Source organism: Chamaea fasciata, unplaced genomic scaffold (genome assembly GCF_029207755.1).
Source record: "Chamaea fasciata isolate MVZ Bird 193981 ecotype frontalis unplaced genomic scaffold, bChaFas1.0.hap1 SCAF_15, whole genome shotgun sequence".
In the NCBI taxonomy this organism is placed as follows: Eukaryota; Metazoa; Chordata; class Aves; order Passeriformes; family Sylviidae; genus Chamaea; species Chamaea fasciata.
In genome coordinates this window covers 7,652,145-7,773,392 of record NW_027094100.1, presented here as the reverse complement: position 1 = coordinate 7,773,392, position 121,248 = coordinate 7,652,145, and the positions used below count along the sequence as shown (strand labels likewise).

The window sequence follows — 121,248 nt, the reverse complement described above, 5'->3', positions numbered from 1 at the left end:
CAACTTATTTTGCAGAGGGGCCAAGTCCTTCTGAACATAATAGCAATAATGCTGATCTTTAACTTATTCTAACACCTCAAAATATTTGTCTCAGTGATCTTTGTTTTCTCTTCCTGCCAGAGTCCCAGCAGTGACAGCGGCAGCCCACGGCAGCTCTTGTCTTTCATCCCTCTCCCAGGGTTTTGATCCCACCTTGGCTCTTCCAGACAACTGTTCCTTCTGTGCCCTTTGCAGGACATTCCACTGAGCCAAATATCAAGGTCAGATACTTGGAACAGAATCTTCTGGATCACTGTGGTCTGGAGTTCCAGATTCCAAATCATTCCTGCCACCTGCTCCTTCAACTCTCATGTAGTGATGGACCTTGAAGTGGAATCCAAAGCAAAACCTGACTTTATTGAGTCAAGAGAGATCTGTTGCTGGCTTGATTAGAGCTTGAACTTCATCTTTTCTTAAGGAGACAATGAATATCTGACTGGGCCACACATGTTAATATGTTGAAGCCTTTTTCTCTTTGAAAAAAAAAGGCGCAGGAATGCATAGCTTCCAGTTTGAGAACATTTGGTTGCAAAGTCAAGCAACAATTTTAGTAAATACCATAAGACAAAGCCACATTCTGTGCAAGCCTAGGGGTATTTGAGGGATGCCACTATCTCCTTTCATGTGCAGGGTGAATAGTAATGAAGGCAGAAATTTTTAGAAAGGGAAACCAAAGCCTTCTGTCAGGACTCAGTCACTGGGAGCAGAGTGACTGAGTCACCCCAAAGGGGGTTCCTGTGCTGGCTGTGTCAGTGCCGCACTGGGGTGCTGCCAGGAGTGCAGGAGTGTCTGAGCCTGGGGAAGCTGAAGTGAGATTGCAGGAACAGCTTCTTGCAACTCGTTTGTGTGTCTCTCTTTAAATAAAGTGTTTCTGTATGCAATTCCTATATTGGTGTATAAGGAACTGTTTTCATGTCTGCTGCACTATAAACTCTTCCATCCCTCCATGACTCATCTGCACAAAGGAGCAGCTCAGATTAAAAATTCTTTCATACATGGAGCTGATGGAGATTTGTCAATGTCTGAAACTTTCCCTTCGCAAGAGATTTTTTTTTCTATTTTCTTTGGCTGCCACTGGCTGACATTATCATTCCTAATCTTTTAAGACTCAGAAAAAAAAAACCCTAAAGATAATTAAAGAGTTTTTAGTGTAAAAGGAATGACAGAAAGTTACCATTACAGTCTGTCCTTACACGGCTGCTTGATTTTCCTGCTCTCTTTAAACAATATGAATTGAACTCAGAGGTTGATTCCTTTCCATAGACTAATTTGTGGCTGTTATTATCTCTGTCACAAGGAAAAGCCATCAATTCTGGTATAATTTAATTTTATTTTATTGGAATACAATAGTAGAAACAGATGCTTATGTACGGATTTGATTATACAGAAAATAAATCTTTTAATGCTTTCAATAAATATGAATGGTTGCCCAATACTTCTCATTTTATTGCTACATTTTTCAAACTCCCTTTGAAATTACTTGAGTTTTGGTATTTATCTCAAGGTGACAAGTAAGTCTGAAAATCCTCTGAGATTTTTTTGTTCTTTTTCTTAAGGATGGCTACATGAGTCTTAGGGATGTAGCTAACACAGAAACTCCAATCTTACAGATAATTTCTTAAAGAAGTACAATTCTATTGTGTACATTCAATTACCATGGAAATCAAACCCCTGCTGTTAGAACCTTTCACAGTTCATTTTTCAACTTAATACACTATGAATTCTTGTTCTTCAAGTGCTATTAAATTGTCTCTTAAAAACTTCTTTCCAGTGGTCACACACAAACACAGAATGACAGAATATCCTGAGCTAGAAGGGATCCTCAAGGATCACTGAAACCCAACTCCTGGACAGGAGCCTGCACAGGACCACCCCAAGAATCACACCATGTGCCTCAGAGCCCAAAAAATGATCAATAATATTACTAAATCAGAAAGTAACTGGTCACTCTGCAAACCTTCTAAAGTCACTTTCAACTAAGGGGCAGTAATTATAGCTCATTTCTTGCAGATTCTCATTCACTATGTACGGGGTATTAAAACTGCCCAGTTGTGGACATCAGGTGTGGACATTTCTGTCTGCCAGGGGACAGCTGCCACTCACCTCTATTCTAATCCAAGCATGACCAGAAAACCTAAAGTGCAAAGTGGTTAATGCATTTTAAAAGTAGAAATACTATGCTTAGAGGCCATAGAAATTTGTTCTTTTTGTCCTGTATTCCCTCTGCAAAGGGTAGTCGCTGACTTTAGAAACTTTTGCTTTAGCACAGGAAGCACCAGTGGGTTTTACAACGCAGCCTCTTTCAGTTATTATGACAGGGTGAGGATCCTGGAGTTCCACTGCGTGGGAGCTCACCTCTGTCAAGCACCAAATGTCACCATCACAGACTCTAAACCCACAGCCTGCTGTTCTGGGTGTATTTACCACCCTGACTAGACTGACACACTGCACACAGTGTGGCTGGGGCATTCTGCTGCCACTGAGCAGCAAAATGAACATTGCTCATGATTTGCAGAAATCGTGTGGGAGGCAAGAGCAGCATAAATGACACATCAAGTCTATTAAAGCAGTGCCAAGCTGTGGTTAAATCCTGACAGGAGGAAGCTCTGTAAATTTCAATGCCAGGTGTTGGTCTCTTTTACCATCCTAAAAAGTCTTATGGCTCATGAATTTTGGGCTAGGATTCAGCAGACATCAGGCTGTTTGTCCTTTTACATCCTCAGAGAGCCCCCCAACAATCAGAAAACCATTGTGATGGTCACACAGCCTTGTGACAGGACGGTGTCATCTTCTGTCTGTTATCAGCCACAACCTGCAGGACCTCAGCTCACAGAGGAGGGATCAGCTGGGAGGAAACCTCCCACAAAATCCCAAATTTCTTACAAAGATGCATCAATTTTGGCAGGAATTCCCTTGAAAATTTTCTCAAAAGAAGGAGATGTGGCTAACAGTTGCCTACAATAGACATGCGAGAGATTCAAACTCTTGGGCTTGGATTTACGACCTGATGAGCTGCTGACCCTCAGCTCTTTCCTCAGCAGCCCACCCAAATCCCAACACAGCCTGGCATGGGTCTAACAGGAGGCTCATCTCCCCTTTCTTGCCCCTCAGAAGCTCAGCAGGGCAGCTGTACCCATGCAGCAAAGAGCTGGGGAGAATAGGAAATCATCCCTAGTGTTTTGGGAAAAGCCAAGGAGATTACTGGTCTCCTTTCTATTGTGTTATTCACCAGAAACTTCCCTTCTGCAAGAAGAGTCTTAATTAGGTGAGTTTTTAAGTCCATGAGAGAAATTAAATAAGACTAGAAAATATAAAGAGTTCAAAGCTTCCTAAAGCTTTAGATGTGGTACCTGGTATTAATTCTGAATTAATTACTGCACACGAAAACTCCACAATAACAATAACAACAAGAAAAAGACCATAAAATACCCTTTAGTTCAGAAATTGCTTAGGTTTTTCTCTTTCTCGGTTGGGGTTTTTTTAATAGCAAAAATCTGCAATGAAGCATTCTTTTGAATATTCCCATTGCTCTGGTGGTGCTCAACATGATGGGGAAATTGTTTGATAGGAAATGAAATGCTAATTATACCTAAAAAAGGCAGCAGCTCTTCCATCTGCATAACCTGACTCGTATGGCTGTCAATAACACATCAAACCTCTAAACAGACAAGCCTAGTGTTTATGAAAACAATCTTGCCTTGAAACTGTGAATAGAGCAGAGCTTTTTGGTTCTGAATAGAATTTTTGCCTTGGAGCAGGTGATCCGTTTGCTGGGAACCAGGACAGAAGTGAAGCTGGCATTGTTTAAATGACACTAGGAAAGGAAAAAAAATTCATTAGTCACCAAGGAGTGTGTATTGCACTGGAAACTGTGCAAACTTCATCTTACATCAAGGGTATTGTCAATTACAGATAATCCTTGGTAATTAAGTATTGATCTCATTTGCTTTTAAAGTATGGCAGAAGGAACAAAGCCTGTCCCCATGCAGCTGCTCCAGCTTCATTTGGCACTTTAAAAGGCACAGTCCATTTGAGCAGCACTCCCTCTGTGTTGGTAGGTTTGCTGTAACTCCCTGTGGGTCAGCTCTACCTCTCCAGCTGTGAATGTAGGTCAGCTGCCTGCCGAGAGTCTGCTCCTTATCTGTAACAGCACAACTCCTCACACGCAACTTCTCAGAGAGCTGCATTTGCCTGTCCTGTGAGAAAGCTCATTTTCCTGGAGCAAAGAGCTGATTTTGTGCCATTAGCAGTGCTACCAGGCTCCTCAGATCTGTCCTGGCTCACCTCTGTCACCAGCCCCCTGTGACACAGCCACTGCCAACATCCTGCCTGCTGTGGCACAGCCAGGATGTCCTCAAGGCCAGTGCCCAACATTTGTGCTGCATCACCGTGATGTGGATGTTTTCTTCCACCTTTCAAAAGAGAACAATTTAGTTACAATAAACCTCCAAACAATAAGTCCTAAAAAACACCCTCAAAAAAATCCCCAAACATGCAAGCAAAATAAAATACCACCAATCTGTAATGCTGGAGAGGCAAATTAAGTGACCATGGCACCAGTTTAAAGGAAGCAGCTCAGCAAAGGTTAAAAGAGAATTAAAAGCAATAGGCCCTACCCACTACCCAATTTTAAAGCTCTTTGTAGGACTTGCTGTTGAGATTTACAGGCGTGAAAGCTCAGTTCTGGAAGGAGAATGCATGGAGAGTTGATTGAAGGTAATATTTCACACCACTGGAATTAAAGACATGTCCAGTGCCAAACCATCTAGAAGGGCTGTTAATGCACAAGGAAATGAATTTTTGCTGTGAAGGTGACTGAGCACTGGCACAGGTTTCACAGAGGATCTGGGGGCTCTGCACCCTTAGAGATCCTGGGAAGCTGCCTGGACGCAGTCCTGGGCACAGCTGGCTCTGGGTGGCCCTGTTCGAGTAGGGGCTTGGACCATATGAGCTCCAGATGTCCCTTCTAACCTCAGCCAGCGCTTTATTCTGTGAACTCAAAATGTGTGACCTCAAATGAGCACAGCAGTCCTTGTTAAAATTTCTTTCACTAATCGCATAGCTGTTGTGACTAGACTCTCCTGGGTTCGTGCCTTGCCTCATTTTTTGTTCAGCCAAGATATTCCTTTACTTTCCATCCAGCCTGGTGCTGAACCGTTTCTGTGAGTTTTCTGCCCTGAGCTACCTCGAGGTTTTTAAACCTGAAGCCAACTTGGTTTTGTCCTCAGCATGACTCTGCCTGACTCGTGCACTTGTGACCGCCTCCAGAGCGTGTCCTAGAAAAAACCCTCTTGTCGCTGTAATCACCGCTTAAAACCAATCTGATTTTCATATTCTTTCCAATCTCTGCATGTTTTCAAATGGATTTTTTTCTTTTTTATTTTCACTGGTTTTTTTTCCCCTTAGTTTCAAGCACCATTAAGGAGCCCCCTGCAGTTTTGCCTCCTCTCTCTGTGTCTGCTGCAGTTGGTTTATAGGAACAACAGGGGCCTTCTATGATCCGTGTATTTATCTACTGAAGCATGATTAGGAAACTATTTTTTCTCTTAAAACACTTAAGTTTTTCCCCTTAGGAAATCCATGGACTCTCCTGTATCACTCTAAATCCCTCTTTAATAGGTATACTGCTTTCTCTTTCATTAAATAACTACATCACCGTCTCCAAAATACCTGTTTTAACACAAAAAGCGCCAGATTTACTGCCCATACCAGGGGGCTTGAAACTAGGTGATCTATAAGGTCCCTTATAACCCCAAATATTTTATGATTCTATGAAATTAATTTGGCATTTTCTTGCTCCTGTATACAAAGCCCTGTGTAGCTTCTCCTGCCCAGTTTCCTCTGTTCCCACCATTTGGCCTCAATAGAAATCCACCAGCAGTACTTAAGTTCAAAACAAAATAAACTCTAGGAGGGAACAGTTTTCTTTTTCTTAGGCAACACATAATTATCCTCTCTTCAGTTCATATGGAACTCGTTTTCCCATTAGGCTTACAAGGGGCTGCAGCTGTATCTTTTCCTTCAATCTCACAAAAAAAAAAGAAAAAAACCCCACCCTCCTGTTGCATTTGCTTTCTGGTCATTTTAGAAAATCAGTCCAAAGTAAAATATCACCAAGTTACCATATCTGGGATCTGCATTCTGACTAAAACAATCTTATCATCTCTGCATTTTTATATAATTATACTTCTGTTCTTTATTCCTGCAGTCCAAACAGTAATACTTGAGACTTATTGTGAATAAAGCAGGGAGATTTTCCTTGTTTAATTCAGTATTCAAAGTGAGTAGAGACAAAAGATTCTCACCTTTCTCATAGCTAAAGCAGCAGACTGGAGAAGCAGGTGATGTGCACAGTTTCTCAAAACTGAAATAAATCTGAAAGCATAAAGCGTCCACAGTGACCTCTGTCTGTACAAATTACTCAGGTTGGTTTAACTAAAAACACTCCCATTTCCTGAAAGAAAACCTTTAGAAAAGGGTTTTGAAAAGGCATTTCCTCGATGTGAGCCTGAGCAGGATCTTCAGTCCTTCTACCTTCTAAATCTTTCCATGGAAACCTCTTAGCAGAGGAAGCATTAAGTTCTGACCACGGTTAGCCTTTTATAAAATAAGAATTAAAAAATATTTAAAAATATTAAAAAAAAGAAATCGTGCTTGTCGTAAATGTGAACCAAAATACATCAATCTGTCTCCAGTTGTCAACTCATCCTCTTCATTTATGAGAAAAAGATGGACAGGAAAGCTTCAGGAGGAGCATCATTCACAATATCTGGATGTGCTGTGGGTAATCAGCCCCAAGGGAAGCCCAGCAACCTATGTGCTCTTTGTGCTTACTGGGTTTAGTTTTACTTTAGACCTTTGGCCATTTACTGGTGCCACTGAGCCAGAGATTCTGTAAATCGCCCCCCAGGTTCCTATTTACTGTGTGCACTGCACAGATGGATAAACCCACCAGTCATCCCTTGAGAATTCTCTCAAAATTCTGAACTGGTGGAGGAAATGATGCTGGATTTCCATTAGAACTTTGGAGAAGAAAGATTTCTCTCTTCTCCCATTATCACCCTGATAAATCTCTGTAAGATGCACTTTCTCACCTTTCCAAGTTTCTCTGAAGAACGGCATAAGGCAAATGGCTTTCATGAATCACCTCTTATTGACAAGCCTGTCTAGCTGTGTTTCGGGGAGATAAGGGCTTTTTATCTGGCTATCAAAGCTGGTTGTGGACAGAATGCATATGGCAAAGGTTTACAGAATATTCTTTTTCCACTACTTTAAGCTGCACAGATGCTAACAAATAAAACTGATCATAGAAAGATGGTTTATTAAATAATATATTTTATGAGTCTTGACCACAAACTTTGTCTTAGTAGAATGAAGCACCTCCTAAAGATTGAGATGAGTTGAAAATTACACCGCTGATGAAATCAACATTTTGTGGTGGCGTTGTTGACATGGTTGACGGTGTTTTCCAGTGATGGCTCAGTCCAGATCTTTGAAGATGACTCCAAGAGGGGCACAGACTCACTTTGTTTCCTCCAGGAAGCACTGGCTCTTGTCTGTGCAGTGGCACATTAACTTGTGGCAGGCTGCAGGCTGTGTTACACCATCAGATTATGGGCGCCACCCCAATAATGCTCAGTTAGTGTGTGATTATCAGGAGATAAAAAAATCTTAATTTGGCTTCATTTGAAACTTTACTGAATATCAGGGATTTTGTCACAAACCTCCTGCTGATTCCAGACAAAACACAGATCAAGAAGATCTGACCTGCGTGTTTGTTTAAATGATCATTATAAAAAGGATTTTCATTTAATAATCTTTATTCCAATCACCACTGTGAAATCATGATAATAGATAAAGCATCAGCCGCCATGTGTTATTCATTAAGCTGTGCAAGCTCAACTGCAAGTGCAAAATTCACAGTAATTACATTTGGGTAATTTTTTCAGGAAATATTTTTGCACAGCACACATCTATGCAGAAAATATATTTGCAAAATATTGACTTGTTGCTGGTTGGCATAAAAGGAGAGTTAGAACAATCAAGTTTTATGCTCAAGCAGTTTGGTCTCACTTTTCTAGAGCTGAGACTGCAATTTTTTTGGCTGATCTTGAAAGAAGAATTTAAAAGTGATGGGTCATTGACTGCTGGCTCCAACAAGAAGGACTGAAATCAGTCTGAGGTTTTAAATGCAGTATCAGGACAGAGAAAGAATTAGGGTGATAATATTTCGGGGAAAGGCTTCTAAACAAATCTGAGGGTTTGGAACAAAAGTCAAGGCAAAAAGGAGCTGTCAGGCTTGATTTGGGTCAAGAAGACAATAGGCTAGGCAGACAGTAAATTATCTAGCCCTTTTTTTGAAAGATATTTAGAAATTGTGCAAAACCCCTAAAAACTGTGTTCTGAAGTTAAGGAAGATGAAAGACATCCCCAACTGATGAATAAGTTTATTTCTAAAGTTAGTCAGTTGTTAACTTTCCAAATTCAGGATTACTCTGCTGGATGGATGCACGCAGGATAACCGTCTTGTGGCAAGTGTTCAGTCTGAGCCTCACCTACTATAGGTCAGGTGTTTTATAAATAGCAACTTGATTCTTTAAAAGTGGGATTTGTCCTTTTTGACACAGATGTCTGCAACTATACCTTAAATCATTGCCTACATTAATGTCTTGTCAGGGGGAGAAGAGGTGTGCTGGGAATAGATTTAAGGCATCTAAACAAAGCCCATCTCATCCTGGGAGTGATTAATTCTTTCCTTAATACCAAAGAGAGGATGCATATCCAGTTCAGACTGCCATTACATCCTCTCTCTGAAAACCTCTAACATCAGGTAAGATGAATCCCACCCCCAGGCAGGTACAGAAAGGAGGCAGAGACTTGCTGCAGCCCCAAGCTCCTCATGTAGAAGGAAACCTGTGGAAAGGCGAGTTTCAGGCTGAGTTGTGGGGGATCAGTGGAAGCTCCCTTCACTGGGTGGAAATGACAGAAGGAAGGATGACCTGCCGCAGGTGAATAATTGCTGGGTAAATCCTGGGGGATCTCAGTTAATGGAGCTGCAGCTTAATTAAACCTCATCATTCATAGCTTCCCTTGATTGCTTCTCTTGAACAGTAAATAGAGGAAGGAGGCAAATAGTATAAACTCTGCCATGTAAGTGGGCTGTTCACATTAATGATGGGAATTGTGCAGGAACCGTAGTCAGCTGGGGAGGAAAGGGGATTCTTAACATGACTGTTCTCCCCAGCAATTAGGAAAGGCCTGTTCGGGAGAGCTCTTGTTTTTAAACACAAAGTGAAGACAAAAATTATGCCTAAAATGTGATCTGAAGTGTTTTGAAAATAATACACAGCATAAGAATGTTCCCAGGCTGGCATATTGAGGTTTGGGAAGAGCACCATGCATATGAATTGTGTGTGATGCTGTTTATTCCACTCTTTGAGCTTTGTTTTAATTTGGGGAGAAATTAAATACTTTAATATAATCAAAACAAAGTAGGGTAGAGGAATATAAGCCAAACTGGCTAAATGCAATGACTGGCATTACAAAAAAAAGCATCATTTCAAAAGTTTTCCCTGAAAAACTGGTGCACACTTTGCCAGACTGTCGTCTGTCCAACCTGGGTTGCAGTAAAAGGAATCTTCTTTCACTTTTTCCTGTTCTTACCACATATGGATCCATCCTATAACCTACTTGGATTGTTGTGGCACTGTTTGAAGAATAAATAGTTATCCGATCCCTGAGTCCAAGCTGAACAGCATGAGAAAGGAGAAAAGCATGAACCTTCTTTCCACCATGATTTCAATGATCACATTTTTTCCTCCCAAGTAAATTTCTAACCAACAAAAAAGGGAATGTTCTGCTACCAATGTCCCTTAGCTGGTACCACCCCTTTTTGAAGGGCAGGGAAGGTTATGTGGAGCAGAGATATTAAATAACTACAGATGTGTTCCAGAAAGAAACCGACTCTGAAGTTCAGTGTGTACTATTTTATGCTGCCTTATATGCAGAATGCAATATGCTTTAGCAATGATGTTTGAAAAATTTTTAGTCATAGCTGATTCTCTGTTGCTCAAATATTTGCATATTTTTTATCTATCAACAATGGAGAGCAAATTACTCAAAACTCAGTCACCCCATGCAAAACTATTAAATTTCACCATTTATTATTACATAGATTAAAATCAGATTATTACCACGAGGTACTTATCATACCAGTTAGATTCACAAAATTTGACATAAAATTGAGAATGTAAAAGGCAGGAGAGATTTCCAAGCCTTTCAGCATTGTTTGAAAGGTATGTTAAGTTTTTACTGCTTTCTTGTGATAATGTATCATGTATCTATTGTTCATAAATCCTGTTTTCTTGCAACCTTCCTTGCCAAATAGGAGCATGTCAAGTGTAACTTTAAATGACTTACAGATGTACTCAACAAGGTGGAACGAAAGATCTATTTCCCTGCCTTTCAAAGATGACACTATTGACATTTTGTTTTCATCATGGAACAAGTATGTGGTTTCAAGAATGCTCAAATGCTGTTGCCTTTAAAATGAAGTGCATATCAAATGCTCTGAGGGAGTAATCCAAAAAAACTCATTTTCCAACATAGTAAAGAGCAAGAAATACATGTTCTAGGCACATGAAGAAAACAAAGTAGATCAGGGGTCATTAAATGCAATGGAATAGAAATGTATTTGAAGACAATTGGCACACACTAATTACTGCAATAGCACTTGGGTTACACCTGTCCCCTTTTGAGCTGATGTTGAAGGAATTTGCAGCATTGAACCTCTCAGTTACAAAGTTGCTAAATAGATGCTGAGAGGCTGTTTTGTCTTTGATTTGCTTGGGTGCCAAGCAACAATCCCAGTGAAATACCAGTGTGTAGCTGATTCTGACTCCTTAGAATTGTAAAATGCCACATCTAATATTCCTGACTGGAGAAGTCCCACGCAGTGTCTGAACTGTTGTGTTATGGTCGAGTCAAATAACTCCCCGTGCTGGGTCTGACACTTCCCAACTCCTGAGCCGTGCTGGGATTTGTGCTCTGAGTTCATCCTGCATGTTGCCTGTGCTGAATCCACCAGTGATGAGAGATGGAGATGGTAATATCAACACTGCAGGGCATGGCATTGCTGGGTGCAGGCCTGGCTTGCAAAGGCTGGAGAAATGGTGTTCTGATTAAGGCAGCAACTTCTTAATCCAAATATCAACACTCACTGTCAGCTTAAAACTCCTATCTCTGAGCTCACTTCATATGTCAGGGACTGCACTGAGAGCGATAAGAGAAACCTCAAATAATTGAAGTATTGGTGTACATTATGAAAGATGAGGCAAAGGAATAAAAGCTCTAGTTTTTTCTTGAGTTTTTCTTATCCAAGAGGAAGCAAAGGCAGTGGCCAAACTGGTAATAGGCATTTAAGGCAAGTAATTGACTGCTAGCCTTCAAAAAGGATCTGATGTAGGTTTATAATCTGTGGTATTCTACTTACAGCATATGATAGAATTTAATGTTGGAAGCCAGGTATCATGTATCAAATACTGATAACTATTTCAATTAGTCTCCAGATGAATGTTGCTATAATACCTTCATTCTGTGGGTATTTTTTTTTTAACAGATATGAGGTTATCTTACTGAACAAATAAACTTGTCCTTGGAAGAAAACCAGACTTTACTGAATTAGAGAATATGCCCAGAAAGATGCCTATCTCTGTAATGTGTTGCTCGTGATTTTTTTATCACTGAAAGTAAGAACTTTGTTAGGCACATCTGAAACTCACAGTCTGGCTGGCGTGACATGGATATTCTTTATTAAAGTATTTCTGAAGGCTTAGAAATTTTCTATTTTCTATTTTCTGCAAACAATTTCTGACCAGTGGTTACATGGAAGACACTCAAAAGACTTTGCTGAGATTCATCCACAGGCAGGTTCCACTTTGGTATCTGCTTTCTACCGTTAAGTTCATTTTAAGCAAGTATCAAACTGGGACACTCTTTGAAATGCTGTTGAGATCAAGTTTTAATTTCTTGGGTTTGTTGGATTTTTTGGGTTTTTTTAAATTCTACTGTGCCAATCACATTTCATAGCACAAGAAAGATGACATTAACACAGATTTTGCTAAAAGGCACTAAATCACACACACACAAAAAGCTACTTGGTTGTTTCAGGGATTTTTTTTCTTCGTCTTTTCTTCTAAGCTGAAAATGCACAGAAGAATATGAGCTACCCACAAATCTAAGCTTCAAGATGAACACAGTCCAACGTTATACAGAATAGCCTTTCTCTTGTGGATTTTATGTAAGGAAAGAAAACTGTTAGGGATTAAAGTATTTGGGATGGAAGATCAAAGAAGGAACAAATTAAATAAATACGGAGTCTGGGGTCTGTTGATTTCATTCAATATCCTGTGAACAAGGAATTTTCTAGTGGTTTTGGGAACTGAGCTGTTATGTCTGCTAATTTTCCCTTTTGTTCAATCAATGCGTGGACATATTATATCAAACAAATGCATAGGATTCCTCCAGGCTTAATTTGGTGCAGTTAATAAACCTTTCACTCATCAACTTCCAGTGGTTAATCTGGATTGTATTACCCCCTCCTGTTGACTCTAGAGGCTTCTGAGAGGGACTTTATTCTCCTGTATGAAACTGTAAGTTATTTCAAGATTTCTTTCCTTCAGATAGAGAAACTGATCTGTGCTTGACCAACCCTTCACCCCTGTCACTGTCTCAAAGCCAGAAAAAAGGTAATTGTGTGGCCTTACTCTCAAATACCGCTGGTCACACTATGCTATTTCCAAGAGCAACTGCTTGTGAATAATTTAAAAAAACTTGTTTTTGAAATATCTTTAATGGCTAGTTCTGATTTTTTTTTTGTTTTATTTTGAGATTTAAAATTTTTTAAGTACTGCTGGAAAGTTCACCTTCAGCCAGTTTGTTTTAGCTGATAACTCCAAGAGCACTGGCATCGCATCAGCATCCATAAGAGATGGGCTTTAGACAGACTTGGTCTGGTGATAACACTGTTTACAATAAAGCTTCAGAGAGGAAGGAAGGCCAAAACCAAACCAGACTCAGAACAAGGTTTTGAGGTGCTGACTTTCAGGACCAGGGCACATAGCAGGATGCTTTAGGACAAATAGGCTGCTAAATACAAAAATTCACAGCATTGGTGCTGCCACCCGCACAGTCTGAGCTCTCTGTGTTTGCAAGGACTCAAGTGCAAATTTAATGGAAACTCTGATTTTGAAGGACAAGATTTTCATTCTGTAGCTCATACTTCATGGTCTTCTCAACTGGAGTAAAATTGAATGAAGCAGATCATCATCTGTCCCATGTTTTGTATGGTTTCCTGTGCACAAACATTTAGGTAGAAAACCTTCTTTTATACACACACAGTTGACCTGTGTTCTGTTTCTTGGCTTCTTCAAATGTTTGAAGAAATGGAAAAGTTATCCTAAAGTGTTATCTAATTTCTGCTGTGAAACAGGAATTTTCTGCTGGGAAGGGGAGGATTTGGGAAGTGTAGCTGGGCTCTGGAGACATTGTTGATGCACAAGAGGCTCACAGGACCACACCAGCCAGAAGGCCTTCGTGAGGGTCCCATGGGGGTTCAGAGCAAATCTTGGGTGTCATACAGCACTAAACTGCTCAAATTATCCCTGAGGAAAAGTGGGTGAGAGATAACCAGCTCTGATATTAAGTCTGATAATATTATTAATCTGATTGTTTTGGAAACCTGCAGCACAAGCATGGCACAACGGGGGGTTTGGGCTGCCATTGATAGAGTTTGTGTTCATTCCTTAAGAGGTGTCAAAAATAGAATTTTGAAAGGGCCAGGAACAGTGCCTATTTCTGGGGATTAATTAGTGAGAATGGTTTTTGTGCTTAGAATTTGTACTAGAACTAAGAACTTAGTGTTAACATTTTCCATGAAGTGGCCATTTCTATAATATGTAATTAAACACTTGCTTTAAAAACACATTAAAACATCAATATTTTGTATTTTTTGAATTTAAAATGATGCCATGTTTACAGTTATACTCTAGAATCAGATAGTGAAAATAGGCAAAAAATATCTTACATTGAGAAAGCAAAAATGTCTCTTTGACTTATAATTAACGTAATGTAAAAATCATTTGTGATTTTGTAATTTTCCAGGGGTTTTTTTGCACCCCTCAAAAACAAAATATATGAAAAGAGGATTTCCCATTGTGTTCTGATCCTTAAATGGAATATTTTGGTTTATTTTATGTCATTCCCACATTCTCAAGTATTTATTGCATAGAGGTGGGTTTTTTTATTGCAAACAACAAAAAACATATTCATCTTTTTTTGGGGCTCTTGATTCAAGTGTTTGTGTGCATTGATTTCAATGCTAATGAATTAGCAATAAACCTTATGTTGTTTTTTTTCTGTGTGTACAATGTTTTAGTGAAGAGTTTTATCAATAATTTTGGCCTGGGAATACTTTTAAAGCAATGAAAATATTGAACAATCACAATTTTGTGAATTCTCTCTAGTAATCACACAATGGTATGTAATTTTGTGCCTTGTGGGTTTCTTTTCCCTTAAGTAGTTATTTCATTTCAGCATAGAGGAAGATTTGGCATTAACAGATGTAAATGTTCTGTACTATGCAATTAGAATAAAATTCTTTTTCTTTGAAATTCTGCCAATTTACAATATTGTGAACAGAGGAACAAAAAAAATGAGCTGAACATTATGAAAAATCCTGACAAGGTCTGAGAGGAAAAAGAAATGAAATGCATAATAAGCTCTACCTGTACACAGAAGATTTTTTTTTAAACTGGTGAGAGATATCATATTGCTCCTCAGTTTCTGTATCTTCCTTCTTCCAGAAAAACTTCACTTCACTAAATCCTTTCAGATCTGTTCTGTTCTATGATACTTCTGGAGGGAGTGATATTTAATTCAAATATAAGTAATTCAGAACACATCAGTAGAAATGTTGAGAGTGGATGGACAACACCATGAGAGCAATACATATGCCCTGACATCTAAATGCAATTAATTAGAGTGGCATTCAGAAAGTGAAAGTATCACAGGGGGAAATGGCCATGAGGTCTGTACCAAATGTGTTTGGGAAGCCTGCAGGAAGTGTTGCATAAAATCTGATTACAAAAGACAGCAGAGGGAAAGGATTCAGAAGGGAAATGGGAAGAGTTTAGGGCTAATTAATATATGCTCAAGTGCAAGAGTGGCCATCTGGCAACTCATCCCTAACCTGTACCCTGAGGAGAAAGGAAACGATGATGAGTAGAAAAGATGAGCAAAAATAATTTAACACTTTAAAGGGAGAATTGGGATAAATAAAATTATAAAAGCTCTAGAAAGCTTTGGCAAGGGTTGTGAAGAGGCAGTAAAACTTGAGGAGAGCAGAAAGGCTACCTAAAGCATTTTTTAAAAATAAATATCTGGGATTGGCAATGGTTCATCATCCCACTGTTTAGTGGGAAAGAGCAGCAAAACCTCAAACACCTGCTCAGGCACTTCTATAAACAGCAAAGAATACACAGCCAGTAAGATCTCACATAGAAAATAAAAAAACTGTCACTGCTGTTAAAATTGTGCATCAAAAAATACATTTACAATGGCCTCTGCAGCAGAGATATGTACAGAGGACATGATTAGAAACTTTGCTGTCTTTGGCCCTGACAAAATCTACCTATAACTTTTAGAAGGAAAGCGGTCTTTAATATAAGGAAGGAAATGGTTATGTTTATTAAAAGAAAAGAGCAAAATTTCTCTTTCCAGTTTGAACTTCTCCAGATTTTTAGCTTGTAAATATTTTTTTTTCTGTATTTGTAACTTTATAATGGCGATGAGGTTCCATAGGAAATTAAATGTTTATTTGTATTCCAGAGTTTCTTCTAGTTCAAGTGTTAACTGTCCAGTTTATTAACAGAAGAATTTTTATATATGTAAGGATCATGCCCTTATAATGACAAAAAAAATGCACCAGGTCTGATTACCATATAAATTGTTCTTGAAATAAAATGGGTTAAAAGAAATAAGTTCTTGTCAGACCAATCAAATAGCTGTTAGTATCTTAAATGAACCCATCACATTTGTTCTCCTGCTGCTTCTTTTATCTGAGGGTTATCTTATTTTTATGATCAATTGTTTTGTTTTTGGGGGTAGACTGCTGCCAGTCTTAGTAAAGTTATCCTGAGGCAGTTAGGTCAGTAAAAGAAGTTTCAAGAGAAAAAAAGCCACTAAAGTGAATAAAACTGTCTTCAGGATGAAGGTTCACAGCTAGACAGAGAGTGAGTAATAAAAATGCATTCTGCTTATTATGTTTTCTAATGTGAGGAGACTTTGGCAATTATTTCAGTTTTTTATGTGGAGGGTTATTAGATGAGATTATACATCCAACGGGGTTACTATTCATAGATACCCTTGTAAGCTGCCAGTCATCACAGCCAATAGCTCTGGAGAATGGAAAATTCATGAGATGGTGGAAGTAATATAAAAACGGAAAGAAGTATTTTGGCTTTCAGCCCTGGGTCAAAGCTGGTTTAGGTGGGTACCATTTCAGAAATAATTAGGAGAACACATTATTTAGGTTGGAATTATCTTCTTGAATTTTAAAAAATTATGCAATATAGGCCTATGTACTAATATCTAGAGTAGTATTAGTAGTAGGATGCTGGTACAGCTGGTTCTGTGTGGGCTTGGAAGGAAATTCAATGTGGTTTGGGTTGCCCATGTCTTTAATGAGTTAAAAGTACTGATGAGCTTGAGCCCTTCCTCCTCCCCCTCCTTTCTTCATTGGCTTCTCCAGAAGCTCAGCAGAAGTCTGCTGCTTCTCTCCTGGTCCTTTGGTGGTTTTTTTCAGGTCTGGGGAACAGGAGCAGAGTGCAGTGCAAAAAAAGGGGTGGGGGGGGGGGGGGGAAAGAGATGGAATCCTACCAACCTTGTTCATACTCTTGATGTTTTTTTTTTCTTTACTGTTTATATTTTAGCTGAAGTGGTTTGAAATGTTGGTGCTTAATACCTGCATGTGTTTGTGGGAAGGACCAAACCAAGTTTGTCAGTGACTAAACAATGCAGCAGTGACTGGACATAATAGTTTATCAATGGTAATGACAAAATGTTTATCAACAGAAGCAAAAGTTCGTCCAACAAATCACTGAACTTCCATTTGTCTTCTTGTTTTGCTAGTCGTGACAGCAATTAAGGGGTGGAAATTATTGAGAGACAGGAGAAATTGCTCTGATGAGTAACTGGGCAATTAACTACTTGTAAACCAATAAAAAGTTTAATATAACAATTTCTAAATGGCTTTTTTTCTATTTAATTTAAGCTTTCTCCCCAAAAATCTTTCTTCATTCTTTGCAGTGGTGCACATATAACTGCTTGAAACAGCAGACATAAGCAAACAAAAGTAGACTTTTGTTTAACATGGATATGTTAAGAAGTTGCAGTCCTCTTCCTTCAATATGTCTGGGAATACAATAATATTTAAGGGTAAAGAATACTTAACACAGTAAAAACTGAAAAAATTTCAAAACTACACACTTTGAGAGAAAATTTGAAGTCTCAATATTTGTTCAATGCCGTGACATAACTCTACAATTCCATGACTTCTAAAATTGTTTCATTGTTTCCATGTTTTTGTTTCTGCAGAGAAATGTGCACTTGCTTGGTTTTTGTAGGATGCAAAAATTACCATGGGTTTTCTTTAGCTAAAGGCACAGGTGAGATGAAAAAAGTAACAACCTGATTCTTTCATAAAAGATTTGTTCTCACCCCCAGTGAGGCAAGAACAACTCTACAAGAGTGCAAATATTTGATGAACTGCAGGAAAAAACCCTCATGTTCTCTATGATTCTTCAGTCAATACAACTTCAGTCAGAAGAGTTTAGTATAACATTAGAAATAGATTTCTCAGCACACTCTTTTCATATGAAACTGTTGCAATAGCAAAATGCAAAGTTAATCATGATGAAAGGCAACTTGCAGAAGTTCAGAACCTTCTGCTAAATGCCTTTTAAAAGAACCAAGTGTAAGATTTCCTGGTTCTGAAGCTGTGGGTTTCCACTGATTTTTAGCTGGGCTTACCAAAAATCTCCACTACTTTGTGCACTTTTAATGTCCATTGATAATAACAGACTATAGACATCCTCAGTCCCCTTTTTCCCTCTCACTTTTTTTTGCTTTGCATGTTAATCTGGCATAATTAATTGCAACCGGGAGTGCTGTCAGTATTTTATCAGCTGCAGATTTATGGAGTGGTTAAGCTGTTGATTATTAAGCCTATTAAGAAGGTCTTCCTGATAACTGAGTGTCAGATATTGCTGGGGCTTTGGGGGTTTGTGGCTGGGGTCTGGGTTTTTTTAAAGAAAGGGGAAAAAAAGATATGAGTGAAAAAATAGAAATGGTGAATGTTTTCCAGTGAAGTTACAACTCAAAAGGATCAGGAGATGTAATTACACCTGTACAGACACATGGAGCAGAAATGCAGTACATCAATTCCATACCTCAATATTTTCCAGGATATATGTGGAGAAAGATTACATATATTTGATCAAATCAATTCCATGCTCAATCCTAAAATTAATATTTTTCAGATTACCTGGCAAAACTGTGTATGACTAAGCTAAATGAAAAAAAAAGTCTGGTTTTATCTAACCCCCATTTCCCATCTACCCACTTAAAAACCCCCAAAAGTGAATAAATAAAACTCCACTCCAAACATCCCGCTTTCCTCCTTCTTGCCCCAGCTTTATATGCTGAGAATGGTGTCATATGGTATGGAATGTCCCTTGGGTCAGCTGGCGTCACCTGTCCTGGATGTGCCCCTTCCCAGCTCCTTGTGCACCCTCAGCCCCCTCACTGGGGGGACCTGCAAAGGCCTGGACTCTGCAAGCTCTGCTTAGCAGTAACAAAACATCCTCAAATTATCAAGTTTTCAGCCCAAACACAGAACACCGCCTCATATTTTGTACTGGGAAGAATATCAACTCTAGCCCAGCAAAAAACAGCACCCAGACAAGAGAGACAAAGATCTTACCCCAACCTGTGTTTGCTATCTAAAGCAGAGATATGTGTCTTTGCAGCATCATATAATTTCAAAATCATGTCAACAGCATTATGTAGCTGTGGAGTCTTTCTTTTGTTTTCTTTCATTTTATTTTCCAATCTGCACGGGTTGTCTTTTCCCACACAATGCTGTTCTCCCATGAGCCTGGTAACGCCCACATCCTTCTCAAATGTTTGCCAATATGAGCCCTCATTAATTTCTAATTGAACTTCAAGAAGCCATAAATGGGGCAAGTCCAAAGCAATGGGTGCATTTTACAGAACAGGAGGTGCTGACAGTGTCAAAACAAAGTGCAGTGAATCCTGCAGGTCTGGCTGCTGCCCATGATCATTAGAGATTAATACTCTCTCCCTCTTTTTCAAGACAAAACCACTCAGTAGGAAAAGATTTCCCCTCCTCTCTTTTGTAAGTACAGCTCAGGCTGATGAGCCTAACTTAATTGCCCAAAGATGTGAGATGAAAGTCCTGCATCAGCCACCTTTAAAGGTTTCTGAAAGGCATCATCTGGGATGCTTTTCTAGTGTCACTGCAGAAGCCACACCAAGCTCTCCGTGGTCCTTGCCAAAATAGTCGGTGCCCTCAGGTGTTTCAATCAAATAGCATCCTCAGCTGATTACACAGTTTTGAGACTGAGAGATGGTGAAAAATCTCTTCCTAATCAATGCTTTCACTTCATGCAGTGCTGTGAGGGGGTGGCAAAAGGAGAACTTGGGGCAAATCATCATTGTGCCATCCTCCCATGTGTGCTGTTTGGAGAGCCCTGGACTGCCTCCCACCATCATCTCTCCAGGCAGAGGGAATCCTCCAGGCTGAAACTCCCAGATACACAGCATGTGAGGTGGGGGGCATTATTTGGTAATTGCAATGGAGGATGGGGGGCATGATTAGGTGGGGATCCCTGCATCCAGGCAAGACAAAACAGGTGGACAGAGGAGTTGCACCAGTGGGGAAGGACATGGAAGGTCATGGACATGGGGAGCCCTGTGTGACTGGAGCTGTGTAGGAGGCAGGGGGACGTCCTGGGGGGTGACTGGGGGAAGAACACCTGCTCTTACCACTCGGACTGGGGTGCAGAATGATGCCCCAGTGCTCCTGGGTGCAGCTCGAAGTTGTTCTGGCAGCTCTCCTCTGCCACGGAATGGAGGGGATTGATTGAATTGACTGATTATTTCGCATATTAGTTTCACTCTCCCTTTCCCTCCACTCCTAGCACACGGATACACACAGCCCTTCTCCGCTACTTCCTAAAAGACAAGATCTCCTCGGTAAGGGATCAAACAATCTCAACCTGGCATGGCAGAAGGGGAGAAGCAGCTCCAACCACTCCCAGCAGCGGGGCGGCACGGCCGGCTGAGGCAGGAGAGTGGCATGTGAGGGGGAAAGCCCCCGCCGGAGCCCCCCGCCCGCTGGGCAGGCTGCAGGCAGCCCTGCCCTCTCCAGGAAGGTTCACTCGCCACGCCTGCTCCGGGGCAGCCCTTGGGAGGGCTCCGGGCTACTCGCCCACCTCCGGCTGAGAAGGGGGTGCGCCCAAAACAGCACCGAATCCACACCTACGGGAGAACAACGGCGTGGGAAGAGGGGGAGGGAAGACGGGGAGGACAGCGCAACTCTCATGCCAAGCTCGCAGCCGGCTCTTCCTCCAGGAAGCGAATCCCAGGCGCTCCCGGGGAGCTCTGCCCCGGCAGTGCCGAGGGGATGAGGACGAGGCGACTCCTCAGCCGCGCCGGCGGCGACTGCAGAACCACGGACAGAGCCCGGGCGGTCCGGCCGCGCTGAGCTCCTCCAGCACCGCGGAGAGAGCCCGGTTAGTCCTGCCCTGCCCTGCCCTGCCCTGCCCTGCCCTGCCCTGCCCGCTGAGTGAGTCCAGCACCGCGGACACAGCGCAGGCGGTCCGGCCACGCTGAGCGCCTCCAGCACCGCGGAGAGAGCCCGGGCCGCCCGGCCCTCCCCGCCGAGGGCATCCAGCACCGCGGACACAGCCCGGGCCGGGCCGCCCTGCCGGCTGAGTGAGTCCAGCACCGCGGACACAGCCCGGGCCGGGCCGTCCTGCCGGCTGAGTGAGTCCAGCGCCGCGGACACAGCCCGGGCCGGGCCGTCCTGCCGGCTGAGTGAGTCCAGCGCCGCGGCCACAGCCCGGGCCGGGCCGTCCTGCCGGCTGAGTGAGTCCAGCGCCGCGGACACAGCCCGGGCCGCCCTGCCCGCCCTGCCCGCCGAGCGCGCCCGGCTCCGCGGCCGGCGCCCCGCGGCCATGGGCTGCCGCGCCCGCCCCGCGCCCCGGCACTGAAGCGGAGCCAGACCCGCCGCGCACATGTAAGATGCTGACCCGGGGACGGTGCCCTTGCGCGAGCCCTTCTCCTCTCAGCTCCTCTGAGAAGCGCCCCGGCTCCTCTGAGCCGCTCCTTTCTTATTGAGAAGTTTTCTGGGGGTTGGAGACGTCTCGGGGCCGCACGGTCTCCCGCAAGCCTGAGGATGGGCTGGTGAGAGTGAGGCGGGTTAGCTGCGCGTGAAAGTGGTTCGGTTTTTACCCTTGGAATTCGGGCTAGGTTTCAGTGTAACGCAGAGAGCTTATTGTCTGTTACCAACCCCATGGCTTGGAGCCACGCTGTTGTCTTCTTTCGTAGCTGGGTGGAATGTTTAAGGGTTTGTTCTTCGTGAAAGCAGTGTGGGCAAGGTGAAATAACAATAATAATGAAATTGAAATAAGATATTAAAAAACGAAAAAAGTGAAAGGGGACACTGTATCGTGCCTGTTGCAGCTTGCAAGGTCTAATGGTTGTCAGGAGTCCTTCTCTCCACGTTGTTTCCTGTCTTGCCATAACTATGAAGTGAGCATTGAAAAGGGTGCATCAGTAGGGGAAAACGAAATACAGCCAGAACAGAGATTACTAGTTCTTTTCAAAGCTTTTCTTTCTCTTTTTAGTAGAACTGCTTGTTGAAAATCAGCGTTACACTGCCCCCTGCTTGAACAATTAGAGATTTTTCGTTGCTCTCATCACTAGTAAAAATTTATGAATGAACAGGTATTTCTCTGTTGTGCTCTCTAGTATGGTCCAAGCCTGAGTTTTGAAGCGCTGCAACAGTGACCGTGAATTATTCCTAGTTTCCAAAGCTAGATTTTAAAAAAAAAAAAAAAGAAAGAAAAAAAAAAAAAAAAAAAAGAAAAAAAAAAGTAGAACTCATTCTTCTTGTGACAGTTCATTTGGTGGTCAAACATATTAATGAATGAACAGTAGGAGAGAATGTAAAAATAGCCTTAATTTTGGTACATCTATCTCATGTGTTCTGTGGTAAATTTGTATTAATTAGACAACTTCACAAGCAGACATTAAGGTGAAACAAGAAAGGAAGGGGAAAAAAAGTAACCTAGTAGTTATTTTATAACACAAGGTGAATTTGAATAAAAGAACAAAGGTGATTATTTGTCAGTCTCTCGTGCTGCAAAGGTCTTGTACTGGTGCATGAAATTTCTATGGGATGGGAAGGAAATGCTGATGATTAGTTTATAAGCAAGAGGAGGGTGAGACAGCTGAAAAGCAGTGGATTTTTTTTTCCTGCAAGATAACTGGTAGAAAGCCAAATTCCATTTCCTTTTTTTTTTTTTTTTTTTTTTTCCAAACCACAAGACAGAGCTGCCTCCTTTCTAACAGAGACCAGGGAGGATTTAAAAATGTAGATGCTGTGAAAGATTTGCTGGTCTGTCCTAAGTGTTTCTAGGCTGTTGTCCTCAGACCTTATGCTTCATGTCATGGTCATGAAGATGTTAAGTGTTCATATGTGCCATTGATCAGCATTTTTCAATGGCACCAGAGGCCTGGTTTGTCTTCCTGAACATTGTCCTGCTGCCATTCCATAAAAAGATCTGAAAAGGTATAGTTTTGCTGACTGCTCTTGTAATTCCACAAGGAGAGAGACCTCTCACCAATTTTTTTTCTTTTATCTGTATGAGCAGTGGGAATGATGGGGAGGGGATATTACTTCACGCCTCTGGTTTGTTGGGCTTCTCTGCAAATGAATGAATATCTGCCTGCACAGGCTAAAAAAATCCATTAATTACATCTAAAAATCTATTAATAAAAAAAATCTAATAGTACATCCTAGTCATGTGATCAACTTTTAATGTAGGAGAATGACCACATTGCTGACAGTACTGAATTGGGATTTTCAATGTTGGTCACAATCCAAGAATAAATGAAGCGGCACTTCTGCTTTTCAAAGCATAGAAAACTTCAGAATAAGCTACTGTCAATCAAGGCAGCCATCCCAAATTATACTGAGTCTGTTTACATAGTAAATCAACAATATGTGTAAAAGGATACTTAAAAGTCTTGTCTTACAGGGGAGAAAAGCTTGACTTAAGGTAAGATTTAGAAGGCTAATTTAGATATTTTCCAGGAGAAAAAGGGGGTATCAGAGGACTCTGGCAACACGAGCCTGTGCAGCATTTGGAATGCCAGAGTAGCCTGTTGTACATAGGATAATAAACGTATGCAGTTGCATTCAGTCTGTCCTCCTTGCCTGAAGTCTGGAGTCTGGTAGCCTGAACTTCAAAATAGGTTTCAATTTTTTAATTAAAATATTAAACATCCTACTATTTTTACTCCCAACAATTTGAAATATTCCTTTAAATGTATTGATTTCTACATCAGTTTGTGTTTGCTTTTAGAACCCAACTTCCTTCTTTTTTGTCCATATTTATAGCACGTCTTGGCTGGGCAGGTTTTCTGTGTGGAACCGAGGGTTAACAGAGAAAAATGGTCCTTTGATATATAAGAGCTATGTCAATTCCAAAGAGGCCTCAGGGAGTCTGCAGCCTTTATGTGCCCTGATTCTTTTCAGAAGTATTGATGTAAGTAGAAAGAAAAATAATAAGTAAAGTGTCAATTTGACAGTTTCTGAGGCTCTGCAGGAACTGAGGGCAGTGCTTTCAAAATGGCTTTCAGAAACTGAAATTCTCTTTTCAACAAGGCAGAGTCAATGTCTCTGATGGGTGCTTATAGAGCTTATAGAGCATAGTAATGGTTACATATCCAAAGTCTCTTCTGTAGTTTCTGGACAAAAGGGGCCATTGAAAGGGCACAGGGAGACTCCTGCCAACGTCTCCTCACTCAGTGAAAGCAAACCCAAAGTGTAGTCAGTGACCAGATGTTCCTAAAGCTGCCTTTGTAAATGTCCTGCACAATTTTTAGGCTTAAAGACAAGTAAAGGTTGATATCACCTGAGAATTCCAGAATTGCTGCAGTTCCTGATACCTGTTGGCTTCAATACCTTTTATAGATTTCAGGTGTTTTAAACCTCGAGCAGGTACTATTCAGCCTCTCCTACACACTTTTAAAGCTCTGGTTCAAAGCCATGTGTGAAAACTCCGACTCAGCCTTTTAAGGCACCTGGGTCTTTGAATATTTTCTCCAAGTCCCAGCTCCAGGTGGTAGCCCTGCCTTTCCATAGGTTTTTGTGTGGGACTAGAGAGGCAGCAGAAGGTCTTGAATAGCAGAGTCTGGAGCACTGTGGAAAGGAAGGTCAAGGGGAGGCCATTTGCTGGAATAAGCTCAATGTGAAGCAGCTCAACTTCTTTCTTATGTCCACTCTGTCCTACATGTCAGCACTCAGATCAGTTAAGAGAGTGTGATTGTGAAAAAAATAAAGGAGAGTTTCAGCTTCAGTGTGTTTCTAATGCCACCACATTAAGAAGAAATCTCATGTTATGCCACTTTCCCCTCTCAGACACTGAGTGCTTCAGCACCATCAGAGCCAATTGCAAGGACCTGCTCCTAGTCACTTTAATTAGAAACTGAAATGCTCCCAGAGGAAGATTTGTTATGAGCTAAATCACCTTTCAGAAAAAGCTATTCTTCTCCACTCCCCACAGGAGTCCAGACATCTTGTGGCTCCCTCAGCCATAGAAAGCTGGATGTGCTTTGCTGCAAGAAGTAATCAGGCCCTGAAATTTTTAATTTTCTTTTCCTGGACCATTTTGTCTCCAAGAGCACTGCATGCACTGGCATCCTTTCCTAGAAAAACACAGTATTTAACTGCAGTGCCTGATGATTTTGATCACTAGCTGTCTCAATAAAGTATGCAAATACAGAATTATTTCAATTCAAAGCACCTTTGAAGAAAAATGGTAAGATAAATGCAATCAAGTCACAATTACTTTTATTAAGTGAGCACATTACACACATTCAGTAAATATGATTAGTTCTAAATCTGCCTGCACATAACTGAAAAGCAGAATAGAACAAGGTGTTGATTATAGTCGTGACATTGCAGTAGGGTTCAGTTTCCTGAACTGAAGAGCTTCAGCTACTGCATTCATTGCTCTTTGCACTACTGCTTCTCTTGCCATGATTCAGTGCTCAGGTCAAGCATAATTATAACTCTTTTCTTCAGAAGGGGATTTGACAGCTGAACCTGTCTAATGAAATTATTCAAAGTTAAAAGTGCAATTTTGTATTCATCCCTACTTTTCTATAAAGATGATAAAGTGTGATAACTGGGGTATTGATCTTCTCTGCTGATGAGCAAGAGGCCAGGGGCAGTCATAATTCATCTGAGGTGAAGTCCTCTAAATGATGGTGCTCTTGTCCTTACCTGCAGTGAGTGGAGGTCAGCTCTGTGCTGTAGGGAATTCCCTGCAGAACATTTATTGCAAGATAAATATTGGATAGTCATTATCTCTTAGAAGAGCAGGTGTTCTTTCCTGTTTCCTCTTTTTCTGATGCAATTTCTGTTGTTAGAAACTGTGTATGAAACCAGTGTTCTCTCTGAGCTGAAGAAAGTGAAATGAAGGTCCTTTTTTTCTGGCATGTTATTACATATACAACAAACAGGTGTGAATTAGCTCTAGGCCAGACTCTAACCTCTTTTTCAGGCAAAAATCTTAACTAGACCAACAGTAATATTTTATGTGAGTTTATGTTTACTTTGGGTGTGATTATAAGGCTATCTGTCCCATCTATCTGGGTTGTCCTTTAGAGGTAATAACATACCTGAAGAGAAAATTTTTCTAACAAAAAAGGTAAAATATCAAGAACTGTACTTCTACATCAGGAAGAATATCTAACAGATTCCTCAGTGTTGGAAACTATTGATATTTCTGAGTTGCTTCTAGTACTGACACTTTAATATAGCAACAAATATAAGATTGCCAACTGTCTTACCATACATAGGTTTTGAATATCAAAAAAGCCCAGTGGAATTCCTCCAGCTTGAAGCAGCTAATAAAATTAACCATCCTAAAATATTCAGGCATGTGCAATCCTGCTGCACTCATGGGTGATTACTGAGGACCTACCTGAGCTGGACTGGTTTCCATTTGATCCCGGCAATGATGGCTTAAGTCATCACAAGCTTGTCCTTTCAAGTTGCTTAACATTTTAAGAGATTTAATTCAACACTCAGGAACTCTCAAGGCTGTAAATTTTTAAAGTGCTTTCTGTTTCTATAATTCCCCACTTAACAAAGCCACAGTTCAGAAGTGTTTGTTTGCATGTGCAGTCCTTGCTTGAACTCAGCAAGGTTTCACTACACGTTTAAAACGTAAATGCTGTCCTGAATAGCAAAGGACAGGAGCTCCAGCTCAGAAAAGCACTTGTGCATATGGTTAATGACTTCATTTTAACCACATGTTACTCATCCTGGCCTCGCTGGAACTGCTTCAGAGATGAAAGCTAATTGCTGAGGAAAATATATATGTGTATGCATATATGTTTCCAAAATTTGGACTCAAATGAAATCAATGAAACTTATAAGTTGACTTCAAAGAGCCCCCAGTTTTACCCCAGGCATTTTTCAGCTTTAGAGAGCTCTATATCCTTGTCAGATATGTTAATTGCATTCTTTATTTATTTAGCTGTTATTGTTTTCTCTTATAGTAAACTTCATGCAGTCTAGGGAATTAATTCACTTAACCGTATCTCCTTCATTATTCCTGTATCCCTCATCTCTGTGTACTTCTTCAACTTCAAACCATGCTGGAAGGAAATACTTTTAAGATTCATACAGCACTTTATCTCTCAGTGGAGCCTGAGATGATACATTTAGTTCCTACTGGCTTTTATTAAGTTGTTACAGTGATGCATCAAAGCTTAGGGGGAGAGGTTCTTGATCATGAGACTGTGTTTCAAACTTGTGTGGTCACAAAATTGATTTCTTAGGATTTGTTTAAATTTTAATGTAACTTTTAAAAAATTGCTGTAAAAATTGTCTGAAACTCTTCAGTCCAGATCAGCACAAACGTGATGAATTAAAATGAGAAACACATATGTATGTGTTAGTTCCATAAGAACGGCTACCTTGAGAATTTTGGTGCCCTGGATCTTTAGGTATTTTGGGTTTCTGACAACCCTGTGTTTTACCAGGTTCTTGCTGGTTCTTTGACTCCTTTGTTACCTATTCTTGAAGGCAATGTACCTACTCCACTTTGTCTCCTGGCACAGTTCCCTCTCATCACTCACTGCAGCACTTTCCAACTTCTGTAGTATTTTTTCAGAGCAACACATGAACTTCTCATTGACTGAAGGTCATAATCGGCTTGGAGAACAGATGGAGTGTGGAAGGATGAACCTTTGCCACCCACTGAGCATTAACACCTGCTTATTTGTTACATCTGTCCACTGCAGCTCAGAGCCTCCTGAAGATTTTACACAAGTGATTTAGGACTTCTTATTGGTCTGAGTGCAAATGCTGACTGTGAAAGAGGTGTCATTTTTGCCTTTTTACTCAGGCTGCACATTCTGGGGGCTTTGGATGGCAATTAACTCCACATGCTTAGACTCTAAAAGGCACTATGAATGTGTTGAAATGCTGCTGCAATAATTTTTTTTAAAAGACCAGCATTGAGACAGCTCTGAATGCAAAATGTGAATGTCTTAATGGCAGATACATTTAGGATTTCCATTTATTTCATACAACAGTGCGTTTTCTCCCCCATGAGACCAACTGCACGTAGCATAGCTTTCTTTGGGACTTCCAGAGAAGGTGGAATGAGAATAGTTTGTCTTCATCTCACCAGCTCCAAGTGAAGGGCATTTCAGCCATATAATCAGTGGGGAAATTTATGACCCTTTTTCTCCTGCCCTCTGTTTGTGGTGAGAGGCCTCTGTCTTGTCTTTCTGCAGCTCTCTAAAAGATGCTTCCTGGGGACTGATGTGACAGTATATCAGGAGTTTTTCCTGTGTTTTTCTAGACTCTTCTCTGGACTTGGGTACTTGTATTTGGAGTAACCACTAACTGTCTTTCAGTAAGTTAGACAGTTCATTATTAACTGCTCTAGACCAGGAAGCAGAAAAATGGTATTATGTATCTTGAAAAAAAATGCAGGGAATGAATAGGTGGTTTGTTGTACCAGCTGAATCTTTGCAGAATATGCAATACAATTATCCTGGTTACCATGTGTTTAAAATTATAAACATGGCTTTCAGCTTTATGGAACATAGTTTATTGGCCAGATCCAAGGCCTATGGACAAGGGAGAATCCTGGAAACTTTATTTAGGGCTGGTGTCTTCAAGGACAAAATTCAAGAAGAGTAATTCAGAGAAATATTGCCTTGTGTATATTAATCCTAAATACGATGTAATGATGTTCTAAACAATACAAATTGAAAATTATGTGTAAAGAATTTCCATTCTTCAAATGGAAAGAATGTGCTGAGCATCCTTGTTGTAAACAGGAAGGGTGCACAAATCACACGAGAGCTTGGCTTCTGTTCAGAAGCTAATCTTTATTCCATGTGTGTCCTAAATAATTTTAACTAACTGGCTCAGGCCGTAAAAAGCTAGCCAGATTTGGTGATAGCGACACATTTCCACAGGTTCTGCAAAATGATGACTCTGCTAGGATATAACCAAGGTTCCTGTCTGGTTTCCTGCAGGTTGAGACACAGCAATTCTAAAGACATGCATCGGAGGCACGCCACCCTTCGGGAGAAGGGCCGGCGCCAGGCCATCCGGGGCCCTGCCTACATGTTCAACGAGAAAGGCACCAGCCTGACTGCAGAGGAGGAACATTTCCTTGACTCTGCAGAGTATGGCAACATCCCCGTGGTGCGAAAAATGCTGGAGGAATCCAAAACCTTGAACTTCAATTGTGTTGATTACATGGGACAAAACGCCCTCCAGCTGGCGGTGGGGAACGAGCACCTGGAAGTGACGGAGCTGCTCCTCAAGAAGGAGAATCTGGCTCGGGTTGGGGATGCACTTTTGTTGGCCATCAGCAAAGGGTACGTGCGCATTGTGGAAGCAATATTGAACCACCCGGCCTTCGCGCAAGGACAGCGCCTCACGCTCAGCCCCCTTGAGCAGGAACTGAGGGATGATGATTTTTATGCTTACGATGAAGATGGGACTCGGTTCTCCCATGACATTACCCCCATCATACTTGCTGCCCACTGCCAGGAGTATGAGATTGTTCACATCTTACTTCTGAAAGGCGCACGGATTGAGAGGCCACACGACTATTTTTGCAAGTGCAATGAATGTATGGAAAAGCAGAGGAAAGACTCCTTTAGTCACTCTCGCTCAAGAATGAATGCCTACAAAGGATTAGCCAGTGCTGCTTATTTGTCTCTGTCCAGTGAAGACCCTGTCCTTACTGCTCTAGAGCTTAGCAATGAATTGGCCAGGCTAGCCAACATTGAAACTGAATTTAAGGTAACTCACCACTGTGCCTTTTTCCTTGGGCTGAGAGTGTTCAGGCTCTTGTGTAGTTTACATGTTTGATCAAATTTTGGGCTGCTGTTTGAGAGGTGGGGGAGCAAGACTGGCAGAGACTGCCAGATGTGTTAGCTATGCATGGGTTCAGATCACTGTCTTTCTCCAGTTAATAAATGCTTGAAACTGAACATTGCATATTACAGCAGAAGCTTAAGTTTCTGTGTTGCACACTGTGATTGCTTAGAATCTCTAGTTTGCAGCAGGAATAAAAATTAGATTATTCAAAAAATGGAGACTCATTTTTTGCAAGAAAGACAAGTCTTTTAATTGAGCCATCTATTCTAGAGGCAAAGTTCTAGAGGCTGTTTTAAGAATCCACTTCATCTAGTTCTGCTACAATGATAAAAGGTATAAATCAAGAAATTTTGGTTCTCTGTAAAATAATTTAAACTGCATTGCATCTTAATGGTTTGGTGCCGCATCTATACATGATGAATTTCATGAAAAAGGAAAAGAGAAACAATCAGTAAATTGTTACAAAGTTTATCATCACGTCAAACCTAAGAGTAGAGCTTGTGGAACTCTCTTACAAGTTGAGATTTCCATTATCATTATAAGTTTGTAAATGCCCAATGCCATTTGCAGTATTTCTTTAAGTCATTTACATGGCATAAAGAGCATTGTCTCCCTTTCTAATTTAAATTAGTCATTGAACCCCTCATTTTCAGTGGCTCAGCCATCAACATAAGACTTTTTTCTGACTTACGGGTATTGTGCAGCTAAGTCATGAACCAGTTACTCTGGGGTAATAAAGTGCAAGTTGTGACTACACTGGGGTAGGATGCTCACCAGGAATCCATTATTTCTAATTTAGAAAACTATTCATGTGTTAAAGCACCTGTTTCAGGATTTGTAGCTCTATACTACAAAGGACTAGGGAGGAGATCATCCCCCTGCACCAGACACTGGTGAGGCCACCTTGGATCCCAGGTTCAGTTTTGAGCCCCTCACTCCAAGAAAGACATTGAGGTTCTAGAGCAGGTCCAGAGAAGGGCAAAAGAGCTGGGGAAGGGTCTGGAACAGAAGTCTGATGAGGAGCAGCTGAAGAAGATATTGGGGGCTGAGCCTTGAGAAAAGAAGACTCAGGGGGCACCTTCTCACTCTCTCCAGCTCCCTGAGCAGGAGTTGTAGCCAAGTGAGTGTTGGTCTTTTCTCCCAGATGACAAGCAACAGGAGAAACACCCTCAAGATGTGGCAGGGGAGGTTTAGGCTGGATATTAGGAAAAATCTCTTCACAGAGAAGGGGGGTCAAGCCCTGGAAGAGGTCCCCCAGAGAAGAGGCTGTGTCACCATCCGTGCAGGGATTTAAGAGATGTGATGTGTCACTTGGGGATGTGGTTAAGTGGTGGCCTTACCCAGTGCTGGGTTTAAAGCTGGATCTAGAGGGTTTTTCTGACCTAAATGGTTGCATGAATCAACACTCTCCAATTTAAAAGTAAAAAGAAAACATATTCTCAGGCTCTGTGACCCTTTAGTAACTCTAACAGGAAAAAATTCCCAAACTGCTGAGATCTTTTGGGCAATAAGCTCGAGGTAAAATTCTGCAAACTCTTTTTCCCCATGTGCATCAGAATGCATGGACACAATAATTTGAAGGGCAAGTTTTATTTGGATTCAGTCTGACTGAAGTAACCTCCTTGGGTTCAGTGAATCTCACTTTTTGAGTGAGGGGTGCTCCAGTGTGAAAGCACTGGAGGCTCATGCCCACACTTAACATTAATATCTCGTTAATGCCCCAGCTTCTGTTCATAGAAAACTGTATATTGAGAGGAGCATGAGCAGCCTTAGCATTGCGTGCCTGCCAGTCCTGATAAGTGTCTTGCTGCAGAAGAGTAAATATATTTTTACCAGAATCCTTCCTTTTGATCCTGGAGCTGCCAGCAGGGTCTGGCACTGGCAAGTACACGAATCCTCCAGGAGCAAACCAACAATCTAATGTTGAATCATGGTGGTTGTATCTCTGCACTGGCAAATGGATGGAGATAAATCAATACCAGAAAAAACCCAAAACTTTAGAAACCATTTGCCAAATGACTGCAATTCCAAGTTTTCCAAGTTCATTGTCACATTGGAAGGGTCTGTGCAGCAGACGTCCATGTATGTTAGTGAAGCACCTACCCATACCATTAATTTGCTTCAAAGATTTCACATTTCTTTAGTACATTAATTCTTCCAGAAATAAGAAATTTCTCAAGATTTTAATGTATTCTCACTGTAGAAAAAGAACCCAGAGGTATGTTTTTATGTAAAAATATTTATTCTTATTAACATAATCAGTGTGATGTGAAACAGGGTATTAATAAAACAGTTGGGAGCCTTTCACAGAACATGACAATTTAAGAATTTATTTTGAGGAAAGAATACAATTTTTGAAAGCGTATTTAAGAAGCCCAGAAATGAAGAAAATTTATGAAATTAAACAAGTTCTGGAGAAGTTTTTTGTCACTAAAATAGGCCTTTTCCCAGAAACAGATTCCTAAAGTTCTATAATTAAAATTGGCACTCAACAGATTTATAAAAGCATCACTTGGGATTATTTAAGAACATTATTTAAAAACTATGTGCAATTGCAGAAATACAGTTTTAAGGAGGTACAAAGAGTCCTTGAAATGGAAAGACACAAAATTTTAATAATGTAGGTGGACAAATAGCAATTTAGTAACCTCTGTAAAAACTGCTAGCATGAGCTAATTAAAATATAAATTCAGTGCCTCTTGCCTGCTGCTTGCTGCCCCAAATCTCTTATGCAACAGCACCTTTCAGCACATCAAAATAAGACACCAATACTTGTGCTATTTTCTTAGAGAACATGAATTTTTTTTAAGCAAGTTGCCTCTTTGTGCAGAGAAATGTGAAATAAAGCAGCCACATGTATCACTTTAAAGAAGAAAACTTGTGTTACCTGTAGTAGGCCAATTTATCCATTCTTTTAGTTTTTCACTGTGGCAGAAGCAGAATAGATTTTTTTAATCACCTTAAATTTCTAAGATTCGGTAATGTGCTGCAAATCTGATGAAACAGCTTTGCAAAATGTTGCCAAAAAGAAAGTGTTCTTATCATTTGTAGAAAAGAAATTTGCTATGAAATAAGGAGTCCATTAGTCTAGAAATAATTAAGGCCCCTTCCCCAAAGTAAAACGAAAAATACGGAACCAGTTGTTCCAAGAGACAGATTTCAGAAAAGAGGGAAGTAAGCATCAGAGTCCCTGTGTATGTTTGCAGGTCTTTATGCAGTGATATTCTCCTGTAGTGGAGGCAGCCCAGCTTGAAAAAAGATGACCTTGATCAAGTGCTTTTTCATTTTTGTATATCTCAATTGAAAGCTCAAAATTAGGAATGAATTCATGACTTTTTCTCTCCTCCTGGTTTTAATTTTGTGTTTTAAAAAACCAAGCCAAGATCCACAGGAGCAAAAGCAGTTCAGACTGGGGGCTGATGAGAATTGCTCTCCTCTTTGGTCCAGAGAAATCCATCTCCCTCTTTGCAGCTTGGTGTGAAGGCATATGCAGATATCTGCACAGTTACCAGCTGTTCACAGCCAGGTGACTCATTTCTAAGGCTGGAATATTAAAAGCAGTCAACAGAATCGTTTTTATATGTCCATCAAAAGCCTTAGGAGATTGAATTTCTAGCAAACAGCCTGCAGGAAATGCCTTTGCAACTGTCATTAATAGCAGCATCAGCTTAGTATTACTGAGTAAAACCAGAGCAATAGTTTCGTTTACTTTTCCTGAAGCAGTGACCTTGTACTCCTTTTTTTCTGGTGAGATCCCACTCCACAGCCAGGACTGTTTTACAGCCTTGCATGCTCTCAAATTAGACCACATGCTTGTATGTGTGTCAGGAAGCATCCTTGTGATGAAGTAAATCAGGCAAATCACTCCATTTAGCAATCCAGACAAATCAAATTAGAGACTCACAAAGGAGGCTCAGAAAAGATCTCACCAGCCATAAGCAGTAAATCAGATCTCAGCTTCTCTTGATTAAAATGCTACTAAAAGCAAGATCAAAATCACCACCTGGAAAACATATGGTGGTTGGTCTTTGTTTACTGCTCCCACCGACACTGTCAGTGGATTTACTACAGCACACCAGGGTTGTTTCTCACTTGTATGTTTCCTACTGGCTCTTTTCCTCTAAAACACTTTCTCTAAAAGCTGTTGGGATCCAAAAGCAGGCCCTGGCAAGGGGTCTACTCTCAAGTGCAGGTGAGCTGGTCCAGGCCCAGCTGGCTGAGGGATGGGTGGCTGCTGGGGCAGCAAGTCAAGTGTGTGGATGCCTGCAGGGATGAGGCTGCTGGAGCTGCCTCTGGCTCCACTGGGGCTGCAGTGGCGCAAAACAGCTGAGGCTCAAATCCCTCCATTCTCATGATGTTGAAAGAATAACAAAGCAGCCCTTAGGAGTCAATGACTTGTAGCTGTTAGGGATGATTCCTCTTGCCTCAGTAAGTCAGCTCCAATTTTTATTCTACCTATCTTTAAATTGTTAACTTCACAGGATACGCCTAACTTAAACTTCTTAAGAGAAATTACTTTGTCCATTTTCTTGGTATTTCCGGCTCCATGCTGCAGGGAGTTAAAAATATCATTATTAGACTCTTCGTCTTTTAAAATGAGTGTTAAAAAGATAGAAAATGGCATAGAACATTGAAGAGTAAAATAGTAGGAAGGGTAAATATTTTGAGAGAACAGAGGATAGCAGTGAACTCGGAAAGAGAAAAATACTTGAAAACCCTCAGACTGTAAACCAGCAAGGCTGCACTTATAAACTCTGCTTCCTACCCAGGCTGAACTGACTCTTGGATTTGTTTACTCTCAGGACGGACTGATGGGAGCTGGTGCCTGCAACTCATTTGAGTTTCTGGTTTCCATTGAAACCAGAAACTGGCATGGGAACCTCCCTAATTAGCCTCAAGAACATTCTTGTAAATCCATCACTTAATATTTCCGCTCTGACCCATTCTTCCTTGAGTGATCTTTTAATCTTTTCTTAATCTCTACCCTCATCACATTCTCTGGCAGACGTCTTGCTTCTGTTATGTTTGGGAATAATTTTTATGACTCATATTTATTATTTCAGCAAGCAGCTCTTAAAGGCTTTAGTGGGTTTATACGGCATTTGTTTAAGTTTTCATTTAACTTTTCAGACATTCTGTTTTTTTCTTTATTTTTCTTCCAGACAAGATTTGCATATTTTAAAGAGATGTATTTTTTACTCAAGCAGCTTTCATTTTTTTCCTCATGTTTCACGTTTTTGGGTTTTAAGAAGAGAAGGCAGAGGGAAACTTCAGAAATTTGGTCTGGTAGTCATTCGCTTTTATTACTGTTTTTATTTACTCTTGCACAGCTTTCAATCTTACCTGGTGCCTGTTTCGAAAATTAAGCATCACTAATAGAAATACTTATGAGTATATGAACAGTCACTACTCCCAAGTGATAGTTTCTGGGTATTAATTTTTCCAGGTCAATCTTTAGTGAGAGTATTATTTCTTCTTAGGGATGGAGTCAAGGATGTGGTTTGGTGGATTTTAACCTTTAAAAAGAATTGATCCTTTTTTCCCCCTCTCAGCTATAAGCCAATTTTCCCCACTGCCATGAAAACACTCACATTTAGAACCTATTATTTTTTTTAATTTTCACTTGTGCAAATCAAATGCATAAACAAGTACAACCAATTACCCAACTGATAATACAGGAAAAAATCAAGTCCCAGTAAAGCAGGAAAATAAATTTCCTATTGATAGAAGTTTAACTTCTTGATGGAACAAATTAGGTATTAAAATAAGAGAGGAAATCAAAAACAATAATGGAAATAGCCTGGGAGAAGGTGAATATATTTAAGCCTTGTAGTGAAATTAGAGTTTGGCTCACTGAGTGGGACTCGCTCTGTGCAGAAGGAACTCATTCTCTATGCTGTTCTTTTTCAGAGACAAATTCACTAATAATAGATGCTACACCAGCTTTGTCTTGAGAGCTAAATTAATTAGTTACATTTTTCCATGGATATGTAGCAGAGACTGTGGAAAAATGATATATATAGTCTTTCTGCCCTTAAAACCCACCAAATTTGTGACTCTTGTGTTGCTCTCTTTAAATATTTATAAATTAAGAAATATCCTTTATATTTTGAGAGCTGTTATGGTAAGTGCTCTTTTTAGGTTCTGTGATTAAATAATTTTCTGCCTGGCATATTGCCCAAGAGAAACGGTTTTAAAATGTTGCATGAGAAGAAAATCTTCAAAGCTTTTCATTGGGGTGTAGAACCGCTGCCAAAGCTCTGATATCTGGAACAGTCTAGAGAAATCCAGATTTGGATCTCTGTGTGTGAAGGTGTGCTAACATCTGTCTATGTCCGCTCACAGTCAAGCAGAGTAGTAGGTGCTGTGATTCAGAGTGAAGGGTGTAACTCAGTCATCTACAACCCACACCTGTACCTGGAAAAATTAAGGCCATTTTTCATGGAAGTTGTAAATCTGTTGGCAGTCCAAGCCACTGAGCAGTCACATAAAATTGGATAATGTCCCCTGGCCACAAGGTTATTTCACCTACCTTAGGAGTGGCATTGTTGTTAAAATCTCCCAGCTGAAACAAAACCTCTTTAAAGTTATCAAAATACCTTGTATGCAGGAAAATGTTTTCTTCACTTTCCTGGGGAACCAGGCCATTCTCTCTTTTGAAAGAGTGAAAGGGGAAAAAGGCCTCTTTCTACACATCAAAGCACAGACAATGCACCAGCGTAAGAAAATGCAATATTTGAATTAATGTCTCAGGGGTTTTGCTCCCCTAAAAAACCTCCAAAAATTGAAGGAAACTTTCAGCATTTGAGGATGGCAGGACAGATGCAACCCTGGAAATATTTGACTCTTCCAGAGAGTATAGCTGGGATACTTTTGTTTCCTGTGATGCTACTGCTAGTGAGATTTTGGCAACGCCAGTGTGCATGCCATCAGTGCACTGTTTATTACCCTTTACAGCTCCCTGGGAAGTCATTTTTAGTCCTACTCAGTTAAGGATGAGCAACATTGCAACTGCAGCACTTACATCTTACTGCTTCCAGCTTGATTGAACACGTCCCTGGAGCAGGATTTTATTTTAGGTGAGCAACAGACATGATCATAAAAAATATAAAATAACATGGAATCCTCTTATAATCATTATGGAGAGAAAACATCTGGGAAGTAGAGAGCAATAGAAAAGTGTCACATAATGAAGTAGCACAGCAGTTGCCTCACCACTGCCAAGCAATTTAGAAGCATTTTTACATATAAAACTTTTAAGCGAATCACTGTGATGCTTCAGCCAGGTAGAGAAATAAGTGTAAAATCTGGAACCAGTTGAAATTGCTTTAAGGGTAATTTTCCTCCTGAGGTTTCAATGTTTCCTTACAAATAATCAGCCCATCCTCCACCATGAGCACATTTCTGTGGAGTTGGAAAATCTCTATTAATGGATGTATTTTCAAGGGACCTGAAAAGCAGCAGCTGGTAAGGGTGGTGAGCAGAGTGAAGTCCCTTACAAATAAATAATCCTGGGATAAAAGAGTAACAAAGAAAGGGGAAGAAATCCAGCCATATATATGTGTTTTTTTTCTCTCCTGACAGAAACATCTGATGTTTAATTTCTGAATATGAGACTTCAACCTTCCAGTAAAAGGGATGCACTGGGACTGTCAGTGTGCCTCTCTCTGCATAGATAGCTGGTGACTTACTTTTTCCTTTTGTAGCCTGATTTAGTGATTATATTAAGTCCAGATTTCCCACATAGTTCTTAAATTCTGGATGTGATGAGGAATTTGGAAGTAAATTTTTTTGTTATGTGAGATGACTTTTGTAAACCATTCTGAGCTGCCAAGGCCTTGTGGCAGCTAAGTTTACTGAACCATAATTTTCAGCAAATATATTTGTGTATGTGACATCTCACATACAGTAACATGAAGCATATTGAATATATTTAGAAGAAGTTTAGAGCTGAGGGATCTCCTTTCCATCCTTCTTAAACCTAAACTTGTTGGTGAATACAAGAGTTATTTACCTTAGATAAAGGCAGTTGCTGAACATTTTGTAGTTAGGGTGATGTACAATAAAGCTTGTAACATTTCGCAGGAATGTGAAAAGTCCTTAGTAGATACAAGGAAAATAAACACCTGCTATTTTGAAATAATTTGTTGTGTTCAGGTGGGACTTCTGTGAAGGCAAGGTTAAATACAGTTATATTAATTAGTGTTACTATGATATAAAGGAAATGAAATAAGGTAAAATTAAATTAATATAATGTTCATGTGTGTTATGGAGTAACATATACTACATATGGCTGAGCAAAGGACAGTGGGTCACTGCTGTGAAGATTTAAGTGGCATTTAACTGGCTAATGGGAGCTCTTGTAACAGAAGTGATGTTCTCAGCCAGTTTCTGCTTCTCAGAGACAAGGAGTTTAGAAAATTCTTTGGTTTTAGAGATTATTTTGAGTTAAGGAATGAAGATGGCCTGCCTGCATTGTATCTTTTGTGTGCAACCACTACTCTGCAACAGGTTTTTGAGTACAGATGCTTAGAAGGCTGACTCTAACAGATACAATGACTGCCACAAACCCAGCAGAGAAGCAACAAATAGTTTAGAAATACTTTCAGAATTTAAATGGGAAAAGGCCATCTTACCACAATCTTATTACTGTTACGTTTTGATGTTTACAACAGCTTTACCCCGGGAGAAAAAAATCAGTAGCTGGCAAATCATGACCCATTTGACCCTGGAGTCATCTTCAGATTTGTTGGACCCATGATTTCCTCCTCACCCTTTGAAAGAATGATGTGCAGTGAAGCAGTGGGGTGACCAGCAAGGTCTGATCCGAAGCTGACCCCTGCTCATGGATCCCTCTCTTTAGACAAATGAGGAATAACACATCAAATCTCAGATCCATCGCAGCACAGTGTGATTGCCTGGTGTATCAGCAGGTGGGGTTTATCCCTTCCACAATCTCTCCCAATGATCTGGACCTCCCACAGAATGAACATTTGTCTCCCCGGTCTCTAAGCAATAAATGTGAGACAAACTCCTCAGTGCCACCTCCTGCTGATCCTCTGGCTGCCCTGTCCCAGCACCAGGGCCTTTCTGTGGTGCTGGGCAGGAGCCCTCGGTGTGCTCCAGAGTGGAGCATCCCACATTTCCCTGCCAGGTCTGCTGCCAGCTGCTCAGGCAGCTCTGATCAGTAGGGAGAAGGATTTGGCCTTTTGCCTGTGTTTAGTTAACAGTGACAGAGTGTTTTCCTTTCTTGCCCACTGAGCATGGAAGACAAAATGAGTCCTGGTGCTCAAATTAGTGCACGCACTCGATGGCAGTGCAGCAAGGAGGGCTCCTGCTGCTCTGAGCTGGCTGTTGGAAGGGGCAGACTTACTGGGCCTTTCCATCCCAGTCACTGGGTCCTCTGCAGAGAGAACAGAGCTCATCTGGCTTTGAGTTTGCCCTTACACACTCACCATTCATCTAAGAGAGTTTTCTCAGCACACTTACTGGTATAAAATGACACAGCAACACAGTTCCCTCCTTCCTCCCCTCAGCAATGAGTGGTACCAAGAGGGATCCACCTTAGAGCACCAAAGATGGAGATATTTTTCAGAAAGCCAAAATCCAATTCTTGTTGAGGAAAACAGACAGAAAAGGCTGTGATCACCACTACAATATCAGTCCAATAAAACATTGGTAAGCTTTGCATTTAATAAGTAGCACCAAATGGCCAACCATTCAGCTGGTATCAGCACTGGGGGTTTGGGAATGGTTAGGAGCCGGGAGGTTTATTATGAGGAGATGACTGCTTTCCAAAGAGTGCTGCTCATTATTCACGTTGGGAAGGGATATCTACTGGAACTACAAATGAGCATAATTACGATGATTGCTCTGAATAGAATAATGATGTTAGATCAGCAGATGGGAGAATGGAGTCAGGTACGTTCACCCAAGGCACTGTAGGGAATCAACATCATATTAATGAGTGTAAACGAAGTAACACGTTCTGAGGATTTCAAGTCTGACATCAAATAGAATGCAGATGGGAAGTGATTTAGTTTATCCCTCATTATGTTGTTAATTGTTGTTATTGTAGATAATTATGATGAACTTCTCCTCACTGAGTCCAGGCAAACTATTCAGAGAATTGTGGATAAACAGAAATGGTATACAAACAATTTCATAGTGCTTTAAAATGGTGCTAGGTACTGTAGTATCTGTGGGGTTTTGGCATTTACGTGACCAAAAATGGTAATTTTCTGGAAAATAATTTGTTGCAGGGTAGCGGTCACCAGTGCAGCATGGAAACAGCTCGTTGCCCATTGGGTGTCATTTCATTCTCACTGTCCAAACCCCAGGATCTGAAATCATTTCAGAACAAAGAGATATAATTATGCACTTCTTGTATTCATATTTCTGCTCAAGAAGGTTTTGCAGCACAACTTCTAAGTCTGCTCTTCTTAGGGAGGGGACAATTTCCTTATGGTCAAGAGTGCTCTGTGCCATGACTCAGCATCTGGGATCACATTTTTCCAAAATGCTTGGTTGCTGCTTATGTGCTCTGGGAACCAGAATTTCATCCACTCTGATGCTTGGGACCAGTTTTGTAAGAAGCTCTCCTTGCTGGACATTGAGAACTGTGGTAGTTGGCTGTTTGAGACCTGGAAAACATTAAGTAATTTTAATTATTAATATCACTTCCATCGTGGCTCACAGTTAAGCCAACATTCACTTGAAGGATGGCTTCAAGAGGAGTCTTTTTCCTGATATGCATGTGCTGCTTGTAGCCAAAATTCCTATGAGAGGAGGGACTCATGGCACCTTTGGACATGTAAGTGAGGTCCTCAAGCAAGTTGAAAGTGTCAAATTTACCTCAGCATAAGGGATAAATTAAGCTGTCTTGAGCAAACAATTACTTTGAATTTAAATCCATTCTTTTCTCCTGGATTTTTTCCCCATCTGATTTTCAGGAAACACAGAGATTTCAAGCAGCTGAGCTGAAAAGAGCCACACAATTGAGAGAGAGCAGCTAATTCTTTTAGTGCAAGGATGCTATCCCATCTCAAATTGTATAGGAAATAGAAATCTTCCCCAGTGAAGCTTGCAAAAAAGAGATCAGGAATATAATATACATGGGAAAATGTCACAGAGAAAAAGTATGGATGGCATGAAGAATGAGAAGCTTGGCCCAGAGGTAACTTTGTGCTTTGATAAATCTCCCAGACCAGAGCTGCAGAATGACCTGAAAGGAGGTTGTGGTGAGGTGGGGGTTGGCCTTTTCTCCCAGTCATTCTCAGTGTCATATTCCCACAAGGAGCAAACAAATATTTGAATGTCATGGAGAGGGATTTGGAGCATTGCCCTGCATCATCATCAGCTTGATTTTACTGCTGACATGAACAGATCCTAAACCCCTCTTGAACCAGAAAATTATCAGAGTATTATTTTGAAATGCATAGTTTGCATTTAAAGAGAAGCTGTTGACAGGACACAGGAAACAGCCTCTCTCCTTGGCTGAATTTGTGTATTCCCCATGTTTGACATGCACATTTCATTAATACCTCTGTCTAGCCTGTCCTGTTTGTGAGACATCCAAGGACTTGATAGTTTATCTTCTGAAAACAGGTGTTCCAGCATAAACATTCAAATGAGCTAAGGAAAATCTGCAAGAAAAAAAAAATCACCTTTCACTTAGCTGAGGAATGAAAAGCTGTGGCTTATTTGTGATACGTGTTTGAAAACGAGCTGAGGTGATAGGAGAGAGAAATACATCAAGCATCAAATGCCATCTTACGTTGAAAAGTTGCTATGCCAACCTTGAGACTTTAAATATTCTCATTAAAAACAAAAATATTGTAAACCAGTATTATTTCCGTTCTGGGTTAATTAAATATTTTCAGAGACTTGGAATGGGGTGGTATTCAGCTCTCTGCTGAATAGCACTGATGTTCCTGCACAGGGATGATCAGTAATGGTACCTGTCAGGCTGAAGGTGACTTTGGGGGAAAGGAGTAGAGGAGATGGAGGTGTTTTTCTGGCAACTCATTAGGTATGAAAAGAAAGACTGTATTCTGTTCAGGGTGAGAACTTTGGATAAGTCAAGTCATCCACATTAATTTCAGTGTAGAGGGAGTTCACATGTACAGGAAACTTATTTTAAGTTTCATATAGTAAAGAAAATCAATAGAAGTAATAAAAAAAAACGCTGAGAGCAGACTGATTCTGAAATTCCTAGTGCTAGGGAATCTAAAACTTTGGTTGAAGAGTGAGGAATTGTGCTCAGTCTCAGTCCTTAACTTTCTTTAAAGATTATGTTCAATTCTTGCCTTTGCTTCCCCAAATAATCTATCCAATAATTTTAGATTAAAAAAAAAAAAACACCCAGACACCTTTTAAAGAAATTGTTCCAAGGGGAAGTCAAAGTAAAGTATTTTTCCTTTTCTAATGTTTTTATTGATGGAAAAACGGCTCCCAAAATTTATTCATTAGTTTTGGTCCCAGAGAAGCTACATTTATCAAAAATATGAATAATTTCCCAGAAGAAATTATTGGTAGAGTTGGTAAATTCATAAGAGCTAGAACAGAAAAAAGCTAAAGTGCAAAAGAGTAGAAACTAAACAGGGAGGTGCAAACCTGTTCTTTCTGCTGCTTTTGACAGTTCACACTTTAAAGTTCTTGGAGTTATTGCTGAAGATTAAACATATACCTGGACCTGCAAGTGATGCTGCAAAAGCATGGTAACAAATTCTAAAGGATTTTCAACTCCACAACTAGAATCATTACCACCATCTTGTCGAGCTTCTTTAAAGGTTTTGATGTATCTACCAGTCAATAGGTATAAGGTGAAATCAAAAGTGGTTTGATTGATTCCTTGCTGCTCTATCCCCTTGGTGGAGGGGTATGCTCTCTTAGAGATGAGCTTCTGCAGTGCATATGAAGAGATGAATTGCAGCTAGAAAGGTGAGGAGAATAAAGAGACACCAAAAAGAAAAGGTCTTATTGTAAATCATCCAGTGCAATTGCCACTGAAATCCTTGTAATGATGCAAGGGATGTAATTTCCATGTTTTGTTGGAAGTCAGAAAATTTTTGGTCCTCAATCAAATGATCCTTTTGTTTCCTGGGCTTCTTTGGAGAAGAATAATGTCAACACAGACAGCACTCTGGTTTGTCCTTGGGCTCTTATATTGGCCACATCTCTCAGTGACAGAATCTAAAATCCCCCTTCGCCTGGAGGCCCCTCTGCTCTGCCCTGCTGCAGCCTGGCTCTGCTCAGAGGAAAAACCACAGCCACGTTTATCTTGGCTCCATTTAGAAGGGTCCAAATTTCTTGGAAAGCAACAGAGTCACACTTTTGAAATGTCAAACACTTGTGTGTGAACAGATTGCATATTATATTATGCTCACTGGAGATTAAGAAGTCAAGGTCTGGATCATTTTAGAAATGAACTGGGGCATCTGTTCCTACCTCTAGAAACATTTGGACCTGAGTAGGGAACCTGTTTCCTGAGCAGGGAAAGCCGAGTGCAAACGAGCAGTGAGCTTTAAATTCAGACATGCCCACAGATATGGCACAATATACCCAGAGCTCCAATAATTCTCTGATGTGCTGCTACTTAAGAAGCGAGAAAACATAAACCAACTGGATGTGCTTTCTGGAAAATTAACTGTACAGCCTTGGCATAGACTGTGCATGTAGGCATTTAGCCTGGAAACAATAAGAATGCACTCAACTGTATTCAAAAGTGTCAGCAGCTGGCAAAGCTCTTTGAGAGGGGTGCTCAGTGCATTTCAGAGGATAACAAAGTGACGTGGTCAGGATCAGTGCAGGGCCCTTCCTCAGCGTCCTCTCTCATCACCTTCCCTCTCACTTGTGCTTCTTTTCACTCCCAAACATGTGGCCAGCCAAAGATACTGTAAATACCCAGGAGGAAACCTGTCCCACAGCTTTTCTAAACAGGCTTGTGCATATTTCATGTGATACTTAATTGGTAAATATTTATAAGTTTTTTGAATATTTGACATGATGGTTTATTTAACAATTTAATTTTAAATCTTGCATGAAATATTTCTGCTTTTTGTCCCCCTCCTTTCTCTCAGCTTTGTTTTCTTTCTACAATAATTTTTACTTGGGGGGGGGGTTGGTTCTCTTCATATTTACAGAATTACCTCTCCTTTTTTTACTGCTGTCTCTTCTCAAAATGCTAATCTTAGCAATGAATATTTCTCTCCTTGATATATGTGTATGTGTGATGTAGATTAAATACAAAGAGCCAAGATCTCAAAGAAACATAAAAAGAGTCTCTGCAATGTGCCTAACAGCTTTCATTTGCACAGCAAATTTAATGCTTCCCAGAAATACCAGATAGGTTCCTGGTCCTAGTTTTTCTCATTTTACTTAATTTTTACACAAACTCCACCCCTCTGACCTGAAACAACTCTTTCCTGAAAAAAAATCTGGTTGGTTTTGAACAGATGTGGAGACATGACAGAGTTCATTTCGAACATAATCAACAGATAATGATAGGGTACTCGGAGAAATTGCAGTGAATGACAAGTACCATCAGCCTTTTCAAAACAGCAAAATTAGACATTTTTAACTCCTCATGCACAACAGTGTTAGAAGAAGCAGGAAATGACTAATTTGGAATCCTTTTATTACATTCTAGGTTTTAAAAAATGATATTGTAACATTCTCAGGCATTATCCTGATCCTTCTCTGCTCACTGCCTCTTTGGGAAATAAAATTCTCTTCCCTGTGTTATTTGAAACAGACTGGCTCTCCTGCCTACTTAGTTGTATCCCTCATCTTCCTCCCTGAGGCTTGACAGCGCTCAGCCTGTCAGGATGAGGCCCCAGCTTCTCTCATGTGTGATTTGCAATTTTCATCAGCGAAAAAATCCATCTGGTTTATGAGCTCATAATCCTCAGACTTCCAAAACATGGCACCCAATTGGGGTGCTTGGGAAGGTTTGGGTTATTGTCATTGCCTGTGCCTGTGTCTGTGTGTCATTGTCATTATCTGTGAAGGTTTGGGTTATTGTCATTGCCTGTGCCTGTGTCTGTGTGTCATTGTCATTATCTGTGAAGGTTTGGGTTATTGTCATTGCACTGCCAGGAGAACTGAGCTGGGTTTTGTGTCTCCCGCCCTCGGTTTCTTGTTGCGGTACAAGTCTGACCCCGCTTGCTGCCCACTGCCTGTCCAGGCTTGCAGCCAGGATGGTTCTCCACAAAACTTATATGGACAGGAGGGCCATGAAGTGCCTGGTTAAGGGGTTGAACCTGGCTGGCAGGGCAGTGGTGAAGTGGGACTGTCCCTTTGCACCCCAAGACACAGTGGCCATCTGCCCCTCTGTGTCCTGGCAGTCCTGGGAGACCTCAGGGCTGTGATCTTCAAAAACCTTGGTGTAACAAGAATCCCAGAGAATCACAGAATACTCTGAGTTTGAAGGGACCCACACATCATCAAAGTCCAGCTCCTGGCCCTGACCAGAAGAACCCCAAGAATCCCATCATGCTCCTGAGAGCGTTGAGCTCCATGAGCTCTGTCAGATTTGGTGCTGTGACCACTGCCCTGGGGAGCCTTTTCCAGTTCCCAGCCACCCTCTGGGTGAAGAATAGTTTTCTAATATGCAACACGAACCTCTCCTGACACAGCTTCAGTCCATTTCCTCACGTTCTGCAACTGCTCACCAGTGTCTGGAAATGTCTGGAAATGTGTCCTTGTTCTCCTTCACCTCTTCCACCCACCCCTTGCTAATCCCTACCCTGGGTTGAGCCTTCCATCCACTGTCCCAGCACTCCTTCCGGCAGGGAAAGCAGCATCTTGGATGCTTCCAAGTGTGTGAAATACAGGTAAAATATGAAATACACAGTGCTGGCACAAACAGCAATAGAGGTTGGATGCTGCTTGTAAATAAATCTTCTTGGCTTCCTTGGGATTTTTCCCATGCGTCAGAACTCACAGTTCAGGATTTTAGAAGCAGGTATAGAATTTCTGCTTGCGTCACCAGAACTGTGCTTTGCAAGCTAGGATCAGGAAAATCTTGGCTGTCAGATCTTTGTTAATCTCAGTTTTTAAGTAAAAAATAACATGTGCTTGAGAGAAATATCCTGACCTGAGGAGAGTCATTGAGTGTGTTCTCACCATCAGGGTGATCAGGATTTTCTATGATGACTGTGAGCATTAAGGAAGCCAGAACAAAGATGACAAATGGTTTTGTAAAAGGGATCATCAGAAGACACAGCAGGTTCAGTGATCTTTGAGACTTGTCTTAACAGATGAGCAGTCACCTGAGAGATGTAATCTGCCCTCCTGCCTGGCTGCAGAATTGCTGGAGGGCAGTTTGTTTTATTTTATTTTATTTTATTTTATTTTATTTTATTTTATTTTATTTTATTTTATTTTATTTTATTTTATTTTATTTTATTTTATTTTATTTTATTTTATTTTATTCTTTCTACAGCCTGTATCTTGGATAGGATGTATGGCTGCTTGTGTCTACTTAAAAATCAGACTAAAAACCTTTGAATGAGGAAATCATCCATCGTTTCTACAAGTGTACAGAACCAGTAAAAACATTTAGCTTGGAGATGTGCATAAAATTGTTTCTTGATAGAGTTTGCCAGTTGGGAACCTGCCATTTGCAGATGCTTTGGAAGCACTTTCGTAGTTGCTACTAAACGTCTTTCCTTAAAAAAAGGAGAAGAGGGAAAATAATCTAATTTAATACAAACTAGTTGCTCAGATGATGTGGAAGTGGTGATGAGAACTATCTAAAATGTGCTGGTTAAGAGATAAGCTTGTGAACTTCGCAAACAGTACACAGAGAATGGTACTAAAGCTCAGCAGAGTCCTCACCCTCATTTTTTTAAAAAACTACTGGGCTAATTAAGCATCTCCATTACCTGTGGCAGCAAGGCATTTCATTCCCACCCTACATATGTTCTCAGATCTACCTATATATACTGTCCTTCACTGTTTCTGTAGTTATTTTGAGGCTGATGTTTTTGTTTGGCCATCTATTCTCTCAGTGAAAAGGCAAGCTTTCAATTTATTGAAATTCTTGGTGTGGGGAAGATTAAAGCATGGAATTGATTTGAGAGGAGTGCTTTGAAGCCATAAAGCACAATCAGCCTTTCATTTATATTTCAGACCTTACCTGACCCTGTATTTGAAAACATTTACTCCACAAGTCCTATCTCTCTCCACATAATGCTCACGTACTAGATTTAGATGTAAGTGGACCATAATTTTCTGCCTGAGACATAAGGACTTCTTAAATCTTGGTCTCTAGCTTGGAACATTTATGGAAGTCTTGGTGCCCCAGCTTCTGCAATGGGGCATTCACCCAGATAAAGATCTGCTTGTTGTACTTTTATGTCTCCTCTTAGTGAAGATTTGAAGTTTTTGCTCCTCTCCATTAACAACACAATTAGAACACATGGTCTGATTACAGCACTCAAGGACAAAAAGAGGAACTCTTATCTAAACTTTTTTTAAACATAAGAGGATGTAAACATACAAGTTTCACCTTGCAGAAGGTGTCAGCAGTAAAATCCTGCTGTTCCCCAGCTGTCTTCAGCCCCTTCTCCTAAACACAGATCAGAAATGGCTTTTCCCGTTCCTTTTCCTGTGAAAATGCCCCAGTTGCAGTCCTGAGGGGCTTTTCTGGTTCTCTGTGATTACTCAGCTATTCTGTGCTCTTCCCAGCTCCTCCATGCATGAAAAGCAAAGCTGGGACACGCACACACATTCATGGTAGAAGTAACCTCAAACCTATGACAAAGTCATTAAACAAACTGATTTAAAAAACTCGTTATCATCTCGATTCTGAAGGGGGAAAACTGACCAAAGAAGTTAAGCCACCTCTAATTACATATTTTAGACAATGCTGTTCCAACTAATTAATGAATGTTTGTACAGTGCTTTGAGATCTTTGGTAACAGGGAAGGCTAATATGTTGCTATGTGTAAATGATAGAATTGATAATTTAGAAAATACAGAGGCACAAAGTCAGGTTACCCTTATCATTTCATCAAAGCCAGGTTTAACTATCTTCTTCTTTTGGCTGCTGGCTTAATTAGACAAGGTACTGAATTTAATTAATTTATCAAACTTAATTTGAAAAGATCTCTCAAGTCAGTTAGAGCTTGTCTTATGCTTATTATTCCTACTTGTTGCATCGAGCTTTTAATATCACCATTTTGTTATGATATTAATGGTAGCCTCAATTGTGTTCTAATTTACAACATTTACACGGATGGTGCCACTTCCTCTCTTTTTAAGTGTCAAGTCTGTAAAAATCAATCACAATTTAATTTAAGGCAGGGAGATTGCTCTTCTAGCCCTCTGTCAAGTCAGGTACAGGTTATCTCTTTCCTCATGAGTGTAATTTGGGTTTGCAAAGTGAAATTATTTCACAGGAAATCGAGTTTCTGAAGTTCCGTTACTTGGAGAGGTGTTGTGACACTGATCATTTGGATGGTTTTTCAGGAATTTTTAACTAAATTCTAAGGTTTGAGGCTGAAGTTGGTATTACAACTATATACTTCATGTGAACACATCTGTGTGTGATGCTTCAGCTTGTTTTATCAGTCTGAAACTTCTTGAAAGTTACAAAAGAAAGAATTACCCAGGAAGAACCTAAACTGAAAATTTTGCTGCATATTTTAACCAGTTAGCAGGACCTTTTTTTTTTTTTTGCTATAATTTTACATTCCTAGAGATACACCACACAGAGAGCAGAGATCAACTGATTACTTAAAATCAAGATTTCCCTAGAAATTATTTACTTGTTCTGTAAAAATTGTTCTATTGTCATGCAAACGATGCTGCTGATAGAGACATTGCTAATTAAGTCTGGAGGAGTTCCTGTACTTCTGTGAAAAACCATCAACATGCTGTGTACATCAAATGCTTTCATACTCTTCCAGGCAGTAGTTTTGCAGAAGTTACCCTGCCCACAATTGCTCTCTTTTCCTTTTTTCATTTGCCTGTTTGCAGCCCAGCTTTCCAGTGCACAGTTAAATACCCTTTTTTTTTTTCTGTTTTCCCTCAGAACGACTATCGGAAGTTATCTATGCAATGCAAGGACTTTGTCGTGGGGGTGCTGGACCTGTGCAGAGACACTGAAGAAGTGGAAGCTATTCTGAATGGAGATGTGAACATCCACTTGTGCCCTGAGCACCACAGGCCCAGTTTGAGCAGGATTAAACTTGCTATTAAATATGAGGTCAAAAAGGTAAGCTCTTCCTTTGGGCCCCTGGGGAATACGTCTTCACGTATAATTATGCTTCCCTGATGCCTCCTGAAAAACAAAAAAAAGGAAGATTTCAGTGGGACCAGGACTGTCCCTAGAATTTTAGCAGCTAGTGACTTGATTTGCAGTTTCTCACATCCTTTAATATGGTGAAGGTTATCTGCAAAGTGAAAAATAAATTCTTCTAGAAGTATTTGAAACAACAATTCAGCCTTACAGAAGTGTGTTGTGTGAATGGAAAATGTTATTCTGGCAAATTCTAGGCCTGGGTGGTCCCAGTTAATTTCTCCTACAATATGCATTGATGGAAACTGGGCTCCTGCTACAGGACTCAAAGAATGTTCCAAATTTTCGAGCTAACATCTGCTCTCTCCTCCCCTCCCAAACCCACCACCTGCTTCATTTTGCCTCTTCACTGTGCTGGCTGGAGAAGGTCTTTTCCTGTTATGAAAGCCATTAATTAAAGGGAATCTTAAAACATATTTGAAATTAAATGCTTTCATGCAGGACCACGTAGTATGGAGCCAAACATTTTCTCCTAGGATGTTGTGTCTCTGCTTTGTTCCATCACCAAAACCAAGCTGAACATCTCAGCTGATCATCAGTTCACTCTCAGTCAGATGTCCAACAAGCTGGGTCAAGATTAGCTGTTGAAACTGTTGCTTTGGTAACAGGAGGACAGCATTGCTCTGGTGCTCTTTCAGAAAATGAATTAATCTAAAAGACACAGATAGCACCTCATCATGGAATAGTGCCCAGTGATCCATGGCCCAAGAATCATCAGTCACAGAATCACAGAACATTCTGAGTTGCAAGGGACCTTTCTCAGAACCTCGAGCCTCTTCAGTGTGTGACTTCTCCTGTGCTACTTTCCTCACTTATCCCTCTATAAATTTGTGTCATCCTTTTGATACCAAGATCACAGGCTGGAGTTGCTGTGCCCCTCTGAGCACTTCCACCCTGGCTTACCTGGTTCCAGAGGGACATTCCCCCATTTCTTACCCTGTCTCTATGTGCAGCTTTTCCCAATGCATGAACATTGACCTAAAGCACCTGTGGGAGGTCATATACAGTTGATTTTTACATGTATAAATACCTTCCTAAGCCCAGGAAAGCTGAGCATCCTTTCTGGATCACGGCAACTTGTTGCACACTGGTAATAACTGTTAAACTAATTGCAGGATATGGACAGGAGCATTCAGCAGGCTCCTGATGACTCTCACTTTTCAGCACATTCTTTTCAGCAGCTGGTGTGTGTCCAGGTGTAAGATGAGTATTTAACTGCTAGCTCAAAAATAAGATAGTTCAGTCTGTGGGAGACAGAGACACACTCAGATAAACGGCTTTGGGCTTTGGCAGGGATGTGATAATAGACTGATATTGGTCACACTTGCTGAACAAAGACGGTGTGTTATGGTAACGGGGTAATTAATTCCTTAAGAGGCAATGTATTTCAGATGCAAGCTTTTTGTTCAGTTGAGAGATATTTTGGTTGATGTGTACAAATCCTGTGCTTTGAAACCCATTTTCATTCTAAGGAAATCCTATAATAGAGAGGGGTCAGAGGGAGGGTGAAGTATTATGCATATTTAATGAGATGATTCTTGGACAAGTTCTTCAAATTTCAAGTCACTTTTTTTAAAGCTAATGACTCATCCTGACTAGACCTTGCCCAATTCTGGGCTCCTCAGTACAAGAGAGACGTGCAGCTCCTGTAATGAGTCCAGCAGAGAACAAAGATAATTAGGGAACTGGAGCATCCTTCTTATGAGGGAAGGCTGAGGGAGCTGAGCATGTTCAGACCTGAGAAGAGAGACCTGAGAGGAAACCTCATCAGTGTCTGCCAGGGTCTGCAGGAAGGAGGTGTTGAGCGGATGGGCCAGGCTGTGCTCAGTGTTCCAGGTGACAGCACAAGAGACATCAGACAGAAACTGATGCCCAGGAAGTTCCACCTGCATATGAGAAAGGATTTCTTTACTATTCATATGACCAAGCACTGGAACAGATGGCCCAGAGAATGTGGAGTCTCCCTCACTGGGGATATTTGAGAACTGTCCAAACATAATCCTGCACCACGTGCTCTGGGATGACACTGCTTGTGCAGGAGTTTTATACAAAACAACTTTAGGGACTTCAGAATAGTCTGGAAAAAAAAAAAAGTGTTAGTGGTTATGAGTTATTTTTTCATTAAGTTCATACCCAGACTAAATATTTGCACTTGCATAGGAAAATTTAAGAAATATTTGATGGTTCAAAAATCTATTTCTACCATTAGCTTCTTAATTCACATTTCCATATTAATACCAAGTGCCTACAATAGGCTTTCTTTGATGAAAAATTGCAGAGAACCATGAAATGCATTGAAAATTATTATTTAATATCCATTATTTTACTTTTACAGCTGCTGATGCAGTCTGTATTCATCACATTTTTATTTCTAGAGTCTGGGAAAGATGTCAAGGACTCCCACCCTGAGACAGAAGAGCAATTGCATCTTCAGAGTTTCATCAGGCCTTTGCAAAATATTTTAAGATCTTCCTTGTTCTTTCAAATTTCTTTGTTACTTCACTGTCCTCATGCAGTGCAGTTACTGCAGTCACAGCTGTCTAATGAAAATCTTGTGTTCACATCAGGGCTGGAGCCTTCTTACCTCCTCTGCTCAGTAAACTGGTACCTATAGCAGGTTTTTGTCCATGCCCTAAATTATCTGTCTTTGAATTTTTCCTTCTGTGTTTCCAATTAAAGTCCCCTATTACCTCATTAATTATCAGCTTCAAAAAAGCTGAGGTTCAAATTCTCTGATCAAGTGAAAGGAAAGGGTTTGATTGAACATTATCTTTTTTCCTAATTTACAAAGTTTGAGATGAATCTTGTAAAGCCATTCAAGACAGAGTCAAAATTTCCAGGCTTCATGTGTTGTTCTCTTTTTTCCTGTTTTTTCTGCAAAGCATGCTACTAACACATATGAGATGATGGTGAGAAGCTTAAGGCTCTAATTCAAGAACTTTCTATAAAAGATATTTGAAGAATTATGAAACTCTACTTTTATATATTTTGCATCAAGGAGAACCCCAAAATTACAGTAGTTTACAAGGTTGTTTATAAAAAAGAATGTATTGCTGTTATTCTTCACACTTTTTGAAGCAACTAAATAATCACTCTGTACTCCAGGATTTTTGGGAAAAATTCACTCAAATGTCCTCTGCCTAAGTTTTCCAGAGGCATTTTTGTCTTAATGATTCCTTGAAAATTATTAAAATGGAAACAGTGTGTCAAGAGCAAAGCAAACAATTTCCAAACACTTAAACATTTACTGAGTTCTGGATTCTTTCCGAGAACTGAACTGTTAGCCCACGTTATGGGATTGTTGCAGATTTACCATTGTCTCCCCTGGTTTATTTAGTGACGCTTTGCACTTGCACACTTCAGGCAATAAAAGATTTCTTTCTCTTCCAGCACTGCAGGGTCTGGGGCACAGGGAGGAGGAGGAAGGTGCAGGAAGAGCAGCCAAGCACTGTGATGGTGCTACAGCCAGACTGTTGAGGTGTTCTTTTGGGCACTTGGGCACTGGAGCAGAGGCTGGGAACTCTCACAGTGAGAGCAAACTCTGGTGGAGTCCAGCAGCTGCTCATAGAAATGGCCAAACTAAAAAGCAGCATTAAAGTGGAACAGGTGGTTTTGGTGGATTATAACCAAGAGTGGCTTGAGTTGCTAAGCTGAAGTTCTGGCCCCAAGGACCATGAGCTCTGTGGGCCATGGATACCCTCAGCTGCACCTCATGCAGGGTTTACATCTGAAAGCTTACTGTGTTCTTGACTGAAAATTTCTTAGTAATGCTTTGGTTTTTTTCTTTTCTTGAAATATTCAAACAGATTTGTTTTCACCCAGGTACTTGAAATGTAAGGGTAGCACACAGTTTTTCTGTGTGTGAACTCATTTGTAATTAAACCAGAATATGATTTCTGCTCTTGAAAGGCAGAGGTGCAGAGATGCAGAGGGTGGAACTACCCTTGGACAGCCGACAGTGAGAAAATTAGAGTTTTGATGTCTCACGAAACCATTTTGCTGCTGTATGTCAGCTGCATAGATGCCTTCATACTTTATGTTCTCATTCTGTACCAATATGGTCCTTTCTTGTTTCTCTTTAATGTTGGCAGGGGACTTGTGTCAACATTTACCTTTATGTGTCAAGCTGTGGCATCTCTGTAGGTACAAAGCTTTCTCCTCTTGTAGGAGGTGACATTCATTTCCCTTCCTTCCCAATGGCAAAATTGTCATAGCTCTATTCTTTTAATTGCAAATGTTGAGTGCCCATCTCTGTCTTCTCAGCAGCTCTGTTCATAACCACCACAAAGCAAGAGCACCTTTCTCTTTCACGAGTTTTAACTTAATTAACAGTAAGACACACAAATTGGGTTGGGAAAAAAAAATAGAATTAAACAGAACACCAGATGGCTGTGTAAATCCTATTTAAGAGAGAGCTGGAACAGGAACTTTTTCATAACTATATTATTAATAATTAACATATGGAGGATGCTCTGAACAGAATACTCATGGCTGCATTAGATTATAACTTTTCACTGCATTGGTCACGCGACTCAGAGACTTGAGGGCATGAGAAGTCCCAGCTCTCAACAACTGCTGCAGCAACCTGAATGGGAGCTGGAGAAGGTTAGTCCCTGAATGGGCAAGAGAACCAGCCCTGCCTGTGCTGAAGAGACAGTTTTGCTCCCCAAAACGTGCAGTAACAAACACTGCCCCAAATTCAGTTCCACCAGAGCATTCTTAGGAAGGTTACCTGGGATAGCTTGGGTTTTGCTCAGGAAAATAAGGTGGAGAAGAGAGGGGAGGAGAAACCCAGAAGTGACAAGAAGTTCTGCCAGTAGGAGAGCAGAGAGTGCATCTGTGCCTCATGCCATGGTGAGTTAGGTCTGTGTGCTCTCAGTTCAGTCATCCTGCAGAATGCTGGGGGTGCCCTTGGGAGGGGCTGCTGCAGGGGAAAGGGGAAAGGCACAGCAGGGCTGTCCTAGGTTGAAGTATATTCTATCACCATCTTCATGAACTGTTGAAACCAGGTGAGGCAGTGCTCCCTGCCTCCTCCACTCTGGCTTATCTTCTGTTAATGGGCCATCAGCACCTTTGCTACACAGCTCACAGATAACCCCCTCCTGGACTACCTCCTGTTAATGGGCCCATCAGGCCTTATCACATGACTCACCATCCCATTGTGAGATGCTCCGCCCAGAGGGAGAAACCAAGCATTCCAGCCTGGATATAAGCTGAGACTCTGAACACCAGAAGGGCGCTTACCCACTGGATTCCCAGAAGACCCGAGCTACCAGACCTTTCTACAGGATCACTGCTTCAGGAAGACCACCTCATCTGGACTGCTTCCATCACTACGCTCAGGTTGTATTCTGACTCTGTCAGTGGTCTTTTGTATTATTGCATCGATTTTATTTTACTTTCTTTCCTTTTTTTTTTCCTATTAAATTGTATCTCTAACTTAGAGCCTCTCATTTGTTTTGCCTTCAAACTAATACATTTTTTGGCGCCCAACGTGGGGCACAAGACACTGAGAAAAGTCAGAATTACAATTTTGTATTGAAGAAGACACCTGTTCGCTATGATGCTCAACATGCTTACATGTGTCTTATATCTATCTCTCTATATTTTTCCACAACTGGGGTACTATCTGCCAGTCTTAATGCTCCTGCGTAGACCAGGGTATGGTACTAAAATTGCTTTAGTGGTCTATTATGTCCATTGCTTAATAAACTCCGAGGCAATGAACATTATTCAGAATATACACCCACTTTTGTTTTCTTGTTCTGGTCTAGGATGCTATATCTGGGGCCTCAACAATCTCACCCAGCCCCTGTGGGGAGGGGTGAAGAATGATTTTTTCCAGCTTTTCAGGCATGACACAGCAGTTTTTGAAAATATGGAATACCCTCTGGATGCCAAGGACAGCATGATGTTGTTGTTAGTCCTGCTTTGTCTTCTCTGCACTGCCCGCACCATGCTTAGAATCAAAACACTACCTAGTGTGATACAGCGTGTTCTGAAGGAAGAGGAAGAGGGAAAAAGAAGCAGAGCAACAATATCAGTGTCTACACAGAGTGTCACAGAGGCGAAAGGAACAAAAGGCAAGGCAACAGTGTCCTCATCTACACAGACCGTCACAGAGGAGAAAGAAGCCAAAAGTGAGGCAACAGTGTCCACATCTACGCAGACTGTCACAGAGGAGAAAGGGACTAAGGGTGCCATCAGCATCTCCACACAAACCATCACCGAACCGGAACAGCCTAAACCAGTAGCAGTTGCCCCCGTTCAGAAGAAGAAATCAAGGACCAAATCAGTCCGCATAGTGACTGATGAGGGTGCAGCAGGACCTTCACAATCAGCAGAAGAGACAGAGCCAGAAATCGTCACTCGCTCTCTGTCTCTGGGTGAGCTGCGTGACCTGCGAAGGGAATTCACCCGCCAGACCAACGAGTCCATCCTGACCTGGCTGCTCCGCATCTGGGACGCTGCAGCCAATGACACCATTCTGGATGGAAGTGAGGCCAGGCAACTGGGATCGTTGTCCCGGGATGTGGTCATTGACCAGGGGATTGGGAAAAGCCAAGAACCTCTCAGCCTCTGGCAGCGACTGCTAACAAGTGTGAAGGATAAATACCTTTGTAAAGAAGACCTCCAAGTGCACCAAGGAAAATGGAACACAATAGAACAAGGTATCCGATGCCTGAGGGAATTGGCTGTGTTGGAAATCATTTTTTCAGAAGATGAGAGATTTCCTAAAAACCCAGATGGTGTCCAGTGCACATCACGGATGTGGTTGAGATTTGCACGGCTTGGACCCGAGATGTACTCACGTTACCTGGCAACACTGCAATGGAGGGAAGGTGAGGACAGGGTAGGTGTCTTGGCTAATAAACTAAGAATTTACGAGGACACTGTCACTGCTCCAGTTCGTACCCATGTCTCGTCTGTGGAAACAAGACTGGCTGAGCAAGTCCGGAACTTGATTGAAGAAGGCCATCAGAAACTGAAAAAAGAACTTAAGGAAGAAATTTACCATATCCAGCCAGAGCCAATGAGAGTCTCTGCCATTAGGAGCAGGCGCTCCCCAGCCAGGGAGAGAGGATACACACCCCGAGGTAACCTCTGGTCTTTTCTTCGGGAGCATGGAGAAGACATGAGGAAGTGGGATGGAAAACCCACCTCCTCCTTAGCAGCCCGGGTACGTGAACTAAAAAGAGAAACACCTACCACAAAGAGCCCATCTAGAATCAATGTTGCTCCGGTCTCTCGTGCACAGAACTCCAGACAGTACAGGAATGACGATATGACTGATCCTCTTGAAGGAACCTCAGAAACATATTTACAAGAAGAGAGCAATGTATGCCATGACCAGGAATAGGGGGGCCCTGCCTCTAGCCAGGTAGAGGAAAGGGACAATCGGATCTACTGGACTGTGTGGATCCGATGGCCTGGAACATCTGACCCACAAAGATATACAGCTCTGGTTGATACCGGTGCTCAGTGTACTCTGATGCCATCAAGGTACGTGGGAGCAGAACCCATTTCCATTTCTGGGGTGACAGGAGGATCCCAGGAGCTGACTGTACTGGAAGCTGAAGTAAGTCTAACTGGGAAAGAATGGCAAAAACACCCCATTGTGACTGGTCCAGAGGCCCCATGCATTTTGGGCATAGACTATCTCAGAAATGGGTATTTCAAAGACCCAAGAGGATACCGCTGGGTTTTTGGCATAGCTGCTCTAGAGACAGAAGGCATCAGACAACTGAGTACCTTGCCTGGACTCTCAGACGACCCCTCTGCTGTGGGACTACTGAAAGTTGAAGAACAACAGGTGCCTATCGCCCAAGCAACAGTGCACCGTAGGCAATATCGCACCGACAGAGACTCTGTGGTCCCCATCCATAAGATGATTCGTGAGCTGGAAAGCCAAGGGGTGGTAAGCAAGACTCGTTCACCCTTTAATAGCCCTATATGGCCCGTGCGTAAGTCCAGCGGAGAATGGAGACTAACAGTGGATTACCGTGGCCTGAATGAAGTCACACCACCCCTGAGCGCTGCCGTACCAGACATGTTAAAGCTTCAGTATGAGCTGAAATCCAAGGCAGCAAAATGGTATGCGACCATTGATATTGCAAATGCCTTTTTCTCCATTCCTCTGGCAGCAGAATGCAGGCCTCAGTTTGCCTTCACCTGGAAGAGCGTACAGTACACCTAGAACCGACTGCCCCAGGGGTGGAAGCACAGTCCCACCATTTGCCATGGACTGATCCAGGCTGCACTGGAAAAGGGTGAGGCTCCAGAACACCTGCAATACATTGACGACATTATCGTGTGGAGAAACACTGCAACAGAAGTCTTTGAGAAGAGAGAGAAGATCATTCAGATTCTCCTGAAGGCCGGCTTCGCCATCAAAAGGAGCAAAGTCAAAAGACCTGCTCGAGAGATCCAGTTTCTGGGAGTGAAGTAGCAAGATGGACGGCGTCAGATTCCCACTGAAGTCATCAATAAGATCACTGCAATGTCTCCACCGACCAACAAAAAGGAAACACAAGCTTTCCTAGGTGCCATAGGCTTCTGGAGGATGCACATTCCCGAGTATAGCCAAATCGTGAGCCCTCTCTACCTGGTTACCCGCAAGAAGAACGATTTCCACTGGGGCCCAGAACAGCAGCAAGCTTTCGCCCAGATCAAGCAGGAAATCGCTCATGCGGTAGCCCTTGGCCCAGTCAGGACGGGATCAGAGGTGAAGAATGTGCTTTACTCTGCAGCCGGGAGCCATGGTCTGTCATGGAGCCTTTGGCAGAAGGTGCCGGGTGAGACTCGGGGACGACCACTGGGATTCTAGAGCCGAAGCTACAGAGGATCCGAAGCCAACTACACTCCCACAGAGAAGGAGATCTTGGCCGCCTATGAAGGAGTCCAAGCTGCCTCAGAGGTGATTGGTACTGAAGCACAGCTGCTTCTGGCACCTCGACTACCGGTGCTGGGGTGGATGTTCAAGGGAAAGGTTCCTACCACACATCACGCCACCGACACCACGTGGAGCAAATGGATCGCCCTGATCACGCAGCGCGCCCGTATTGGAAACCTGAATCGCCCTGGGATTCTGGAAATTATAACAAACTGGCCTGAAGGTGAGACCTTTGGATTATCCTCTGAAAAAGAGGAGGAGCAAGTGACACGGGCCGAGGAAGCCCCACCATATAACGAGCTACCAGAGAGTGAGAGACAATATGCCCTTTTCACCGACGGTTCCTGCCGAATTGTAGGTGCTAACCGGAAATAGAAAGCTGCTGTATGGAGCCCCACACGACGAGTTGCACAAGCTACCGAGGGAGAAGGTGGATCGAGTCAGGTCGCAGAGCTTAAAACTGTCCAGCTGGCTTTAGATATTGCTGAACGAGAGAAGTGGCCGAGGCTCTATCTCCACACTGACTCATGGATGGTAGCTAATGCTCTGTGGGGATGGCTGGACCGCTGGAGAAAGGCCAACTGGCAGCGCAGAGGGAAACCCATCTGGGCTGCTGAGATTTGGCAGGACATCGCCACTCGAGTAGAAAAGCTGACTGTGAAGGTTCGACACGTGGATGCGCACGTACCCAAGAGTCAGGCTAATGAAGAACATCATAACAACGAGCAGGTGGATCGAGCTGCCAAAGTGAAAGTATCTCAGGTTGATCTAGACTGGCAGCACAAAAGAGAATTATTCCTAGCTCGTTGGGCTCATGATGCCTCTGGTCATCAAGGGAGAGATGCAACATATCGATAGGCTCGTGACCGAGGGGTGGACATTACTATAAACAGCATCTCCCAGGCTATCCATGACTGCGAGACCTGTGCTGCGATCAAACAGGCCAAGCGAGTGAAGCCTCTGTGGTATGGCGGACGATGGTCAAAGTATAGGTATGGGGAAGCCTGGCAAATTGACTACATCACCCTTCCCCAAACCCGCCAAGGCAAGCGCTACGTGCTCACCATGGTGGAAGCAACCACTGGATGGCTGGAGACCTACCCTGTGCCTCATGCTACTGCCCGGAACACCATCTTGAGCCTGAAAAAGCAGGTCCTGTGGAGACATAGCACCCCTGAGAAAATTGAGTCAGACAACGAGACTCATTTCAAGAATGGCCTCATAAGCACTTGGGCCAGAGAACACAGAATCGAATGGATATACCATATCCCATACCATGCACCAGCTGCTGAGAAAGTGGAACGCTGCAATAGACTGCTTAAAACTACCCTTAAAGCACTTGGTGGAGGGACCTTCAAAAATTGGGAACAGAACTTAGCGAAGGCCACCTGGATAGTCAATACCCGAGGGTCCATCAATCGAGCTGGTCCTGCCCAGTCTGAATCCTTGCATACAGTGGATAGAGATAGGGTCCCTGTGGTACACATGAGAGGTATGTTAGGAAAGACTGTTTGGATTAATCCCACCTCGGGCAAGGGCAAACCCATCCGTGGGGTTGTCTTTGCACAAGGACCTGGTTACACTTGGTGGGTGATGCAAAAAGATGGGGACACCCACTGTGTACCACAAGGAGACCTTATTTTAAGTGAGAACTGTGTGTAGGATTTCATTATATATATATGTGTGTGTGTGTGTAGTTTAAGGAAGGTATTGATTTGGGATGATGTAGATGGTAATAGAATAAGGGGTGGATAATGTCCTAGGTTGAAGTATATTCTATCACCATCTTCATGAACTGTTGAAACCAGGTGAGGCAGTGCTCCCTGCCTCCTCCACTCTGGCTTATCTTCTGTTAATGGGCCATCAGCACCTTTGCTACACAGCTCACAGATAACCCCCTCCTGGACTACCTCCTGTTAATGGGCCCATCAGGCCTTATCACATGACTCACCATCCCATTGTGAGATGCTCCGCCCAGAGGGAGAAACCAAGCATTCCAGCCTGGATATAAGCTGAGACTCTGAACACCAGAAGGGCGCTTACCCACTGGATTCCCAGAAGACCCGAGCTACCAGACCTTTCTACAGGATCACTGCTTCAGGAAGACCACCTCATCTGGACTGCTTCCATCACTACGCTCAGGTTGTATTCTGACTCTGTCAGTGGTCTTTTGTATTATTGCATCGATTTTATTTTACTTTCTTTCCTTTTTTTTTTCCTATTAAATTGTATCTCTAACTTAGAGCCTCTCATTTGTTTTGCCTTCAAACTAATACAAGGGCCCAGCCCACAGCCTGCACACCAGCCTCAACACCAATGGAAAACTGCATTTGGGTGACCCAAATGAAACTATTCAAATCCGCAACTTGGGTTTGGGAATTTCTCGTAGGACAAACATTGATCTTTCAGTGCCCCAGTGGCTGGAACAGGCAGAGATATGGCTTGGAACAGGACAGGGTTATGGTTTACCATCTGATGAGAAGCCTCAAGGAAAAGAACTCCTCAATCAAAGGGCTTTCAGAAAGCAGTATTTTTGTTTCTGCAACCCCTCATTAATTTTTTTTCCCACTTCTTATTTCCAAGAATATTTAACAGAGGTCTTGTAAAGTCATTGGTGGCTTGGACAGTGGTGGTGGGAAGAAAAGTATCTCTTGCTTCTGTCAGGAGAGAGCCAGTGAATAGTGTAAAATGTAATTTACAGCAGTGGAAACACTGTGGTCATTCTGGTCTCTAAAGCTTATCCATGTGATTTTTCTTTTTACATTTTTAATTGCATGTTGCAGATGTTTTGACAGAGGTTGGAAAGGGAAGGAGTTACTTCCCTTCCTCAAAAAATGCATTTCTATATCTGAGTATTTCATTAGCAAGGTTCCTTCCTCCCACTAAAATCTGTGACTCTGATTATTTCCTTTTTCCCAGATGTTTTAATTTCTTTTCTTTTCCTTGATGAATCTCATTTTGTTATTTCCTGCACATCCATCCATCCTCTTAAGGTTTCAATGAATCATTTCTCCATCCTGAATATTGTCTGCAATATTCCCAGTTTACTGTAATAGACAGACTTAATTATTTTCATTTGCAAAGTGTCACAGGGTCTTAAATGTCCATCAAGATACAGACAAGCACAAGAACACATCAAAACCATTGTGTGGATGTACATCAGAGATGAAAGGGCTTAAAATTACCTTTATTAATAATTAATAATAAAATTCCCACAGAAAAGAGCAATTAATATGGTTTGCTACAAACCTGACCTTAGCTGACACTAATTTTGACTTTACCTAGTTCCCCATAGGCAACAGACCTGTAAAGGTTCATTTGGGATGGGAAGTCAGATATGGATGAGTAGAATCCTTAAAATAAAAACAAATAAATCAGTATTTCAAGTTACTGAGGGTCTTTTCTCAAGAGGTGTTCAAATACGGATCTGCATGGATGCTGCCCCAGGGTGAGGCTCTCCTGTGTGAGCTGCTTGTCACACATCTGTAGATGTCTGCATAAGGGCACATTTTTGGGACTCTATACCTGATGGAGAGAGGAGTCTCATCCTATGAGTGAGTCTGTCTGCCCATCAGCCCTACTGGGAATAAATCCAGCTGCACTAGAAGCATCTGAGCTCGAGCACCAGCCTACTTTTTTCACCATGCAGCCAAGGGAAAACAGTTTCTGGCTCTCCTGGGGGAGGAAGAGGCTACAGTGTTTTAAATCTTTCCTTCGGTGCCCTCTTTGGCTGTTTTTTTTAGATACCAAAGGGACATTGTTGTTTGGTAGTTTTTTGTTGTTGTTGTTTTTTTATTGTGGCATGTTTTCAGATGAATAATTCAATAATAAGGATTTTCAACTGGTTTTGATTTTGCACAAATATGAAAATCCTGGAATCTTAAAGGCTGGGACTTGCAATTCAGTTCCATGTTTCCAGATAAATAATTCAGTGATAAGATTTATTCATATATGTAAAAAGAGGAGAAATCAGACAGTAACAATAAATCTCTTCAGAAAACATGCAGCCCACTAGAAGAAGAAACTGAAGTTTTCCAAAGAGCCAACCACCTTATTCCTTACCCTAGAGAAGAATGCTGAACACAAAACAGCCCTATCCTCGTCTCAGGAAAATCAAATTATAAAGAAGCTTAAGGCAAAGCAAAGTTTAAACTGAACCAATCATAGAATTTGTGTAAACTCTACATTTTCTAGTTACACACACCAAACATATCAGACTTGCCTTTTCATTTCATATGGTATAAAATTAACTGGAGAATAACAAAAGTCCCTTCCACTATTCCTATTAATTTTGCCTTTCCAGTCAGCACTGAGGAACATTAGTGTCAATGGGCAAACTGCATTTGCAGTGGCCTTGGCAGTTTTATTTACCCCACTATTTTTGCTTTCTATTAGTCTAATTTGTGTTTATTGGGTTTTAAGTTGTGCCTGATCAAAGCCTGGTTCCACCCACGTCACTCATCCCAGCAGGATCATGCCCTGCCCTTTACAGAGCTGAGCTTCATGGGCGCTTTGGGCCAGTCACACCAGCACTGGGGTGACCTGCACTGCCCTGGTTCTGCCCCTGTCACCTTTGTAAAGTGACATCCCAGTCCTGTTCGTGCACCCACTGATTTGGCAGGGAGCAGATGTGCCCCAAACACTCTCGTTTTTATAGAGCACAATGAGTCACAGGAGCTATGTGAAGGTTTGAGTGTTCAAAATTATCATTTTGTACTGGATAACACAGGTCAACCAGCTAGTGGATCCAGACACTGTATTTCAATAAAACAGAAGAATGTGTGAGTATCCTGGGTTTTGATGTATTTGCCCTCTACCAAATGGTTCTAATAACAAAGATATCTTGGTTCAGAAGGAAATAATGTGAAAAGCTTTGTGAAAGGAGCGATTTCTTACTAAAACTGTACTAAATATTGGTGGTTTGTGCCCTAAAAGTAGTTCAGAGACTGAAGTTGCACAATTTGTTGGGGTCTTTTTCCTGATAATCCTGACTCATCTGGGCCTTGCTTACAAATCCAAATCTTTTCCCTTTGCTACAGGTTCAAAAATGCTGAAGTTACACTCCAGACAGCAGGTCTGAATATTCACCAGGCCTGTCACAAAGCCCATCTGCAGGATGAGCAAGAACCTCATGAATATTTGTGTGATGCCATTAGACTGTCAAATGAACCCCAGGGACAGAGGGAAAGTTGCAGCGATCCTCAGGGCAGGGACATTTCCTTGTTCTCTGGGTGTCTGCAGCAATCTCCCAGAGGACCTTTTGTCACGTAGTGTTTCCTTTCATGCCGTGGTTAGATCCCATTGAAACAAGGCTTGATCTGTTGAATTTTCTTTCACCCATGAAAATTTTTTCTTTTGCATCTGGACAACGGAATTTGGACCGGTTTTTACTATCTCTTATAAGGTTAGTCTGGTGCAAAATGTCTTTAAAACAGGGGCCATTACCATGGATAGAATTTAACTATAATTAGAGCAGGTCTTTTTTTGTGAAAAGGTCCCAGTATCACAGCATGGATCTTTGGAATGGAACTTTATTATTTTTAATTCATTAGCAGTAGGGCATGTGCTTTTCTTTTTCTTTCTTAAACTTTCTGCAGTTTTATTTGCCTCTCTTGCAGCCACAACAGCAAAGAGTAAACCAAGTTCCAGCCATATTTATCCTCCCACAATTTCAGCCGTCAGAATTTAATAGCACGTGCATTTGCTAAAAGCAAATCTTTTTCGCACCCCAGAGCATGGAATAAATACATAATATAATCCAGAATATCCCACCTGCTTCTGCTGAGGTCTCAGAATAGTTTCTACAAAACAAAGGGCTCTTTGTTCACTTGGAAGCTCCCAGAGCAGAGTACAACGTGGGGATAAGGAAAGGCTTCTGCCTGTGCTGGTCTTTCCCTGCACTATGTGTTTTCCAGCAAACTTCAGTAATTCCCACTGAGCTCTGTAATCTTCTGCTCTGCATCAAGTGAAACGACTCTTTAATGGGTCTTTTACTGGATAAAAAAAAATGTTTTGACACATTTTCCACCTTTTTTTCCGCCCCAAAAAATGTATGTTTCAGTTCAAGTGAAGTATTTTATTCACTGTAAATGCAGACCCTTTATTTAGGCTTCAAGTCCTAAAAATGCCTAAATACAAAAGAAATCTTCAAAAGGGAAAAGCATTATAAAAGAAAAAACAACTACATTTTGTTTTAATACATTCATTGATTTTTTTTCCCTGTCATTTGCATGTGGGCATATGTTTACCTCTTAATTCATCTGATCCTCTTTGGTGAAATGGCAGTGCATTTTTCACCCTTCAGGGGAAGAGCAGTAATATCCTGCTTTGACCTTTCCCTGAGATTTTCCACCCCTGCCAGTGTTTGCTGATACTCCCACAGTCTTCAGCGACCTGCAGAAAAAGGATGATTTCATTTCTCCTTTGGTGAAGACTTTGCTGGGAGAAACACGGCACTGCCTGTGCAGCAAGCCCAGCTTTTGCCTCCCTCCCCCTGGTTTTGCTCAAGCACAGCAAAGCTGCCAAGAAAACCTCAATTCCCCTTCCAGACCAGCCCTGGCTTTGGTCCTGCTGGGAACATGAGCATGCCAAGCTCAGCTCAGGCTGTGTTTTTCTGGGAGGTGTCAGGAAATCTTCATGAGAATTCTGATGCACTTTTAACTTTCCAGAGCACACGATGTGTGTGGTTCAGATCCCACCTGGTTTTCCCAATGTGTGGATCCATACAGGAGCACTGCTCCTCTGGTCCTGACAACACAGAATGGTTTGGGTTGGAAAGGGACCTTAAAGATCACCCAGGTCCAACCCTCCTGCCATGGACAGGGCTGGCAAAATGGGAAAAGCCATGTCTGCAACCCATTTGCTGTCCCTTTCTTTTTCATTTGTAATTCAGAGGCACAAGGGGACAATCGAAACCCTTTGGATGACTCATTTGAATCAGCATTTTTCCTCGGATTTCTGGCATTTGAAGCATTACACACCCAGCCCAGGGTTCCTGTGAGCAGATGCTGCAGCCCAAAAGGTGTTAATAAATGTAGGTGTGCAGAAGAAGAGAGCTACATCAAAAGAGAAATGCTTAATAATGAACCCAGAAAGGTTGTTCCAAGGACATGAATGCAGCTACATGATGGAAAGAGAAATTGCTCATCCCTGCCCCTGCCAGTGTCTCTTGACATCCCCAATGTTCTCCTGAAAGTCTATTTATGCAGCTCCTTTTCAGCTCACACAGTGATTAAACACACTGAAGTTTGCCATAAGGCTGACAGGGAAGGCACAAGCTGAGAGGACCTGACAGGAGCACCTCAGGACTTTATAGTCACAGGTTCATGATGTTGGTTCTGATGTGCAGGGTTTTATCTGTTTGCACTGCTTCACTGATGAGTTTTGCCTCCGTAGTACAGCCCCTGGCTATTCAATGTAGGGTACATTAGCTAAGTAAGATGATCCTGTCTGAGTGGTTAATTCTCTTGCCTCAGTGGTAGATTTCTATAGTTTAAAGGGAAATAGAACTATTTCAGTAATAAAAGAGATCCTGGTTTCCTTCTGCACGATTAATTCCAATCATCTGAGGCTGACCTCTGTCTCTCAGCTGTCTTGCTGTAAGTTTATTTCTCCTGACACCATTTTTCTCTCCTCTCCTCTCCTCTCCTCTCCTCTCCTCTCCTCTCCTCTCCTCTCCTCTCCTCTCCTCTCCTCTCCTCTCCTCTCCTCTCCTCTCCTCTCCTCTCCTCTCCTCTCCTCTCCTCTCCTCTCCTCTCCTCTCCTCTCCTCTCCTCTCCTCTCCTCTCCTCTCCTCTCCTCTCCTCTCCTCTCCTCTCCTCTCCTCTCCTCTCCTCTCCTCTCCTCTCCCTCAGTACAGGCTCTTTCCCTGTTCAATATAATAGAAAATAAAAAATAGAGGTCTCTCTATTACAGTGTTTTTTGTCAGAAGTAGCTTTCTATATGTTTATAAAATATAAAGGTACTTTATCATCTGTGGAGTGAAACTCCTGCTTTTATGAACAACTATGCTAAGGAAAAAAACTCTCATTCTGTTGTAAGAGCTCAAAAGTGTTTCCCCATAATGCATATAACATGTTTAGCCACTAGAAAGAGCTGGCACACATCAAATTAGACAGAAATGTGGAAAAGCGATCACTCAATTGGTATCCACAGTGGTTTCTGAAACATCCTCTTTTTTTTCCTGTATGTAAAACTCTTCCTTTGGGTCCTTTCAATTCCCACTGAAGTCTTCGAGAAACTTTTTTCCATATTCCAGATAAATATTCATGTCTTTCATTTAATCCCCTGTAGCACAGGACAGGGACTTTTGGAGATGTCAATACTTTCCTGAGTTTTTCACTGCCTCTCAAAAATGCTGCTTTGGTGGCTTCATAATTTGAGCTGATGGATACGTGATTTGATTAAGGGTATTTTTAGCCTTTTTTAACTTAAAAAGCTGTGTGACTGAGAGGCTGGAAGGAAGAACAACTTCCTTCCTATATCAAGAGGTACCAGAAAAAACCACTGCCATCTACTGGGATCCCAGGGCCATGGGACCAGCAAAGCTCCCACCGTGGTTTCTGTATGCAGGCACACTGGAAAACATTTTGCTGGAGCTCACAGATCCTGATGCATTACCTTACTGACTCTGCCCAGGAGATAAAGCACTCAATGCTTTTAAGTGGCTGGTTTTGGAGCCAGGCAATCCCCTCCACTGCCAGTGCTTCCATTTCAATCAGAGATATCCTGCCCTTCTGCACAGCCCTGGTCACACTGCTCTTTCTTGTCTGCAGCACAGGAGCATCCACGGTTTGTCCCTAAAAGCTCCTCGCCTCATTTTCCAGCACTGAAGGAAGGAAAATAGCATTTAATGGGAACATTGAAAAAGCACTGCAGCGTTCAGTCCTCTGAAATTCAATATCACACATCACCATTCGTCATTGTGCTTTGAAGCATTCTGCCTTGGAGCTTTTGTCTCAAGCTCTGCTCTTCTCCGTGCCTAAGTCACTAACCAAAGCATTAGTGCAATCTTTAACTTGGTGTCAGTGCCCATTCCCAGGGAAGAGAGAAAGTTAAATGGCTCTGTAACATTTCTGAGGAGCTGTAAGATTAGCTGAGAGAGAGGGCTGGCAATGCCCAAGGGTCACTGTGTGTTTCATTAATGTCTGATAGAGGAAACAATGAAACCTGAACTGCTTGCTGTAAGCAAATAACAGATCAAAACCTCATTCATGCTCGATCTTCCTCATCCTTAACTTATTTTCCTCTCATTTTTGTAATAATCGGAGTAAAATGATGTCCCGGGTGACTTCATGATGCTGAATTGTATCCTCATTCATCTGTTTAACCCAGAAATAAATTTTGTGTCTTTAAAACTAGAGCCCAGAGCAAAGGTGGGGAGAAGGAAAAGCAGTGGAATTTTTTGTGGCTGTATTCAAAAACACAGAGATAAGAGCTTCAGCTCTCTCACTCTCTTGGACTGTGCTGTCTGCAGCACAGACCGCGAGCAGGAGAGAGCTCTCATTGATTTTAGTTAGGTTTTTTTTTAATTAACTGAGGCCAGAAGGTTTTTGGAGCTGTTCAGCTGTTGTTCTCTCTGGGAACACCAGGACTATCATTCAGGAGCCCCCCAAGCTGCGCTGTGGCCACGACACCAGACCCAGCCCTGGAGAGACTGAGAACAAACCCAGGGCACACCCAGGAAAAGGACTCTTTCTCTCTCTGATCCATGGAAGGACTTCCTGAATTTGCCATCTCTTCAGAGCAACAAGTGGTTCCATTGTTTAATATTATTCATTTTTTCTTGTTTCCTTGTTAAATAAACAGGTTTTTTTCCACTTTTCTGCAAGGAAATCTTTCCTGAACCAGTGGGGAGGAGGGGCTGCTTGAATTTTGCTTTCTAGAGGGACCTCATTCAGAGGTTTCCTCCAAGATTTGCCCTAAACCTGGACAAATACTCTTTTGGCACCCAACGTGGGACTTGGAAAAAATTGCTACTGAATGTGTTTTGGTTATACTTACTCTGTATTGGGGAAAGGCAGTCAGGAGCTAGGCTCCTTGAATTCATAATGTCTCTCTGGGTGGAAACCTTCATGTGTGTCTGGTCCCTAGGCTTTTTTCAGGTTCTGATACCTTTTTGGTCCCTAGGTTTATTTTCTTATCTGGAGATAGCTCCTAACATGTAGTTTTTACAGTAGAGGGGCACAGATTCGGGTTTGCTATTGTGCTGGGCTCGGTGATAATGATTACAGGGAGTTTCCAAAGGTCCCGGAATTTGTTCAAGATATAAATGGTTTATGGTTTCTTTGTCCTACCCTGTGTTTTCTAGTTCCTGTAGCCTGTTTTGGGGGTCTATTAGTAATGGCACCCAGTTTCTTAGAGGAGGAGTAGGGGATGAGACTTTTCAGCCTTTTCTTTCCTTTCCCTCCTCTCCTTTGAATCAGTTACATCACTTGTGGAGAATGTTCAGTTTCCCCTGAATGTTAAAGTGACCATCTTCCTGGTATTTCATCTGGTGAGCTTGCTCTGTATGGCCTGCAGTGTGTCTAGAGTGAGGGTTGAGATGTCCATAGGAGCCGATGAGATCCCTGACCCAGGAGCAGACCCAGCTGTGGAAAATCCTGTGTGGTGTGGGGAATGGGAGGGTATGGGCTGAACAGATGACAGGTGAACACCATCCAAACTCTGTGGCCCTCTGCCTGTCTTTATTGCCTTGTACAAAATGAATTGTTCCACTGAACAGGGTTTTATGACAATTCCTTCTCAATTTCCCTATATTTGTATTTTCATTGTAACTGTTTCCAGACAGAGTGAAAAAATGGACAGATTAGAATGTCTGATGAAGTCTCTGAAATGCCAACCAGAAGTCTTTGACTGTCTCATTGCCAAGGACAACTGGATTTCTTTGTTTGAATCAATTCTCATAATGCAGTGAACAATTGCAAGAGGAGGAGGAAGTCTGGATATTGCTTGGGCTCTTCATCCCAGAATTCTGCACATTCACCAGTGTCATTTCCCTTTCCATGAGACACTACAAGTGGTGTTGAATTCATGATACCTGAAAACAAAATTTGCAAAAGGGATCAATTCTCTACTGGGATTCCTTCCACTTCATTTTTCTGTCCATTTGCCAGGAAGATAACAAGTCCAAGCAGCATTAGGACAAGCATAAACACCAGGCATTAGGAAATGCTTCCTAGTAATACTGCTGTCATCACCTCACCCTTAAACTTTAAATGCTCAGAAGGACTAGGACTCATGATTTATATTTATCTTTTTTTGAAAGCTTTCTTTTTCGTGAAAGTAGCTTAAAACAATGCACATTAAAATGTTAATATTTCCAGGAAAAAAAATCTAAAGACAAAGGAGGTTAAAAGTAACCATCAACTTTCTTTGTTCTGATTGATTTATTCAGTGGAAGGGGTAGAGTCTCATTTTCTTTTTGTTTCTTTTTGAGAAATGTAGATCTCAAAGCCTAATCCATCTCAAAAGCCTACTTTAAACAGCTGCTAATGTGCTATTAATGAAGGAAAAGTGTTACTTCAGAGCAATCCTAATTACTCTGCAACTGTATTTCCTCCTGAACAGAAACAGTTTTGTTATGCAAACATCTCAAGGAGTCCATTAAGTTCCCAAATCGATCATCGATCATCTCATTCACAGACAGAGTAGATGAAAGCACAGTTAAATTTTTTCTCTATCTTTCAGTCCCAAGAAAACTACAGGTGACAGCTGAAATCCTGCAGCTGGGTGACGCTTAAAGGGCTGATCCAGGGCAAGGGGCGGCTGCCAGGCTGGTCCCTGTCCTGTGGCTGCCAAGCCCTCAGCAGCCTCTGCTTTCCTCCTCTTTTTTTCTTGACCCCCTTCATCCTCCCCTTCACCTCCAGAAAGTTCTGCACTTTGAAAGATTAGAGCATTTTACATTTCCCTCCCAGGAGCATTTATTCAACCACCACATTAATAAATGAAACCCTCAGTTATCCTAATGCAATTAGCTGCATCAACAACATATTTATTTGTCCTTTTTTTCTCTCTGTTATTTTGCATTTTCATTATCCTTCTTTGTGATTAAAGATAGCCACATTCTAAATTCAATCACTTCAAAGAACAGTAAGAACTAAAGAAGTTTTATCTTTTATTATAAAACTGTTAGGTAGGACCTGGTGGTGCTGTAATTTCGCCATTAAGAAATTGTCCTTTTCCCTTTTCTGCCACTCACCTTTTCTTTTTCCTCTTTTCTTTTTTTACTTCTGAACAGTAAACCGAAGAAGAGTCTCAGTTACAGGGTACAAATCAGGTACTTTCTGTACCAGAGCACCACAGCTTTTCCTTCTGCTTTTGTATTTGTCTTTTTGTCCTATCGGTAAAGAATGAGCTGTCATATTTTGAAAGGTACTTTGAGATAAAGCATTTAAAGTAGCAAAATACCAGCCAGGAGAGCCCTGCAGAATGGCTCCCTTTGGGTCTTTTCAAAGTGAATAGAACAATATAATATTAGTGCTGTGTTAAGCTGCTGTGTCAATGGCTTCTGTCCTTAGCAAAGTCATCACGATGTTTTTCAGCTTGATTTCCTCTGTGTCTTTCCTGAATCTCAGGGTACCCTGTCTTACCCCAAGAGGTAACTTGCTCAGAGACATTTTGTCAGTGCTGACCACTGATGGATTTGAGGTTTGGCTCAGATATTCTGCTCTTTAATTAAATAAAAACAGCTTTTCTCTAGAGAAGACGAGCAGAAGCGATGCACACTCTGCCAGTACCTGGGGGTCCAGTGTGCCAGGTTTGCAGTTTTCTGTTTGTTTGCTGGACAACAAAGACACAACCTGTCATGTTCCGTGGGCAAGTTCAGAAGGTTCTTCCCTGAAATCTCATCCTCCTCAGACAATGAATGCTACTGACGTCTGTTTCTGGTTTTCTTGCAGTTCGTTGCTCACCCCAACTGCCAACAGCAGCTGCTCACCATGTGGTATGAGAACCTCTCAGGCTTAAGGCAGCAATCCATAGCTGTGAAGTTCCTGGCTGTCTTTGGGGTCTCCATCGGGCTGCCCTTCCTCGCCATCGCCTACTGGATTGCTCCCTGCAGCAAGGTACAAACTCCTGATTTACAGGCATTTCTACCCAGGGCCTGGCATGAAACCCCACATTTTTCCATAAAGCTGTTGGGAAGTGATTGATGGTATTCTCAAAGATTGCCCCAGGGGAGAGCAAGCTTGAGGGCCTGCTGGTTTGAGACTCGTCTTTACTGGGAAAAAAAGCAGGGTGGTGGGCAAAGAGGGTGAGGGAGTGGGTGACAAGAAAACAAAAGGAAAAAGAAATGTATAGGAGATATCAACATAGGAGTGAAGAACAAATAGAAGAGACACAGAAACTAGAAATAACTAAAGGAGAAGATTCTTGTTTTAGTTAACTCTGATATTTAAATTCTTGTTCTTTTATGCACCTTTCGTTGTGGGTTCCTCCATTCTTCAGGGCTCCTTTGTCGCCTTTCCTCCTTCTTTCTGAGCTTGTGGTTTTAATTAGAGGAGCATTATTGTGGGGTTTTTTTTAGTGGAGCATAATTGTAGTTTTAGTTAATAGAGCATTATTGTGGTCTTAGTCAGTGGAGCATTATTATGACACATGGGCCTGAAAGTCTGGAAAGCTCCAGAAAACCTCTAAGTGTTGCAGCAAAGACTAGACTTAATCATAAAATCTTTATGGTTTTGAGGGAAACGATGATGAAAGTTGGAATACTGCTGTATACATAAATACAGATCAGATGGAGGTGGAAAGTTGATTGAGACCTAGAGGTCAAAAGACCAGAGCCAATCCTAAGCTTAGGTAAAATCTCAAGTTGTTTGGGGTATGAAATCTGAAAGAGTCTGCTCAAACAAGTGGAGATAAATAGGTGTGTGGCTGAGTGATAAATAGCTTTATCACTGCTCTTGCCACAGAAAAAGGGGTGGCAGTGGAGAAGATCATTTCACATTCAGCAATCGTCAGCAACATCATCCCTTACAAGGTAGATGTCTTCTGCAGGAGGTTTGTCACAGGTACTTAAATTTGATCAAAATGACCCCTGGTGCTGGAATTGTATTCAAAGTGTCTTCTCCCATTTCCTCTAAAACTGGTTAGGAATCCTTTCTAAATTTATCAAACTCAGATAGTTATAGATCCATCAATTAGTATTGAGGAAAGACTATAATTTGAAACACATAATAATACAATCAGAAAAACAGTCCTTCAGTATTTCTGAGATAATAAAACATGTTTAAGCCTTGGTCTCCTCCAAAATAGCTCCAGGAGGAGTACTTTGTGTTGGAGTACATGAGGATGTACCTTCATCTCCTCAAGGTCTGTATCAACACAAAGCCCCTCATTTTTCACGGGTACCAGACAGGGCTCCAGAGGTGCTCACAGAAAAGTGCATGTGAAAGCCAGACTGTGCTGTGGGTAGTTTTGTCTGGGTTTCAGGGAATTATTGTGTGGAATTACAACCTTGATTCCCTCATGTCAGACCCCAGTCTAGCAGGGATTATGAAGCTGTTTAATTTCCTTCACCTCTGTTGGATGTGCTGTGAGTTGGCATACCAGCCAACAGCAACAATTGTGGTGTAGTCTCAGAATTACAGAGGCCACACTGGAATACAGCAATAGCTGGGAAGAACAATTATACCAAAAAGAAGTTAAGAATTTAAAAGAAAAACATAGAACCTAAGGAGAAAGATACTGAGGTAAACCCCCCCTAAAACTAAAACAGTTTTACAGCTGGAGTAAAAACTATTGAGAAAGTTACTTGGGTTTAATTTCTTTAGGTAAGTGTATTAAAATTTAAAAACAGGGCGGTGGAGGTAATACTTAACTTTTCATCAGCTTTGATTTCATTCATTCATTCATGCATTTCATGCATTCTCATTTTTCAATGTTCCTTCCTTTTCACCCCACTAGACTGTGAAAAACCACATGTAACCTTCTAGCACAAAGTCCAACTGAAATTTCTTTCAAACAGGTATTGTCTTTTAATGCATGGATTTGCCTTGATCAGAACAATGTAGTCTTGATTTTTGATTGGGGCCTGTGATAGAAATAACTGAATAACAAGTACAATTTTTTCCCTAAGAATTGATACCTCACCCAAAATCATCACTGTTAATTTCAAGGGCTGCAAGTTGATCCAAGGGCCTGGTATCATCTCACAGTGTTATTGCAGAAAATTCTACACAAGAAGACTCTCCACTCTGAGCAGCCCAGTTTTGCCCTGGTCAGCTTCACAAGTGTTTGATTTCTTTTTTACTGATGGAAGCAATCTTGATGTTATACAACTGGGCAAAGAAGTATTTTTTCCATAGTAATAATCAGTTAAGATATTTAACTTAAATCAGGCCAGTCTTCAGAGACACACAGGTTCCCAGGCATGGCTCATTTCTGAACCAAGGGAGTGAGAAAAATGGAGGAAATCTCTAAAGTGGAGCTCTGCAATAGGAGCTGTCCTGAGCAGCATTACTGTGTCACATTCTTATGATGATCAAATTCTGCAGCTTCCCATAGGGTAACAGAGGAATTCAGATTCAAAATTCCTTCACTGATGTATCTTAGCTAGGAACATACTCTAAAGCCTATCCTCCCCAACAGATAATTTTCTTTACTAAAGCTCTGTGGGGTTAGAATGCACCATACCAAATACTACTTACAAAAGCTTGATACATAGTATTGACTGGAGCTTGTACCTCAACCTTACTTTTTTTTTATTCTTTTGCACAGAGCTGACTTTATTAAAACCAGTTTTCCAGTTTTAGTGTCAGTCAGTCATTCATTCACTTCTGGATGCACAGACTGTTGTCATGACCCATGAAGTTTAAGCCTATTCTATCCTGAAATACCCTTCCTGACTCATCCATGTCCTAGAAGCCGTGACAGTGAAATAAACTCCTGCTTTATATGTTGGTCGTCGGAATTGTTTTTCATTGGTGATCAAAAGAGAAAAGGGCTTGGATAGAAAAACTGCACAGCCTGTCGCCTGAAAATGTAAAGACAAGAGCAAGAGGGGCTGTTTGGATTGTCTGCAGAGCTTCAAGATGTGTTTTCTTTCTTCTCGGGTTGGCTGAAGTGCACGTTCAAACACTGCCACACTGAGAGGTCACCCACACACAGTCCTAATTGTCTGGGCTGTTATCTCACTTTCCCGAAGCCACACTGGGGATTTGTGGACTGCAGCTCCCATTGCAACAGACTCTGCACTGTTTAAGCACTGGAAGCTTAATGATTGCCTTTGCCTGAGCCATATCTGCACCTTTTAACCCCTAAAATAAATGAGATCAGTACAATAGTATCCTTCATGCTTCTGCTATGGGCATAGTATGAGCATAGTAATGGATTTTTTTTCTTTCTGATATTTCTATCCATTTTTGTTTCCATGTCTTTGAGCATTTGAAAAATTTTGTAATGATATCACACTATATATTTTTGTTCTGACATGATTTTTTCTATCAGAGATAAGATACTAAGTCATGAAATGATCTACTCTCTTAAGAATGAGCCTTTGTATTCACACACACTGGTAGTGTTTCTATCTTAGCAGTAACAGCCAGACACTAACCTGCAATCCTGGTTTGATGAAAGCTGGTATTTTGATTTTCTAAAAAATCAAGAAATTGATACACTCATGCAATTACACACCTTGAGTTTAGCTGTATCATGTTGTTTGAAAAATCTTATTGTCATAAAGTGTTAGACTGGCTGAAGGAATGGACACTTCATTAATTTTTTACAGAATATTTTAGTCAACACTTTCTGTAGCTCTTAGCTAAAAATCAGATTTCTGAGAAGATATAAAAAGTATCAGCTCAAGAAAATAATGGTAAGCTTTCCGCAGTAATAAATGGGACAAATGGCTGACGTAATGCTAACTAAATGAAAATTTCTGTTAAATCATGAGAGAAGTAAGGGAAATAACTCATAAAGTTCATTTGGTTCTGTAATACGTAGGATTATTTCTCTGATAACTGAGACTATGCTACTTTAATCTCAGGTCTTTATTTTTTACATTTGTATAGGCAGCAGAAAAAGTCTCATTATGTGGAGAGGCTTCATGATTCAGTAGGTAATGCTTTTTCTCTTTTAGTGAATTCAGGGTAGAAATGAGTCTCATACAGATTGCAAATGCACTTTCTTAAAAACTTCTTGCTAAGGATCCACGGCTGTTGTTACACTTTACTCTTGCAATCTGAACTCTCTCAGGTCATAGGAGGAAAACATCTGAGATTATTACTGTGTGACTTCAGACATATCCCATCACCCCATCAGCTCAGCACTGGAATCATTAATTCTACACAAAGCATAAATTTACACATCAACCATAAAAACTTTTGAGAGCTACACCAATGGTGACAGCGCTGGAGGTGAACCAGAACTGCAAATGTTGAGACTGGTTTTAACACACTTTATCCACTCCAATTTCTGCTATATTATTCCCAGACAAGATTAAATAAACTTGGGTTTCAAGTCAGTGCAACATCTACCCAATTAAACATGTCATTATTGACCTCAGAGAATGTTAATAAGGACTCCAGAAAAGAGCAGATATTTTCATTTTCTTTAATGGCAGGTCTCTCCCCTATTTAGAAACATGCACATTTCCCAGTAGGATTTCCTATGCTGTCAACTTTATAAAATATTTTACTGACATTTTAAAAACTCTGATAAGAAAAAGAAATAAACCTCAGAATCCTAGAACTTCCTTTGAATTTCTGCTAGACCTAGAGACCTCTGCTTTTGAAATATTTTCTCTTCTGCCATAAGCAGAGATCAGGGATCCTTGGAATTAATCTGCTACTGTAGATAAATATAAAAACAAGTAATTTCCTTTTTATGTCCTTTTTTTCTACGAAGTTTTATTATCAAATTAGTGGATATTAAGAAAAAAAATTGATGATTCCTTGGTATCAAGGGGAATGAATCAATGAATAATATACTGAAGAAAAAAAAAAAATCCAATCTTTGAGGGCAGTCTGGAAAGGCCCCATCCAGGCTCTTCCATTGCTCTGTGTTGTGTCCAACACTACAGGCTTCTACCCCAGTGCTCCTGAAAATGCTTCTACTCTTTTCTACCTTCTGGAGTAATGTTTTCTTGGTTGACAGAAAATGTAAAATTAAGAGTGATATTTAAATTCATTAACAAAGAAAGCTTTTCAAGAGGAGAGGAACAATTATCTGTAGTGAAGGGACCTCCTGCTCTTGTTCTTGCCTTAGTGTATTGAAATAAATCCTTGTGTTCTGGGAATAATTCTCCAGCTTTTGTACTAATTATGAGAGAAGACTATCATAGCAAAGCATATGAAAAGCATTACTAAAAAATATTTAAACAGAAGGCTATTTCTTACACATTGATAATGAACCAAGAATTCACCATTAATAAAAGATTATAACATGCAACAATGATTGAAGATTGAGAATTGTGTCCATCATTAGGATTTATATTGACACAGAAGTGCACTCATATAACAAATACACAAACAAACAAGTCTCTCATGTAAATATCCTGTAAATATCATTTTCCACTCACCATACGGCCAGGACAATTAGATATTACATGTGGGTTTAAAGGGGCATTGTAAGACAGTGCCATGCATAGAAAATTACCCAATGCATAATGTCTACTAACCGCAAATAACAACTTGAACAAATTTAAACCCTATTTAGCTAATGATCCAGAATCAATTACCGAATACTTTTCACCATGGGCAAAAGGTTTCAAATTTTTATAGTGAAAAAAACTTCTAGGAGGTTGGTAAATAAAAACCTTATGCCTATGTCTGTTCCATTGCAGCTGGGACGGACCCTTCGAAGTCCTTTCATGAAGTTTGTGGCTCATGCAGTTTCTTTCACAATCTTCCTTGGACTGTTAGTAGTGAACGCTTCGGATCGCTTTGAAGGAGTCAAAAATCTCCCCAACGAGACCATCACGGACCATCCAAAACAAATATTCAGAGTCAAAACAACCCAGTTCTCATGGACAGAATTGCTGATCATGAAGTGGGTATTGGGTAAGTAAAACCAAAATGTCTACAAGTTCTCTGTGGAAATTCAGCCTCATTAAGAATAGTATGACACACAGTGACAAGACAAAGAAAAACATACAAACAAACAAACAAAAAAAACCACAAAAACCCCAAACACTAACCAAAAAAAAACCTCTAACAAACAAAATCCCAAGCTAAACAAACAAAAAACCCAAACCAAGACAACTCCCCAAAACTGAAACAACCCACTATGAGTCTAGAGGTTGATGTCGAGAGTTTTGGTTAAAAGTGGAGCAAAGAAGACTTTGATCTTGGTCACCACTTTTGAAAACACTGAATGATGCTTAGTAAATTCTCATTGATCTGATTTTTCCACTTTCCATCGTAAATGATATGGATGTTGCCTATTTACCTCTGTTGGTGTAATCATTGCATCTTAAAGAAGGTAATGTTATAACAGAAACTTGTGGCTTCACTCTTGGACAAAGTGAGCAGAAAGAAGTGTGGTGAGTCTGTCTGATTTATTACCCTGCCATGGGATCCTACTGTAATTCGCTGAACCTCAATGTCTTTGGCTGCAAAATGAGTGTAATGTCAATTGCTTTTTTTGTAATGCTCTCCAAGATCTAGTGATGAAACCCACCAGGCAAGTAAGAACTGGATTTTATGAAATCCATAGTACAAAATTTTTACTGGTGAGAAGACAGTGCAGTGATCAAATCTTATAAAAGAAATTAAGTTATTCAACAATTACAAAGTAAGGATTCATGTGGGTGAACCCTTTGAGTGCAAAAGTGTGCCACATGCACAAGTGAAATTTCTAAGGAGTTTCAGACAATCTCATCTGTCTCTCTTTTCCTACAGGCATCATTTACTCCTGGCAGGTCACTTAGTTTGAACCACTAATCTAAACAAGCTCTGGAGAATTTATCGGGAAATTGAGCTTATCAACTCGGCAGAATCTTTGTCTACCTCTTCTGTTGCTATTTTTGCTCACCACCATGATTTTGATTCTTTTCTTGCAGCAAATAATTCCACTGTTCCATAAGTACTGATGGCATTAAATTCCCCTGAAAAATAGGATATGGCTGTTCTATCTGATGACTTCCTGGCCAGTGTTTCTTTGTTCCCTGTCCCCGAGATAATCAGAATCCCATACAGGATATTAGGCTAGAAAATACTGAATAGATGCCAGACTGGATGGAGTAAGACTGTAAGATATATTTTTAAAATTATATTAAAGCAGTTGGACAAGATGATTAGATTTTAAACTAGGTATTCTTTTCTTATAGGCAGTAGGTATCCATCTGCTTGTTGAGTTCCTGAGAGATGAAGAAGAAAACATTTCATTTAAAGTGAAGGTTTTCACTTTTCTGGGAAAAGAAAGGTGATTCATTGTACAGACTGCTGAATATAATGAGATTTTCTAATGACTGCCTACATCTGCACTGACAATCTTCTCTGGCCATTTTACCTGCCTGCCTCTATAAAGCTTCAAGTAGTGTTTCAGCAATATTGAGGTGAAAGTTTGGTGCACCTGGCCTGCAGACACCTGCACTTGTTGAGCCCCATGTGTGACTCTGAACTTTAAGGATTGTAAAAGCACTAAGGGTAGCAACTTTTGGTGCTAAAATCTTAGAGATATTATAAATACCTATATGCAAGTAGAAATATAATTAAAATGGCCAACATAGACCTGCCTAGTGGCTTTCTCTGATGGAGTGACTGTGTAAGTGCACAAGGACATGCTGCAGATGTCATTTAACTGGACTTCTGTAAAGCCTTTTTCATGGATCCCCACAACATACTTCTCTCTAAATCAGAGAGAGATGGATTTGACGGGTGGACTGATGGATGGATAGGAAAGCTGTTGGAAGGTTTCGCGGTCGGTGGCTCAGAGTCCACTGATGGACATCAGTGACAAGAGGTGTCCCGCTGGGGTCTGTACGGGACCAGTGTTATTTAATAGCAGCATTAATGACATAGAAGGCTCAAGTGCACCCTCAGGGAGTTGGAAGATGGTAAATGCTGGTGCTGACACACCTGAAGGATGGGATGCATCATCCAGGCAAGTTTAAGGAATCGTGAGGATTTCACGAGGTTAAACAAGACCAACACCCGCTTTGTACATTGTGCGCAGCAATTTTGGTTCATGCATCCAGGGCTCATTACACACCTTGGCTGCCTCTCCCCTGTGGGCAGGTCTTCCCATCTCTTGCCTTCAAATGAGGAAGGCTGGCCTTTTCCCCATGAGCAGTATGGACAGAGCTGTGCACTGAAAGTAGGGGGTGTTATTTCTAAATCCCCACTGCCAAAGCAGCCAGGATGGCAGTTAACTCTGGGTAGATGCAATCTGAGCACTCTTAATCTCTTAATCCAACAGCCTTTGGTGGACCCAGGAAGGCTCAAAGGCAGCTCTGCAGCATCAGCTGCTCCTGATTTATGCACCAGGCCAGAGGATATAAAAATCAGACAAACTGTTCCTTTTTGTGCACAGGTGGTGTTCAGCACTTATTGCACACTACCATTTTTCTTCCAGATGGGCTGGGCCTGTATCTTGACTCTCCCTCCCCTGCTGAAACCAGAACTGCCCATCAAGGTGACATTTCTGATTATCCCTGCTGTGGGAACAAGAGACATGCAGAAGCTGGAGCCAAGGAGCTGCTCATATCCCACATCTCTGAGCATCAAACTCAGGGAAACACCCCCTGCCAGAGCCATTGGGGGCCTCAGAAACACCACGCTGGGATGTAATCACATCCTGGCAGAGCTGCTGTGTCTAACTGCTTCTCCTTATTTCTTACACCTCATCTTCTGTCCCATCCCCTGAATTTTAGCTGATTTTTCTCTTCTCAATACTTTTACTAAGGAGAATCTTTGAACTACTCTCTCAAAATGTATATACAATTACCCAGCAGTACTGACCAAGTAATTATTGTAACTTTTCTACTTGTCCTGAATAGACACTTTTAAAAAATGATTGCCACAATTCTGGGGAAAAGAACAGTGGAAATTATAGGTCAATAACATGTTACTTTCGCAGAGGGATTCTAATTTTAGTCAGACTCTTCATTTTTAGACACTTCTTACTTCATTTATCTGTGATTTAGGTGTATTAAGTGAGCAAGATTAGAAATAAATTTGGATGGGAGTCATTTCTGGTCATCAGTGAACAAGTGCTTTGTTGGCCAACGCTGCCATGCATGTGATATTTCCTTAAGTGCCTTAGTACCTTTAGAAAGCACACATATGTAAAACACAGGGCTAATGGCTTCTATCCACCATTTCTAAAATGCTTTTTGTCAAGGTAGAAAAGTTTCTTTAATATTTCATCCTCGCTCCAGGAAAATTCCTGAGAACCCAATTCTTCCACCTTCTCCCTTAGGCTATTTATTATTAAATCTCACAGTGTCAGTGTGGGGTGAAGTTCCTGCTTTTACACAGCCAAGCACCATTGAGGAGGAGAGCTGGGAGGTTCCTCCTGCCCTCCCTCAGCATTCTGCAGATCTCAGCCTCTCTCCCAAGACAGACCTACCCTGGGCATCACCTATATCAGGCTACATCTCCAAGGAGATTCCAGGGCTGTGGAGGTCACGGGCTCGCTGTGACCTTGGCTGATGGTGCTATGGATAGCTCAGCTTTCCTTTTTCTCTTTAAATCCTCCCCCGTGCACAAGGACTGTCAGCAGCACTTCTCCACTCCTCCACCCTCGGGCTAAATTCCCACTGACCCGTTTCCCTCCCTGCAATCCGTCTTCCCCGTGCACCTCTGGGGACACCCTGTGCTTCCAGGAGGTTCAGAAGTAGCCAAGCATATGCATTTACATGCCACACCACGAGAGCTTCCAGCAGGGAGGATGAAAGGAATTCACAGAAAGGAGAAGATTGCAAGAGGTCGCATGGAAATTGGCAGTCGTTGCTCCGTCTTGATTAAACGTGAATTTTGCTGCTGCTATGGAAACAGGACTGGGTAGAGTGCAGGCAATATTTATCAGTAGGTTAAATATTCCAGCACTTCAGCTATTCAGGAGCAAGATTTCGGCCCTGGAGCCCTGCTGGGATTGAAAACTGGGCAAATTGGTGAATCTGACCTGAGCTCTTTGACTGAATTCACTTGTCCACCCCAGCTCTTCCCAGTAGGACATGGATGTCAAATATTTGAATTCACTGGGTTTGGCATTTAGGTTTATTTGTAAGTCTGTTGTCAGAAATCACAAATTAGGGCTAAACTCAGGGTTTTCAGAGTGGTAGATCAGACTTTAATATATGGAAATTCATTATTTAATACAGAAAGCTTTATGAAATTGGAAGAACAGAACTTCTGTCTTACCTTTTTTAATCATGCTAAACTTACTCTTGAACAGTTCTGTTCACATTCTCTAAATAGACACTCCCACTATTCTAGGGAAGGAGGAAAAGAGCAGCAGAGCAAGCAGTGCCACAGTGTAGAAAGGCCATTTTGGGGACGAGAGAGGAAATATACCTTTTCTCCGACTATTTCAGCAGTAGAATTTTATAGTGTCACCAGAATCTCTGAATGGTGTTTTCTGTCACCATCAGAAATCATCTTTTCCATTGACTTACATAGTGACATTTTGAGATTTCTGCTTCAAAAGCTCAAAGGGACATACAAACTAAAATGTTGCATTAATTTTAACAAAAAGATGACATGAGCCATTCTCAATAAATCTGTTTAATTAAAGAGTCCTTTGCTTCAGTCTTAGAAGCCACAGCAAACAGGAACCAGATCTGTCTGAGTAAAAAACACCATCAGTTAAAGATGCTCTGCTCCCTCCACAGGTATGATATGGTCAGAGTGCAAGGAGATCTGGGAAGAGGGACCACGTGAATATGTGGTGCATCTCTGGAACCTGCTGGACTTTGGGATGCTGTCCATCTTCGTGGCATCCTTCACCGCCAGGTTCATGGCTTTTCTTAAAGCATCTGAGGCACAACAGTACGTAGATCAGTACGTTCAAGATGATGACCTCAATAATGTCACCCTTCCCCCTGAAGTTGCCTATTTTACCTATGGTAAGATGCTTTTTGCTGTCTAATATTTCCTGTTCTTTTAGGTTAATGTGTGGTAGTACTGAAAGCAGCTTTCTTTTTGTGATATTTATATAGTTTTTTTTTAAATAAACCAAATTATTTTCCCTAGGTCTACCCATTCCAGCCATCTTCCTAACCAGTCAGAAAGGATCTGAACATCATTCAGCCTCTGCACTTGTGCTACAGCTACATTCAGGTCAATCACATACTGAAAATGTAGCTTGAGCAACAGATAATCAGGAACTCAGAGTGAGCAGAATTACAGATTAATTAATCTGCTTGGTTTTCCAAATGAGAGAGGAGGGAGATGTGTGAACAAACACAGAATCTGAGGCTGCAGTAACTCTGCATTTCTGTTACATCCGACACCTCTATAAAAATAAATAAAAATAGCAATACAAAAAGCTGCTGCTCATCAAAACCTACATTTTTATAGAGCCTGTGTCATCTATAAGTGCTGACAGGGAAATGCAAGGCGCAGCAGTGCCTTGAAAATGCTATTTTGGATGGCTGAAATGGGTTTTCTTTGCTATACAGAAATGAACAGAGCTTCACACATGTGGGGACTGGATTTCACACCTCTGCAAGCTCTAGATGGCACCTTGGGCAAAATCCATGGGGATTTCTGATCACAGGGGGCAGCAGCAGCTCCAGAGCTGGGCACCAAGGGTCACCACTTGCTCCCTAGGGCTGTAAGGTTGTTCTAGTGCTGTGCTTGGGCTGGAGAGGAGAGCTGAGACAGCACTTCCTCCACTGTAGACAGTCCCACACAGCCCCAGAGCCATTTCCTGACCCACAGCAGTTCCAGAGCCCCGGGATCAGGGTGGCCCCACCAGCTCAGCCTCTTGCATCACTCTCTGCCCACACAAGCAAGAGGCCATGCAGACAATGCTGTAGTTTTTCCCTCTCTGGCTTGCTGCTCATCCATTTAAAGTGAGTTCATGATACAAAAGTGCAAAGGGTCCAGAACAGAATATCCCAAGGAGATCCTGTGAATTCCTCCATCTGCTGCTTTTCCTTTGGTTCAGATTACTGCAAATAATGCCTAAGTTTACTGCTGTGCCCCTGAAGGTGTCACATGTTTTAACTGTGAGTCACAATCTTTCCATCAAGAACCTCAGTTGATGCAAGGACACTTATAAGCCATATTAATATGAATGTTTACATTTTCAGCAGATTAGGTAAATGATGCATATCTGGAGCTTTCTAAAGCAAAAATATTAGAGTAATGACACTTCAGAAACTGGTTTTAATTTAGAGATAACACAAAATGCTACTCATTGTTTATACCTGTTTTACCTGAACAAATCCTACCTTTCTTATCTAATGGTAGAGATAGAGATCTTGATGTCCCTAATGCTTCCTTTCCAAATACTGACACAGTGCCCCGTATCCAAATCTACAATTATACTCCACTGTGTTATGGTTTTGGTTCTCCATCTCAAGAGCTCCAAACAGAGAAGGCACAGCACAGATGATATTCAACTAAGAAACAGAAAATATCAGGGTTGTTTAAAGCCATGCTGGTTTTTTTTCACTGTGTGGCTTAAGTAAACCCCAGTGACTTGGTCATTTCCTGCCTTTACCATGTGAAAAATAAAACTAATTCACCATATTTGTACAGCATGTGGTGATCCAGTGAACAATTGCCCCAAAGTCATTTTTTTTTTCTCTTTAACTCCCACCCAAATGCAAGATTGAGTCTGGAAAGGGGTCATTTATCATAGCAGCTTCCACCTAACCCTTTTTGTTACTAACACCTAGTGTAATGTATTGTTTTAGCCAGGAACAAGTGGCTCCCCTCGGATCCTCAGATCATTTCAGAAGGCCTGTATGCCATAGCTGTGGTACTCAGCTTCTCCCGCATTGCTTACATTCTTCCAGCCAACGAAAGCTTCGGCCCCCTGCAGATCTCCCTGGGGAGGACTGTGAAGGATATCTTCAAGTTCATGGTCATCTTCATCATGGTGTTCCTAGCCTTCATGATCGGGATGTTCAACCTTTACTCTTACTACCTTGGTGCGAAGTACAACCCTGCCTTTACAACGTGAGTACCCCTGGGAGAGGGGCTGCCCTCCAGGGCTCAGCCCCTCCTGCCCCACTGCTGCTGCAAGGTCTGCTCAGGGGGTTTCTGCTGCAGCTGGGTGGGGAAACCACACCCAGGTTTTGTCAGGGAAACTTGTACCACAGCCCTCAGCCCTGGCAGCCAGCTCCAGGCCTGAGTGCAGGGAGAGGAGCAGTCCAGATCTAAATATTGCTGGAAATCAAAATAGCAGATCAGTTCCATGAGAGGTTCGGTTCAATGTGTCAAGAGAAGCAGTGAAGAAGTTAAACCTAAGATTACTGCTCTTAAACCTGTAAGATGAAATGTAAGTAAAATAAGGAAGGCTTTTGCTTCTCCAAGAACATTGAGGGTTCAATTCCCACAGGGGCCATTCATTTAAGAGTTGGGCTCAACAGTCCTTGTGGGTCCCTTCCAACTCAGAATATTCTAGGACTGTGTGACCTGTTTTAGGACATCATCTGCGTGCAGCTGTGATTGTTGGGTGCCCTTTTGCCGAGCCAGCTGCTGGTCATGCTGCTCTAAACAGACCGAAACCACCCAAGGTGCCTGGGATGTGGGGTTTAATTCCTGACTGGGAATTTTCCCATGTGAATGCTGCACAGAGCATCACAGCAGCCTCCCCTCCACAGTGGTCTGCCTGGGCCATGCTCACCTGCCAGCCCTGCAGAGCTGTCTGTGTTGGGTGTCCCTCCTTTGCCTTGACAGGGATGTTGGGAAGAGAAAGAGGTTGGCAAATACCAATGGAATGAGGTTCAGAGTGAGGCTGCTTTTGAACTTATAGCCCCTTGGTGGCAGGACAAAACGCGGTCTCGATTCTCCAGGACCCCAGGGACACAAGTCCCAATCCTGTGGGGGTGAGCTGAGGTCCTGAAGGAGTTCTCAGGGCAGGGAACAGCCCTGCTGAGTATGAGGGGTGTGTCCCAGCATCCAGGGGAAAGCCTCCTCCCTTGCAGGGCAAGGTGGCACCAGCGCAGCGCTGGGACTGTCGATTTTGTGCCTCACAAATCCACCTTGACTTGCTTTAGGGACACAATGGCGGCTTTCCGTCCCACACTCATGTCTGTGGGAAGCTTGGCATGATGTTTTCCGCTTGCTCTGAGCTGACTTCCAGAAAACAACTCCAAAGCCACACTGCCTGAGCCCACAATGGTTACTGCGTGCACAGCAGACATTTGATGCTGCATTTGATGTGTCAATTCTGGAATGTGTTACACAGTGAGCCTGGGGCTAAGCTCATCACTCCTCTCGGAGAAATGTCCTTTCCAGCATCATTTCTGTCCTGCAAGTGGCTGTTTCCTTCCAGTTTAACCACAGCACCCTCTTGTGCAACATGTAACCTGTAACACAATGTTTACTTCCCCTTGTTGAGCCAAATTTGCCTTCTAGACCTCTCCTAGAGCCTCAGGATGCATTTTAATGGAAGGATTTGTGAGACCAGATGCATTTACATCTATCTGTGCTCAGTAGTTAGGGAGAACTGAGTGTGTGGGATGTGACTTGCTTCAGATATGAAAAGACAAAGATGCCCTTGAAGCACAAAGCTTAATGAGAATCTAGTCAGTCCCTTCCCTGACTGCCTGGTGGCACAGCAGCCCTCACTTCTGACATCCCCCAGGCACATCCCTGGAGAACAGCACTGACAAATTCCAGTGGCTGGTGCAATTCAGCACAGGGGCTCTCTTATTAGCACTCATTATCTAAATGCATCTTCCAGTAGTTACTGTCTTCTGATTGAAATAATGATCAAACATTCACTAAAATGATGACTACTCACTGGAGTGAAGATTGCTTTAAATGCCCAAGGGATATTTGGACTGGGGAGAGATCCTCCTTAACTTCAGCCTGCTGGCTACTTATCCTGGAGGGACTTCATGTTGTTATAAAGTGAATTGTCCATGAGCATAGATTTTCCTTCCAAGAATTTGGAAGAGACTGTAAAAATTCTTTCTTCTGGTTATTCAGACACACAGGAGTGGCAAAGGATGATGAGTGAAAATGAGCCCTTTCATCATGTGAAACAAAGAGAGGAGATTTACATTCATTCCGAAAATCCTTCTTAGACATTCCACGCAACAAACTAGAAGCCCTGAGGTAGACAGTATCAAACAATCTCAGTAAGCTAATTGCAAGGTTGTTTTGGCAGGTAGACAGACATCATTTGTAGAAATGCTTCCTGCTCTATTTTTTGTGCCTGCTTGTTGGCCTTGCTGAAGGTGATGGTCTCCTGCTGCCATTAACTCACTCAAGGAAAGGAGGAAGATTTCAGTATTAGAGCTGGATATGGATCTCAGCTGTTCATTCACTGAAAAATCACTGGGGCAAAAAGGGGTAATGCTTACTTTGCTGTCCTCATAACCCTCCTGCGACGTCAGCAACATCACAGAAGGCATTTCCTGGGAGCATGTTTGTGAATTCTAATGAGGATGGGTGAAATTTCACGGTGAGTTTTGTAGGCAGAAATGTGACTGTTTAACTGTGGGACCTGATTCTCAGAGGTCACTTGGACAGTTGTGACAGAAAAAGACCCATTGGATTTGGACACATAATTGTCTGTGGCCAGTTCCAAAGAGCATTGACAGGTCCCTGGATTGCCTCACTGGGAAGCCTTAGACAAACAGCTCTGCTCACTAAAATAACTCCCAATTACTCATTTAAGAAAAGTACACCTTCCCAGGGCAGTATGTAAGCAGAAAAAAAAGAGTGTACACTGTGGGAATTGCTTGCTTCGTTCTAAAGATAATAGCTAGTGAATGTTTGGTTTAACTTTCGCCCTCCCTTGATACTGTGCTTGGAAATTGTGTACTCAATTTCTCCTCTTGCTCTACAGAGCAAGCACATAGCCCCCCAGTGGCCTCCGATTTGAGTTATTATACAAAGTTTCTGTCATTTCTTTCGTTTTGATGTTCAGGAAGCAAAGAAAATAAGGATGCAGTCGTCTTTACTCCACACAGTTAAATATAGAGATTGTTTAACTAACCATACTTTCAAAATTTTTTGGAATTTCTTCAATGCTGAAGAGCAGATCATTTCCACAGCAGTTGCCACCACACCAGCTATGTTTATCTGTTTATCAGATGCTGTGTACAGCACACAGCTCTTGAAACAGCCTGTAATTAAGAACACGCTATGCAAACAAAATCGAAATGGAGGCAAGGCTGATTGTGTTCATCTTGCTTTCTGCATCAGAAATCAGGCTGAAGGCTACAAGGCAAGGTTTTCTGTTTCACTCTCCCCAAAGGGGAATGTGACTCACTGTTCAGTGCGAAAGCTACTTTGAGGCTGGAAGGCTTTTTTCTACTTGTTTTGTTTTGTCAAAATGTGATAGTTTTGTAGATTACGTTGACTGCATTGCTTTTTTGGCAGAGTTAGTTCTCAAACTCATTTAAGGAGATAAATCTGAAAGGATGCCTCTGAAAGAGGAGGGCACAAGACTGATAGGAAATGAGAGCCTTGCAGTCATCCTTCTTGATGAGCAGCACACTGCTGTTTACAATAGCGAGGAAAATCTGCAAATAGATAAATGGTTATGGTCTGTTAGGAAGCATCACCTTCCTCCATGCAAAACCTTTAAATTTTACTGAAGTAAGTGTCATGAAACAAATAAACAAAAAAAATCTGTGTGTTCTCCCCAGTGCAGCAGCCAGTTCTACCACAGTGAGGAGGGTGATTGTTGTGTGCCCACCTCCACAAGGAGCCTCAGCCAATCTGTCACTGCCAGACCCTCCTGCTGGCAGGAGCTGTCAGGCTGGGCGGGACTCCTGACTTCCGAAATCCTTCGTTTGCCTTTGAGAAGGATAAAAACACCTGCTGACCTTGCAGGAAGGGGGTAAATTGCTTAGCTGGCAACAAGGAGACACACTGGCATCTTGGAATCTCTGAGAACTTGGCTCCCAACGCCCTCCACTCATGTTTTAGTGAGATGTTCTTAAAAGAAAAAAAAAAAAAAAAAAAAAAAGCCCAGCTGATATTCCCTGCAGCCTGTGCCAAATCTCGTGCAATCTGGCAGTAATCTGAAAGGGAGAATAAAAGAGTCATCCAGCCTTTCTGAAGGGTAGGGATGGACTAGTACAAAGTCTCCTTAAATCATTTCCTCTGACGGAGGGAGACCCGCATCTGCCTGGGGGCACTGCTAAATCATTTTGGTGCTACAGGTTAGGTCAACCTCTCCACCAGCCCCGCCACCACGGGCACTGGTCCCTTACACGACACTGGAAATAAGGTTTATGGACATTACAGAGGAACCTGGCACCCCTGCCCTCACCTCTGGGACTCAGGGTGGTCAAGGTTCCTTGCAGCTCTCAATTAACTGTTCAAGGAGAATCTGGCACCACTGGAGTATAGAGGTTAATGTTTGAGCTGCACAGAAGGACCAGAGCTGACACATTATATTAAAATCTATCCACAGCCTGGAAAACTGAGGGAACCTTCCTAAAATTAAAAAGGAAAGTTAATAGCAGGGTGCAGTTGGGCTCAAGGCTGGGGGTTATGGCTTGTATTCATTTGGGAAATCACTTCAGGGGTGGGTTTCAGTGCCAGAGATCATTGGTGTAATATTTGCTCCTTAACTGGAAAGTACAACATCCATCGAAGGAGCAGTGGCCAGATTGCTACTGTACAGCAGAGGGAATGTGACACATTAATAATCCCAGGTCAGCTGGGCCTCAGATAAGGGAGGGAGAAAACAGCTCAGCAGGTGGAAAAGTGATGGCACCTGAGTGTAGCACGGTCAGAGATCAACCCCCAGGGGAATCTCTGCAGCCATGCAGAGCAGCAGGGGTCAGGGACTGTGGTATCAGGGACTCTGGGGTCAATGAAGCTGTGCGACATTTATTTGAAACATCACTCTAGGTTACTGCCCACAAGACAATATACAGAGTAAATATGATAGTCTTCACTGCAGTTTTATTACTACTTGTAAATTAAACATGGAGTACCACAAATTATGACGGGAATTTAAAACCAGTTTGCTGCAGCAGAAAGGAAATGCCCAGGAATCCACACCAGCCTTTCAAAGGGTTGAAATTAATTTATCTTGCTTTTGTGAATGGTCTAATTGATGGTGGAATTGATGTAAAGTTTCTTTTTCCTGTTGAATGTGCCATGGTTTGTGTCTATAAGCGGTTTTTATAAACAGATTTAGCAGGATTAGTCTGCCACCCTAATAAAAGACATTTCATCAAGATAATTTTTATGTGGCATTGTTTCATTTGAAGGTGTTACCTCCTGGCAGGCAGGCGGAGAAAGGAGGCAATTAACTGTTAACAGGCTAAGGATTGCTGGGCAAAGGCAAAATGCCTTCTAAGTTAAATATTAGGCAAAATGCTTTCAAAATGTGCCAGCATCCCTCCTCTACCTCCTCCTCCTCCTTCTGTCCTTCACAGCTGTGGCTGCTCCCCTCCCTTGTTTCAGCCCCCACTCCTTGGATCAGACTCTCCTTTTGTGGCCTGACCTGTTAGTCCGGCCACATTCTTTCCAGCCCCACTCCTCTTTGTCATTGGCTTATTCCCCTTTTTCCTATCTTTCAACATTTAATTTTCCTCTTGTTCCTTTCTACTTTCAAGCAAGGATAATAATCAAATCAAAATGCCTCTCTGCAGCATCTTCTACCACTCCTTAAATCCATTTTTTTTTTCTTACAAATGCTTCAGTGTCTGACATGTTTGCAGTCCCAAAACAGGATGAGAAGAAAATCAGACTATGGTCTGGCTATATTTGCACTCTGTGTTCTTTATATTAATGCCACAAAGCAGAACTTTTCAATCCCTTCTCCTGGGTAAAAGACATGCTTCTCTTCTGCCCTGGAAACTGCATAGAAGGAGGTCAGATTTGGTTCTATCTTCTTGGGATGTAAAAAGAGTGAGTGAGTGAGTAGAAGCAAAAGCCCTACATAAAAAGTTTCAAAGTGCAAGTTGCCCATGGATTTTTCTTCCCTATTAGGGACACAAAATCCAAATGTAACACACCTGATGAGAACAGATGGAGCAAATCAGGGCACACTGTAACTTTGTAGTATTAATCAGAAATCTTATTTCTCTATGAAAACAGGAAATATGATTTTGCACATCCCTGAGTGATGGATAACGGGTTACAATAACTGTGCCAAGACATATTTATATTTGTGCATTGCTGCTTTTGTTATTAGCATGTGGCCTGGCTAACCCGGTGTAAACTCCATAATAAAATGATCGTTTGCTTTATTTTTAGGGTAGAAGAAAGTTTTAAAACCTTATTCTGGTCAATATTTGGCTTATCTGAAGTGATATCTGTGGTGCTGAAGTACGACCATAAATTCATTGAGAATATTGGATATGTACTCTATGGAGTATATAACGTGACAATGGTGGTTGTGCTGCTTAATATGCTAATAGCCATGATCAACAACTCCTATCAGGAAATTGAGGTAAGATAAATCAGACTGCAAACTCAGTGTACTTAATTATTACTGATCATGAAAATGCTAAAAACCCAAGTAGTCTGTAGCTTCCTACTCTACATCCAAGGTTAGAATCCTGAAAACATCTTACGCGGCATAAGAGTAAAGGCTGAGTCTGTCCCCAAATTAGGGCTGAATTAATAATCAGCAATGAATCATTTCTATAACTATTTCAGCTTCCTTGTTCTTAATGACCCTCTGTAATTAAACCCAATTTCCTTTACATGTATTTAATGAAAGTGGTTTGTGATATTTTTTATTTCCTTTGTTGGTTATGGTAATTTATGCCTGTGTGTTGTCTTGGCTGCGTTGTTTGCTTGTGACAGAGTAATATTTCTTCTGACTTTTTGCCCTGTTCTCTACTGCTCAAACACTCCAGCCCATGTAGATCTGAAGCTCATGTGCATTCATGAAAATGTTTAGAAATTCCATATTTTCCAATTGCCAGGCATAAAACTTGATACAATTTTTTTTTTTTTGAGGGGTCTCTAGGCTCTGCAAAACATGGCTTCATGGACATTGACAAACCCCATCTTTTAAAACATGTAAACAGAGCCCCCAAGGAATATGAATAGGTTTCTGCAGAAAGGGTTTGCCCAGCCCTGCTCAGTAGTGTGGCTTATTAGCAGAGTGGATTTGCTAAATTCTTAGGACATAAACAATTCCATGCTAATCTAAATAAAGGCAGGAAAAAAATTACATTATTTGGATAATGTTAATGTTGAGTCACCTTTTACTTCTTATTTGTTAAATGTCAAACTTCTGCAGTTGGGTTTGTATTAATTACTTGTCCTAATCTCCCCTCAGAACCTGACATTGAAAAAGGCCAGGGCTGAAAATATTTTCTCACTGTAATGTCTGATTCATCCATGAACTGTAGTACAAATATAACTCTATCCTGTTCATGCTGTAACTGAGTCTAAATGTCAGAGAGACCTTACATGTGCTCTCTGCCCCAGAATCTTTCAGGATTGCAGAAAGCAGAATCATTTCTCCAAAGGTTTCAAATCACTTAGGATCAAACAATTCCCTAAATCCTATTCACCTGAAGCAAGCTTTACTCCAAAAGGGGTCTCAGCCTCTAACTGCATTTTCTAGTTTATTGCAGTAGACAGAGATGTTCTAAGAAAAAAGATCTCTGAAAATATCTGAATAGATGGCCTATATTATCTTTCCAGTTTAAACTTTGTGATGGCTGTTTCCTTGGCAAAGTGCTGTGTCATCCTGTCTAGTTGTAGTTAACTCCTACCTGCATGTTTGTCCTGGTCATAGCTAAATTCCTTCCTGTTTACTAATTTGAGTGTTGATTTGGTTTTCCTTCTTCCCTTCCCAAGGAGGATGCAGATGTGGAGTGGAAGTTTGCACGTGCCAAGCTCTGGCTATCCTACTTTGACGAAGGAAGGACTTTACCTGCTCCTTTTAACCTAGTGCCAAGCCCTAAATCATTTTATTATCTCATACTGAGAATAAAAATGTGCCTCATAAAACTCTGCAAATCTAAGGCCAAAAACTGTGAAAATGACCTTGAGATGGGGATGCTGAATTCCAAAAAACGGGTATGTTTCATCTCCACTTTTTCAGCTTCTTTGTGGTAAGGATTCACGCCAGGGAGTTCTGGAGAGGGTTGTGTGGCACTCAGGGACTGCAGGGGCAGCACAGCCTCTCCCAGAACCTCATCACTGCACGTTTTTTATATCACATTGCAAGGAGAGGGTCCCGCCAAAGGCGTGGCCTCATTGCACCAGGGAAAGGGCAATCTTTATAAAAGCAGGCACTTCTTTAACTTTTGTAAAAGCTGGCACTCCAAGACCAGATAAGCAAGGTCAAAGAGAGGGGCAGAGGCACAAACAGGCTCACAACTTGTCTGGCTCAGGCCCATTGCTCCAGGCTCTCCCAGCAGAGCTGTGACACTGCCCAGGGAGGGGAGGGCAGGGTGACACTCTCCAGCTGAGACTTGAGCAGCCCACCCTCAGCTGTAACCTTGAAAGAGAGACTGAGAAGGGAAGGGAAACTGGAGGAGGCTTTGCAGAGTTTGATTTTGGGACATGTAGGCTGCTTTTAGGTCTACCTGGACCTCTTGGAGGAGCAAACAGCTGAGCCATCCAGCTCCAGGCAAAGCCCCTGGCCTCCAAAGAGGATCATCCTCCCAGGAGTCTGAGAGACCTGCTCGGGTCTGGTGTTCACCCAGCCTCTGCCAGCACCTAAATTGAAGGGAGAAGTCTGTCCATGTCCAAATAATTTAACTACCAGCTTGGGGAGCATTGCCAAGATAGACAAGCGTGTCTACAAATTCATTTAACACTGCTATTGATTACTGGAAGAACCACTAGAACAGTGGAGTCTCAAAATGAAAGAAGTGTTTCTCCTTCAACTACCTCAAGTAATGATTTAAAAATGTTTTTAAAATGTTATTTGAATCAGACAACATTAAGCTGGCTTTGTTTGAAATTTAATTTCTGCTTCAAAGCCTAAAACAAAGTAATAAAATTTTCTCTAAGCCTCTCCTTCCCCATGCCAGATGAGTGAAAGTGTCTGGCTTGACCTTTTTCATGGAACTCATGCAAAATTCATATTTTCCATGGCTTTAGCATAAACAATTAGGAGTATCAGTCATTTCTCGCTTGCCTATTGATTTTGTTCACATATCATCTTCAAGAGTCTCTGTAAGCTCATGACACACCTGATGAGTAAGAAAGAAATTTTTTAAAAATTACATTATTACTTCAGACTTTTAATCTAATGATTATAGACATTCTGATTGGAAAGAAAAAAAAAATAAATCAGGATCTCTGGTTCAACCGGAAAAGAAAAGCCCTTATCCAGGGCCTTCCCTCTACATACAATTGCATATAGGTCTATCACATTTATTTCTCTGAATAGGTGGGGTTTTTTTTTTCTGTTAGTGCTGGACCAAAAACCTCAGAGGTGGATTACAGTCAAAGAAACCTCCAACAACTATTGTGTGTAGTGTCCGGAAGAGTCTCCTTGGAAGCTTCTAGAGCTGTGATGCCTCTGATAAAAATAAAATGGTCTATTTAAAAAACACATATTTTTCTTGAGCCAAAAGAAGTAGCAAATGGTACTGCTGTTTGAAAAGGACCAGTGAAAATCGATTGTGTTGCAGAATTTGGTCTTGTACCACAGTCTTGTTCTTTCCAAATACAAGTAGTTATCTTTCTTAAGTAGTGCTCAAAATTGATAAGCATCAGCCTCATTAAGATGAAAGTATTTTGTGCCTCTTAACACCTTGTTGTCTAAAACTTGTGTGTGAATACCATTTGTGTCTAGATAATTTAGAATCTAGATTTTTCCATTAATTTGTGTAATTTTTTTGTTCTTTTCTGTCTCCCAAAAATTTCCTTTTTTGGCCTGAATGTTTTGGCTTTTACTCTGCTGTACAGGGAACCATTTCCTACTGTTTTTCTAAAGCTTAGATTGGGGCTGTCCGGGTATGAGAAGCTATCATTGATTTAATCATATCATGATGTTTTATAATTTCAGAAAGTTCGTTTTCACTCTAGCATTCAAAACACAGAGAGTTTTTCTGGGAAGAACGCTTATAACAAGCCCACAAGATACCAGGTAATCACAGCATGAAAGCAAGAGCCAGGGGAGAGGTCTGGCCGTGCCCAGCCCTTACCTGCAAGGGTCACTTTTGCCTTGTCCCAGTCGATGCCACCCTGGGATGTGCCAGGCTGGGGCACTGGCACAGACCTGGGGTATTTCAGAGACAAAGACAGCCTGTCACCCCTGGAAATAAGGACGGTGTTAGCATTTGTCATGCTAATTAATTCCACTCGAGGGTGTTCAACTTAATACACGAGACATCATCCAGCCTTTACTCCTCCCATCTCGTACTGACAACATTTCATTTCCCAGTCATCCCTCCAGCTGCTGCATCACCATTTGCATGTGTTTCATCCTGCCGAGCTAAACCTGCAATGTGCTACGGTTCAGACCCCCCCCTCCCCGTGTCTGCAGAGGTGGCTCAGGGACCACAGCTGTCTGTCCAGCACGAGTGTTGTGCCAGCAGATGTGTCATTTCTTGTGCAAACGTGTCCTAGGGCAATGCAGCAAACAGACTGTGCCCCGCAGGAGTTTTCCCGTCTTTTTTAACATAAAGTGAAAAGGAATCTGATGGCAAGTGATGTGTCTGAAGGGACAGACGTTAAAGACAGATGAGGAAAATAATAGTTAAATTGGCTAAAATGTGCAATGGCAATTCTAGAAGTGGTTTGTCTTGTGTTGGTACAGCTTCCAGCATAACGAGCTCCCAAGTTGTTCAGCAGACCAGTAAGAAATTTCTCCTGGTTTTAGAATTTTTTCATGCTTTTCTGCCACAATAGGAGGAGTGTCTAAAAATCTAAGCTAGAAATGGGATACATTCTCTGTGTCATCTGGAGTTAGTTGGCTTGATTCCATCAAAGGAAAAGGGATGAGAGATTGTGTCCTGCCCAAAGCAGCATTTCAGCACTTCTGACACATTCCCATCCATTCAAACCCACAGGTGATGTGTCAGACTCTGCTGACTGGCTCTTCTCCTGTAGCTATTATTTCTCAATGAGACCACCTAGTGTTTTTGGTAAATTAGAACCTTATTTCCAATATTGAAAAAGCCAAAGGTGACTGTGAAAAACAGATGGAAAAAGACAAGTACCTGTTATTTTGTTTTAATAATGCCGGGTTTGTCTTCAAACTACCTTAGAACATTTTGGTTGCTGCGGGAAGAAATTGCCCAAATAGTATAAGGAGAGTGCAATAGTCTTGATTATCTAAGCATAAAGAAGAAGGAACAGTGTGATAATTTGGCTGGCAAGCTTTTCTTCCACACCTGGGAAAACCTTTGAAGTTGGAGTTGCTTCTTGCTGAGCTGTTTTCTCCAGCAGTGTTTATTGAGTGATGTATCTGCAGCCTGTGCAGTCTGTGTACTTTAGGCTACACATGGACAGTGATCTAGAGGGGTAACAAAAATATACAGAGTTTAAACATACAACATTTTGAAAAGTGTGAGGAACAAGTCAACACATCTGGGAATAAACTAGTCCAGGAAAAACTGTACCTTTATCAAAAAGAATATGGGAACTGGCACAAAGAGAAGTGATGTATCATTTTTTTCCAGGTAATAAGAGCCTGTGTTCTGACTCCTTATTTTAGTCTAAATTTCCTCTGACTTCTGCTCTGGAAAAAATTACTTATTTTTGGATCAAGGATTTCCCTACTTTCCCCAAACATTACTTCATTTATGTTTTCTCAGGTGACAGCCCTTCTTCCCTCTGGATTCTGCTACCTTGGCCATCTCCAACACACCGTACGTGCACTGTGCCTCATCTCTGTTGCCTTAGTGACTCACCTGCTTAGCCAGATGCCTCTGTCATACAAGGACAGTCTCAGTCATCCCATGTTCCATGGCTGCATGGCATATTCAAATGACTGGATCCTTCTTTGGTCTTTACAAGCCTTTTGCACTGCTATAATCCTTATTTGGCTGCACAGAAAAAAAGAACAGGTGTCCTGTTTTCTTAATCCGCATTTCAGACCCCTTGTAGCATTTCTCAGTGATGTTCCAAGCAGAGATGTGATTGTTCTGTGAAGAAGTGAGTCCATGCTGCCAAAGGCATCTGAACACTGGACATCTGGTCAATCAAAGTCAGTGAGCTCTCCTGTGTTTGCAGAGGATGTATCTAAATCTCTGTCTCTGAGAGAGAAGTTCTTTTTATGTTCATATATTTTTATTCCTTTTTTCCTGTATAAGTTTTTATTATGGGATTTTTTCCCCCACTGGGGTGCCTTTTCTGCAGTGAGGATGAGGCAGCTCAGCTGTACCCCAGCTTGCAGGCTACAACTGCCAGTTACTTTCCTTGTAGAAAAATGGAACTTAGACGTTCTTGGAACAATAGCACATTGCAGGCTCCTATCCATAACCATCATCTATTTCCATATGGACTCTTCCTTGCTAACAATCACCTTCCATTCTGTATGTTTACATGGCTCTGTATTTTTCACCATGTATGTTTCTTAAAATCCACCATTTCCATAAGGAACTTTTCTCACTTAAGCCAAGTTCCCCAGCTTTGTTCAGACTCTCTTTTCTCTGTCCTTCTCCAAATTTATTTTCTCTTAAAAACCCAATGACAAGGCAAACAGAGTCTGTCTGTGAACCTTAGGTCAGCTGCATTGTGAGTAAGTTTGCTAACATCATTAATTAACCACTTATTTCTTCCTGTAAAGTACCATTAGACAGCAACATGCTAAAGGAAGGCTCTGGAACCCATTTCCTCAGCATCCTATTGGATCATCTGTGTTTTCTGTCTGTCTGTGGGACAGGCTTTACATTCACATGCATCCCACAAATGTACCCCAAAGTGCTTCATATGTGGGGTCGTGATTGAGTGGCTGTCAATCAACTACTGCAGTACTGTAGTACAATGTTCACAATATAAAATGTAAAATACATAGGACATAATAATAATAATTGTTATTATTATGATTATTATTATTATTATGATTATTATTATTACTATCCCTAGTGAAACCAGATGTTTGAATTGCTCATAGTGAGTCTGGAATGTGGGCAGTCTCCCACTAAAGGAGTGTTTCTGTTCTCCTTTCAGAAGATAATGAAGCGTCTGATTAAGCGCTATGTGCTGAAGGCTCAGGTTGACCGGGAGAATGACGAGGTCAATGAAGGCAAGTGGAATTTTATAATTGATCCACCTAACGAGCATGTGCTGTTATTGCTGCTGGTCTGGCCAGGACGTGGGTTGAGCTTAGTTAAAACCCTCTGTGGAGAGAGAGCTTGCTCGTGCTCACACTCAGGTGAGCAGTGCTGACTCTGAGCCACCCTTGTTCCCTCCAAATTCCAGGTCCTTATTTTTCCTTAGCAGAACACACATCTCACAGGATCTCCACCCAGCCCTGCTCACCCCTGTAGCTCAAATTCTCCTTCCTCTACAATTACCAGGGTATTGCCAACACCCAGCCTTACCTTGGTGTCTACATAATGCATTTTCTGATTGAACTGCCCAGGCCTGCCCCAAGGACACTGTTTTGAATGGGATCCAGACTCATATTGCTGTGGTGGCATGAGGGATTTGTGTGCAGATGGAAAAGAGCCTCTAACACCTCTTAACTGCTACCCTCCTGCAAATACCCTGTGTAGGTGGAGATCAGTTTGTGGAGAGAGAACAAATTTGAGAAAGAAACATGAACTCTCCACACATATTTGCTGTTGCTGTTGGTACCACTACTGCAAGTACAGGTTATTCCCTTTAACTAGAGATATTAAGTGTGCAATGCAAGGAGATCAAATGCAGCTCCACACACATTCCTGACCAAACACACTGAAATTATTGTTCTCTCAGGCCTTGGAACCGTAGGGATTACTGACTTGGTTCAGTACAGCTAACAAGAACATTTTCCTCTTTCAGGAGAACTCAAAGAAATCAAACAAGATATTTCCAGTCTCCGCTATGAACTCTTAGAGGAAAAGTCCCAAGCTACCAGTGAGCTGGCAAAACTAATACAGCAGCTGAGTGACAAGTTTGGGAAGACCCTAAATAAGGACATTTGATGGTGAAATACAGAGAAAGAGAACTTGTTTTCTAAACATTGTTCATTCTCAACCAGCACCTTAGGAGGGCAAAGAACATGGGAAAGGTGGGTACTGCACACTCAGCTTTTGCTGACAAATAACTGTTGGTTGAGCACTTTGCATTTCTTCGGCACTTGGTGAGTGACCAGTTAAATCTTTTCTGATATAAAAGTGACTTAATGGTAAAAATCCATGCTCCTTGACATCAGAAACAGATGCACCATAGAGAAGGCACCTCCAAATAAAGGCAAAAAAAGCCAGATATTCATTCATCTGACTCCAGAGAAGACAATGTAACTGTGCTCATTAACACCAAGAGAGTCTGTACTGACCAGAAGTGGATGAAGTCTGAAGAAAAAATGTGCCAAGCATATTCCCTACAAAATTTTTTTAAATTCCTCTTCTTGGGTGTGTACTCTCCTTTTACGTTTACATTGGCAAACCTGAGTATAACTTTGATCAGCACTGTGGCTAATGAAAAACTAATGAGAAATCATCTGTTGAAGTGACCAAGGTAGTGAATTACAAGTAGACACTGAGAGCATTGGAAAAATGAAATCAAGCTTGTGGGGTAAATTATTCTTTAATCTGATGAGAGGATTTCCAGCCAAACACTCCTGTCCACCTTTTCCAGCTGTATTAGCTAGTCTGCTGGTGGGTATGGTCTCCTTGTATGCACTTAGCCTCTCTTTTATCCTTAGTCGATCCCATCTCCGACAACAGTGTACTGAAATATCCGTAATGATGTGAAACTCACTTCCCAGGAATGCCCAGAGATAAAATACCTTGTGCTAGTGTGTTCACTTCAAAGAACAGCATTAATCCAGAGACAGCGATGCAACTGAGCTCAGCTTTCAGACTCCAGAGGTCAAACTGCAAGCCATAGGGAGAGATCCATCACGAAGAACATTGCCCAGTAGTTTCCAGCCTTGAAATTAATACAAAAAGGCTTCGATTGAACATTTTGACCAAAAAAAAAAAAAAATCATTGTAGAGATTGTTATCACATTTTTGGCTCTTACAGAGGATGAGAAAGAGAATCAAATTGTTCTAAGGCTGAGGTAATACAAGGATCACGTTTTCAACAGGAAAGTTGTAAGTCTGTGCAACACAACTGCAAACGTGGATGGCTTGGGTTTTCATGGTTGGCTACATGATTTCAACTACTTAAAGCACACCTTACTACTTGGGAACCATGGACCTGGACTGTTTGTTTACAGGAGACACCAATAAAATGAACATGACATCTAGGTATCAGCTGAGACAAACAAGCAGAGCCAGAAGGTGACCTGTGATCAGTTCTTAAGTGCCAGATGAGAATACATTTAGCCTATTAGAATAATAGTTATATTTGTACAAAAATAAAAGAAAACGAAATAAAAAAGTGTACTGTACGTAGATCTGTTTAGAGAAAAAAAATATTGTATTTTTACCTTTAATAAAATTATCTTGTATACTGTAATATTTTTACCTAAAAATGGAAAGAAAATAAAATTACCTCATAATATTTTGTTGTACACTGAGTGAAATATTTGCTTGATCTTTTGACTACCTACTACATGGCCTTTTTTTTTTTTTTTGCTTTTCTGCAATCTGTGAACAATGAAATCATTATATGAAGCAATTCTACCATCAGAATTCTGAAGCCTGAAAGAGCCAAAATGCAACACTTAAGCTAAAATACATTTAAAATTAATAAATCTAGGGAATGAAAGGCTCCATGACCAACTACAGTCTACAGAAATGACTCTTCGTTTATGCTTTATTTGAAATTATTTTGTCATTTGCAAAATTAACATCTAAGAAGAGAAATTCAGCTCTGCTGGCTTCAGACAAACATAGTGGTGGTATTGAGTGAGCAAACCAAAATCAAATGAGTAAGGAAAGCTTTGTAAGCTCTAGGTGGTAGGACAAGTCGGGGGTATCTGCCCTGATCACCCCATCTGGGTGAGTGGTGCTTTGCTCCCCTTTTTTGCAGTTGCAGGAAATCTGTCCCGTTGTGTGACAGCTCCTGCAAAGTGTGTTGGGATGAAACAAACTCCAGCATTCAGCAGAGAGCACCCAACATTAGTGAGAAATCAGACACTGCAGGTAGCAGTATTTACTCAGCACTCTGGGCTGTCTCCCACAGCAAGTATGGCTGATATATATTCAGTTTTCCCCATAAGAAGAAGGAATATATTTCATGGCAATACTTTTTGCCCCCTCCCCACCTTTCCAGCCACTGTGTAATTTTTTTTTTCCATTTGAAAAACCAGCCCTGTTGTCATAGCACTGTCTTAAAATTTAATCTGATTATAGCTCTGCACCTGGGTCCTGACCAAAGTATTCCTTCACCCTTTGTTTTAGGGATTTAAGGAAAATTGTTCTAGGTAGAACTTACAAGGACCACCATAATTTAAATTGCTCATGATATTGAATGCAAGTCCCACAAAAAGGTTTAGTTCAAATGTGATGCTGCACTTATATTTTGTATATTTAAATGCAGCTCAGCAGAATACCTGATCTGCAGTACGGCAATACCTACAGGAATATTCTTCCACTACTAAATGTTGCAATCAATGCATGCTCTGGTCGGCACAAAGAACGCCACACCGTTGATAACTTTGCTGAGTTTTTGGGTCCCAGGTGGAGGTGCAGCTGCTCCCATCAGCTCCTGTCCTTCCAGGCTCTGCACAGGTGGAGCACTGCAGTCCTGCCACAGGGAGTTAGCACACTGCTCTCACTCAGGAACCTGCCAAGAAAGAGCACAATATTCTCTAGGACTTCAAAAGTAGACTAAAAGATGCATTAAAAATACTGTTAAAAAAAATCTGCGTCCTCCCTTTTTGCATTTACATTCTTGAAAGTATCAAAGTAGAGACTTTATATAAATATTCATGACAAGCAAATACCCACCACATCAGAGCACTTTTCTCATCTGGTCCCAGTAACACACCAAAGGAAGTTTCTTACTGTGTATTAATGGGCTGTTGGCAGAAGCAGAGTTTATTCTCCAAGGTCAGTTTATAAGAAGTTAAAATTAAGAAGCTTCACTGAAAGAGAAGCATGAGAGAACTTAAAGAGTTTGAAGAGGAAAAATCAAGGTAGGTGAGTCCCAGATTGGATTAGGCCTGAGACATGTGGGTCCCCTGTCCGTTCCCCATCCCCAGGCAGAGCAGTGTCACAGCAACCACTGATTGAATTTTGTCTGGTCTGTAACACCTCTGACCTTTGGCTTTGTAATGTAGGTTTTAGTATTCTTTGGACAAATTCATACTGTGGAGGGATGGAACTTTACCCAAATTATTTGTAGATACAGAATTATAATTTTTATGGGATGTAAGAGAGGTCACATAAAAATGAAACTAATTTGGAGTCATCCACACAAAGGTAAATATTCTCCAAAAGATTGTCATAATTCTGCAAATACCACAGGTCAATCAAACTGGAACTTAAGTAGACACCTTGAGGAAGATCAGAACAAAGTCATTCACTAGCCAGTATTGATTTATTGACTGCCCAAGTCTCTAGACAGTTGTTTCACACCTTGCAAAGGCTACACCAGCCAGCTGCTGCTGACAGAGCAGAAAAAACAGCAGGAAGCATTTATAGGACTTGATATTTCATGGGTCTGAACTGCCTGGTGTTAAGCCAGGGACCCGGAGGTGCAAGTCCCAGAACAAAGGAGGTGCCCAAGGGCATCTGGCACCATGCCCCTGCTTTCAGCAGCAAGGCATGGGCTGTGCAGCCACAGATGTGATGCTTCATGCATATCTTTGCTCTCCACCTGGATTAATTCTGTCTGTAACTTTGTGGAGAATGACTAACAATTACGGTCCCCAGTTCCCGAAAAAACTTGGTTTAAAAGTAAATATTAAGAAGAATATGAATGGTGTAATGAATAGTGGATTACAAGACTGCCTGCATCCTGACCAGAGCTCATATTAAATTGTCAGAGCTAGGCTTTATTTTTAATTAATCTATATGAGGACAACATTTCCAGCAGGCCAAAAGAAATTGCCCTAATTAAAAGATACAAGAAATGAATGATCACTCACTGAGGACAAGCCAGGACACAGTCCATCACCACAAAGGCAGGGAGCTGAGCAGGGTGGCCAGGGTTCCAAACACATCTCCAGCTGGGAGCAGATCTCTGCTGCTCCATAGCAGGGTCAGGGTTGCAGCCCTGGGCTGCAGGTGGGGAGGGAGGGGACAGGAGCAGGGCAGCACCCTGCCACACAGCACCTCTGCTGCCTGCCAGCCCCAGGCAGGAGCCTGACCAACAGGCCATGTCATTGCTCAGCTGGCTCCCCTGACTAACCACCAGGCAGGGAAAGAAAAGCCACAGCTTCATAGGCGAGGCTGGCAGGCTGTGCTCTGATGGGCAGGATGGGTGTTTCCTTTATCCAGACACTATAAATGCTTTCCCTGTGACCTGAAAAACAGCTCTGCCCTTGCTGTGGCCACAAATCCCTCACCACTCCAGAGTTAGATGCTGCAGGCAGCAGGTCCCATTACTCCCATTTCACCCTGGCTGTGATCGGGCTGTAAACCCTGCAGACACCACACCTGGTGCTGGACAGCAGCCTGCACAAACTACAGCCTTAAGGAACTTACATTTTTATTGAGAAAGGATGCAGATTGCACAGGGGAAATGAAATAGCCCTAGCTTCCAGTGAAGGAAGACAGATGCAGAGAAATTCAGTGATTTGCCTTTTTGACCTGAAAGAAAGGTGCCAAAAATGGGGCTGTGGTTCTGAATCTCATTAGAATGAAAATATACTCATTAGCTTTGCCCTCTCTTAGTCCCTGTTCAGCATGTTTGTAGGGCATATATTCCTCAGTGAGAAATAATATCTGCCAATGCCTGATGCCAGCAGCACAAGAGCAACAGGAAACAAAAAAGAATTATTGCCTCAGTGATCATATATAATTTTGGGAAGTCGTTCCCTTCAATCCCTGGGAGATTTTAGTGGCTTTACATCTATGTCTTCACTAGTGTTGAATTTAAATAAAGTCAAATAGAAAGAGAAATTATAACCAAAGGAGCAAAATAACTAAGCTGGTTCTGGGATTTGTGATGCCTTTTACAGCAGGTAAAAGGACACTCACTTCAGGTCATTTGAGACAGATATTTTACACAAACCCACAGTGTGACAAAGAGCTTAAACAGTTAATGAACAGCTAACGATCCTGTTAATATACAACTAATGTTTACTATAATACAGACTAATATTTAATTCCCTTACTAATGATCAATTATTGTGCTCCAAGGTTTTAATTAGACTTACACAGCAGGAGCATGGGGGATCTGGTGAGGAGATGAATTTCTGTGTGGAGTCACTGCCCTGACTCCAGGCTCCTCTCCAGCAGCTTTCCCTGTCGTGGGCACAGCTCTGGCAGCACAGCACAGCACAGCACAGCACAGCACAGCACAGCACAGCACAGCACAGCACAGCACGTCCATGTGGCCACGGAGCAGGAGGTGAGGGTTGTTCCCCTGCACCTCCAAGTGGGTGCACACAGACTCCATAGCAAGTTGCTTTTGAAAACCAGCTGATGGAAACCTGTCCCCGGGGTCTATCAGTGGGAGCATCCTGCACTGTGCCTTGCTCTCCCCCTGGAGCAGGGCTCCAGCCTCACTGCGCTGGTGCCCAGCAGCCCTTCTGAGGGAAAGGACTCTGCAGCAGGGAATCCAGTAACTCACTCCAAGATTTTCATTTGAAGATGAAAACTTCCGTGAAATTAAAAAGCTGGTTTGATGCAAAACTGCTCTCTGTACAATAGCATGCTTTGGGCCAAATCTTCATCGTGATTCCTAAACACAATTAAAAAATTGAGCTCATTTAAAAAGAAGCTTGTTGGACTCATGTTTTAGAAGCAGCACTGACTGGTTTTGTCAATCATTCCTGCAGCCAGCCAGGACAGACAGACTGGGCTTCAGCAAGATACTCAGAAGGCCACACTCCTATTCCCAGCTCTGCATCTGCAGCCAGCCAAGTGAGCCCATCGTTTAGGGACTTCTAATTTTGTCACAGACCTCAGGCAAGCCTTTGGGTGACCAGAGGCCAGCAGGCAGCCTCGAAGCACACCTAGGAGCAGCAGCAGCAGCACTCCAGCTCCCGGCTCTCAGGCAAAGCCTCAGCGAGATCAAAGTACGACAGGGGAGGAATAACAGACCCCTCATCATTCCCTGCAGAGTGAAAAGACACAGCTAGAGGAACACTTTGGTGCCCACTGAACACTCTGCAGGGTGTGTTGTGTACCTGGGAACACCTGGCGGGGTCCTGCTGCCATCTGGGCGTGGCACCAGAGCCACATCTGTCACGATGCCCCGGAGTCACCATTCCTGCCGTGACAGGAATCCTTGTGGGAAGCGCAGGGGAGGGATGTGATGGCAGAGGCAGCCCAGCACAGACACAGACACACAGGAGCTGCAGAGCAACACGGGCTTGGGGTAAAACTGCTGCCACTTCCCTCCAGGGTAGGATGGGAGGGATGATATCACACACTTGAACCACGAACTTACAGCAGGTTTTGCTTTCACAGCAGAGCACGGTGGGAGCAGCCGTCTGCAGGCAGGAGAAGAATGAGAATGAGAGAGGAAATTTGCACTCAGAGCAGCTGAGCTGAGCAGGGAGACTGAGGTGTGCATCACCCGCCTGTGCCTCATTGCCCTTTAGGGTGAATTACAGTCCATGCACTCTGAGTTTTACTGCTGGGTTTCTTCAAATATTTAGAAAAATATGAGGGGGAGGGGTGTGGCTCATGTTCTGCATCCATCCTAAAGTGAAAATGATGAGGAGGGAAAGGTGCAACTAAAAATATAATTAAAGGAGAGGAAAAAATGGGTGTCAGCAGGCATAAGAGAAAATAATAACCCTTTCTCAACTGGAGTTACAGCCACCAGCACAAACTGCTGCCTGTGATCACCTTCACCCAAGCTGTGCTGGCTCCAAGCTAACCCCTGGGGACAAACAAAGCATGGATACACCGACAGAGCCTGCCAAAAGCCACCCCTGACCCCAGACACTGGCTATGGAACACAGACAGCACCATAAGGTGGTAGAAATAATTGTGCGTGGTAATGTCAGGTGGTGCCACAGCCCCTAAAACCCCCAAGTACCTGGTGTTCTGAGAGGAAACTCTTTGCTCTTTGTTTCCTTGATTTTTTTTTTCCCCCAGGAGTTTTTTCCTGCCTTTTAACTATTTGAAAGCCCCTGTAGCTGCAGAGAGCTGTGAGGAATTTCTCTATCTATATTTTCTCCACGCTATAGAGTAATCCGTGGATGTCTCACGGGGATTTCGGGGGCCGTGAGCATTCGCGAGGGGAAAACACAATCCAGAGCACTCCCAAACACAAACTGCTCTGGATGGAGGAGAGGTGAGACGGAGCCGTGTGTCTTGCTGCTGGTTGCAGTGGGAGCCAGCAGGTTGTGCTCATGAACAAGAAATGCACGGCTCTGCCTCTGGGATGCACCGCAATAAAAGCAAAGCTACAGGAAAAAAATTTTCTCTTTCTGCAGGGCTTTTCTCCAGCTCATTAGAGCAGCCTGCCTACGTGTTTTAACAGCCCATAAAGCCAAAAGGATCTGGCACTTATTAAACTCTGTTATTAAAAAATAGAAATATTGAACTGATGATTTCTTGTTAGGAAGTCAATATTTCTTCAGTATTTCTTCAGCTGACTTCGATGCACTCAGAAGAAGTTTTCTGCTCATCACTGTCTTACTCTTTGGGTTTTTTTAAGTGTCTGTGTCTGCTGGCTCCCAGGGGATGACACCTTTCAGTACCTCTCATTTGTACCTGCACAAAATATAGATATAGAGCTCCAGAAGAAAATTCCTTTTTCACCTGTATTTTGTCTGTAGGACAGAACTGCTGTTTCCCTAATGTAGGGGTTCTGCTATTTAAACTTATTGAAAAATATAAAGGTTAAGTTCTCTTTCAATCTGTACCTACAGAAGCCAATCCCAAACAGATTTAGATTAGAAAGTAAAAATTTGTTTCTGCTATTACCTCACATGCAGGGTTTCCTTAATCCATTCTTCCAATTTTAGTAGTGTTTCTAACAAAATGTGGTCAATTCTTACATCTGAGGTACCAAGATGTTTGTGATAGCAGAATGACTGTCGGGTTTTTCCAAAATCTGATGGGGAATCCCTCCAGAATTCATCCTTCTTGGAGCTGGAATTGAGCCTTAAGCCTCTTTCTTGCTGCCCTTTCTAGGCACAAAGCCTGTCCTTGATTAAAGACAGCACTTCAGTTGTAACCTGAATTCCATAAGTGCAGTAGCTTATTTCTTGCTGGTCTTCTTGCAGCAGTGACTCAGAAATCTTTGTGTTATAACAGCTTAAACCAACAACCTTGGTGCTCCCAGGAGCATAAAGCCGGGTGAAGGCTCAAAAGCCAAGTGCAGCTTTCCAAAACCAGCATAAACTTATTCCTGGTGTTCAGGAATACCTGGGATGCTCTGTCTGTAGGAAGGGACTCCTCTGGGGCTGGGGTGAAAGGCAGGAGTGATACAGAATCATGGGCATGGCACAACCACCACACATCAATTTAAATTGGGTGTTCACAGTAAAAAAAGCTGAGCTGGCCCAGATAAAGAAGTTCAAATGTTTCTTGAAAAAAGGAGTAAAGCAGACATAAAAGCATGCTGTAACTGAATTAGTGAAGATCAGAAAAATCAAAATAAGTCTATCAGCAGCTCTGTGTGTCAGTCCCAGTGCTCCCTGTGCCTCCCACAGGCCTGAAGTGCGAGAACCTGGGGCCACCCCCACGCCGCGGGCACCCCCTGAATGTGACGTGCTCAGCCTGAACCACAGCTTGCATCTTGCTCAGGCACAGAGCTGTGGCTCAGAAACATATTGTTATCTAAGTCAATCCTCTCAGCCAACCAATTCCAGCAACTCCCTTTGAAAACACCACCCACGTTCTGTAAAAAATTCAGATTTGAGATGCAGCCCACAGAGATTAATGAGGGTTTGAATCTATGCCTCAAGAGCTTCCAATGGTTAGATTTTTCTCCTATACCATCATGATCCTCCTATACATAAAGGCTGCTCACATACTTCCAGAAAGGGCTTGATTTCACAGCTAATAAAAATTGCGTTCAGGAAAATTAAATAAATAAAGCAGTTGCCATTACTCAGGCTGTATTTTAGCACAAGGTCTGGTGATGCAAATTAGTGTGCAGTGGCCAAACTGAGCTTCAGGTGGTATTTTTCTCAGCTGAAGCTCTGCCATGTGCAGGTGGGCCCCATGAAAGGGTCACAGTGGGGTGGGGGCTCTGCACAGCCCCTCTGCCTGTCCTGGCCCTGGGGGGGCACTTCCAGCAGCCCCCAGAACATGATGGGGATGTTCCCTGTGGAGAGCTTTTCACTCCAGGTTTGAGGAATAGCAGAAGCCAACAAGACCCTTCCAGTGTTCCTCAGCCTAGTGACAATTCCAGCAGACCTAGTGACAATTCCTCACCACCCAGGCACAAACGCTGCTGGAAGCCATCCCGCTGAGTGCACCCATTAAGGGCAATAAGGCACAGCTCTGCACGGACCAGGCACTGCAGGGCAAACATTAAACAAGCTGTTAGCTTGGGCACAGCAGCTGGAAAACATCCCTGTGAATGTATAGTTCACTCTATTTTGCTTCAGCAGACACGGGCAGCCCTAGTAGAGCACCAGAGTTCTGCCTTTCTGAGTGAGTGTTGCTTTTCAGATTTCATTTTTATCAAGTTTGAACTGGACGCTCTGGGGAAAAGGAGGGGCAAGAATCGCAGCTCTGGCTGAAAAGCCTAATAACCTGGTTCACACAGACTGTCAGAAATGTCTCTATCCTGTCCACCTTTCCCATAAAGGACAGAGAGAACATTTACCTTTTCTTAACACGGAGTATCTCCTCATACATATTTCTGAGAGATCCAGGAACCTATAAAGCTGTAGGAAAGAAAAGACATTCTTCCTCTTCACACATTACATGTGAGACACTCAGAAACAGCTCTCAGGACTGTCCCACAGACCAAGCCCAGAATGACAGTGTGGACCACCACGCTGTCACTTGTGATACTCCTGCTGCTGCATCCGTTTGAGCCTCGTTGTGCACAATCCAGCACAACTGTACACATTTCATGGCTAATGTACTCAAAATAAGCATTACTCAGACTGATGACTAGGTCTTCCCTTACAGCCATCTGGATGGTTTATTTTAGAAAGTGATTTGGAAAACAGTGCTTTATTCATAATTATTCCAAGGGCTCCGTTAGAACGCAGGGGCGGTGGGGATCCAGCTCCTGCCTGTGCCTTGCTTCTCTCTCACTGGCCCCCAGCACATCCCCCTCAGTAGTTCCCACAGTTTTTGAAGGAGGAAGATCACATTTATCATTAACCACAACACCCTCTTATCATCAGACTTTGAACTGCAACAGCATGCAGGTCCCAGAGGTGACCATAAACTCCCTGAGCCAGAGCCACCACACACGCCTCTAGCACATGTCACCTTGCACTGGGCTGCAGCCACTGACAGAGCTGCACTTTACATAAATGCAAATTAAAGTGCAAATTGCTCACTCAGGCCTTTGCTGGCATTGCTGCCTTTCAGTCTGTGTCACTTGCTGCCCTGGAGCCATGATGGGCAGTGGCAGGTTGAGGATGCCACCAACACAGGTCCCAGAGGCTGATGCCATCCTGCCATGCAGAAAGGGAGAGGCACTTTAAACTTAGGAGGGGTTCTTGTGTATCTCACCCAAGCCTCATGGTGTTTAAATTATTTATTGTGCATTTGCTGCATTATTCATTGAGTCCCTTTCACCCATACATGCAAGGAACATGAGCCAGTGTCTCCGCCACAGATTTCATGCCTCATCCTAGCTCCAACAGTTCCTCCCCATTCTTCTCCAAAGGACAGATGACCATGCTATTTTCAAGGCAAATATGTTTTCCCTAAGGTGCAGAGTTCTCCTTGGTGACAAGGCCACAACCAACCTCTTGAGAGGCGGGATCTTGCTCAGCAGCTGTGGCAAAATGAGCTGAAATTCTCCCAAAAGATCACAGAAAGAGCTTTTCTATAAATGTGGCTCTGGTCGCTGTGAATAAGGAGCCATCTTCCTACCCCCGGGTATTCACATGCCCTGGAGGGCACGGCCGGCTCTCCTGCTGTGGTTTTATCTTCCAGGGGGCCATCACAACCATGGAGCATTTCCCCTGTTTGCACCACTGAAGCTGTCAGGGACTGGCACGAAGCTCTGTCGGGGGAGGTTTAGGTTGGGTATCCCCACCCAGGGGGTGGCTGGGCACTGGAACAGGCTCCTCAGGGCACTGGTCACAGCACCAAGCCTGACGGAACTCAGTGAGTGCCTGGACAACCCTCCTGGGGACAGGGTGAGATCTCTGGGGTTGTCCTGTGCAAGGCCAGGAGCTGGGCTCAGTGATCCTTGTGAGTCGCTCCCAGTTCAGGATATTCTGCGATTCCATGACTGACTTTGCTTTCCCACGTCAGGACAAAGCTCCTGTCTGCTATTTCACCAGAGCCAACCCTGCCTTTTCAGAGAACATTTCCATCTGTAATTACTGCACAATGGGACAAAGTGAGGGTGCTTTGATCACGTATTCATGATATCTGCCCTGCTTTGAAGATAACTGTGCAGAGTGACAGCAGCTGTTTTAATCTCCCAGGTGGTGCCAATAAACACAGGAACCGGTAGTTTAACACAGCGTTATCCGTGTTCTCATATTCCCCCAATATCTAATAATAGAACAAAACTGTGAAATAATCCCACAGCTGCAGCCACCTATTAAACCAAGACAAGACATGTAAGGGATGGCTGTTAGCACCCTCCAAGCCAGTGAATCCTCAAATGCTGTCCCATCTGCAGAAAGCATTGCAGATTTCATTTCATTCATTCTCCAATACCTGTCAGAGCAGGGAAAAAAAAAGGAAGGATATTTCAAAAGGGTATAAAAAATTATCACTGCGTGGACCACGATGGAACCTCTTAAACTGTGAGATTCACAGCAGAGTCTGCATGACACTTCTGCAGGTCTTTCATAACCCTGCTCCGTCAGAAGGTTACAGGGCTGGTTGTGATTTGATCTCTAAAGTAATTGCTGGTTGGGAGAAATAAGCAAGACCGTTCATTATATTTCACAAAGAACAAAACAAAACAGAAAAATAACAAGATAGAGGATAGATCTGGCTCGTTGAAACAGATGGATATTCCCTCAACTGCATTTCAAGGGCAGGAAGATGCACCAGTCTCTTTCCCACCATGGATTTTTAATAAAAGAAGCAGAAGCAAAGAAGGAGGGTTGATACCATGAGGCTGTAAAGGCAGCTGCAGTCACAAGAGAGGTAATTTTGCCTACAGTTCATGCTGTGTGGTCTCCAGGGATGTATTCTTTACCGGCATTAATTGGCATGAAAAATCAATACAGCCGCGTGTAAAAGCTGCAGTTGTTGCCTGGGTCTTTCTTTCCTTCCCCTCCACTCACAGACATGTGCTGTATATTGACAAATTGCTCCTTGGGATGATATGTGCTAACTCCACAGATCCTCAAGTAAACTCATTTCTCTCTAGTCCCCTCTGGTGCAGAGGCTTATGAAAGCAGTTGTGATTCCTGGATCTCTGCCTTTGGCTACACCTGTGATTAATGGCATTCCCCAAGTCTTGCCAATTTGGGATTTTGAGACTATGGTGGGAGAAAATTTGAATTTGTCGGGCCCCAGGAGTCTGAAGTGTTTTGTGTCAAATCTTCCCTGTGTGGCATTAGATTATCCCCATTTACACATTATTTTACCCAGACTTTGCATTTCAAATAGCAATTCTTTAGGGGTCCCTTGAATCCATTTTTTGTTAAAGATGAAGAAACACACTCGAGTTTTTTTGCTGCTCTTTCCCTTGAGACTCCATCCATTTTTGGCTGTACTCTCCTGCATATTCTTCTCTTATTTAAACATGAATAGTTTACTCTGTTTTTTTTATTATTTCTACTCAATTTGTCACTGTTTTATTATTGGTTTTTGCATTTCTCTGGTGCTGCTGTGACATCCCAGAGAGGACAGGATGGATGCCAGGCAGTCCCAACAGAATTGTCCTCTCTTGCTGAACCTCTGGGACTGAGTACCATTCCTTACTCTTAACTGGAGATCTAACAAGGGCTGAAATGACAATAAATATATAAAAAAAATAAATCCAAACTGAAGCCTATACTGTGCATTGTTAAAGGGGGAGTTAAGCTGGCTGCTGGTTTTCCCTCTCAGTGGCTTTATCTCCAGACTAGCATCAAAAAGATTTGCTTGACAGCAGCCCAGCAGATAGGAACTTATAGTTCAGATAAATAATATAAAAAGAGAAACAATAAAAAAATTACATGGATTGCACTTAGACAGGAATGAGAGCAGTAACAGGGGTGTAGCCAGAATGGTGCGACTCCACAAGCATGAGTTTCTGAGTGTTCTGAGGAAGGGATTTTCCCAGGAGCAACCTGAGACAGTGGAAGGTGTCCCTGCCCATGGCACAGGGCTGGAATGAGATATCTTTAAGGTCCCATCCTACCCAAATCACTCTGATTCCATGTCCAGGCCTGACTCTTTGACACTGCAAAACAAGGACAAAATGAATCCAACTTCGTGGTGCTTTTCATAAAGGAATTGCTCATGTGTCTGAGGATTTAAATTATTCTGTCAGACGTTGCTGCTGGCATGAACTGTTGGCATGGAGACTGATGCGAAATTTAATACAACATAAATAAAATATTAATGACATGGGAGAAATCAGAAGTGATTTAAAGAGATACTGAGCTGCCAACCAAGCTGTGGTTTGGAGTTCATCATATGAACAACAGGGAAAACAGTGATTAAAGTTACAAAGGGCACTGAGGAACAACTTCATTCTGCCAAGGTCTTCTGACCATAAAAAGCACTCAGAAAGGTCTGATTTGACAGAGGGATGAAATGAAGAACTTCCTTAATTTTTTTTTTTTCTTTTTTCCCCAACAGAAATTAAAGGAAGGCATCAGAAGCAACAAGGCCAGGCCAGCAGGCTGTGGGACATGGCTGAGAGTGCACCAGATACATCACAGCGCTCACTGAGGGCAGAAAAACTCTTCCTCAGTCTTGGGTTGCCTTTGCAAGAAGACCCAGAGGAGAGGAGGAAAGATATTGCTAGAGTGCAGTGCCCAGAGCAAGGAAGCATTGCTGATTGTATTAGCATGGGTGTAGTCTGAGAGATTAAGGCCAAAATCCCTCTTTCGATAATAAAATTGCTCCAAAAGGTTCAGCTGATTCAGATACCAACCCAGATGTGCAAAGGCCAAGTTACAGTGTTTACTGGAGGCAGTTTGATAAATGTATCCCATTCTCCAATACCCTGAGCATAACTTTCCCAGTACAATTGTTGGATTTAGCGCTGCATTGCCAGTTTGAGAACTCTTTTTTCTTCTGCAGAGCCACTTCATTGAAAAATTCCCAACAATCCCTCATTCTGAATACTCACACTAAGTCATATTTGTAGTTACACACTTCCAAAACATGCAAAAATAATGAGCACTGAGTACTACCTAGAGCATGGTGGAAAACAGTAAATGAAATCAGATACTCATATGAGCTCTTCACAGGCTCAGGTAATTGAAAAGCTCTTGGTAAACTGTCAGAGAGAGTCAGCAGAGAGGCAGTAATGATCAGAACAGGTCCTGAGCTGGTGCAACCAACACAGAGCTCAGTCAGACCAACTTTATTGAAATAGCTGGTCTCAGTGGACATGGGGGCAGAATTTCATCCCAAAACAACATGTTTATTATTTATTAATGTCTAAATGAATAGAAAGTCTTCTCTGCTCACGTCTTTTCTCTTTACAAGGCTCTGTTATCCACATCCCTCAGTCCAGATCCTGTTACTGGTTGTACGTATACAATATTAAAAAATAAACAAATTTTCTGAAGCCTGATAATTTTCCATTTACATAAATCATAAAAATTTCTCTTATGTGCATTGAAAGAGAAAGGCTGAGTGGTTTGGGAGTAATATAAGTATATCTGGGCTAAATATCTGAGAGAGAGCTGGAGATGAAAGACTCCCAGATACCATGTATTAGTCATCATTTAAAAGCCCTGTCTCCAGGAGATAAAATTGTCCCAAGTAACCACTCTAAATGCTGACTTTCTAATACAGAACTTGCAGCACTTCTTACTGAATGCTCTGTGCATCACAGAGCACCATCACAAAGAGCTACAGGAGGACATTTTGTTGGGTGACAATGGAGACCAGAGCATAATAACTGGGGATTTGTGCTCTGTCATTAACTTACTATTCAAAATGAACCAGAGAAAAGAGACACACATCCTCCAGTGCCACAGGGCAACAAATTCAAGGGCCCTTTTCTGTTTGCAGGTGCAGATCAGTCATATGGGCATTTGTGCATGTGCAAAAATTGTCACAGTGCCTCTTGCACAAATGGGTATAATTGTATCTGAAATATCTTAAGCATAATCTCGTTGTAGGGAGCTTACACAGGCACAGGGATTAGTGGGAATAGTCACTGAGACAATACACACGCACAAAATCAGTTCACATCTCCATCAATTATTCAGTGAATGAGAGCTGATGTTGGGGCTGGTCCGTGGCTGTGTCAGTTTATTGCTCACTATCTAGAAAGCTGCATGAGGTGCTTATTGACTCATGGGGATGTAGGGAAATGCAGGAGAATGGTGTGGAAGTGCTCATTAAAGTGTTTAGCACATGCACCTATTGTGCTTGTTTTCCTTCTATTGTCTCTTGGGCAGGCCAGGAGGATGGGCCGTCTCCCAGAGAGGATGTCTGAAGTCAACATCAAAAATATTTTCCTGGGAAGTGGATACTGATTTATAAACAAAAGTACTCCTGGGCAGAGGCCAAATGTCCTCATTGCCTGGTTAAGGTCACCTCTGCACCTTCCATGGTCCCTCTGAATCCATCCCACAGAGTCTGTGGGAAAACCTCCAGTTTTACCTGCTGGGGAGGAGCATCTGCAAAGGGCTGTGCCCTGCACCAGTGACCCTCAACACCTTTTCCTCTGTGCCTTCTTCACACAACTCCCCTCGATGAGCTCTGTGTTCTAGACTGAAACTGTCTTTATTCAGCAATAACTACCCTGCATTTCTCACGTGATTTTAGGAGAAAAAGACAGGGAAAACCAGGAAACCTTATTCAGTCACTAACAAAAAAAAATTGGGTTTTTTTCTGTCGGTGCCCATGACCCCTATAGCCTGACAGTGCTTCTAAAAATGGGTCCTGGTCTCATGGAGTCCTGCATTCTCATCTTTTCTACATCCCTACCATCTCCCTTCTCCCCATGCCTCTTGCTGTCCACACTTCAGAGCAGTTCCTTGCACTGAGAGCTCCTAACTACACAGCCACAACTGGGATCTTGATGTGAATCCCTTTCAGATCAGTCCTTTTGGTGGTGTTATCATGCTATCATGTCTAATTACATTTTCATTAGTATAACCTCAGATGTTTCTTTAGTCCCAGTTAAGTGCTAACAAAATCATTTGTGAAAGTACTTGCAATTAGGTAAATAATTATAAACACATTTATAGTAACTGGCCTAGAAGCAGAGCATTAGGCTGCTCAGGAAAAGCTCATTTCCAGGCAAATAGGTTTCAACATTAGTTCCTTCCCACTGCGGAAGGTGAGGGTGGTTAGAGATGGATACCTGGGAGGAATGATCCCAGCTGTGCTCCCAGCCTGAAGCCCTCTGTTCCAGCCTTGGTGAAGGTTGTGGAAAGCCAGCAGAGAGGTCAGCACCTCCACTGCTGGCCTTGGGGGCTCCTACAGCTCCGGGATGTATTTTTCTGGTCTCACAGGAATGTGTTTTCTTGGCTACCATCTGCTGAACTGGGCAGAGTATCAACAGCATCCATCAGAGGGCTGGTTGATAAAAATCAGCAATAAGGCACGGGATTAGCACTGTAAGAGAAAACCAAAAAATATTCCATTTTAAACAGCAACAAGGCCAGAGTATGTGAGAGGTGCAATTTTTCTTGTTTTTTTTAACACCACGCAAAAGCAAGATCTTTCAGCAACCCTACCAGAAAGTATTCCCTAAGCTGCCTGCTGAGCAAACCTCAGAGACCCAGGAAACCCACAGGAGTCAGCTGCCACCTACTCCCCAAACAGCAGAGGTGCTTCAGGCATTCACCATAGTGCTGTTTTTAAAAGATGATTAAACACCTTAAAAGCACCCATGTTATGCCAGATTTCTCTAGGGGAGACTTGCCTAGAGGAATTTAAGAAGTTGTTTGCGTGCCCTCCTTCCACCCCAACCCTAGGGCTGTTTGCTGTTACCTGGGGATGCAGACACTACCTGCACACCTTCCCCCCTCCCATCCCTCCATCCCAGCTCAGCTCAGAGGGCTTGGTCACTAATTGTACCGGTGAAGGTTGTTAAAATAAACCAGCTGATTTTGTGCAGAAACAGTAGCCTTTATGTAATTTTTGTCAACTTTGGCTGTGACAGTGGTTATTTTCAGCCGAGGAGTTGTGAGCATCAAGTGGAGATGTTTTCTGCAGCTGCTTCAGCGAGATCACAGGCGACCTCCTGGTGCCACTTAAATGCTTCTCTCATTGAACATTCAAAAGCTGAAGGGCTCAGACACATTCTTTGCCCCTCATTTCATCACAGCTGACCCAATAACACACAAAGGGAGCTGATTTGCCTTTGGAATGCCAGATTTTGCAACCATGGCAATACGTAAATGTGTTTCCCTTCCCCCTTCTCAGGGAAACTAGCTGAAGTACAAAAGCCCCAGAAGAAGGGAACAGTTCGCCTGCTCAGTGAATCTGGAGTGAACAGGCAGTGTCAGCCGGGAGGGACTCGCCAAGAGTGTCCAAAGTGCCCCATAGAAATCCTATGCAAGGGACTGACAGCTTGCAAGATTCATACATGTTAATCTACTTAGCTGAATTTGCTATAGGCTTGGCCCGGGTTTTAAAGTTTTCTCTAAGCTACCAAACAACCCTGTCTGATTAGGTTTAGTCATTCCAGCACAACTTTCTGAGTCAGAAGAATTTAGTGTTTCTATGGCAGAAAATGGTAAATTCCAATTGGACAAAGCTTGCATGCAAGGAAGTTCAGAGCCTGAGAGGAACCTCAATGTAATTTTCACCTTGTGCGTTCTCCGAATTTCATGGGTTTGTTTTCTTCAATGAGAAAATACTGATGCATCAATAGATGCTTTAGCACAGCAGAACAAAATATTCACACCTTTAATGAAACATGCTCGTGTAGCCTGTGGCTCACATTGGATGCTCATCTCACTGGTGATCTTGTCACAAGCCATTTCTCCGGGTGATCGCAGCCTATTTTCCAAAGGAAATGAAAAAAACCTTCTTGAGACGTGCAACAAAATCCCTGCAGCGAAATAAGAAAAAAACCCTTCAGGGCTGCTTTGTGGCTGTTCTCCAGCCTTCCCTTTGGCTGGGCTGGCAGCACTGTGAACAGGAGCTGCGAAGCGTCCCACCCTCTCACACCCAGCCATCCGCAGCGTGTGTTTATTTTCCTGCTGCGGATTCAGGCGGCAGAGCCGGTACCCGATCGATGCTGGGCTCCATCCCCCAGCTCGCTGAGCGAACCCGCAGCTTGGCTCCAGCCCAGCCCAGCCCATCCCATGCCATCCCAGCCCAGCCCAGCCCAGCCCGCCCGTGCTGAGCCGGCACTGGTGACAGGGAGGTGAAGCTGACGGCTCCTCTCTTGCTGCTCTAGTGGCAAAAAGCATTTTCATCTCTCTGTGCCTACCGGGGATAGCTGCGCCGGCAGTATCCTGTTGTTCTGAGCGAGAACTGCCCCACAAGTGCTTCCTCATGTTACTTCATCCCTTTGCCATCCGCAGTGTCCGTCTGTCCTGGCTGGGAGGGGCAGGACACACAGCAGTGCCCAGGGCACAGGGCTCAGCCACACCCTCCTCTGCTCCTCTTTGCTGTGGGGCACATCCCTGGCTGACAAAACACTGTTTTACAGGAGGTTTTATTGGAGGTTTGCAGAGGATGTCTGGCTCTTGCACAGGTCAGTGTAGGAATCGTGCTCTCCCATCTCCCCCACTGACAGTAACCTTCTCTCCTGTACCAGCCCCTTCCTCACCATACAGACCCCAAACTTCCCAAACCCAGCAACTCAATTTAATAACGAGGTGTTTAAATGCACCAACACACTCTTACATGCAGAAGCAGCTGTTGCTAATAGAAACAGATGCTCCATTTCTAGAGAGGCAGTTTACTCAGAAATTGATGCCAACATGGGGCCTCATCCTGCACGGTGCTGCTGCTCAAGGAGAGCAGAGAACCATGTAGGAGCTTCTGAGCATATTTCCATAAACACTTTGAACACAGGCAGCGTCTGTAGCAGTTTCGAAAGCAGATTTTGATTTCCCTGTGGTGTGAAGTAGTTACAGGAGGAAGGAAAACATTCCCCCATCAACAGGACGTCTGAGCAAATGCTCTGAAAGTAGTCACTGGTTTAGAGCACAAAAGCAATGCCAAACCTCTGATCTCACATTTGATACCGTGGTGACTCTTCCTTACTGTTGCCCATTAGCTTCAACACCCAAGACTTAAAATCCCATGGGAGTCAAATACTTTTAAGGAATTTATCTAAGAATTTATCAAATGGCATGTGAGCCACACAGCTCAGGCTGTATCTATCCTCACCTGGGAATCTCAAGGCACCCCTGAGGGCTTTTCTGCAGCAGAGGAAAACGATGGAAACTCACTCAGTTGTGACATGGATGCATGCACAGCATGGGATTCCCTGGACTTGAAGGTCCCAGGGGATTGAGGAATGAGAATGAGCAGGTGGAAGTTGGAAGGCATGAAATATCATGCCGTTCTGGGGCTGTGGGTCCTTGAAATCTGCACCTGGCTACAGGATCTCCAATATTCCAACCACCTGAGCACCCCGAGCCCTTCACTCTCTCAGGACATGTTGTGCCCAGCTCCAGGCAGGAGGCAGCTGTCCAGGCTGAGTCACGCAACCACGATCCCATGCCCCTCCCATTAACTAGAATATTCCCCTCTGGGTTACCTCAACTGTCCAGAGGTGGTCAAGGTCAAGCCTGAATTTCCCATTTCCCTCCATGCCTGTCTCTCCCAGCCAGTAGGCACAAAGGTTCCAGGAGCCTGAGACACCTTCAGAAAAACAGCCAAGACATGGAGCCCTTGATGAGGAGTTGTTCTCACTGCCCTCCAGTACTACACCTGCTTCTTTCCCTCCCATCATGGTCTAAGAGTCACACATCCAGGTAAGCTCTTAACAACTATTTCATTTTGAAGGCTTTTGTTCCTACTTACAAGCACTAGGACGGTGAAAAGCCCTCACAACCTTCTAGTAATACCAGATCAATTTTAAAAAATAATTTTTCTCTGCTGACAGATCTTGCACTCTATACATATGGTCTAGTCTTGATTATTGATCAGTATAAAATCTAAAATTATAAATCAGCATTTAAGCTTGTTTCAGTGATAGATTGTCCTCTGATTTCTATAGGTGTAGCATCAAGCAATAAGAAAAACCATGATTTTAGGGAGTTGGGGGGGTTTTGTTTGGTTTTGTTTGTTTGTTTTTTGTCTACAGAGATGATGTGAAGTTCCATTACATTTTCCTCCTTCTGCCCTCAAATCTGCCTTATGTCTCCCATAAAAGAGCAGCTCTTTCTTCTGCTGGGAACTAAACAGAGATCAGAAACTATGGCTAAGTGCAGTCTTGTCTCTCCTGTAACCACAGGAGAGGACACAAGGTCCCTGCAGGGTCACAGCAGCCACCACAAAACCTCATTTGCTCAGTGACAGAAGCCTCTGAGGGATGGGGGTTTGGAGCACTCCCCTGACGGTCCCTGCACACACAGATGCCTTATGAACGTGTTTTTTGGAGGTGCCAGGGATTTCTACTCCACTCCCAGCAGAAAGATGTGCTTACCTGGTATCTGCTGCCAGATAAGCACAGCAGGACAAGAGTAGCACATGCTGCAGCTGGCCCTGGGCTGTGTGTGTGTGCTCAGGATGGAGATGATGTTGGTCAGGCAGGAGTCTTCGAGCTCTGCCTGCATCTGGCTGCCTCCTGTGTGAACTGGCAAGAGACCCAGGAGAGGATCTGGCCTGTAAAATCTCCACCTGCAGCCCCTCTGGGTGAGGGGAGGGCAGGCACAGGGGGCCATGGGATGCCTGAGCACAAGCAGAGCTGGAGGAGACCTCCAGGGTCCTCTCATTCACCTCCACCTCAGAGGGCAATGACAACGCCAACATCACGCCTGGAAAATGCTTCCCCAGCCTGCCCTTAGAGACCCCAGGGACAATGTCTCCAAACCCCCCTCCCCAGCTTCACATCTGTGCTGTCACCCCCACCAGTCACTCAGCAGTCTTCTGCCACCCTCCCTCCCAATCAATCACATTTTTTCTGTCTTCTTTGGTTTTGTTCTGCTTCTTTTTCTGTTCCCTCCCTGCCTGTTCTTTCTCTAATTTCTGACATTGATTTCAACACCTTTTGTTCCTCCTCATCCTTGTCTTCCTTTCCCAGATCCTCTTTGTGCCTGTCTTGAGCACAGTCCAGGCTGTGCAAAGTAATCAGCTCTGAAAACCTTTCCAAACTGTATTTTCCTTCTTGGAAAGAATCTCAAAACCAAATAATAGATGTTTATTTTAATTAATGATAGACCACAGCCTAGTATTAAAATCACTTCTGTTGACAGATTGCACATAACTGACTCCTGATTTGCTCAGTCAATGGGGCTGCTGGATTCTTTCATTAATTCCAGCCAAGAAAACCGTCCCACAGCAGACATGGCTCTGCACATAAACAGCACTGTAATTACGGAGCACATCTGTAGTTAAGGTTAAGAAAGTCTGCTGCTGCAACCTGTGATTTTCCAGGGTTCTAACTAGGCAGTGATGGGACCTGCTGAACCAAAACTTCTGGACGTTGCTCCTCGGTGAGTGTCTTGTTGCAGCAGTGCTCCAGATAGGCACTTTTAAGCCAAATAAACTGATAATTGAGAACCTTTCCCAACACTCACGTTAGTCTTCCCATTAGATAACTGCAGTGAGTCAGGGAGCTCAAGCCCTCAGTCCTGTGAGTCCTGTGCAGTCACATCCCTGAGACTGAAAGAAGTGCTTCCCTAATGTCTGGGTGGACAGAATGTCTCTGTCAGGGTCTGTCTCAGACTTCTTCCATGGACAAAAATCAACTGTTACCTAACTGAATTGTCTTTGACTCTCTAGGGCAGGACAACTCACTTGTTTAACCTTTGCAAGCATCTTCTCTTAGTCCCAGTACTTCATAGAACAGTAGAATCACAGAGTGGATTGGGTTGGAAAGAAGATGAAAGATCATCTTGTTCTAATTCCCCTGCCATGGGCAGGGACACCTTCCACCATCTCAAGCTGCTCCAAGCCCCATCCACCCTGGCCTTGGACACTTCCAGGGATGGGGCAGCCACAGCTTCTCTGGGCAGCCTGTGCCAGGGTGTCACCATCTTCACAAGCAAGAATTTCTTCCTAATACCTAATCTAAAACTATTCCCTTTCTGTTTGAAGCCACTCCCCCTTGTCCTATAGCTACATGGCCAAAAAAATTCCTTGGTTCCCCTACAAGGGCTTTTTGATCGTTTGGAAGGGGGATTTTTTGAGGTCAATATGCAAATAATATTTTACACTGGGAATTGAGTTAATGGGTGTTAATACCAGCACGCTGCTTCCCTCTCTGCCTGGATAAACACACCAGTGTAAGTTCCCAGTGGTGGGCAGGCGTCTGGAGTGCCTCACTTTTGCCACATTCCCACTGGTGACCTTTGTCCTGCCACGTGCATCTCCACATCCCCCGAGCAGTGGGCTGGCTCCTAGGTGAGGTGCTCAGCAATTGCTGCTCCCCATTCCTGGTGTTCCTCAGGAAATCTCCATCCAGCCCTTGGCGCCTGTCTCTGACGGCCTGGGGAAACAGGATTCCTTGCCTGAATCTGACCCAAGAGGAGACACAGCCCTGAGCTGGGAGAGGCAGACAGACTTGCCTCACTGCAAGGCACCATGTGCTGCAGCTGCCAAAATCCCCCAGGAGAGGTGACCGCCGCAGGTTTAACCTCAAGCCTGGCAGAGCTCGGCCCTGG

The 121,248-nt window shown here is 42.4% G+C and overlaps 1 protein-coding gene and 2 long non-coding RNA genes across 4 annotated transcripts; 1 reads left to right on the top strand and 2 right to left on the bottom strand.

Annotated features, from left to right (window-relative positions):
• Nucleotides 1-28,984: 28,984 nt before the first annotated feature.
• Nucleotides 28,985-98,224, top strand: TRPC7 (transient receptor potential cation channel subfamily C member 7). The gene is made up of 11 exons (XM_066197292.1): nucleotides 28,985-29,755; nucleotides 48,876-49,058; nucleotides 70,935-71,099; nucleotides 76,817-77,033; nucleotides 81,809-82,042; nucleotides 83,843-84,107; nucleotides 90,330-90,525; nucleotides 91,893-92,114; nucleotides 94,060-94,140; nucleotides 97,170-97,245; nucleotides 97,986-98,224. The coding sequence occupies exons 1-11, from the start codon at nucleotides 29,003-29,005 to the stop codon at nucleotides 98,126-98,128; spliced, it is 2,535 nt and encodes an 844-aa protein (XP_066053389.1). The 5' UTR covers nucleotides 28,985-29,002; the 3' UTR covers nucleotides 98,129-98,224.
• On the bottom strand, nucleotides 95,238-99,632 carry LOC136297409 (uncharacterized). Its single transcript, XR_010723154.1, has 4 exons — nucleotides 99,583-99,632; nucleotides 98,935-99,077; nucleotides 95,909-96,043; nucleotides 95,238-95,511 (listed from the first exon to the last, which is right to left on the bottom strand). It is a non-coding gene; the product is annotated as an uncharacterized lncRNA (long non-coding RNA).
• Nucleotides 99,633-112,272: 12,640 nt separating this feature from the next.
• On the bottom strand, nucleotides 112,273-117,941 carry LOC136297438 (uncharacterized). 2 transcript variants are annotated; one of them, XR_010723165.1, is made up of 3 exons: nucleotides 116,898-117,253; nucleotides 116,367-116,513; nucleotides 112,273-115,069 (listed from the first exon to the last, which is right to left on the bottom strand). It is a non-coding gene; the product is annotated as an uncharacterized lncRNA (long non-coding RNA). The 2 variants fall into 2 exon arrangements; XR_010723164.1 differs by lacking the exon at nucleotides 112,273-115,069 and adding an exon at nucleotides 117,806-117,941 and having other exon boundaries at nucleotides 115,516-116,513; nucleotides 116,898-117,097.
• Between the last annotated feature and the right edge of the window lie 3,307 nt (nucleotides 117,942-121,248).

What these genes read in the sequence shown, in the direction of transcription:
- TRPC7 (XM_066197292.1), top strand. Translation starts at nt 29,003, where the DNA reads ATGCATCGGAGGCACGCCACCCTTCGGGAGAAGGGCCGGCGCCAGGCC. An exon ending in ACTCCTATCAGGAAATTGAG is followed by an intron (nt 90,526 to 91,892) that starts GTAAGATAAATC and finishes TCCCTTCCCAAG; the next exon opens with GAGGATGCAGATGTGGAGTG. An exon ending in ACAAGCCCACAAGATACCAG is followed by an intron (nt 94,141 to 97,169) that starts GTAATCACAGCA and finishes TTCTCCTTTCAG; the next exon opens with AAGATAATGAAGCGTCTGAT.